Source organism: Pipistrellus hanaki (assembly GCF_964339955.1).
Source record: "Pipistrellus hanaki genome assembly, chromosome: 6".
Taxonomy (NCBI): domain Eukaryota; kingdom Metazoa; phylum Chordata; class Mammalia; order Chiroptera; family Vespertilionidae; genus Pipistrellus; species Pipistrellus hanaki.
Window position 1 is genome coordinate 14,197,297 of NC_140508.1, and position 121,013 is coordinate 14,318,309.

A 121,013-nucleotide genomic window follows, 5' to 3' on the forward strand; every position below is an offset into this window, starting at 1 on the left:
GAATGCCTGCAAAATCCCCTTTACTCCTGATTGCTTCTGGCATTCCAACGCAGTCCCCCCAGGTTCAGATGTGTCTACACAGGGAACATTTGTCTCCTCAGTCCAGCTGTCAGTTTCTTGAAGCTGGGGCTGGTTCTACTGGCCCTGGCCATGAGTTTCTTCTCTACCTTTGAGATCTTCTGGCCTGGGCTGATTGAAAAGTGATGTTTTGAATATGGTCTCACACTATCCTATCGAGTAGCATGCCAATTTGCCTGCAGAATGAGAATTAGGGGCCAGACGGAATGCTGAGGCAATTACAACCTAGTGACCAAGGATCTGCCTTGAGAGACAGGGCAATTTTGATTTGAGCCCTTAAGCTTAATAACCATAAAATTATTTTCGTTGCTACTTCATAACTGTAATTTTGCTAGCGTTGATGAATCGTAATGTAAATATGTGTTTTCCGCTAGCAGTGTTGAGATCCACAGGTTGAGAACGCTGCTGTAGAGCCTAAGACCATTGGAAAACACAGATATTTACATTACAATTCATTAACAGTAGCAAAATTACAGTTATGAAGTAACAACGAAAATAATTTTATGGTTGGGGGGTCACCACAATCTGAGGAACTGTATTAAAGGGTCGTGGCATTAGAAAGATTGAGAACCACTGGGTTAGGTGAATTGCTCCTCCCTCTAGGAGTCCCCCTCCCCCTGCTTCTTCTTCATCCCCTTCTCTTTCTCCTTCTTCTTCTTTAACCATCTATATATATAAAAGCATAAAGGACCATCCAATCATTCTACCGTCAAACTGGTAGTTATAACGCGCACTGACCATCAGGGGGCAGGCGCTGAACACAGCAGCTGCCGAGCTACAGTGACTTGGCAGCTGCGGTTCTCGGGTGACACACCAGGAACCATAAAGGAGGGAGTCTGATTCCAGGGTGTGTCACCCAAGAACTGCCCTCTTGCAATCTGGGACCCCTCAGGGGATGTCGGAAAGCCGGTTTTAGCCTGATCCCTGCAGGCCAGGCTGAGGGACTCCACCAGTGCATGAATTCATGCACCAGGCCTCTAGTAGAAATAAGAGTACATACCTTAGGATGTAATGAAATAAGTAAAACCAAATATCTCTCAGCATGTCTTCACATTGATCGCTGTTATCATTACACTCCTTATGATTTTTGTGGGATGTAGACCCTGCTTAGAATTCCAGCTTCATCCCTGTGCTCTCCCTGTCTTACTAGAGTCAACCTGGGGACACATCAGGCTTTTTAACCTCAGGCCTTTGCACCTGCTATTCACTCTTTTATGTCTCAGTGCATGTCACCTGCTCAGTTTGGCCTTCCTTGACCCCACTGCCTTGTCTCCTGCTTTCTGGCGTTCCAATCACTTATCACAGTATCAGATATTATGAATTGATCTGCTTCTTTTTCCTCCTGCCATTTGTATGTAAATTCCAAGAAGACACAGATTTTTGTCTGTTTTGTTCTTTGTAGCCTCCCCAGCATCAAGAACGGTGTCTGGCCTATGTCTGGCCAGACTTGAATGAAGGAGTGAATGGGTGAATGAATGAAAGTGTAGAGCGAGTTCCCCCATCTACAACCCCAGATCTTGTGCGCGGCCCTCGGGGGCGACCAGCGGCTTCAGACATTGCAGATGGCACCTCGGGGATCCCGGGGTGGGGGCGCCCGAGCGCGGAGCCAACGCGCACTGGAGCGACGCTCCCCGAGAGCCTGGGCGACGGCGGCGGCCGCGGCCGCGCCAGGAGAGGGGGGCTGTCGCCATTGGGCGGCGTTCCCCGCGAGCCGCGGGGCAGAGGGCCGGCCGGGCGTGAGCGCGCGCGCATTTGGCTCCGGGGCAACCCCGGCGGCGCTGGCCCCGCCCCTCCGCCCCGCTGGCCCCGCCCCTCGCCCGGCCCCGCCCCCGCCGCCCGCCCGCCCGCCCCGCCCCCGCCCCGCCGCTGCGCTCCCTCCGGGCCGCTCCGGCCCCTGCTCGCTTCATGTGTCCCGGCCCGCGGCGGCCGGCGGCTGGGAGCGGCGAGGCGGCGGCCAGTGGCGGCCGGAGAGACCCGGGCGGTGGTGGCCGAAGCCCAGGCGGCGGCGGCGGAGGGAGGCCGAGGCGGCGGCGGACGGGAAGCGGCGGGAGCAGGCCCAGCCCGGCCCTCAGGCGGCCGCCGGCTGCAGCATGCGCGTCCGCCGGGGGCTGCTGCGGCTGCCGCGCCGCTCGCTGCTCGCCGCGCTCTTCTTCTTCTCGCTCTCGTCCTCGCTGCTCTACTTCGTCTATGTGGCGCCGGGCATAGGTAAGGCGGGGGGCGCCGATGTGGCCTCGAGGGGACCCCGGGAACCCCCGCCCCGTCCTGAGAGGATCCCGGTCCCCGCTGGATCTCCGGCCCGGGTGAGGCGACCCCGAGCCGGGAAAACAGAAAGCGACGGGCACCCTGGCCTGGCCCTGGGGACACTCCAGGACGTTCCCGCCCTCTGCGCCCCGAAACTCCCTCCCCACCCACCCGCCGCCCTCCTAACCCCATCCCCGGGCGTTAGCGGCGCGCTCTCAGCAGCCCCATTGGTGCCGGGGCGCCCCCTTTCCCGCCCTCCCCTCCCCGGAACCCTCACTTCCCGCTTCTGGGCTCCTGAGCTCCCGCGCCTCCTGCCCCGGGGTCCCCTCCGGCCCCCCAATCCTGGCGTTCCGTGCGCCGAGCCCGGGGCTGGAGGCGCCCCACCTTCCCCGTGGCCGATCCATCCTCCCCCTCCTGCCTCCCGTGACTAAACCGTTTCCTGCTCATCACCCTTCCCTTTCTTCCCTCCACTTTCCCCTCTCCATCCACCTCCATCCTCCTCCATCCTCCTCCCAGCGCACACACGCTCTTCCAAGTGCCCGGGTCGCCGTTCTCGCCCGGAGGCACCCCCCCTTCCCGTGGGGACGTCCGCTCCCCATTCAATCCTCAAACCGCGTGAGCGTCCTGGCCGGCTCCCTGTCCGTGCCCCGCCCCGCCCCGCCCCGTCCACCCCCAAGGGCACACTTGTCACTACCTACCCCTCCACCCCCTCCGCCTTCACACCTCTCACAACCCACCACTACAAAACCTCCTCTGCCCCACGGTTTCCTCCCGAGTGAAGACTTGAGGTGCTGTGGGTGCTTTTCCTTTTTCTTTCACTTCTGCCCACTCCCAGCCTTGATGGTAGAAGTGGCCCTTTAGGATTCTGTGGTGCCTGCTCTGGGGTCAGAGGGGACATTTAAATTGACCCTAGAGAAGGAGATAGGATAAGGGCCTTGGGGAAGTGGTGTCAGGTGGGAAAGGAGGAAGAATGGAGAAAAGATGGGATGGTTGTTACTCATTCTTCTCAGAGGCATATCCTTTAAAGCACATGTGTCAAACACAAGGCCCGCGGGCCAAATCCAGCCCGCCAGGCCTTGCAATGTGGCCCGCACCGCGCTGTCATCACTGCACTCCGCTGTCAGTTTATGACATTGTCAGTTTATGACTGTTCAGTAAACCATTCGGCCCGCGATTTAGGCTGGATTTTAGATTTTGGCCCCTTCTCTGATTGAGTTCGACACCCCTAAAGACAGCCACCGAAGAAGCTGAACCCTGCCCAAGACTTTTATAAGACCACAGAGCAGACATCCAGGACGTGACCAGAGATCAGAAAGAACCGTAGCAAGAGGGTGAAGGTCAGAGGATGTGGAGGCCAGACTTGGATTGTGAGTCCCTGGCCTGGATGACCTTGGGTTAGTTAGTAAACCTCAGTTTTTCTCCTCTGTAAAATGGGATACTGATCCTAAACGCATAGGGTTTTAAGGAGGGAAGTAGATAAATTTCCTTTGAAAACACTTATCACTGTACCTGATGCATAGTTTTCATTAAAAAAACACACCAAAAAACAACTTTAGAAAGAAGGGAGTAGCTGGGAGGTTTCAGGAATGTGTTTGCCTGACTTGGCTAGAGAAAAACTTCAGTTTAGGGTGAAAAATGACCAGGAGATGTTGAGGGTGGGGCAAGGAGAGTAAGTTCTGCTAGAAAAAGTGGATTATTTGGATGTTAGGAAAAGGTTGATGGTTTCATTAATTATAGAGAAATGCCCTGTAGGATTCAACACTGAACTAGCTAACTAGAGACGTTTCTAGATGGAGCAGGAGATTCTCTCCTGGTTTTTTTTTAAAAGCATATTTCACTTGATGGTTTGTGCTGTAACTAGGTCTGGGAAGATAGAACAGGCAGCATCAGATTGCCCTAGCAGTTCCTGAGGTGCCTTAGGAAAAGCACCCAGTAGGTAGGAGTTTTGGCAGAAACAGGAACAGGTTGAGTAATTAATAGAGTTAATTGAGAATAGTGCATTAGCATATTGGATATTAGACTCTGATAAAAGTGGGTGTGAAATGATGGATTTGGACCCAGAGGCAGTCTTGGAGCCATAAACCCTTTTGTGAAAGTGACAGGTTATTTCTGCTGTGGGTGCATACATCAGCCTTATCTAAATGGAAAAATGTATCCCTCTGGGATAGCAGTCCCCCTTTTGATTAGAAGAATTAGAAGCCAAATTCTCCAACAGAAATGGAATTTATCAACTTAATTAAAATTCCTTAGTGGTAGACTTTCGGGTCAGTGGAGCCCCAGTGAAAAGTGATGGGCCTTTACCAAACTTAGATTCCTGTGTCACCAATAACGGAAAAGGCTGCCAAGCACTTACATTTTTCAGTGTATCTCCTTAAATGTAAGTCTTCTAAAAGCAGCTCTGCTTAGGATTTAAATTCTGTTAGTGGAAGAGGATGTGGCGTGGTTTTAGGTTTCATGAAAGCATGGCTACGCTCAGCCAGTTTGGTGGTTTTTACTTGGCTTTCTTGTTAATGAGCTTAATTTTTCAAATGACCAGGTTTGGACAGTGGCGCGGCATAACTTTTCCAAAGGTTCAGGCAGTCTTTAGAAAACTAGAAGGTTTTATGTGCTTTGGGATATGGAGACCTTATTTGAGATAATTACTCAGATGAGCTTAGAAAATAACATTAGGTCAAACCAAATGAAATTTCAGTTTTTGCAGGGAAAATACAGTTGTATATAATGGCAGTTTGGTATGGCTCAACCTAATATACTCCCAAGTAATGACAATTGTTTTCTGGCAGAATGGAAAGTGTCAGACTTGTATTTCCTTCCAGGTTTAATTTTTTTCCAGTCCTCCCTTTTGATTTGTTTTCTATACCCTGTGGCCACATTTTGTTCAAGGGCTAAAGAGAAACCATCACTCCAAGAGTGTTTTATAACTGTATTCAGAAATAGGTAGACTTGGATTGGAGATGAGAAAAATCATTGTTGGTTATAAAAGTTTTAAAGTTGTTCCTATAATATAACCCAGCCACGATTTCAACCTAGCCATTAACTTAGTACTTTTGAGATCTAATGTCAGCTTTTAATATCAGTGACTCATAGTTTCAGAGCAACGGGAAATTTTCCTGGACTTGAGGTCCTCTGGAATGGGGTGATGGTACTATTTGACTGAGGAGATTGGATCTCAGGAAAATTACTAAATATGACGATAGTGTATTTGTAATAAATACAAAGTACTCTTAGCTACTTTAATGTCCCCATCCCGGTCCAAATAGTATTTTTAAAAACATGGCTTCATTGGACATTATGTTTTTGTTGTTAATTCAAAAGTAATGTTTTTTTTTTTTAATCAGCAGTTTAAAAGTAGAAATGAAAAGGATGGGGCAGAAAGTGTGATGGAAATGGTGGATTTGAAAAAGGAAGAGGAAGGTCATAGGGTGATAAAAATGCCTCCTTTTTCTAGTCCTCTCCGCCCCATAGCCTGAGTGATTCTTGTTTATTTAATCACTAATTCTACCTGCACTGTTGAAATCTCCCTGTTCCTTTCAGGGTTCTGAAGGAAACTTTGAACTTATTTATGATCCTTTACCTTCGAAAGGATCTACGAGCTCAGAGTACTTCCATATTCCAGTCTGACCAGCTCTTTTAGAAGATATGTGGACTATTTATAGATGCATATACGAAGTGCTGATTTAAAAAAAAAAACCAAAAAACTTTAATAAGTCTATGATGCCATCATGTGGGAAGGTTAGATAGAGGTTACTGACCTTTGCAAATTGTTAAATGTTGCCAATTTTGAGAGAGTTGCCTTTATGCATTGATGAAATTTTATTAATTGCAGCTCTATCATTTAAACTAATTTTTCGTTTGTCCTTTGATTATTGAAGAAAGGAAATGGAGAATAGTTTTTTTCCTTTGGGCCTGCTTAGTTCCGAGAAAAGTTTGATTTATGGCTGGCTTTTGAAAAGCAGGAACCAGTAATTCTAATCCCACCTGACGTGACCAGATGACCTTGAGCAAGTTGCCTGTTTCTCTGATCTTACACTTGGCACAAAAAACAAAGCTGCTTGAAAAACTAGAACTACATCTTAGCCAAAGTTTTAATGAGCTGTTTCTGCTTGTCCAGTGTGAAGAAATTGTATAGAAAGTTGTTTACATATAGAAAGATGAGAATTCATTCACACTCTGTACAAATATTTGACCTAAGATTTTAGATAAGATACATATTTTATATAATCAAATGCAACTTTTTCTAATAACCACAGGAAATTTCAGACTCCCCTTAGTTTAATATTGTATGAAAATAGCCTTTTGTCATTGTTTCTCACATGAAAATGCGCTCCAAACGCCTCACTGCACTTAGTTCCTGAGCTTTTCTGGAATGAAATAAATGTGGTGACATGTGGGCTATTTTATTTTAGAAAATTAAGAAGCCCCACCCTGTTAAAGACAGCCCCTCCCTCCATATGTGCCTGCATATGCACACTCACATATTTCCTTTGAGTATTGCGTCATGTCATTCTTCTTAGAAGGCTGAAGTCGTAAATCTGAACAGTACCCTTTTGACCAGGACTTTGGTTGCTCATGTTTTATGTTCTTTTGCTATGTTGGAAACAAGGTCATGGATTTGGAGTTGAAATGTCTTTAACAGCGAAAATCTGCTAGACTTGGACAATCTTCGGAGGCAGCCATTCAGACAGTATCAGTTACCTTTCCAGGCCATCAATATTCAAGCCAGGAGACCGTTCTGCTCCAATCCAGTTTCCTATTCCCACCCTATGCCTGACAGGCCGGAGGGAGCAGCATAAAATAAATCACCAGGAAGGAAGGTCTCTTTGTGTTGACTCTTCAGAGCTCTCAAGGGAGTAGGAATTCCAAAGCCAGAGGCCAAAATGCTACTGACCTACTTGCCCCAATTTTACAGTTTTTTAGATCACGGGAGCTATGTTGAACACATGGAACCGTAAAAAGCAAGCAGTAAGTGAGGAATGTGATGCTGGTGAGGCCTGTCAAAGACATAGAGAGAACTGGAGGCTAATGTTGGTCGTGATAAAAGATAATCTGAAGCAAACAGATGGGGTGTTGGCTTACAAGAAATTATTGGCGCTATCTTGAGACGAGGGAGGCTTGTATGTACTGTTAGTGAAAGGGCAGTTACTCTTTAGTTTCCATTACTCGCCAAATAAAAGAATGTGTTTCTTTACACACTGGTGTTGTGTTTTTCTGGTAGAGGGTTGTGAGAATATTAAAGGAATTTAAGATCTGTGGGTCAATAGTACAGTATTTAATACAGTATTTGAGTGTCTATCTATTGTAGCTTGTTATCAACTATGGGAGTTATTTGAATTCTAGACTTTTGACTGCTTTTTAAAAAAAGATGATCATATAAACCCATGTCAAGTCATTAACTTGCCCAAAACAGAAAATTATAAGATTACTAGGCAAGATTACTCACAAGAAATAACTGCAAAAAAATAGAAGATAGTATGTAATTAACTGCTTATTGTATGATACTGACCCTAATGGCACAGGTGTTCATTCAACATTTTTTTTTTTTTTTTAGTGTCTCCTTTTATCATGTACTCTTTTGTGTTTTGGGCAGTCTAGAAATGAATATGGTGGAACATTTCTGGAAGTTCTTGTCCTTGTGATACTTTTATTCTAATGGGAGACAGCCAGTATACAAGATAGTTTCAGAGAGTGGTGGGAGTGACTGAGGGACTGTTTTAGTTTGAGTGGTTAGGGAAAACCTGGTAGAAGAGGGGATATTTGACTTGAAAGGGTAGAACCAAGTCACTCACAGGTCCGGGGGTGGTGGTTGGGGATTGGGGGGCACTCAGCACATGTAAAGGCTTGAGTGGTGGTGACTGGATTTTGTGAGTGGTAGGATATGAGGTTAGAATGGTAGGAGGGATCAGGCCATGGTAGAATAAGACCGAACTTTAATTTAGAAATCAGCCAGACCTGGGTTTGAATTGGCCCTGAGTGAGCAAATCATTTTCAATTTTATTTTCTAAATAGGGTATTACTCTTTTTCTGAGTGTTGTAAGAATTAAATGTAATATGCATGTAAAATGGCTTAACATAGGACTTGACACAAAGCTCCATAATTTTAACTATTATTTATAGCCATAGGAGATGTCCTCCTAGATGTAATACTAGTACTGCACCGCGAGTTGGGAGGGTTAGGCTTTACCAGTAACTAGATAGACTTATTTTCTCATCTCTGAACTTAGATAATTGGACAGATTCTAGGGCCCCTTCTAGATCTGATATTAACCTGACTCTGAGCAAGTGGGAGTTGAACCTTGAAGTTTAAAAAGGAATAGTGACTTGTCACTATTAAAAGACACCCCATTAAAAAACAAATTTAGATTTCTTATTCACTTAGTCTCCCACCTCCAGTGAAACGCTGAGCTGTAGATTCTGTGGTCCCGCTGGAATGATGCAGTGCTTGTAAGCATCAGACTTCACAGTTTCACTTTTTGGGGTGAATGGCAAAGTTCATGCTGCAATGCTATTGCTTTAGGACATGAATTTCTGAACTGAAGTCTGTCTTTGAAATTGCGACAAAGGCAGGGGAAAAGAAAATTGGGCTGTCGTGGTCAAAGGAAAAAATTAAAAGAATTTTACGGAAATAGGTTTTGGATGTTAAGATTCCCCCAACCCCTCCCCTTTTATCTTCTGGGTAATCCTTTTAAGTTTCAGTGTCTAAATCAGTCCTTTCTTCCAGCGTCACTCTTTTTCTTTTAAGAATGAAATAGAGCCCTGGACTCAGCTCCTGCCCCATCCTCAGTCCTCTACATGATGTTACATGAAAATGAATTTCACATTTTGACCCAGTAATTCTTTTTATATTGTGGCTTTATACTAGAGAACACTCTTACCTCCTGCTGATCCCATGAATTCAGTGTTTTCCCAAGCATGGGAATCACACTGAATAATTTAAAGTGCTATCTCTTCTCGAGTTCCCCCCTTTGCCTCCCTTCTTTTGTTAGTTTGAGTAAGCAATTATTAGACTCTAGGTATTGTTCCTCCTCCTTCCTAGGTTACAGAAACATGCAGGTACTTTGCAGCGACCAGAAGGAAACCTGGTCATTGTTTCTAAGGTACCTTAGTTACTATCATCAATTATAAACAGTGCTCTGAGGCAATTAGTGGCCTAATTACGAAGATGAAAAATGTATAGCCTCAGGTACAGCAAAGTGTATATTGTTGGAAAGCTCATTGTTGTGTTTTAAAACTTAATCTAGGTTATACTAGTGAGCACAACTGTTTATTATAATTAAAGAGCTGTAAAACATTTAAATGCCAGTAAAAAGGGAACTTTTCTTCACCCTCCAGGTGGTCCTCAAAGTATGACTAATAGACATGTAATCTTTTGCTTAATTCTCATGTTGAACGACTAAATTGTATTTTTGATTGTGATGTTTATATTTTCTGATCAGTAGACTGTTGGCTGACGAAGGTCAGAAAATAGTGTTTTTCTAAATGTTTGTATAGTTTAAAAAAATCTTTTGTTCCAGTATAGAAAAATGACAAAATTGCCAATTTAAGGAAGTTAAACCAGATGGAGCAAAGATGATAGTAGACTGGCTTTAGGATTCTTGATGTACTTATTTTGAATCTGTGTATTTTAAATAAAAGCATTTACTCTTAAAATTTTTTTTTTACTCTTAATTATTTAATAAAAGCTCATCTTATCCATATCTTCATAATTTATAGAGTAATGATAGGGAAGTTTTCTGGATTGTAATTTCTTTGTGCCTAGGATAGTGTCTACTATATTATAATATATGCACTTAAATTATTCAGTGATGTGCTGAAACCGGTTTGGCTCAGTGGATAGAGCGTCGGCCTGGGGACTGAAAGGTCCCAGGTTCGATTCCGGTCAAGGGCATGTGCCTTCGTTGCGGGCACATCTCCAGTGGGGGGTGTGCAAGAGGCAGCAGATCGATGATTCTCTCTCGTCGATGTTTCTAACTCTATCCCTCTCTCTTCCGCTCTGTAAAAAATCAATAAAATACATTTTTTTAAAAATTATTCAGTGATGTGAGTGAATAGACTGTTTGCCTGGGCACGTTAGCCTCTTCATTGTTAGATGGCACTTACAATGGGGGAAGGAATGCTTCCTATATTAATTCTGATTTTGAAGTGACGTGGTATTCATTTTGCCCCAAACTACTTTGCACTTTTATTTTCCTTGCTGTTGTGTGTGTGTGTGTGTGTGTGTGTGTGTGTGTGACAAAATCTATATAACATAAAGTTTGCCATGTATTTTGATAATTTAAGTGTGCAATTCAGTGGCATTAATTACATTCACAATGTAATACAACCATCACCACTATTTTCATCACCCTAAACAGAAACTCTGGTACCATTCAACAATAACCCCTCCTTTTCTTTCCCCTCCTCACCCCTCAGGGCCCGGCCAATCTAGTTTCTGTCTCTATGAATTTGCCTTTTCTGGATACTTCATATAAGTGAATCATATACTGTTTGTCCTTTTGTGTCTGGCTTATTCCACTTAGCATGATGATTTCAAGGTTCATTTATATGGTAGCATTAGTATATGTCAGAGCTGCATTCTTTATGGCTGAGTAATAGTCATAGTACTGTAGGTACTCATCTGTTGATGAACACTTGAATTGTTTTTACCTTTGTCTATTGTGAATAATGCTGCTATGAGTTTTGGTGTACAAGTATGTGTTTGAGTCCCTGTTTTCACTTCTTTTGGGTATATACCTTGGAGTGGAATTGCTGGGTCACTTAGTAATTCTATTTAATTTTTTGCAGATCTGCTAGGCTTCTCCACAGTGGAGGCACCAATTTACCTTCCCAACAGCAATGTATGAGAGTTCCATTTTGTCTACATTCTGGCTGACACTGTTATCTTCTTTTTTTGAACAGAGGCATGGGCTTCCTAGTAGGTGTAATTGTGATTTTGCTTTGCATTTCCTTAACGACCAATACTCTTGAGCATCTTGCCATGTGTTTATTGGCCATTTGTATGTCTTGCTTGGAGAAATGTCTATTCTGGCCCTTTGGTATTAAGTATTAATATATTTTTTCCTTCTGATTCTTTGAACACCAGCTGATAATTCTTTATTCACCAGTGCCTTCTGTTTCCCCATGCCTCCTCAGTCCATAGCACAGGCACAAGTTGATAGATAGTGACGAGAAAAGGGCTGCCAGGATGGTCCCTCGATGACTAGGAGGTGTGATGTGAGCACAGGAATTCCCCCCTCCCCGCCCCCGCCCGATTCCTTCAAAACTCTATCAGAAAATGATGAGAATGCTAAAGAATGAGGAAATAGAAAAATATAACATGTAAAACCTGCTGGACTCCTGCAATTTGACATTTTTTCCTGCTATCAGTGGAACTTCAAAAGTATTTATCTAAATGTGAGTGATAATGGTAGTGATTAAAGGCAGGTAGGTACTTAGAAAAAATTTTTATATTTGGGGGCCTGTGATAAAAGAAAAACAATTACAACTTGGCTTTTCATTTGCCTGATTCGGCTATTGGAGTTTTGATTGATTTTATGCTCCTGGATGTAAATGTTCAATTGGGAGTCAGTTCAACTGGTGTTCAGTTGGTGTTAATATTCCTTAATTACTAGGAATAATAGCATTTAAGACAGTAAAATTTTTTAAAAAATATATATTTTTATTGATTTTTTACAGAGAGGAAGGGAGAGGGATGAGAGTTAGGAACATCAATGAGAGAGAAACATCGATCAGCTGCCTCCTGCACACCCCTTACTGGGGATGTGCCCTCAACCAAGGTACACGCCCTTGACGGGAATCGAACCTGGGACCTTGCAGCCTGCAGGCTGACGCTCTATCCACTGAGCCAAACTGGTTAGGGCAACAAAAAAATTTTAAAGAGATTTTTGGAAGGACATTAAGTTTAATGTCTTACCCCATTGGGCCCATTGGTTGTGCCTGTTCCTGGCAGGGGTTCGGGGTAGTGGTGGTGCTCATATTTATAGGAATGTTTCCGTTGTTTATCTTCTGAACAGAGTCATATTGAGTGATGAACAGTGACCTGAATTTCTCAATAATAGATGCTCTTGGGACCGATGGAGGAGGGTTGCATTTATTTACATGCTGAGGTCTCTTTCCTTACATCTTGAAGAGTGTCAGAGACTGGCACTGAGTAGGTGCTCAGGAAGTATTTGTCTGACAAAATGAATCTTGTCCTATCTTCAGTGGCTCTCATTGCTCTTAAGATAAAATTCAGCCCTGGCCAGGTTGGCTCAGTGGATAGAGCGTCGGCCTGCAGATGGAAGGGTCTCGGGTTCAATTCCCATCAAGGGCACATGCCCAGGTTGCTGGCTTGATCCCCTATGGGGACGTGCAGGAGGCAACTGATCAATGATCCTTTCTTATCATTGATCTTTCTATCTCTTTCTCCCTCTCCCTTCCTCTCTGAAATCAATAAAAAATATATAATAAAAAAAGATAAAATTCAGACTCCTTATTTTACCTTATAAGGTCTTTCTTTAGTGATCTGGCCTCTGCCTCCCTCTCCAGCTTCATTGTGCAATTCCTCTCCCTTTTCTCCGGCCTTGTGGGCCTTCACCTGGCTTCCAGCACAGACTAGACTCTGAACTTTTCTTTTTCACTGGCTCACTCCTATACTGCTGCCCGTCCTCAGACCTCTAATAATTCATTGTAAAATCCGTGGGCCATCTCTCTCTTTCTTCTTTTAATCCTTATTCGAGGACATTTTTCCTCATTGATTTTTAGAGAGAGTGGAAGGGAGGGAGGTTTGGGAAAGGAGAGAGAGAGAGAGAGAGAGAGAGAGAGAGAGAGAGAGAGAGAGAGAGAGAGAGAGAAATTGATATGAGAGAGAGAAATTGATATGAGAGGGACACATTGATTGGTTGCATTCACATGCACCCCAATGGGGAGTTGGGTGGGGGTTGGGAGGAGGGAGGGAATGGTGATCGAACCTGTAACCAAGGTACACCAGGAATTGAACCTGGGATCCCTCTAACCACTGAGCCACACCAGTTAGGGCATGCCTTGTCTTATCTCTCTTGTTCATTGTTGTAGCTCTAGTGCCTACAACACTGTTTGGTACCTGGTAGATGCTCAATAAATATTTTGTTAAGTCAGTGAAGTAAAGTTGAGGCAGGAAATCTGAGGTCCTAAAAAGTACAACTAGCCAGTCCCCTGCTCATTTGGCTAAGTTAAAGGTTGATATACTATTAAGACTTCTAGATGAGAAACGAAAAGGATTAAATAAAAACCTGATGGATTTGTAAAAATGTTAATTATAATTGAAAGCATGATGCATAGAATAGTTTCAGATCAGTTAATCCCAGTACAATCAGATGTTTGGTTATAGGGGGGCCTGGTTTGTGGGCAGATGGCAAGAAGGAGGTTTAAGTTTTATCCATTTAGGATTCAACATAGACTTTACTCATTTTAAGCGCTTTATATCTTATGTAGTATGAGTATGATAATCCTTTAAATTGAAAAATCACAAATAAATGTATTAATGATTTATCTTGTATCTAAGCTTAAAATTTAGGTTGAAAAAATGGGTAAATATAGGAAAACAATCAATCCTCACTTGGGAAGGGACAGATATAAGAAATCTTATATATTGCTAGGAACCTGGTTTCTGATTTTTAATTACAAAAGTGTTGAGGTTAATGGCTTTGGTATTTTTAAATTTATGATAATAGCTATACCTTTATGTCTTGAATATGCTTATCTTATCTTTAATTTGAGTGGTAGTTTTTTTTTGTTTTTGTTTTTTAAATATATATTTTATTGATTTTTCACAGAGAGGAAGAGAGAGGGATAGAGAGTTAGAAACATCGATGATAGAGAATCATCGATCAGCTGCCTCTTGCACACCCCCTACTGGGGATGTGCCCGCAACCAAGGTACATGTCCTTGACCGGAATTGAACCGGGGACCTTTCAGTCTGTAGGCCGACGCTCTATTCACTGAGCCAAACCGGTCCCGGCTTGAGTCGTAGTTTTTGATTAGGAAATGAGAAATGTTTTATAGTATACTTCTTTCAAGGATAAATGAGGAAGAAACACTTTCTGAAATTGGAAGTGCATGTGGATAGTATAGAAAGTAAATCTGTTATTCATAAATAGCTATATTTAGTGCTCCATACTATAGGGTGGAACGTGGAAATAACCTTGGCTCTATTGCTAAGATTATCTCTATATAAAAAGGCAGCTACTGTAATGGCCATAACGACCTAACAACCAGTTATAATGCCCATCGGACCCTCTGAATAGGGGTTGGGGCCCGGAGCCAACCTCGTGGACCCTCCCCCGAGCCGGCCTGCCCCTGATCGGACTCTCCCACCTGGATCAAGAGCCGGGCCTGTGGACCAAACGCTCCCTCCACCCCCCCTCCCTGCCAGGCGCGCCCCCATCAGCCTGCCCCACCGTGATAGGCCTGCAGCCCCTCTCCCATGATTAACCCCCCCCACTCCAATAGGGGGCAGGGCTGCCCAGCCAACCTCCTGCTGCTCCTCCCCCCTGGCCGGCCATGCCCCTGATGGGCCCTGCACCATCCTGATGGGCCCGCAGCCCCTCCCCCCTGCTGGCCCCACCTTAGATCGCACCCCACCCCCCCCACCCCAATCAGGGGCAGGGCTGGCTGGCCAACTACCCATGACCCTTCCCCCAGACCACTGGCTCCATCAGCCCACTGCCAACAGTCCCTTCCCATGCCCAGCCCCGTCCCCATCCGGCCCCCCAACACCAGTGGGGGAGGGCCCACTGACCAATTGCCTGTAGCCCCTTCCCCAGCCCACCCGGCCCTGATCAGGGGCACTGACTGGCCCTGATCCAGGCGGGCCGGCTGGCCAACCTCCTGCCATCTCCTCCTCCCAACAGGCCCAGCCCCATCCCGAATTCGTGCATGGGGCCTCAAGTTTTTCAATAAAAGCTTGAGCTTGATTAGTGTCAGGCCGGCACCCATAAGTTGCTTTATCTGAAAGGGACAGGTGGAATCTTTCATTGTGAAGTGTGCAGTGTGTGTGTGTGTGTGTGTGTGTGTGTGGCTGTGTGTGTGTGGGGCTGTGTCTGTGTGTTGTGCTGTGTGTCTGTGTGTTGTGTGTCTGTGTCTAGAGTCTGAATGTGAGAGGGAGGAATGTGAAATATTTTGACTTTGGTGTTTTCTGATTCATTGTTGGCTTGGCATGCCTGGCTTTTTCATTCTGGCTTTAAATATCCAGAATTCTTAAGATTTGTGTGAATTAAAAGATTTGGATTTATTTGAATTTCATTTGTTTCTAAGGATAAGAGGTATTTTTTGGTTGGCTTTATGTTTAAAATAATATCTTAATTATTATTAATTTTTTGTTATAGAAAGTTTAAACTTACAAAAGTAGAGTAATAGTGTAATGGACCCCCATGAACAGAGGTAACTTTTATCCTTCCCAAACATATTTTATTGATTTTTCACAGAGAGGAAGAGAGAGGGATAGAGAGTTAGAAACATCGATTAGCTGCCTCCTGTATCATATTCCCCCCCCCCTCCCCCCCCCCCCCCCGTATATGCCCTGGACCGGAATCGAACCTAGGACCCTTCAGTCCACAGGCCGATGCTCTATTCACTGAGCCAAACCAGTTAGGGCCAGAGGTAACTTTTTGATGAGACCTTTATATTTATGAAAAAGGTGAGAGGACCCAAAGGATCCCCCGAAAACAACAACAAAGCAAAATAAAAGTACAAGCTTTGGCTGATTTATCTGGATTTTAAAGCTTTTGAATGATTAGAATTCATTTTTGTTCAGATGTCTTATTGATCCAGTTACTAGAATGAGTATTTCTTAATATGTAAAAAGGAAAGACAAGCAGTCTATGAACACATGATTACTGTGATGTTTATTTTATTTTTAAAAAATTTTATTTATTGATTTGAGAGAGAGATTCACCTGTCCCACCTTTACCCACACTCATTGGTTAATTCTTGTATGTGCTCTGACTAGGGATTGAACCCACAACCTTGGCATATCTGGATGATGCTCTAACGTAGGGGTGTCGAACTCAATCAGAGAAGGGGCCAAAATCTAAAATCCAGCCTAAATCGCGGGCCGAATGGTTTACTGAACAGTCATAAACTGACAATGTCATAAACTGACAGCGGAGTGCAGTGATGACAGCGCGGTGCGGGCCACATTGCAAGGCCTGGTGGGCTGGATTTGGCCCGCGGGCCTTGTGTTTGACACACGTGCTCTAACGGTTAGAGTCTAACCAACTGGCCAGGGCTACTTAAGAGGTTTAAAGAAGAGGATATTTGTCAGATATTTGCAAGTCTTTGTACTAGCTACGTAATTCAACAGATAAGTGCCTCCTTCCCCTTTTACATTTCCTTATCACAGTGCTTAGTTGGAACAGAGAGAAAAGGAGAAGGAAAGATACTTCCTGCTTAATGTTAGCAATTCTGATGAATTGGTACATGGTACAGCAGGGTTGAAACAGTTAATTACTACACATTGTTTCCATTACCCTGTCCTTCCTGTGAACCCTGGAATTGTAGATCTGGAAGAACAAGCAAGGGTCAGCATGTTTGCGAAGGATAAGCCCCCCATGCTGTGGTGGAACCTGTACTGAGCTGGAGAAGCAGGTGCTACAGCTGAGGATGCTGAAGGCTCTCAGGTGTCCTGGGAGCAGAGAATTACTGCTGGCGTGTGCACCACCTGTGTTCTTTTGGTTCCCTTGGGCTTTTTTTCTGAGGATGTATTGCTCATTTCTGTAGCTATTTACGCCAGCTTTGACCAAAGCCAAGTTGCAAAGCTTGCAACAGAAAGAATGGCAAAAGTACCTCTTTTAGGACTTATTTTGGCATAGCTTTTGTGGTGTATGTTTAGTATCATTCCCCAGTAGCCACAAATTAAACACTACTACCAGTTTGAGTATTGTTAGTTTTATTAATTTAATAGTTCTGTTATTAAAATAACAAAACCGTCTGCATAGATTGAAATTATTGTTTTAGGTTGTGTATTGTATGTGTGAAAAACTGAGTCTTTTCATTGTGATACTTTTTTTTTTTAATCCTCACCCAAGGATATTTTTCCATTAACTTTTAGAGAGAGTGGAAAGGGGAGAGACAGAGAGAGAAGCATCGATGAGAGAGAGAGACATATCAATTGGTTGCCTCTTGCATGTTGCCTCAACCAGGGCCTGGGCCAGGAGCCTTCAACCGAGGTACGTGCCCTAGACCGGAATCAAACCTCAGACCTTTCAGTCCAAAGGTGGATGCTCTATCCACTGAGCCAAACCAGCTTATTGTGATATTTGAACAAACACAGATTATTTATGTAAGTTTGTGTCATTAGAAATATCTCAGAATCATATTTAATTGGGATCTAACAAATGTTGCTACCCTGTTCTATTAAACAATATTTTTAAAACTATAAATCAACTTTAAGAATGGTAAGAGGAAATTAAATAATTTATTCATAATCTTCTAATCACAAGTGTTTTCTGTCTCTTCTTTATAAATACAGATATTTGAAAAATTTGTATCCTAGGAATTGCTGAGCTGAGAGAACTGCTTTTAGAAGGGTAGCAGTAATCTAGTGTTTGTGCTGGTATAACCTTTTACAGTTTCTTTGCTGTTACATCTTTTCCTGGTTAATTTTGCTTGCCCACTATAACTCCACATAGGGCCTTGATATAAGGTTATTTTTGGCAAGAAATTCTTGAAAGGAAAGCTATAAAGAAAATGTACTTGGTGTTTTTACCAAGATATGGAAAACTTGGTGGGCAATTCTAGCCCCTTTGGTGACAAGTTGATTAAATCTCATTCCTAAATATTATTAATAAAATTAAATAGAATTTCCAAATTTCTTTAAATGTTCTAACAATGTGGCTACTTTAATATGAATGCATAATATTTGCTCTATCTCCTCTTTTTATTGTATTCTACAAAGTAGAAATAAAGGCTTTTTCAGAAATCTATTTGTACTTAGTGCTTATTTTTCCCCAGTCTGGTATTTTTTTGCCCAGTTTTCCCACTGTAAAGTATATCTATGGGTATGTACCAATGCTTTTTAATTTTTAAAGTTTCCTTATTTTTATCTCCATGGGCTTGTGACTTTAATGTTATTATCATTATTTATGTTCATGCTCAATTGTCCTGATTGAGGACAATTGAGCATGAACATAAATAATGATAATATTTTATGTTCATAAATATAATAGGAATGAACCCCTTTGCCCTGACATCTGTCCTTTTTACACATATCCATCATTCTTTAACATTTCCTTACTTCCTGACATAACAAGATGTTCTAGGCACACTTTGTGTTTTCCTTATCCCAGACCTAGAATCATCTATTTCTCCACAGAACTGATTCCTTTTAGTGGAGAATGGGTATTTAGAAGTCAAGATCCAGGTGCCAGGTGCACTCATTGCTATTGGAATTTTGTGGCTTCCAGGCTATCTCAGGGTATAGAGCTATGGAATATATGTATGCATACACATGCACATATTGGCATCTATATTTAGTTCTACACACACATATATGGAAATTGTGAGTTCACACCAATACTTACTATTTAAATCCTACACGTCGGGGTTCATTCTAGCTTTCTTCCTTTCCATATTTGTAACTCCTCTCTTTGACAGTGAGAATCCTAACTCCTATTTTCCTTAATATATTTGATCAATCCCTTGTTTGTAACCATGCTACTCTATTCCCAGTCCCTTTTTGGACATTCTTCTCACCCCAAACATATTTCAGTTCTCCTTGCTGGGCTGTCTTTTCTCTTCACCCCTCTTGAGCTCCCACACTCTGCACCAGGCCATCTACCAGCATGGGTGCCCTCCTTACTCCACATGGGCTCTGACACCCTGTACAAGGCTGCTCCTTCTTCCCTGTGGGACACTCCTCTGAGCCCTGCTGTACCTGGTACCCCACACTCTCACCCTCCTCGTCCCTGCTGGATGCTCTCCTCACTCTTGGCTGTGACACCACGCATTGCAGTCTTCCTCACCCTGCTGTGCGTAGACATCCCACTGTGGCCCATTGGGTCTTCCCTGGCTGTCCCTGGCACAGACACATTGTGTTGGGAAGAAAAGGTGAAGGTGAAGGGGTTTTAGAAAAATTTTTGATTAGCAAATACCCCTTTATTTTTTGGGGGGGGGAGGGGAGGAGATTATTTTTCCTAAACATGACACCTAATTTTGCATTCTGAAAATACAGTCACCGTAACTTTCTGAAATTTCTTTTAGCCTGCTTCTCTGTCTCTCGATGCATAGGATAATCTTGATTTCTTCCTATAAACTGCACATTTTTAGCTAACCAGAGGGTGACAAAGTGAAACATTTAGCTCATTTCATTATGGTGAGTCTTTTTCCTCCTCTTCAGTCTTTCCTATTAGGGACTGTTGTGTGTGAGAAAGCCTATTTCCCAGAAGTGAATAATACTGGTCATTAGTTTCCATTTCTGTTTCTCCTTTTCCACATCTTCAGTCCATCTTCCTGTCTCCCAACATGGCAGTGGCAGCAGGTGCTGCTTCCATGTGGTGAGCCTGTTCTATGGGTGTTTTGCATCTGTTATCCTATTATTCATTAACCCTGAAATGTAGTGTTTACAGATGAGGAGACCAGGCTTGTAGAGCTAAATAATTTATTCAAGTCACATAACTTGTGAGGGGTGTAATTTGAATACAAGCGCTTGCTTTTATTCTTCTTCCTTTTTCTAGAGCCTAAACTCTCTTTTTTTTCTTTTATTTAATCTTTATTGTTAAAGTATTACAGAGGTCCTTCTTTTTTCCTATTAACCTCTTCCAGCCCGTTCCCATCCTCCCCTAGAACCTAAACTCTTGAACAAGCTTACTTTTAAAAGCCTGTCAGCCAGGCTTTTGAAAGTAAGCTTGTTTCTTAATGATGTATAACTGTGAGATAGTAAGTATATCTATATTCAGTTCTCAGTCTCCTAGAGGTATAGACTTTCTATCAACTAGTGGCCCAGTGCATGGATTCGTGCACATTAAAAGGAAATTAATTAGAAAAAAGATTTAGTGGTAATTATGTTACTACAAAAAATTATATGTCAAGATAGTATATATAATATAGTATTATAAAATTAAAATACACGTGATTGGAACCAGCGAGAGCTTTACATGTATCATGCATGTGCAAGTCAACGTTTATTTTTAAATTGCCGGTGCGAGTCATATGTACCAGTTGGTCTTTCGGACGGTTGGACGGACATACAATCAGTCCCTTAGCCTTTTATATCTTATCAGTCATCTGTGTTGTGTTCTGTTTAGGACAAAGGGAATTTGCCTGTACCTGGGAGATATAAACCTCAATGAGCTTTGTCCCTGGCTGAAGTTGCTCAGTGGTTAGAGTGTCAGCCTGTGCACCAAAGGGTCTCAGGTTCAATTCCCGGTCAAGGGCACATATCTAGATAGGTTGCAAGTTGAAACTGGCCGTGGTTGGGATGCATGCTGAGGAGGCAACCAATTGATGTGTCTCTCACATCGATGTTTCCCTTCCTTCCTCCTTCCCTTCCTTTCACTCTCTCTAGAAATCAATGGGAAAACAAAAAAGAAAAAAAAGAAAAGAAAAAGAAATAAACCTTAATGAGCTCTGGAGCCACATCTTCTGAGCTCATATCCCAGCTGTCTAATTTGTGAATCTGGGCAAGTTTCTGAGCCATTCTGTTCCTGTATCAGGTTTTTCATGGGATGGTAATAATTCCTAGTAATGAAGTGGTTAGCAAGGTCCCTTGCAATGGTGAGCATATCAAATAAGTGATAGTTGCAACTGTGATTCATATTCTGCCTGTTGGGAGACTGTAATTGTAGGTGTGTTTTCGGGACTAAGTCCATATATAGAATATAACAGGATCTGAAGAATTACAACATAAAAGAGTGGGAGGGGATAATCAGGATTACTGGAACAACTTCTGTGTTTTACAGATGGGGAAATGGAAACTTAGAAGTGGTAAAGGATTTACTCAGTCTTCTAGGCAATATCAAGACTAGAAATGATTCCCAATGTGTTGTTAAACCAAGGATTTTCATAAAGTTGGCATTAGGTAATGATAGCGATGATGATGATGATGATGATGATGATGATGATGACGACGACGATGACGACATTGGGTAATGATAGTGATGATGATGATATCAGGATTCTTTTTTGATTGGGGGCGAGGCAGAGAGAGGTTTGTGTGTAAATAGAAAAAGCACACTCAACATACTTATTGGTTTTGTAATGTAGATTACAGTGAATAAGTTAAAAAAAAAACTTGGCAGATAGGAATACACTGAAGATAATAAGAAAGCATGATTGTACGGGGCTTGGGTTAAAACAGTTGCATTATTTACTGTCTGTTATCCTTACAAACGTGTAGTAAGTGGAATGTCAAGGCGTTTTGTTGTTGGAAAAACCAGGTTATATGTATCTTTGGGGTGAGCAGCAAGATTAAAACAGGTACAAAGGGCTTTGTAGCTCCTTAATCAGAGTATGATGGGGATCATTGCAGTATGGTATGGCTAGTGTTTTGTTTTTGTTTTTCCCCATAGTAGTTTTTATTTATTTTGGATTGTAGATATAATATATTCAATGTATGAAATTTGGGAAATACAGCAAAGCATAAAGAAAATAAAGACAGCCTAAAATCTCATAACCCCAAAACAATTAATTCACTATTAACATTTGGGTGCTGTTTCTTTCTCAGTATATGAAATTTTTCAGAAACACAATTGAGCTCAAATTACATGCCAATTTAAAATGTTAAAAGTGTATTCTAGAACAGCTGTCAACCAACGTGAGGTCTGAAAGGTTGGGCGACTGGTGTTCTAGAGGCAGAATGATTATCAGGTTTCCAGTCCTATAAGAGAATGTGGACTTGACCATATGCCATAGAAGAACATCCTTTTGTGTGTATTTTATGTAGTAGTAACGTCTAAAGCAGGCTGATTGTGCTACTCACACCTTACTTTGTATCAGAATGGCTCATTTCCCCATCAATAGGTAGTCTCAGAAATGAAAATAATAAATTACTTGGTCCTTAAGGAAGTTTTGCCTGGTTCAACAAGCACTGTTTTGATCACATAAAAATCTTTTCTGCTGAGTAATATTGTACAGGCACAATTTGCTAATTTATGTTAAATTAACTGGTTGCCAGATAAAGCCAGGTAACTATAGTTCACAGCTGAGAGAGCAATCCATTTTTGCCAAGAAAGATTCAGCTTGGTCATATGCAGAAAGGAAAGCCAAATATTCAAGGAATTTATAGTATAGATAAAATTGAAATTCAAATATGAGGATTCTTATTTTTCTAAGACTGACTCCTTCACACCAGGGACTTAAAGATTGTTCAAAATACAGCTTTGAAAAATAGTGGGGTAAAAAAAGCACGTGTTTTGGGGGGAAATGAGCATGGGGATTGACCGAAAGGGGCTTGAGAAACTTGCAGAGATGATGGGAGTGTTTCCCATCTTGACAGGGATTTGGCTACACACATGTGTGCATTCTTTAAAGCTCAGCAAGTGTACCAATATACTTACTCATTTTATGAAATTTTACACCAAAAAGTTAAAAATATATCCAAATATTGATCTTTTATTAATGATGTGTACTTAGATCTTTGCAATTTACTTGGAAATGCATGAAAAAATAAGATGAATGTGATAAGAAAATTAAGAGCATATGGGTGTTCACTAACATTTTTTAAACTTTGCTGTACATTTGAAAATGTTTATAATAAAATGTTGGTTAAAAGGATGTTATACATTAGTACCTTTAAGGTTCTAATTACAATTATTGGGCAGAAATGTAGCCATTTGAATCTGACACTGCCTTGATCATTTTAACTTTGAGATTGCTTGAAAAAGAGCTAAGAATTGTTGGATTCTTCATCTTTACTATGTTAAGGATTTCTCCGTTTCTCATTGAGTTCAAAGATTATTTTTGTGATTATTATACTATCCTAGAAATGACCAAGTGGCATAAACCTTTTATTATTGTCAAATCGGTAGCACCTGTGTTCATTTCTACATAGAAGATCTATAGATACATAAACACTATTTTGCCAAGACACTTTCCAAGGCTGGCACTCAGTACAAATCTATATTTTTCTGTTCATCTTCCTTACTCTCCATATTTTAGTCTAGATATTTTCTGTTGTCCTGTCTTCTAGCTCACCAATTCTCCTTTTTTGCTGTGCCTAACCCAGTATTAAATTCACTATTAAATTAATTGCAATTATTGTATTTGCCAGTTCTAGAATTTATATTTGATACTTTTTCTAGATTCCAGTTTCATAGTGAAGTTCTCCATACCCTCACCCCCATCTTTTTCTTTATTTTTTCCCCTGAATGTAGTTATTTTTTAAAGCTCATGAGTAATGGCTCCAATATCTGTATACCTGTTGTCTGGTCCTTTTGATAGTCACTCTTTGGTCCCATTTCTTGGCATGTCTGAGAATACCAGGTGTATCGATTAATAATGTGGATTTTATAATCAAAGAAAACACGATAATTTCAAGAGAAACATCAAAAGTGCTTTATTCAAAGTAATGTTCATCGCTAGCTACACATTTCACTCATCTTTCAGGTAATTTGTGGATACCATCCCAATAGAACTTTTCTTGTTTTGAGGCAAACCATTCAGAGACCCAATTTTCCACTTCTCCGTACGTTTTTAAAGTGCTGCTCAGAAACTGCTGTGCCATCAATCAGAACAAGTGGTGATCTGAAGGAGCAAGGTCTGGTGAACACGGTGGGTGGGTTAATACTTCCTAGACAAGATCTTTTAACATGTCTTTAACTGGTTTTGAAGTGTGTGATGGTGCATCATTATGGCAAAGTTACTCTGCCATGTCTTCTGGCCCATTCTGGTTGTTTTACAATCAAAGTGTGATTCAAATTAATTATTTGTTGTTGGTAGCGATCAGTATTAACGGTTTCACGTGCTTTTAGAATCTCATAATATACCACACCTTCCTGATCCCACCAAACGCAGAGCATTGTCTTCTTTCTGAAGCGATTTGGCCTTGCAGTCGATGTTGATGGTTGACCTGGATCAACCCATGATTTTGTGCATTTGGGATTCTCAAAATAAATCCACTTTTTATCGCCAGTTACAACTCATGCAAAAAAAAAACAAAACAAACAAACCAAAATAAAAACAAAACCAACTTTCTTTCGTGCCGTTGAAGCAACATTTTACTGATGACTTTTCGGTTTTCCATTTGTCTTTCATTCAGTTGATGTGGCACCCATTTTCCTTTCTTTAATATCTTCCCATTGCTTGTAAATGATGGGAAATTGTTTGCTGAGCCTTGTTTAATCTTTCTGCAAGGTGTTTTTGAGGTTGACACGCATCTTCATTCAATAATACTTGTAATTGTTGGTCTTCAAACTTTTTCAGTTGACCTGGATGTTCTTAGTCTTTCGAATAGAAGTCATCACTTTTAAAATGTTTAAACAAGCGTTCACCAGTATCTTGAGATGGAGCATAAGCTTCTCGAAGTATATGATAACTTTCAGCAGCACTTTTCTTAAAAATAAAATAATGAATTAAAACTTCCCATAAATGCTTTTTTTGGCATGAAATTTGACTTTTTTAAAAAAAAAATATTTTTATTGATTTTCCACAGAAGAAAGGAGAGGGATAGAGAGCTAGAAACGTCGATGAGAGAGAAACATTGACCAGCTGCCTCCTGCACATCCCCTACTGGGGATGTGCCTGCAACCAAGGTACATGCCCTTGACCGGAATCGAACCTGGGACCCTTCAGACCGCAGACCGACGCTCTATCCACTGGCGAAATTTGACATTTTTAAGCGTAAAAATATATATATTAGCACCTTCAGAAAATTTGACATATAAAGTTTTGAAGCTTGCTGTCAATACCACAAAGTAACATACATATCAAATTGCATATATATCAACATATGTGTAACTCCATCTATTGAAAAAAAATCCGCATTATTAATCAGTACACCTGGTATTGATTGAAAACTGGAAGTTGTGTACAAAAAATTGTAGCAGCCATAGATTATTTTAGCCTCCTCTAAAAAAGGTTTACTCCATTTACTAGGCAAATAGAATGAGGACTGGTTCCATTTATTCCATCAGGGATTGAGTTGAGCAAAGCTTGTGTGTGGTTCTGGTGAGGACCCATTTACTTCTGGTTTCCCTGTAGTCTTACGGAGTAGCCCTCCAGGAGTTCCACCTGAGAACCTAAGTTGTTCATCGAGACCCTTCTCCCATGGTGTGGCTTGAGCTTTAATCTTGGTACTTGGGACGGGTGAAAACTCTGCTGCACTCTTCAGAGGCTTTCTGTTTGGTCCTTAGCCTCCTGACCTGTGCAGCTTTAGGATTTACAAATCTCTAAAGGGGGGAACTCCTTCAAATCTTCTCATAGGGATCCTGGTCCCTTAAGTCTCTATTTTTGTTTCTTCAGACCTGAGATACTGACAAAACCAGTGGCCATGGACAAGGGAGGGGGGGGGCATATCTAGGGAGGGGTTTGGGATGGGAATGGGGGGATAAAGACAATTATGTGAGACCATAATCTATATATCTATATCTATATCTATATCTATATCTATATCTATATCTATATCTATATCTATATCTATATCTATATAGATATATAATTTAAAAAAAAAAAAAAGTTCTGTTGGTTTCTCTGCCTCTTAGTAGTGGCTCCAGTCCTGTGCCCAAAGTGTCTGGCTGCTTCCTCAGACTTGTTCTTGGTACCCAGAATTGGCAAATGCTTTGAAGGACAAACCAAATGCAGTATGTTGGTACACTCCTAAGGGATTTTGTTCCCTTAACTCCTGTATGCTCAAAAACTCTCCAAAGTCTTCCCTCCCCCTCTAACTCCCCCCTCTCCCCCCTCTCTTACATTTTACCTGGCTTTTCTGGTTATTCTGTAAGGGATCCCATGTCTACAGCAAGGTATTTAGTCATAGTCAGAAGCAGAAGCTGCTTTACATAAATCTTGCTCATGTGTTTTATTCTTTATGTCACAGAAAAGATGTTAATCTGTGCTCCATATATTAAGGAAGACGTGTCCAATTTATAGGGAATTAAAAAGAAATATCTGTTTAATAATCTAAAAGTGAACCAACCAGGCCTGATCAGCATGGCTCAGTGGTTGAGTGTCGACCTATGAACCAGGAGGTCATGGTCCGATTCCTCGTCAAGGCACATGCCTGGGTTGCTGACTCAATCCCCAGTGGAGGGCGTGAAGGAGGCAGCCGATCAATGGTTCTCATCATTGGTGTTTCTCTCTCTCCTTCTCCCTTCCTCTCTGAAATAAATTAAAATATATAAAGAAAGAACCATCCAGTACAAGCTTTATTAATACAACTGTGTTTTTTCCCCTCTAAAATATCAGTGGTAAGTATTAGCAAAAAGAAATAAAATGGTTTAAACACGAGTTTCTCAGTCCCAGCACTAATGACATTTTGGGCTGGATCATTCTTTGTAGTTGGGGGCTGTCCTGTGCAGTGTAGTGTTTGGTTGCATCTCTAGCCTTTTACCTACTAGGTCCAGTGGTTTCTCTCTCCCCCCAGCTTGTGATAACCAAAAATGTCTCCAGATATTGCTAAATGTCTGCTAGGGAGCAAAATGACCCCTGGTTGAGAACTGCTGGTCTCATTTGATATATCTTACTGGAGATATAGGATTGAGTTCTGAGTTCCTGAAGTCATCGTCTTTCTTTCCTGATCACTTAATGGCAGATTTGGGGGTCCTGAAATGGCTATAAGAGGAAATGCAGTTTTGCACCATTAGCTTGCCTGCAGTGATTTGGGGACTTATGCCACATGTTTACATTTTCTAGGATTGAGAAGACGAACTCTTAATTCTAAGCGATAGGAACTGTTTCAGGTCATGTGCGGTATCGCCTTGGGCTTCTGTGGAGCAGTATTGTTGCAGTCTGTATTCATTGTGATCTAACACATGTACAGCCTTTAAGCTGACAGGAGCAAATTAATACAAGAGAAGTATGCTCAGAATGTAAATAACCATTTGAAATTTAAGGTAGAAAGGACATAAAGAGATCAGAATTAGGCCTAAAACTAAAGGTTAAAAGAGAAAAATACCACTTAGAATAACAATGACTCAGAAGTGTCATTTCTGAATGGTATGACACTGTCAAAAATCATGTAAGCTGTTTGCTACTCTTCCTTTTATTCTGTGGACATTTTTCTGTTTTCCAAATCATTCTGCTTTGATGCCAAGTCTTTTATTAATAATGCACAGCCTTTTTATGGTACTCACTTCCCATCATGCCTTTTAGGTGCTGAGTCAGAGAAGACTGTTACGGCAGCTCAGCACAAGCAAAGAGGAGAGATCCCTCTGCAGTGCTCACGCTGCCATTTTTCTTGCACATCTATCTCGTAGCAAACATTTCACCTTGATTACTGTAAATCTCCAATTCAGAGGATGCTTTTTTTCTTACTTGTAAGGAATAAAGCTTTTAAAACTATCCAGAAATGTCTATGACATTTTTGGGTGTTTGAGAGCTCTTAAAGGTGGGGTCTGGGGGAAAAAGAAAAAGTTCTGAATGTTAGTGAATGTTAGTGTGGATTGCATTGCATCTCTGGGACAGTAGCTGTTCTCCTGTACCCCTTTCCCCTAATTCTAGCTGTTGTCTGTTGTGAGTCTCTGCTTTTCCATTTTGTAGAATTTAAACTGATATTTTCACAATTCCTTTACTATAGGCAGCTGCTAGGAGTCAGACAGATATGAAGGAGTGGGACAAGAGCTTGATTGGTTGTTGGGTGAGCGCTAGGATCCAGGCTCGGAGCCAGCGTTTTCCTTCCTTCCTTTGCCAGCCCACAGCATTCTGGATGGCCGCTCAGAGTCTGACCTTTGAGAGTGCAGCAGCTGTCCATGCTGCTTTCAAATGCAGGTCTGTCTGGGACACAGTTCTTCATTTCCTGGTTGGTTGGGGCATGTTACGTTGTGATTGGTCCTGGGGCAGAAAAGGAAAATTTGAAGTTATTGAGTGTGAGTTGGGTGGATTCCCACTGCACCTGCTGAAGCGTCTGTTGGAGATGGTAACATGGAGGAGGTGTTGCTGGTTTGGCTCAGTGGATAGAGCGTCAGCCTGCAGACTGAAGGGTCCCGGGTTCGATTCTGGTCAAGGGCACATGCCCAGGTTGCGAGCTCAATCCCCAGTGGGGGACATACAGGAGGCAGCCAATCATTGATGTTTCTCATCATTTATGTTTCTATCCCTCTCTCCTCTCCCCTTCTCTCTGGAATCAATAAAAATATATTATCAAAATAATGGTATTCTGTTAAAAGGAGACAACCACCAGGCTACTCAGCACCTCCTCATTGCATCAAGGTGGGACTTGTATGTTCATTTTTACCAGATCTTTCAATATTTCAAGAGAATCTAAAAATTTGGATTTTTATGTGAATAATAATAGCAAACATTTAAGTAAATGTAGTGCTTATTATGTTCCAGGCTTTCTTCTTAGTGTTTACAAATATTAACTCACTTATTTCTAATTGAGGAAGGGATATTGTTATACCCATTTTATGGATGAGTAAACTGAGGCACAGGTTAGTTAGGTAATTTGCCCAAGGTCGTTCAGCCTCTAGGATTTATCACTAGGTGATTCTCCAAAGTTGATACTTAAAATTACCAAGATATTCATCTGGTAATTCACAATTTAGAGATGAAAGGAAAACTAAAAGACACCCGATAGGCCAAATAAAACACATTTGTGTGCAGATAGTTTGTTAATTTCTCATCTGATCATTAACTGTGAGGTTGAAACAATTTATTTCTAACCTAAGTGCTTCATTAATGATTTTCTTTTTATATATATATATATATATATATATATATATATTTTATTGATTTTTTTACAGAGAGGAATGGAGAGAGATAGAGACCTAGAAACGTCGATGGGAGAGAAACATCGACCAGCTGCCTCTTGCACACCCCCCACCGGGGATGCGCCTGCAGCCAACGTACATGCCCCTGACCGGAATCGAACCCGGGACCTTTCAGTCCGCAGACCGACGCTCTACCACTGAGCCAAACCGGTTTCGGCATCATTAATGATTTTCAATTGAGAACTTTTATTTGTGGTATACAGCTTATTTCACTCTAGTATAGAATTTCTCTGTCTTCATTTTTCTCTTACAAAGGAATATAAAGTTATGAAATTCAAACATTATAGTAATACTAGAGGCTCGAAGCATGAAATTCATGCAAGGGGCTCGGCCCCCCAGCCTCGATGGCTTGCCTTGGCTCTTGCAGCCCCGGTTTTGTCCGGAATGATTCCAGAAGGTTGTTTGGCTGTCTGGTCTAATTAGCATATTATACTTTTATTATTATAGCTGTAATCTTAAAAAGTCAAAGGTCCTGTATAATCTTACCTGTTCCTCCAAATAACCACTATGAAATAGCCTAGGCTTTTTTCTAAACATAAACTGTGTTTTTAGTTTCTGAGTTCATTTCAGATATATTAGTGTTGTTAAATATCAGAAGGCTGGCTTATTACTTTATTTGATAAATTCAAAACCTGAAGTTCTTACACATTGGCCTTTCAATTTTCCTTAATGTTCTTGATTGTGGGGCAAAGAATTAACTATCCTTCCATCTTTGACTTTGTTTGCATGACACATTATTTATTCTTTTAAATATTGTTTATAAAAATTAGAGTTGTCAGTTTTATTAGCACAGGGTTGGTTTAGTTTTTGTGTATTCTTTACTTTTTTTTTATTTTTTAAAAGAAAAATTTTTTTGTTAATCCTCATCCAAGGATACTTTTCCATTGATTTTTGGAGAGTGGAAGGGAAAGGGAGATACAGAGAGAGAAACATTGATATGAGAAGGACACATCGATTGGTTGCCTCCCACACATGGCCCGACCAGGGCCAGGGATTGAACCTGCAACCAAGATACGTGCCCTTGACAGGAATCAAATCCTCGGACTGACTATCCACTGAGCCAAACTGGCTAGGCCTTTCTTTCTTTTATGATTGGGGGAGGGTGGGTTATTTTATTTTATTTTATTTTATTTTATTTTATTTTATTTTATTTTATTTTATGTTACTTGTTGTTAATCCTTATCTGAAGATTTTTTCCCATTGATTTTTTGTTTGTTTTGTTTTTTAGAGAAAGTAGAAGGTGGGAAGGGAGGGAGAGAGGTGAGAGGAGAGGAGAGGGAGAGAGAGGGAGAAGAGAGAGGGAGAAGAGAGAGGGAGAGAGAGGGAGAGAGGGAGGGAGGGAGTGAGGGAGAGAGAGAGAGAGAGAGAGAGAGAGAGAGAGAGGGAGGGAGGGAGGGAGAGGGGGCGAGAGGGAGAGAGAGAGCACGAGCCCAGTCGTACCCTGGACTGGGAATCGAACCTGCGACCCTTCTGTGTTTCTGTGTGCAGGTGGTGCTCTAACTACTGAGAAACACTGGCCAGGGCCATACCTTTTATTTAACCTACTTTATTGAACAGGAGGTTTTTTCCTAGTGCTGGTCATTTCAGCTAAGACAGTTGATATTGGAATAGAATAATGGGATATGTATAAATTAAGATATAGACTTCTGAAGATTAAAAATAAAGTAGGATATAAATTGGAGAGCTATAGCTTGAAATAGGTTTCACCTTGTGAACACCTGTGGCATTTATTACCTAATTGAAATTCTAGACTGGTGTTCGACTTTTTAAATCGAGAAACTTACCTTTCACTTTGTATCTGGAATGTGTTGTAAGCCAAGATAGTGTTTTCAGATTCTTTTTAGGTACAGATCCTAATTTCCCCAACCTTTTTCGTTAATCATTTAACTTTTTTTTTTTTTAACCTTCTACAATTATAATAGAAATCTTGACATTTTGCCTTAGGCTCACTAACTATGTCATGCATACTTTTTGAACTATATTTAACAAATATTTATTGGGTTGCTACTATATTCTAAGCACTGTTCTAGGCTCTGGAACACACAACTAAAATGCACAAAGATCTGTCCTCATGGAACTAATAATTATTCTAGTGTGTAGAGGGCAAGTCAGACAACAAGAAAATTACGTATCATATTTGACAGTGCTATGGAGACAGGTAAGCAGAGAAGGGGAGAAGTATGAATAAGTGGATTTTTGGTGTGCAGGGGTTGCAGTTTTAACTAGAGTGTGGTTGGGGAAGGTCTCCCTGACGTGACAACTAAAGACTCCCAGTAGTTGCACAAGCAAGCCTGGCAGTTGGTGGTGGGAGTGAGGGTTGCAGCCTCGCAGAGAAAGCAGCGTGGGCAGTGAGTGACCTTGGGGTGGGAGCTTGCCTGAACTTGAGAAGTGACCTTGAGTAGGAGTTTGCCTGGGGTATCTTGGAACTGCCAGGAGGCTCGTGTGGCTGGAGCAGAGCCATCAAGGCAGAGTAAGCAGAGAGGTGAGGATGAGGTACAGTCATTTAGAGCAGAGGTGGGTAGGCTTAAATGGCCAGGAGTAAATGTTTTTGGCTTTGCAGTACTCAATTCCGCCTTGTAGCTTGTAGCACTGAAGCAGTCATAGACAATACAGTACATAAACGAACAGGTGTGGCAGTGTTCCAATAATACTTCGTTTATAAAAAAAGGCAGTAGGTAGGATTTGGCCTCTCAAGTTTGCTGACTCCTGATTCAGAGACTTATAGGCCATTTTCCAGAGTTTGACTTTTACGCTGAGTGAGATGAGGTTTTTGAATAGAGACGAATGAGATCTTTTGATTTCTGTTTTAAAAAGATGCCGCTGGCTGCCTGGCTGAGAAGACTGTCAAGGTCTGAAGGTGAAAGGGTAGAGTTACCATTAACCAGGACAGAAAGACAGTGGAGCAGGTCTGGGACTGGAAGGACAGTGCCTGGGAAGTTAAGTGAGGGGGCTCTGTTGGATGTTGAGGATCAGTTGGTATGCAGACTGTTCAGGGTAGACATTAATGCTGGACTTATAAATCTGGGAGTCGTCAGCATACTCACGGCATTTAAAGTCATGAGACTGGGTAAGAGAAGAATGAGACTGACTAGCTTTGTCTGGACTGTTTTGACTCTTTGTTGATTCTAGTGTTGATTCTTTTAATTCTTAAATATATTTTAAGTTCAGAACCTTTATGCCCCTTGGGTTAAGTTTATTATTTACCACCTTTAATATTATTAAGTTATAACTCTGGCTTTTATATACAGCTTTTTTTTATTGTGTAAAATGCATACAAAATTTATCATTGTAACCATTGTAAGTGTACAATCTAGTGGCATTAAGTACATTCACAATATTGTGCAACCATTACCACCGTCCATTTCCTTAACTTATCCCAGATGGAAACTTGACACCCATTAAACAATTTCTCATTCCCCTTCCCCTGGCCCTGGGTGATCACATTTCTACTTTCTGTCTCTGAGTTTGATTCCTCTAGGTACCTCATGAAGTGGAATTGTTCAATATTTGTGCTTTTGTGTTTGGCTTATTTCACTTAGTACAATGTTTTCAGTGTTCATCCATGTTGTAGCATGTGTCAGTGCTTTTATTGTCTTTTAAAACTTCTTTGAATGATTGATATGAACCTCTTATATTGAGTCTTACTTGTAAGAGGAATTCTTTGCTACAGAGAGGTCTCATTAACTTTAGCCTTGTGTTCCAAAGAAGTGTCTCTTTAGCCTATGAAGCTCTTATTTGTGCTCTGGTAAAACAATGACAATGATATTATGTAACTGGATGATTTACTCTCTGGCTAACGTGATATGATGGATTTTCTGATATTATGTGGCATTTTAATTAAAAATAAGCTTGTCTCATTTGAAATAGAAAAACTAAAAAAGTAGCAATCAAATCAGAATAAACTCCTTATAAAAATGGGGTGAGAGGTATTTTGGAGGCCATAATTTTTAGCTTGCTCATTTGACAAACTGCTGAGCTTGGGGTTAAATCCTATAATGTTTGCCTCTTGCTTTAGGCAATTGTAGAGTTATTTGCAACATCTCCTAAATAACCTCTTCACTCTTTGCTTGATAACAGCAGTATTTATGGCAGTGAATGCATTGAGGGGAAACCTGGCCCTTCTGCGGAGTTCAGAAATTAAGGCCACTGAAAGCTCCGTTGACATGTGAACAAGGCGTTGTTTGTTTAAACCAACATTCGGTCTCATAGTCAAGGCTCAGTAATGCTCTTGACAGTGGTGGCAGAGAAAATGAAGGCCAGGTTGAAAATTGAGTATTAGATTAACTTCAGGACTGGCAATTGCAAAAAAAAAATAATAATAAAATTGTTAGTTAAAACAATTTTTGAGAAGAAAATTAGAGGCAAGAGGCTATTTCTACGACAGCCCCAGTTTAGTCCTTTCCAGTAGACCTTTCAGGTCATTTCCCATAATTCATTGAGTCCTCCAACCAATGCAGAAACTATCAGCAGTAATGAAAGTTGAAAAGGAAGATCAAAGTATCCATTGTTCTCTCCTTTTGAATTGTGGTTAGCTTTGGGTCTTGGCCCTAGATTTTCTTTTTTTATGTCATTATCTAGTGGGCAAAGAATTAAATTATTATATCAGAGAAGTTGGAGTGGTCTTTGCTTCGGGCTCTAGGAACCCTGAGGACTTTTCACTTTGCTCGTTAGCAGTAACAGCAACAACAATGTCTGTTTTGAAGTACATATGGAGGCCAAGGATCTCCAAGGTCTTGGGAGCAAACTTATTGGGAGGTTTTAAGCCAGATCAAGGCAGTGATTGACTCTAGGCTTGTTTGCTATAAAATTGAAGTAATACTTATTTAATCTAAATTAAATGAAACCCTTCACTCTTATTTTATTTTATATATTTTTAAATAAGGCTTGAGCAAGGAGGAAGTTTGAGAACAGTATGTTCTTGTTACATATTCTATCTCACTTTGTTCTCACAAAGACTGAGTTCCTGGCTGGCTTCCGGGGCCCAGTGATAGTGTATCTTATCAAGTGTGCCTTGGTAGGCTTCTTTTCAAGACCTCCTGGCCAGCTGATTGTAAGTCTTGCCCTTCAGAGGCAGTGCCCACACCAGCGGTATATCCACCTAAGGACTCAAGGCTGGTGCGTAGCTTGTGGCTGCAATAGGAAGGCATATGCATTCTTTGAACAGCAGGTGACTAACTTGGGAAAAGGCCTGAACTCTTGTCTAGCCAAATTATTATCCACCAGTCCTGGACTATAAACAATGCTATGACATGCATTCAGTCCTGTTTGATTTCCAGGATTGGTTCTGCTTTTCTATCTTGATTCCTTTGTGCCGTCTCTGGGAAATTAATAACTGAGCTGACCTTCAACTTTTAATTTAGCCCAGGAGCCCTAGGCTGTATCTGATTGGCATATCAGGAGGAGTGAGATATAGTCTCACTTCCAATGTCATCTTATTCTCTACCTTGCCATTCTCTTCTTGCCATTCTGAAGAAATAAAATTTGTTTACTCTGTGTCCTAAGGTAGAAAATGTCTTTGAGATCATATGCCAACATACGACTTAAAAGATATTTTACCTATCTCATTAGATAAATTCATATGTAATTTTGGAGGGTGTGACTTATTTTGTATTACATTCTGGTTATATTTAATTTTTGTTTCATCCATTCAGATGCATAAGAAAAAGCAATTTCTACTCTTTCTCCATGTAGACAGTTCCACTTCAGAAATCAGAAATAGATTCTATAAAATCAAAGAAGCCTTCCTTACTTTAACAAGATCACCATCAGTATTTGTGCTCAGTATTTGGGATCAGAGATCAGTGTGTTTAGCCTAAATGGTGTGAAAGGAGATTAAAAAATGGAAATAATAGTACACTGTAGCCATTGTTGAAGTTGTCAATAGATCCAAGATAGTGCTGTTCTGAAGATACTGTTTTGAAGAAACTGTAATAGGGGCATGGTGCTGAGAGGGATCAAGGGGTGGATTTAGGAACATTTTACCAGACTTAATCTATGGAGTGTTTTCTTAGGGCCAGATCTTTGGGAGGGAGATTACCTGAAGATATCACATACTCAGGATGAGCTTGTAATATAGTTGCATGTGGCTCATTTTTGCGCAATAGGTAGTATGGTTGTGGTTATCCTATTTTTGAAGTCTTGTGGTTCTCTTTCTAGTCCAGGCTCTCCAGCTGACATCAGACAGTTGTAGTGCTCTCTAACTATTTCTAAAAGTTTTTTGTTTTGTTTTGTTTTGTTTTTTCTCCCTGAAAAGGCTGTAAAAATACTGCAGGAAACAAAGAAGTGAGCAAAGCTATGATACCTTTTAAAAGATAGGCACACATACCTCATAGGGTGGTATTGGAATGCACCCGACCCATACTTTTTGAGAGATCGTGCCTCGGAGGTGGAAGTGATTCTCTGCTGCTCGGGATGACGCTGCTTCATTCATTGCTCAGGAGAAAGCAGCGGTACTAGGCGAACATAGTGTATGAATGCTGTTCCACCTGTTCTTTTCAACAGTGAAAGCTGTTGCTGTGTAGTTTTCCCCTCTCCTTTCACCATCATGGGCCAGGACAGGCATTTCTTTTTTTTTTCTTTTTTTTTTTTAATATATTTTATTGATTTTACACAGAGAGGAAGGGAGAGGGATAGAGAGTTAGAAACATCGATGAGAGAGAAACATCGACCAGATGCCTCTTGCACACCCCCTACTGGGGATGTGCCCACAACCAAGGTACATGCCCTTGACCGGAATCGAACCCGGGACCTTTCAGTCCGCAGGCCGACGCTCTATCCACTGAGCCAAACTGGTCTTGGCCGGACAGGCCATTTCACCATTTTCTATCTGGTTGTGCCTCTCCTCCATTCAGTTTTGTGTGTGCTTGTACTAGCCCTGTGACCTCGAAGCATTCATTGATTTCACAGACACCACACAACTGCCAGGTGCAGAAAGTGTTGCCCATAGTAGCAATGAATTTTTTAGAAGGAAGAGGTCAACTTTTTAATTCACTTTTACCTGATGATATTTTAATCCCTTAAAAATTTGTCAGTTACCTTATCAGTGGGCTGAGTCATTTTTGTGAGCAAAGACTCAGAAACTGCCAAGCTATGTTGGGGGAGTTGGGGAAGAGGCAGTAATAAAACTCTAACCTGAGAACTCAGGGCGTATAGCGTGTGAGTTTAAGACTTAGGTTTGGTTTAGGGTGGCCTCAGTACAGTGATCCTGCTTGATAGATGAAGGCGTACTCATTAAAGATTTGCAGGATTGTTGAAGTAAAGTCTAGAGCTGAAAATTTTGCTCCTTTTTACCAGTGTTCTAATTGTGAAAAGCACAGATGGCCACTGACAGTTTACGAATGGTGGGCATTTGCTGATTTTAAAAATAACTGTGAGAAGGGAAACCAAGGTGAGAAGACACTAAAATCAAATAGTCACTTTAGGTTTGGGATTCAGACTGCACAAGAAGCAAAACAAAATACAGGCGTACTGAATTTGCTCAGGTGGTTATACATGAACCCCTAATGCATTGATTGTAATAGGTTATTGGGCTGAGGCCTCTGCTGACAAACCCACAGGGTCTTAACCTTGAACCCTGGAGACTAGTTGTGAGGTGTGGTGGGAAATGCTAATTGGCCTCTGAGGAGTACTGCTAGGATTCTTATCCCTTGATAAACTTACTCCCTCTGGCAGTCTTGTTAATACTTAAAAACAAAGTGCTAAATCTATTACAAAGCAACATAATTTAATTTTTGCAGCATTTCAGTGCTACGTGGTTGCCTGCAGAGGGTCAGTATCTTACGGTCATTGGGCACACTGAGTTGTATTCAGCACTTAACCTTTGCAGGTTTTGTTGTTGTTGTTGTTGTTGTTGTTTAATTTATTGTGGGGTGTATAAGCCTAGGAATTGATTTTAGTCTGAGAGTAAGTCCAATCTCAGGAATTAGTAATTTTTCTTTTGGTAAACCTACTGTCAACATGAGATGCCCAAAGCTGTAGAGAATTTTTATGAGTTTATTTCAATCAAACTGATGACAATTCCATGGATTGAGAAAATGCCCCAGAAAATGGTGCTTTTACCACTTATTTTACACATCAGAATTAAAGGACAAGACGTACGTAAGGGGGTTACTTGAAATCCATTGGTGATAGTGTAGGGCAGAGGTCTTCAAACTACGGCCCGCGGGCCACATACGGCCCGCAGAGGAGTCTGATCCAGCCCGCCAGGTTTTTTGGGCAGTGAGCGCAGCCGAGGTGTTACAGTAGGAATTAGTAGTTCATATAGTCCGGCCCTCCAGCTCTCTGAGGGACCGTGATCTGGCCCCCACTTTAAAAAGTTTGAGGACCCCTGGTGTAGGGAAACGGGAGAAAGCAAAGTGGGGAAATCTGAGATTGTATAAAAAGTAAAGCAGACGCATACTTTTACACCGGTAGAGGTATAGGTTAGTAAACAATATTGACAGCTCGTAGAGCTGTAAGCGGGAGAACGGATAACAATGAGTGGTTCTGTGGTCTCCTGGTGGGAGATGGTGCCCTGATAACATTCCAAACGTATGTTACCATAGATGCAATAGACTTCTCAGGTAAGGTAAAGACTGACCTTTGTCGAGGAAGCTACACACCTAGGATATGACAACTGGTAGTGACTCACTTTTAGGTAAGGTGTTAAGTTCAGACCATCCTATGTGGTTACTTCAGGTCTCTGAGCTGGTAAGATCTGCCATGCAGGCCTCTCCTGAGCTTGTGGTCCCTTTTTAATCCACACTACGAATGTAACTGAACAGGTCCACAAACAAGCCAACTTTAGGAATTCTACATGTAAAGGCAAGGGATGTAAAGATGGGTTTGGACTTCACTAGAACTTTCCCCCTCTCTGCCTTTTCATCCTGAGCTCATGCTTTTGTTATGATAGTTGATTTTTCCTGGGATTTTTTTCTTATCTTCATCTTGAGTTTTGTGTCTTTAATTGTTGGACAATATGAGTACATTGTCTGATATCTTGGCTGGTTTCAGAGAACTGCTGATGCCTGTTGTGGTTGGGATTGGGGAGTGGCAAGATTTGAGAGAGGGGCCAAGGTTTTATGGATTCTCCTAAGGCAGTAGTCGGCAAACAGCAACATGCGGCTCTTTGGCCCCTTAAGTGTGGCTCTTCCACAAAATACCACATGTGGGCACGCATATACAGTGCGATTGAAACTTCGTGACCCATGTGCAGAAGTCGGTTTTTGGCTCTCAAAAGAAATTTCAATCGTTGTACTATTGATATTTGGCTCTGTTGACTAGTGAGTTTGCTGACCACTGTTCTATCTAAGGCATGCTAATAACTATGAGGAATTTGAACTTGACTGTGAAGGCAGTGGAAAGCTATTTAAAGATTAGGTGAGAGAGTAACAGAAATATTTATCATTTCTGTTCAGCTCTTCTATGAAATTATAGCTATAGAGTAAATGCAATTCTTGGTTCCAATAAAAAAATAAAGAAGGGGGAGGGGCATAGAATAGCTGAAGCTTTAACTTCTGATATAAACATTTCTAAGGTATTTATTTGCTCCCTGTATTATAATTTTGGACACATTTGTAGGATTCTTAGTATGATTATTATATTAGTGTGCTTTATTTTAGTTAGCAATTTACATACATCCAAAATAAAACTTTTCCAATGTTTTATTTTGAAAAAAAGTTAAACATACAGGGCAGTTAAAAGAACACAATGAATACATAATCCTCCACCTAGAGTCAACAATTATTTCCATTTTGCTTTACTTATTTTAACTCTGGCTTTCTTTTTACTCCCCTAAACCATGTGAAATTAAGTTGTAAAGTGATGTCAATATACTTAACCTCTAAATACATAAGCATGCATCTTTTTTTAAAAAACAAGGCTAGTATTCTCTTATATATTCACAATATTATTATAAATACCCACTAAGAAAATTAAGAGTACTTTTCCAATATCTTCTAATATCCAGTCCATAGCCAAATTTCCCTAGTGGTGTTCAAAATGTTATTTATAGTTGCCCTCCTCCAAAATCACATATTTGATTATATCTCTTTGGTCTCAGTCTTATCCACCTTCTCAACCCCATTCCCCTATTATAGTAACTTTTTTGAGTCCATGCCAGTGTTTTATAGACTGTTTACATTCTGTAATTGCCAGGTATCACTCTGATGTAAACAAGAAGATAGTTTAAAATCTTGCTTAGATTTAGGTTAAAAGTTTTTGGCGAGAATACTTTGAAGGTCATGTTGACTTGTTCCAATGTTAGTGAGGCCCAGTTTTATCCCTTGGACAAATGGCGCTTGTCTGATCTCTCCATTGTAAATGTGCATTTTCCCCTTTGCAATCAAGTCATCTCTCGGAAGAACTCGTTTTTAATGTTCTAAAGTCATCTTACAAGTTTTGACCATGCGTTGTGTTTTTCAACATTCTCTTGTCGAGTAGGTTGGGCCTTCTCTTCCCGTGGACTTGGTGGGTCTTGCATTGCTTTATTAGGTGAGCTAAAGGAAAAAAGTTAATGTCTGATCATTCTGGATCCAGTGAAAGACAATATAATAGATATGATAGATGACAGCGTTCTGCTTGGCTCAGAGGACTTCTTTCTAGGACTATCATTTGATGTTTGAAAAGTCAAGCCCTCTGGTCTGGAGGAAAGATCTCATACATGCAGGGTATGTTTTCCTATGTGCTTTTGCCTTATAGTCAAGACATTTTCTCGTGCTTTCTCTGATAATTTTTCCCTTTCTATGGAAATCATGGCTCTGGTTTCATGTGTCTGACAATTTGGGTGTTAATATTGGCTAGAATGATGCCTTCTGGAAACACTTAGATTCCCAAAGAGTAAATAACCCTTTTAGTCTGTTAGGATCTTTCAGGCTAACAGTAATATGATTATAATATATTATCCCCATGACACAGAGAATAATCTCCTTTCCAAAAGAGGATCAGGAGGGAGACTAAAGCACTGCCAGTAGAACACGTTAGGATTGTCAGCTTGTGAAGTTGTAAGGAGAAGCACCAGGGTTTTTAGGATAGTTATTAACCATTGGGGGTAGGTGAAGGTGGAATAATAGTCTGGGATAGGGAAAGTCATTTGTTGTTTAAAAAAAAAGCAAAACTCAGTGGAGTAAATTTGATCTATTTGACTTTATTAAGCAATTCGTGAATCAGGCAGCATTTCATCCAGCAACTAAAAGGCTGCTCTGAGAGGTTGTGCAAAATGGGAGGTTTCTATGGGAAGAAGGGTGGGGCAAGGGAGCTATAAACAGAAGAAAATAAAAGACATCTTGCATGGGGGGTGGGGTTTGAGAACAGAAAAGGTTTTTATCATGCAGATTGCCTCTTTCTATGGGGGTGGACAGGTTCCTCGTTGGTGTTGATCAGAAAATTCAGACTGTTTGATTAAGATGCAGTTAGATCAGCCATTAAATCTAGGTTTGGTATGGGCTTTAGGCACTGGTGCCACCCGAGGTTTTCTCTTTAACAGTCTGGAGCAGTAAAAAGGGGAACTCACACAAGACAAAAGTTTGGTTGTGTGTGTGTTTGTTTTTTGTACCCTCCAATTAAAAAATGTATGATTATTGTTTTAAAAAACGAAAAGAAAGAAAAAGAGGATGTCCTAAGGAAACATTCATTAAAATGTTCATAGATATTAAACATGGGCTGGGTAAAAAAGGCATTCTCAGTAACTCTGGAAACTTGGAATTTGAGGTCAATTCAAACAGATTTGGTTACTGCAAGAATTTTCACTGTTGGAACAGAGAATCTCTTTATCATACCAGAGATTTTCTGACAGTCATGGAAATGCTACATAGTAACAAAGAAAAGAAAGTGCAGATGACCCATAATTCTAAGCAGAAATGGCACTGAACATTTAAATGTACAATTTCTAAAATTGTTTTGTGCATATGTTTTCTTGTCTTTTTTTTAACACAAATATGATATACTATATACATTGTTATACAATATGATTTAAAACTATTTTAATTGATTTTTAGAGAGAGTAGAAGGGAGAAAGAGAAACACCTGAGAGAAACATTGATTGGCTGTCTTTGGAACGCCCTCTACTGGGGATTAAGGCTGACATCTGGGCAGGTGCCCTGACCTGGAATTAAACTGACAACCCTTTGGTGCCCAAGACAATGCCCAACCAACTGAGCCAACACCAGCCAGGGCTACCTAGTACTTATAATTTTGTTGTTGTTGCTAAACCTCATTGAGGTGATTTTCTCCATTGATTCCATTGATTTTCAAAGAGTGGAAGAGGGGGGAGAGAGAGAGGGAGAGAGAGAGGGAGAGAGAGAGAGAGATCTCTGAGAGAGACATTGATTGGTTGCCTCCTACACTCGCTCCAACCAGGCTGGGGATTGAACCTGCATCCCAGGTACGTGCCTGCTGACTCCTTCACCAGTGAGCCACACTGGCCAGGGCATGCAATATGATTTTTTTTTTTAAATGAAATAATGGTTGCTTAGTTTTCCATGGGATGACTTTTCCATGCGATAGTTTTCCCCCTGAGTCCCCTTTGTTGCACATTTAAGTAGTTTTGGGGTTTTGCTTTGTTGGGGAAGGAACCAAACTTTCCTCTACCTTTAAGCTGATCTAATCAAATAGACATGAGGCAGATTAGCGAGAGAGCATAACTAAATGTACTATATACATATGTAAGGGAGCCCTGCATCCCTGAGAGTGTCAGAGACCCCACATGCATGAGAGGTTTAGCCATAGAAAGGGAGATTGAGGTGTTTGACATCCTGAGATAGGGATGTGGCAATTGGGGGCTTCAGAGGGTCGTTGCATAAAAAACGGACATTTAGTAAATCGAAGCTCGTCCTTCCCTCTAGGTAGGTCAAAAGAAGTTATCTCTGATAGTCTCTTCTTATGGGCAAGACCCCTAATCCCAGTTTTTCTAGGTAGTTAAAGGGAGGGGCAGAAGTTTCTCTTGGGCCTGAAGCTAAAATTGCCTTTTCTCAAAGTAATCTGCACTCCCCTGAGGCACATCTTGAAGCTGTCATTCTGAACCCCCACAGCTTTTTATTAACACTGAGACAGACATCCTGAGCACCTTGTCTGTGCCGTTGCTTCTTTAGGGTGAATACCTGAAAGTGGGAACTGTGGGGTTAGTATGAGCATTTCACTTTGTTACCTATTGCCAGCCTGCTCCCTATGTGATATGCCAATTTATGTTCCTTCCTACAAGGTAAGAGGTACCTATTTCCCCAATTCTTACCAACATTCATTATAACCACTTTTTAAAAAATTAATTTAGATAAGTAATTTCTAGCTTCATTTTATTTATTTTGTATTTTTTAAAATATATTTTATTGATATTTTACAGAGAGGAAGGAGAGAGATAGAGAGCTAGAAACATTGATGAGAGAGAAACATTGACCAGCTGCCTACGGCACACACACACCCCCACCCCCACCAGGGATGTGCTTGTAACCAAGGCACATACCCTCAACCGGAATCGAACCCGGGACCTTTCAGTCCGCAGGCCGACACTATCCACTGAGCCAAACCGGTTTCTAGCATCATTTTAAAATCTTGCATTACATATTTGCAAAGGGATAGCAGAAACTTAGTTGCAGGCGAGCATTTCAGAATTCAGTTCTTTATAGTAGAATTGTATTCTTTTAAATCATCTCTAAAATGCCAATTTTTCAGCATGTTGAGAGGAAGAAAGGAAATATAAAGAGTTAGATCCATGTCCACTCTAGGTAACTCCAGTACCATCTCCTGACCAGTCAGTATGTATGCAGGAGGAGCTGGCTACGGAAATGTGCTTTTCCATCTAATTCGGGCACTACTCCCCAGCTTTATCACAACGAGGGCTAGAGCATCCCTGATCCGGAAAGGAAAGCCAGCCGTGCAGGACCGTCACACTAATCCCCTATGGCAGTGGTTGGCAACCTCGGCTCTCGAGCCACACGCGGCTCTTTGGCCCCTTGAGTGTACCAATCAGATTGAGGACGTTTTTAGCAAAGGCCAGCTTAGGAGTAGCCTAATTAAGTTAATAACAGTGTACCTACCTATATAGTTTAAGTTTAAAAAATTTGGCTCTCAAAAGATACTTCAATCGTTGTACTGTTGATATTTGGCTCTGTTGGCTAATGAGTTTGCCGACCACTGGCCTATGAAAAGGGAGAAGAGGGAAGACATATGGATCTAAATCTGAGGTGTATGTAAACCAGATTTTCCAAAATGAAGGGAGGAGGAAAAAATTATAATTGTGGGGTTTTATTTTAGTATTTTATTTTTTAATTATAGTTGACATACACTATTATTATATTAGTTTCAGATGTACAACATAGTGATTCCACATTTATAAAACTTACAAAATGGTTGACCACATAAGTCAGTAACACCTGGCACTGTACATAATTACACTATGTTATTGACTCTGTTTCCTATGCTGTACTTTTGAATTGTGGGATTTTTAAGTTGAGAGAAAGACTTTGCAGTCTAGTTATTCTCAAGGTCCAGAGGGAAGGGATAAGAATCAGAATCTACAGGGGTGTGTGTAATTTGTAAAAGCATAGTCAATATTACATAGTTTATATTTTGAAAACATTCAGTGTAAATACAAGCTAAAATTTTTATTGGCAAAACACCTCTGTATGAATGCGCTCTGGTGACATGAAAGCTCTAACTAATCTTTTAAACTCTTTTTTAACTCTTTTCATAGCTTTTCAGTGTATCAGTGATGGGGTCAGGGCTTAGTTGAAAAGACTGAGAAAGCCTTACCTAGTTCAACAAAACTAGATGTGGTGGCCGATGTCCAGAGAGGGCGATAGGCCAGTCAGGGACAGAACGCACACCAATGTCACTGGCCTCCTCAGTCCAGGAGTTTGCCCTCCACCGTTCTTCCTTAGAAGGAAGATTTTTATAAGAGAGTAAGAGTATGATAGGTGTTCTACATTTGTTCTATTTATAAGGTTTCATAGTTGTTCCTTTTAAAGCTATATAAGATTCTTCCCTAGCTAGTTTGACTCAGTGGATAGTGTTGGCTGGCAGACTGAAGAGTCCTGGGTTCAATTCCGGCCAAGGGCACTTGCCTGGCTTACAGGCTCGATCCCCAGTAGGGGGCGTGCAGGAGGCAGTCAATCAGTAATTCTCTCTCATCATTGATGTTTCTCTCTCTCCCTCTCTGAAATCAATAAAAATATATTTAAAAAAATAAAAATAAAGCTATATAAGATTCTATCAAGTGTATATATCAGTTAACTTACCTGTTATTTTGTTGTTGCTTTTGAGTTGTTTCCCAAGTTCTTTTAGAAATAATTTAATAATAAGCTTTGCACAGAATGTCCTCCTATTTGGGATAATTTATGTGAAATTGCTAGATTAGAGGTATGTCTCTGTCGAATGTCCAAATAGTTTTCCCAGAGGGTTATACCGATTTACACTTACACCAGCAAAGCTGGTTGAGTATCAGTTTCACTCTGCCCTTTTCTGGCTTATAGAATCTTTATTCTGTGCCTGCAGAAAAATCATTGTACTTCTAACTTGAGAAAACACGGTACCTTCGCCTAGTGGCAATAGCATGCTGCGCACTAAACTGTACTTTGTTAATTTAACCAATTAGCTGAGTGTTTACTATTTATCAGACATTGTAGATGAAGAAAAGGATAAGACCGTCTGTACTCTTAAGGAGTTACAGCCTGCTGGAAGAGACATGCTCAGATTTCTAGGAGTTATGGATAGAAGTTTGCGAGTCAGTTGGGAAGGAGCCAAGGCACTTCTCATTGTGGAGGTGGGATGCTGTCAGGAAAAGCTTTGAAAAGAGCCATTGAAGCTCGGCATGAGCAGTTGTCACCAGAGCACAGCCATGCAGAGGAGAGGTGTCAGCGGGGGCAGCAGGCACGGTTCTGCCTGGTCACTGGGATGGAAAGGGTTAGGCCCAAGAGGGGGGCAGAGCCTTTGTTTAGAGGCAGCTGCAGAGAGCAGTGTTGCTCTGCTGGTCCGTGTCTCTTCTAGCACATTCCCATCAGGGACATCTGTACTCAGTCTGAAACTTGACCCCCGGGCAGGCCAAAGTAGATACAGGCATTCAATGTGGACGGCACCACAAAGGTAATTTATAGTTTCCTCTGACCCAGGGTTACGTTTAGGTTATACAATGCAAGATGTGGGCATCCTTGTTTGCTGAGCCCCTCTCCACTTCTGGATGTTGGTAATTGATCATGCTATTAAGAATTTGGGGAGCCTAACCGGTTTGTCTCAGTGGATAGATAGTCAGCCTGTGGATTCAAGGGTCCCAGGTTCTATTCCAGTCAAGGGCATGTACCTTGGTTGCGGGCACATCCCCAGTGGGGGGTGTGCAGGAGGCAGCTGATTGATGTTTCTCTCTCGTCGATGTTTGTAACTCTCTGTCCCTCTCCCTTCCTCTCTGTAAAAAATCAATAAAATTATTAAAAAAAAGAATTTGGGGAGAAACAAAGCTGAATTAGTTAAGTGATTATCATAGACCAGCGTTTTTCAACCTTTTTATCTTATGGCACAGATAGATTAATTACTAAAATTCTGCAGCACACCAGAACATACGTTATATATTTTTGCTGATCTGACCTAAAAAATAGGTATAATTTTTATTTGTTCACACCGGACAGCTATTGTTGTGTTGATTCTTGTTATTTTTTTATTTGACAATCTAAGGGGAAAGAGGTCAGTGTTCCTTACTAAGTAGTCAGGTATTGCATGCTTTAACAATTCTGTGGCACACCTGCTGACAATCACTCTGTGGACTACACAGCTAGTTAGTATCTGTTTAGGCAGCATTTTCATTTCTAATCTCATGTACAGTTTAATAATTTAACAGAACATAGACTAACAGGTCAGCAGAAATGTTTGCAGGGTATTTCATAGCTGTTAATTTTTACTACTTGGGTTTTTTTTGTTTTTTTTTAATAGCTGGGGATAAAATCTAGAGAGAGGGTGGAACACATAACCTGTGATCATCTTGGTGGTTTTTCTGCCTCAAATGGGAAGGAGGAGGAAAGCAAATGATTCATCAAATGAAATGTTCCCCAAAAAGTAATTGTTGGGATCCCTTACTCTTAATTCCTCCTCTCATCCCAACACACAGTTTTCTTTAAATAATTTTTGTGTGAAAATTGTCACACAATTGCTCCAGAACATTAAAACGTGTCAAAGGGTGAAATTTTATTGTAAAAAAATGTCTTGCATCTTGAAAAAAAAAGTGTGTTTTTGTTTTTTCTTTCTCAAATGTATTACTCACAACCGTGGACCTCTCTTTCAGTGTAGAGTATGAGTATCGTTGGGTAAATCTCAAATGTAAAAATTCTAGGGTTCACATTAGAGCTTCAAACTTACAAAAAATTCTTAGAGAACTTATTGTAAATTTTGGGCAACCTATTTTATTGTGAGCTTTGGAACCCACTACTGATGTGAAATATCGGGACAATCATATATAAATATCAACAGTAAAGAGCCAGGTAAAAGGAACCAGTAAGCAAAGTGTGGGAGTGATAGCTGTGGATTCGAGGGATTTCTGGGCATTGGGAAACTGAGAGACGGTGGGTAGCACATGACTGTTCAACACTTGACTCTGGAGACAAAGGCTTCTTGTGAAATCTGGGCTCCACATAGTCCTTTCTTACTTAAACCTCAGTCCCCTCGTTTACAAAATGAGGGCAATAACCTACCTCTCAGTTTCTTGTGAGGATGAAGTGAGAGAATGCATACAGGTATTTAGAGAAGCACTGGCTCATAGAGACTCAGTAAGTGTATAATTTTACATGAATCCATCTCTGTAAGTAGAATAAGTGGATTTATTCCTTTTTTTAATTTTATTTATTTATTTATTTATTTATTTATTTATTTATTTATTTATTTATTTTCAGAGAGGAAGAGAGAGGGATAGAGAGTTAGAAACATCGATGAGAGAGAATCATCGATCAGCTGCCTCTTGCACACCCCCTACTGGGGATGTGCCCGCAACCAAGGTACATGCCCTTGACCGGAATTGAATCCGGGACCTTTCAGTCCGCAGGCCGACACTCTATCCACTGAGCCAAACCAGTTTCGGCAGGATTTATTCTTCATACAACACCCGTTTTGCAGAGCAATGAACACTGATCATCTCTGATTTGGGGGCGAGAGATCAATTATTTTTCAGGTTCTGGTTTTTCTCGGAAAATATTGGTCAGAAAAGATAGTGCAGATTTTCTAGCACGGCAAAATCAAGCTTCAACTGTCCCCGGGCACTTTTCTGTTATTTCATCTTAATTTTTACTGTATCTTTAATGTGCATCATATGTGGGAGGAAGGAAACAGTGAGAGACTCCCTCTTTTATCTCTCCATTTATTCTTTATCTGCTTCTGTTCCTTTTCCCTCTTTCCCCTGTCCTTTATTTTGAAAGCAGGGACCTACGAATTGGGGAATAACCCCTAGTCCATAGATTTGTTCTAGTGTTTTCATGGACTCTACTTGACTCTGTTATAAATCACACATCGTGTGGTCTGTAAGGGGTTTTCAGAACAAAGATGCATGATGTGAGTAAACCCAGGGAAAGAATATCTAGTCTGACAGGCCCACCCTAACACTAAGCAGCACCTTTTCTGACTGCCAAATGCCTGCTTCCTGCCCCAGCTGTCCCTGGCCTCGGGTACTTACTGTTAGTGGTACCCGGCTTTATATCTTGACGACATCACCACTCCATCTTCTTGCTCCAAGATATGGCAGATAGCGTATTCCTCCTGCTGATTCATGTAGAAAATAAAAATACAACCTTTGGTAAGGCTTGGACACCCAATTTTCAGTAACCAAATGGGATTCTTCATCCAGAACCTGTTCAGTTCATCCAAAGATTTCCTCCTCCCTTTAAGCAATTTGTTTGGATACTAAAAAGCTCAGGCTTTTATCTGGAGCCATAAGTTTGAGTTGGGGTGAATTTACTACTCGTTTTGATTGACACCGCCTCGTTGGCACACCTGAAATCTGATCCGGGACCATTTCTTCAATGTCTAGCCCCTGAGCTAGCACATAAAGCCCTTTGTGATCGTGCTCCCTCTGTTTTTCTAGCCTCCTCCCAAGTTTTTGCCTTACGTACCCTTCATTCCAGCTACACGGAACTGCTGTTAGTTCCTCCAATGTGTTTTCTCCCCTTATGCCCCTTTGCCTTCATTTGTGCCCTTCACTTTCCCATTTCAGAGCTGTTCTTTGAAGGCCTTATCCTAGTCCTCTTGAATGTTTTCCTGACCTGCTATCACAGCATGATTTAGTATCTGTTCTCCTGTGTTCCTTTATTAACGTATAACATATATAAAGATGTGCTCAAATAAGTGAATACCTTGATGAATTTTTACAGAATGAACTATACCTATGTAACCAGTACCCAAGTCAAGAAATAAAGATAACTAGAAACCCCCTTTAGTCCCCCTACCCTCATACACATACTCCTGACTTCTAATACTATGGTTTTGTTGTGCTTGTATTTGGGTTTTCTGAACATGGAATTATACCATATGTGCTCTTTGGTGTCATTTTACATAATATATGAGAGATTTCACCTGTGAGGTTGCATATAGTTGTAGTTTGCTTATTCTAATCCTGCTGAAATTAAATAGGCTACAAATTTTTTTATTTGTTTTATTGATGGATTTCTGAGCTCTTATCAGATTGGGCTATTTTGAATGGTTCCTCATATTACAAATAATGTTGCACAAGGTTTTGAATAAATTTGCGCCTTATATTAAGGAACATTACAAAACCAAACAATTTCGTAAGGAAAGTACCAGAGAACTTTTTTGGGGAAGGGGTGGAGTGGTGAAAAGGAATTGCTGAACTTCTCTGAGGAACAGCTTAGTGCAGTGAAGCTGGTTAACTCACAGCATTTTGGGTTCTTCTCACAGAGGAGTAGGGAGGTAATATAATAGAAAGGCTTAAATACCATTATCCAGGCCTCCTTAGGCCCAGCTGAGTTCAGAAGATTCATTTGTTTGTTGTCCCAACTTAGATCTTCATTTATTTAAATGTTTATTATGCATCTTCTGTGATCCAGACACACTGTTCTGGCCACCAAGGAGGGCATAGCATCTTGCCCTTATGGTGCTCATAATGTCAGTAGACAAGACCAAAAAAAAAAAAAAAAATGTGGTATGTTAAATAGAAACATAGAGCAGGGAAAGGAGAAAGAGAGAGGGAGAGGGAGAGGGAGAGGGAGAGGGAGAGAATGTGTGTGTGTGTTGGGATGTTTGGGCACTGAGAGTAAGACAGATTTTGAAGAGTGGTCAGGAAAGAAATGACCTTCTTTTTCTACTTCTCGTTCAGCTTACCAAGCCAGATGTAACAAACATTAAGGATACACACATTTAGGATAAAACATTATAAACTCTTAAGTATTTAGAGTCGTAATTCTGTCTTTTCCTCTTGGGTTCATTTTGCTCCTAATCTGAAATGACAGATTTCATTATCTTGTGAGGAATTTTTATGAGTCAGTGGCTTATTAATGTGTGTGTTCACGTGACAGTCATGTTACCTGATTCATAGGCTGTGGAAGTTGAGTGGAATTCCGGTGGAGAGAGGAAGAGTATGTCTTCCTGTTAGTAAAGGCGGAAGATTTATACAGTCTGAAGAGAAACCAGAGTATGTGTCTTCCTGTTAGGAGACCAGTGCTTTGCTCCCCGAAATTTCAGTTAAAACCATGGCCCAAGGCTCTTAGGTTGGCATCCGGCTGGCATTTCCGATTAGGTAAACCTGAATGGGACTTATTTTTCTCAACCAAATCCCTCCGTATGGGGCTGGATAACTATTACAATTTCTCATGAAAGTGTGTGTAAAAAAGTTATTAGTATGCCTGAATTTGTAGTAAATGTTATTTTAGCACATATCATTCTGTATTATAATTGTTAAATTGTGTCTACCTCATCCTGTGTTGTCTTACTCATCCTTGTCCCCCAGTGGCCTAGTACTGTGTGTGGAAAGCACTCAGTCAGGTAGCTACTCAGTAGATACGGAAACAATGGAGGATTTAACTGCTGTGTGTCAATTCAGAAAAAAATGCTTTTAAGCTGTGATTCAGCCACTGTTAATCAGAACCATATTATTGGAAAGTACTGTGTTTTTTCAGTAAAGCTTGTCAAAATGTTATGGAACCTCACTTCTCTCTGTTTTTGACTTCACTAACCTGGTGGTGACCTTGGGTAAATGACTTCTGGAGGACTTGACTTTCTTTTTTTTTAATTTAATATATTTTATTGATTTTTTACAAAGAGGAAGGGAGAGGCATAGAGAGTTAGAAACACCGATGAAAGAGAAACATCGACCAGCTGCCTCCTGCACACCCCCTACTGGGGATGTGCCCGCAACCAATGTACATGCCCTTGACCGGAACCCAACCTGGGACCTTTCAGTCCGCAGACCCAGACCGACACTCTATCCACAGAGCCATTGGCAGGACTTGACTTTCTTATCTAAACAATCAAGATGTTACCTGCTTCACAAATATGTGAATTTTAAATGAGATAATTTAGATTGAAAGTAATGTGTGTACATATACATTTCTAGTTTAGGCCAGAGCCATGGGCTAAATTTAGCAATAAGACTTTTAATAGGGACACTTGTAAGCTCTCAAAAGTTGGTTTTGTATAACCGACTGCATGGAACAGGAGACGGTAACTTAGTATAATAGCAGCATATCTAAAAAGATTGAGGATTTGCTTCCAGCAAGCTGAATATGAATCAATAATATGGTGTGACTATTTTCCAACAATAGTATTAATTATCTACTGATTAACTACCATGTAATGGAAGTTTTAAATGCTATGAACAGAAATATCCAAAACAGAATTTCCCATTGTGAGTTCTGTAGAGAATCACTTGGTGTTACTAATTATTCCATGGGGGTGAAGGGTAGCGCTGGTTTGGGAAATGATGGGTTGGTTAGCTCATTGGACGTCTATGTTGGAGAATTTCTTTGGTCTTGAGTTATTGTGAATTATGAGTCTCCATGAGGGAGCTCGAGTTGACAGAGCTTTGGTAACAGATGGAACAGGGCCGCTGGTAATTTTGCTTGTTTCTGAACCCATCAGGCTGCACCTGGACCACTCTGCCAGCATGGGCCCTGCCCTTTGTCAAGTGTAGACGATAGGGCCAGTATCCATAGGAGAGCAGCCAGGAGGGGGAGGGAAGTGTGATGACACCGTGGGAGGAGCACATGGCGGGGGCGGGGGAGAGGGGACTGGACAGTTAGGGTCTAGGTGAGGGAGATTGAAAATATCTGAAATGCAGGAAAGGGATTTGACTGTTTTGTCAAGGGGCAGAATGAGAACAGGGAGGTAAAAGGGTCTGGGAGATATTTTGGACCCAAAGTAAAATTTTCCTTGAAGGTGGCTGTATTTTATATGCTAACTCTGTTCTTGGAAGGCGTGTTTTTGGGGTGGTGTGAAAGCATTAGGTGTTTTGGAAAAGTGCTCTTTAAAATCCCATCCAGTCCCAAATCTATAAATTTGTGATTTTTTTCTTTTGTTTTGCAAAATTTATTTCCTCAGCGTTTTATTTTTTCAGCACTGTGCTCATTCCTGTGGATAATTAGGAAAAGCATTAATAAGATGTGGGTTAAGTTTATTGGTTGGATGACAATTCTGTCACATCAGACGGTTCTTTGCAAACTAAGAAAACAAAACAAAAGGCTCATTTTGCTAATCTGTAACGGAACCATGGAGATTGGAGAAGGGGGAGACAGGAGAAGTATGTGAACGGGTTTGAAGGATTGATAAGGTTTGCCTGGCAGGAAGAGCAGAAGCACTGCAGGTCAGCAGAAGCCCAGGGATGAAGGCAAGAGACATAGAAGGCTTTGTGCTGTGGCATGTGGGTAAATCTGTAATTAAGGAAGATCCATCTGGCAGTTTTGTGTAAGAGATAAAGATTGGGAGCTATCTCCTTAAGAGTAATTATTTAAAGCATCAGGGTACTTGAAGTCTTTGAGGAGATTGTGGCTCGACCATGGATGAGCGAGGTCTGAGAGCATAAGTTCTAGTCCTGGTTCAAGTCCATTTCGCTGTGGACCTACGTGGAGAAACCGAAGCCTAGAAGTTGACTGTAAATTGGATTGTTTACTTTCCTATTAAGATCATTATGAGGATTAAATGAGATAAAGAATTACGTAACTGCCCAGTAAACGTTACTTGCTATATTTATTAAGTAGCTGAAGTTCCTAGAACTGTGGTACCAGAAAGGTGGGTTCTCTGATCAACCACATCCATCACTTGTAAACTTATTATGAGTGCCAGTCTTCGCCGCCCCTCTCTGACTCACTGGGAAGCAAGCTTTAAAAAGCTGCTCAGGAGACAGGCAGGCAGTCTGAGAACTAACTGCCTTAGCTTTTGGGGTCCTAGAACTAGGAAAGGGAGAGCATTTAAGAGGAGCTTAACCAAAGTGTCCTTTGCAGAGAAGAGAGTGAAATTTGTGGGGAAGGAGGGAGTGTATTTTTGGCAATGCCTAACAGTTTTACACATAATGTTCAACGAATACATGTTTTTATGCTATTGAAGACAACTGGTTTCATAGTAGGTTGGGAATGGAAGGAGGATTTCAGGGCAGTTATATATAATATACTGTATGCGATGTTCATATTCTGTAGCCCAAAGGATAAAAAACACCACAGAACCACTTTAGAAATTTGATATTGAAGTTTAAATCTTATGTTTAGCATATATTTATGGACTGCCTACTATTGAGACCAGGCACTGTGCTATCTGCCATAAATAGGAAATGAAATATAACTCTTCGTTTTCAGAGGCTTCACAGAATTACATTTTTTTTTTTTTTAAGGAGTTGAAGCTATCTTTTTTTGTAACATTTTCCAGCTACAGAGAATAAACACTATCTGATCTATTCTCAGCCAAAGCCAGAAATTAAGCAGGTGCTTGCCTTGCAGTCAAGACCTACTTTGAGAGTGCTACCTCATTTCTGAAAGCATTCTGAACATTGACGTCTTTTGTTGATTATTTTATGGCTCGAGATGATTTGAAATATTTTATGCTCCTGCTTAATGTGGGCCAACTGAGGTTTTCAATATTGAGAGGTATGCAGCTGGCGAGTTCCCATGTCCACCCCCATCGTCAGCACAAGCACCAAACATAATAGCTTGGAATAAAGTAAATTGACCTCTAGACTTCACCCACTTAGTTATTTACTGCCATTAGGCACAGGACGCTGTGATGATAATGATGTCTAGTTGAAGGGCAGGGCAGCTGCAGGCCATCTGTATTGAATCTGGAGGAGGGGCCCTAGCTCTCCATTGAGTACTGCCTGCCTGGGCCTTGGTTGGAGTTCGACCAAGTGTTCAGAGGATCCTAATACACCAGAGTTTAGGTTTATAAATGTGCTGCCCTGTGAGACACCCCCCTTTCACAGTGGTGTGGGGAAAGCAAATAAACTAGATTGACTAGTTAAGAAGTATGTTTTTAGACCTCCGTTTCTTGAAAACAGATGGCATGGTATTTGAGATGGCAAGTGGAATGCCAGAATTATATTCACTCGTATTTGTGATGTCTGAGTTTCATATCATAGAGAGACTTAAAGAAACCCCAGTGGAACTCACTTTTCCAAGGAACTCACTTTTCCAAAATGACAGTGATTGGGAAGTTAATCAGAATAATAGTTTGTTATATTTTTTGTTCTCTTGTGCTTTTTATCCATATATATAAAGAGCCAGGGGTTTTCACGAATGGACGGACAACTGAACAGGCAGGCTGCGTGGGGTCACCAGGCTGGCAGGGAGGGGGGGGAGGGGGGGGGAGGGCGGGCGGGCAGTGAGGGACCAAAGGCAACACCAAAACAACCAAACAACCAGTCACCATGAGGTGCATGGACACCTCGTGGCCCTCCCCCACAGCCCAAAGGCTCTGATCACAGCAAGGCTGGCAGCCGGAGGGTGGGCGGTGGGGGACATGAGGCTGCAAAGGGCCCAGGCTCAGGCTGTCAGTGGCAGCAGGAGCAGCGGGGTTATGGGGCGGGCACCTTCCCCTGATCCACCAGGTCGCCTCCTACAGAGGGAGGCCAGACTGCGCTTAGGCTGGGCCAAGGCAGAGGCAGTTAGAGGTGATCAGGCCTGCAAGGAAGCAAGTTAGGGTCTGATCAGGCCGGCAGGGGGCAAGGTAGGGGCAATCAGGCTGGCAGGGGGGACAAGATAGGGGCGGTCAAGCTGGCAGGCAGAGGCAAGGGGCGATCAGGCAAGCAGGCAGAGGGGTTAGGTGATCAGGCAGGCAGGCAGGCAGGCAGGCCAGCGGTCCCAGATAGTGAGAGAGGGCTGTCTCAGATTGGAGAGGGTGCAGGCCAGGCTGAGGGACCCCTCCCATGCATAAATTTCATGTACCAGGCTTCTAGTTAATATATAATTGATATATAACATTATATTAGCATTGGTTGTACAGTAGCATGATTTTATATTTGTACATATTGCAAAGCAAATATGTTTCAATTGACACTTGAACTTAGCCCCTTCTTTTTTCCTATTACTTAGAACTTCAAGGCTGAGGTGGGTGGGTAGTGAACACTGATTACATTCTTCCATTATTTTCTTTCTTTCTTTCTTTCTTTCTTTTTTTTTTAAATAAATCTTTATTTTTCATATTATTACAAATGTTCCTCTTTTTCCCCCCCCTCCATTGCTCTCCTCCACCAGGTTCCCACCCCACCCTCTGCCCTTTCCCCACCCCCCATTATCCTCATCCATAGGTGCACAGTTTATGTTCAGTTTCTTCCCACATCCCCCTCTCCCCTTTTCCCCAAGAATCGTCAGTTCACTCCCTTTCCATACCTCTGATTCTATTATATTCAACAGTTAATATTGTTCATCAGATTTTTTTTTTTAATTTTCTTGGTTTTTAGATTCACTTGTTGATAGTTACGTATTTGTTGTTCATAATTTTTATCTTCATTTACTTTCTCTTCCAAAAGAACCCCCTTCAGCAATTCATATAATTCTGGTTTGGTGGTGATGAACTCCTTTAGCTTTTTTTTAATTAGTGAAGCTCTTTATCTGGCCTTCGATTCTGAGTGGTAGCTTTGCTGGATAGATTATTTTTGGCTGTAGTTTCTTACTATTTATCACCTTGAATATTTCTTGCCATTCCCGTCTGGCATGCATGGTTTCTGTTGAGAAATCAGCTGACAGTCGTATAGGTGCTCCTTTATAGATAACTACCTGCTTTGCTCTTGCTGCTTTTAATATTCTCTCTTTATCTTTTGCTCTTGGAATTTTATTTTATTTTTTTTTAATATATTTTATTGATTTTGTACAGAGAGTAAGGGAGAGAGATAGAGAGTTAGAAACATCGATGAGAGAGAGTCATCAATCAGCTGCCTCTTGCACACCCCCCACTGGGGATATGCCCGCAACCAAAGTACATGCCCTTGACCGGAATCGAACCCGGGACCCTTCAGTCCCCAAGCCTACGCTCTATCCATTGAGCCAAACCGGTCTCGGCTGCTCTTGGAATTTTAATTATGATGTGTCTTGGTGTGGTCCTCTTTGGATTCCTTTTGTTTGGAGTTCTGTGCGCTTCCTGGACTTATAAGTCTAATTCTTTCACCAGGTGGGGGAAGTTTTCTGTCACTATTTCTTTCAGTATGTTTTCGATATCTTGCTCTCTCTCATCTTCTGGGACCCCCATAATTCTGATGTTGGTTTGCTTGAAGTTGTCCCAGAGGTTTCTTACATTATCTTCAATTTTCTGGATTCTCTTGCCTTCTTGCTTCTGTGGAGGAGTGTCTCCTGGCTCTTTATGTTCCAAATCTTTGACTTGATTCTTGCGATCTTCCATTCTGTTTTTAGGACTCTATAATATTTTTTGTTTCAGACAATGTATTCTTTGTTTCTTGTTGATCCCTTATTATTGCTTGTTGATCCCTTATTATTTCTAGTTGATCCCTTTTCATATTCTCATAGGTCTCGTTTATTTTATCAGCCTTTTCTAGGAGATTCTTGAACAACCTTATAAGTGTGGTTTTGAACTCTATATCCAGTCGCTTTTTGTCCTCCATTTCTTTCGTTTGTGATCTATTTCATTGTCTTGGCATTTTCGCCGCTTCCCTGATGGGGCAGAGTTTCAGGGTGGAGCCTACAGGCTTGGCTTCTGTCAGCCATGCCCTATGTCTCAGTAATCCCCAGGGTCCTTCAGCACTCGCTGCAAGCACCTCTGAGAGAAAGGTGTCCTTGATTTTTCTCCTGCTACCAAACAGTGTAGGCTCTCCCCCAATGAGCCCGGAACTGGGGTTCAGTTCAGTTGGAAGTGGGGTTGGAGGTGGCGTTCAGAGCAGTCTGGAGCCCCTGTCTCCTTCCCGCCAGGGCAATCCCGCGGCACAGCCAACCGTCCCTTCTCTGCGCGCAATGTGCGCACCTCCGGGACCTCCTTTCGCTGCTCCCTGGAGTTCCGCCTTACAGCCAGCTCCCTCTGTTTGAGCCTGGGTCCCCAGGGTCTTGCCTAGAACTGGGGTTCAGAGGAGTCGGAACTGGGGCCCAGCACAGTCCGGAGCCTTTGTCTCCTTCCCGCCAGGGCAATCAGGCAGCAGAGTCAACAGTCTGTCCTCTTCGCACAATGTGCACGCCTCTGGGACTGCCTCTCCACGCGTGCCGCGTGTCTCCATACCTTAGGCTTTTACAGCTCCTCCGCTCTTCCTTCTGGTTTTTTCCTTGCTTCTCGTTGTAGAATTTCCAGTCAGTCGACTTTCCTGTAGTTCTGGGTAATGTCCATTTTATATTTTAGTTGTATTTTATTGAAATTGTTGTGTGCGGCTGCGGCTAGGTGTTTACCCTTGCAGCCATCTCGGATTCTCTCCCCCACTATTTTCTTTATCTCTCCAAATACCCCAAAGAAAAGTAGCTGGAATCTTAGTCCACCATTTTCATAAGGTTGCCAAGACCAGACCTAGATCTGAGTGTTTCATTAAGCACAGCAGTCGGTGGTTTCCATTCTCTGCGTATAGCCATCGAGTGTTGAGAAAGTGAATTAAAGAGAGTGAACTTTTATTTTTTTAAGATGCTTTTATTTACACTTAGCACAAGGTTGAGAAACATTATACTGTCCCTCTGGCCATCACCACACTATTGTCTGTTTCTGTGGTTATGCGTATACGTGAGATCAGAGATCTTTTTTAAAAGGTTTTAATTGATTCATAAAGGTCTTTCTGATTGTCCCCTTGCTAGAATACAGACTGAATATTTGAAGACCTGGTGGAGTATAACTTTGTAAATGTATGGTTTTTCCTGCAACTGCTGACTATTGACAGAAATTCCCCCAAAGTCCTACTAGCTACCCAAGGAATGTTAGTGTCCTGAAAACATTGAATCCGGAGTGGAAAACAGAGTTATGGCATTTGTAGGTTTTAGAGCTGAAAGAGTTTTTTAAAAAGTAAAGAAACCAAAGTCATATATGTTTTTTGTTTTGTTTTAATGGTTGCTTTTGAATTCACCCCCTTTTTCCTCTCCTTTCTCTTTTCTGCAGTGAACACCTACCTCTTCATGATGCAAGCTCAAGGCATTCTGATCCGGGACAACATGAGGACAATAGGTGCTCAGGTTTATGAGCAGGTGGTTCGAAGCGCTTATGCCAAGAGGAACAGCAGCGTAAATGACTCAGGTATATTTTTAGTAAAGACACGGTCTGCTTAGAATGTCTCCTCCCAGGGGAGGGAAAATTGGTGAGAACAATTGTCTTTGATGAGACAAAGTGCTTTGTAAAAGAGGCAAGGTTTGGGCCAAGTCTTACCTTATTACTACAAAGAAGCTCTTGCAAAATGAATCCTTGTTTGTTTTGCTAATAGTATGTTAAGCTCAACGAAATGACTCCATTTTCTGTTCCTAATAGCTTACCAGGGCCAGGGAGGTAAAGAGTATCTTTCAAGACCTTTTTTCAGTGTAGTTGCCCCAAGTAGGCAGATTAAGCACAAATTAGGACACCAGCAAAACAGGAGCAGCAGAAGCTGTTTCTGGAAGTAATTTCAAAAAATGTATCTGTACTGGCAATGAGTAAAAACAGAACTGGGTTGAACTTCCTGATACTTAATTTTATGGCTTCACATGTGGGATTTGTTAGTTTTGTTTTTTTGAGTCACACAGGGTGATGACAATGTTCCATATTGTTTTCAAAGCTAATCTAGCCTGGTTCCCACACAGGAAAAGTCACTCCAACTCTGTTCTTCCTATTGGTCTCTACTCGAATAGTTCTACCCAGTAGAACACATTGTCCATGATTAACTTCATTTCATAATAATCTTGTCATCCGGGACAGTTTCCAAATTAAAAAAGCAGCTTCTGGAAGTTTACTAGGTCACCTGGTTTACCTTTCCCAGTCAGATGTGGTTTTCATCCTGTGATTTAATTCCAACTCCATGGCCTAGCCTGATGGTCAGATTCATTCAACCTTAAAGAAAGAGTTTCATACTATTCACTTAAACATTGCTGTGGTGGACACAAGAGTGAACATTTCTGCTCCAGTCTTTGGAACTTGTGGCTTTTATTACCTTCTTAGAGGCCCGGTGCGTGAATTCATGCATTGGTGGGGGGGCCTGGCCTGCAGGAATCGGCCCACTGTGGGAGCTCTGCTCTCCCGGTCATCCGAGCAGCTGTGGACCTGCCCTCTGAGCAGCTGCTGAATGAGGAAATAGCTGAATTGATATTTCGGGGTGATGTCTTGCGTAAAAACATGTTCTGTGTTCTGGAGGAACCTGACGGAGAGCTTTGCACCCCAAAGTCACTCGGTGAATTTCTTGATGTGTGATGCCAGGTTGGTGACACCATTGAAGATGTTCAGGGCACCGTGCTCCAGGATCCTCATCCATCAGGACAGCCTTCCGGGGGGGAGGGGGGCCACAGTCATGTCCCCTCTTGCCACCTGCCTATGCCAGCTCCCTGCACTCTTTCTAGAACACACCTTAGAGGGCCTGCATCAGCTGGTAGAGTCAGACCAGAGTCTGGATTGGCTCGGGTATTTGATAGGTGCAGAGACTTGGCCTCACCCTGGGCCTGCTAGCAGCTGCTCCAAACTGCTCATCCTGGCCAGCCAAGTGGCGTTCCCACTGTGGGAGTGCACTGACCACCAGGGGACAGTTCCTGCGTTGAGCATCTGCCCCCTGGTGGTCAGCATATGTCATAGCGACTGGTCGACCAGCTGTTCTGGTCGTTCCACCATTCGACATTTGTGCATGGGGTATGTGGTGGGGGGTGTCCTCAGCCCAGCCTGCACCGTCTCCAATCTGGGATTCCTCTCGCAATCCGGGACCGCTGGCTCCTAACTGCTTGCCTGCCTGCCTGCCTGATTACCGTAACCACTGTCTGCCAGCATGCTCACTCCCTACTGCCCTCCTGCCAGCCTTCTCACCTCCAACTGCCCCCTCTCCCCCGCAACGGCCCTCCCCTCCTGGCCTGATTGACCCTAACCACCTTTGTCTCAGCCCAGCCAGCTTTGTCCAGAAGTATGTCCAGGAAGGTCTCCCAGTCTAATTAGAATATTACCCTTTTATTAGTATAGATAGAGGCCTAGTGCATGGGTGGGGGCCAGCTGGTCTGCCCTGAAGGGGGTCCCAAATCAGGATGGGGGTCCCCTTGGGGATCAGGGCTGGCCTGGGTGAGGGGCCTGGGGTGGTTTGCAGGCTGGCCACACCCCCATGGGGGTGGGGGTGGGTCCCTGCTGAGGGGCGTGGCCATCCTGGCTGAGGGGCTGGGGGGGTCCATTTGCAAGCTGGCCACACCCCCATCAGGGTGAGGCCCCCTGTGGGGGGTGTGGCCAGCCTGGGCAAGGGGATGAGAGCCATTTGGGTGTGGTTTGCAGGGGTCCAAGCCTCAGGCTTTGTCCTGAAGGATGTCTGAAGGTCTCCTGGTCTAATTAGCATATTATTCTTTTATTAGTGAAGACTAGTATATAGATAAGCACTAATTATATAAAGAGGAGAAAAGAACACAGGTTAGATAGCTTGCCTAAAATAATATTGTAAGAACCTGTTCCTGACTATTTTTGTAAAAGACAATATACGTAGGCAGTTCTTTACCTTTGAGAGAAAGCTGTCCTTTATATGCCTTTTTTTTAACACTTCCAAAAATTGAACAAAGAAGTATTTCCAGATGGTTAAATGGGACTGCCGGGAGGCTTGTCCAGTTGAGCCAGGAATGATTTTCATTTTAAAAATAGATTCTGAGATTTTATTCTGCTAAGCATTCATGATTTGCCTTACTTCTCTAACTAAGAACTAATGTACTTTCCTATGGCTTCTTACTGATTTCACTCAAGCCTAGTATTATAAAATATGTATATTTAAGTTTTTTTTTCTTTCCTTCAAATCAGTCCTCCCTTCTTCTGCAGCTCAGTGTAGAAATGAGATTGTCTTTGCAGACATTGCTAATGAGAATTACCCTGCATGCTTGGAATCTCAAGAGAGAGCGTCTCTCGAAGGGAAGTTAAATCTTTAAAATTGACCACATTCTAATTCATCAGTCTGTCCTGCTGGCCAACTTGGCAGCAACAAAGGACTATAGTTTGCAAATCAAATCAGCATTGGTAATTACTTTTTGTGATGACTTTTCAGAGTTTTTTTTTTTTAGCCCAACTGTGGTCTCAGGACAAATTGCCTGAGTTGTGAACCATACCTAGGAGAGGAATCCCTGCAGTTCCCAAAGTCACAGAAGAAGGCTGAACATATTTTTGTGCCGTAATTCAGTGGTCAGCAAACTCATTAGTCAAAGAAGCCAAATATCTACAGTACATCAACTGAAATTTCTTTTGAGAGCCAATTTTTTTAAACTTAAACTTCTTTTAACGCCACTTCTTCAAAATAGACTCGCCCAAGCCATGGTATTTTGTGGAAGAGCCACACTCAAGGGGCCAAAGAGCTGCATGTGGCTTGCAAGCCACAATTTGCCGACCACGGCCCTAATTCATCCTGTGTGGCATTAGGTTTTGCTAATGATGTCACACACTTTGTGTGATTTGATTAGAACATGGCTCAGTCCGATGGACAGGATTTTATGTTACTCCATTTTTCACAGGTAGAACAAATCATCTTGGGGGGGGGGGTGTTGAAGTGCCTTGGTCATGTGACATTCCCTGAACCCTGCCCCAAACCTGCTTTAGGTTGTGTGGTAAAATTAGGGAGTTCTTTGACAGTCATTCCAGAGTTCTTTGCCCTGTTTCACTCTGGATAAAGGAACATTTGTGCCGTTGTGACATTTATTCAGTCACAGTGTGATCCTGCCACTCCAGTTAGGTGATGCTAGGACTTCTTTCTGGGCATTTAGTGAGGTGGTCTGTTCTCTTTGAGAAGTTCGAGGGCGCACAGCAGGACTCTCCCTACACCGCTGCTGGTCTTGAACACAGGTTCTCACTCATTCCCTGAGGATTGTTGTCCTTGAAAACTGAGTGCAGGAGTGTCTTGCACTCTTGGAAGGCATATCCAGGAACTCATTTGGTTTTGCATGTATTTCTCAAATTATCACACACCAAAATAATTCTTTCCATCATCCTTGTGGTTGAAATGTGTTTAATTTGTGCTATTTCCCTTATAAATTGGAAGTCTCTGCTGTTGAGGACCATGTTATTATGCTGTGCACTTTACTCGCATTATCCCCTCGGACCCTCACAAGGACTCAGTAAGCTAACTGCCTGGCCCTATTTAGGGGTGAAGGGGTCAAGCGTATAGGAGTGAGAAGACTGGAGGCAGCAGTGGAGTTGGGATTGGCTGGTCTCTGAGTCCTAGCAGTGCCCTCCCAGCCTCTGTCATCTTTGTATCCCCAGTTCCTTGTACACTGCCTAGGCCAGGGGTCTGCAACCTTTAAGACATAAAGAGCCACTTGGACCCGTTTCCGAAGGAAAAAAAAAACCTGGGAGCCGCAAAACCATTGCGACATTTAAAACAAATATAACACTGCATATATTGTTTCTTACCTTAATGCTATATACCGGATTGTGCAGTTAGCTGTCAATCTGAAGGAAAAAAAAGGACTTTTTCACTTAACAATGTAAAATATACTTTTGCAAATTAATAGCTAATTAAAATATTTAATTTACCTGGTTAATGGGATTTTTGCTCCTGAACCTCAGTGCACAGTGTCAGCACATCAGGGCTGTAAGATGTTACCTTCATTTTCACACAGGCTTGCAAGTTGTCGGAGCCGCGGTAAAGCTTCAAAAGAGCCGCATGCGGCTCTGGAGCCATAGGTTGCCAACACCTGGCCTAGACCAATGGTCGGCAAACTGCAGCTCGCCAACCATATGTGGCTCGCAAGCCGAGGTTTGCCGCTCTCTTGACTAATAAGTTTGCCGACCACTGACCTAGACTCACCAGCCGCAGTTTGCCGACTACTGGCCTAGACCTTAGGAGACTCTCAGTAAATGATTTTTTTGAACGTGCAAGGGAATAGATTTAATAAGAAAACAGAGGTAAATGTTGTCGCCTAATTCTGAGATTACCATCTTGATTGGCTTCTATGTTATTGCCACATCCTTAGTGAGTTAGTATTAAAGAAAAAATATCATTTCATTTAATGTGTATCCAGTGAAAAGCTATCAATTTTATTCATTGCAAAGCAGTTCTCTGCCTAGCACAGCCAGAGGGCATTCTGGATCTAAAGCTGCTGAGATAGCCAGATGACTGTCATCTCTGACCCAGCCACTCCCACTAGGAGTGCTATGGGCTTGAGGGCAGCAGCCTGGACTAAGGTCGTCTGCCAGCTCCTGCCCTACCCTGTAAGTAGTGCCATGTCACACACACACATTAAAAGGCCTTCATTAGCCAAGTGTAGCTAAAAAGCATCGTGTGACATTTAGGTAATGCTAGCTTTCTTTATCCTTAAAAGCTAAAGTGGTGATCGTAAGAATGTTCTTTTGGGGGTAGGACTAGGAGCCTGGATTGAGCCTGAATTAATGACCTGGAGAAGCTTGTTGTTATCACTGAAAGCCATAGAAAGGGGGGACTAGGAGTAGTAGGAAAGACAAGTAAGATAATATTGACATCAGAAGAGAATTCTCTGGGTTTATCCAGTCTAGCTAGTTAGTTTTATAGATGAGGTGAGGAGTTGGATGGCCTAGCATTTCTCACACTTAAATATGAATTCCCAGGTGCTATCCTATGTATTAACATTTAAAAATTTTTAATGATATATGTTTCAGAGAGGAAGGGAAAGGGAGAGAGAGATAGAAACATCAATGATGAGAGACAGTCATTGATCGGTTGCCTCCTGCAAGTCCCACACTGGGGATCGAGCCGGCAATCTGGGCATGTGCCCTGACCGGGAATTGAACTGTGACCTTCTGGTTCATAGATCGATGCTCAACCACTGAGCCCTGCCAGCTGGGTCTATCTAGAAATTTTTAACCAGAGGAAGATTTCTTACTTCTGTACACACCTATGCACACCAACCTCTCACAAACACTTATGGCCCTAATCCCTTCCTAGTACACACAAAGAAAAATGTTCTATTAACTACATCACTCAAAACCGGTCTGTTGCGCTGGCGTGTTTGGCTCAGTGGATAGACCATCAGTCTGTGTACTGAAGGGTCAGTCCTGGGTTCAATTACTATAATAGTGAAGGCATATGTCCAGGTCGTGGGGTTGATCCCCAGTAGGGGGCGTGCAGGAGGTAGCCGATCAATGATTCTCTCTCCTTGATGTTTCTATCTCTCTATCCCTCTCCCTTCTTCTCTGAAATCAATTAAAAATATATTAAAAAAACACAAACAAAAAAACTCAGATCTGTTACCATAGGCAAATAAAATGAGTGAAGTCATTGCCAGTGTACTCTGATATATTCAGTGAGGTAAATATTCATACCTCTTTCTCTCTGGTTTTTAGATGCTCAGTCCATAGTTTTCTGTATGTCTGCCCTCTGCAGGTAGTCAGCCTTAAGCTTGCTAACTCTTGAAGAATGCTAATTCTTTATGTTCCACAGATATTGTCCCCATTACATCTTTCTAGCATATATACATGTCCACATTAGGGGGTTTAAAGCTTCTAGATGATTCTAACGTGCAAACAAAGCTGCCAAACCACTGGTATAGAATAAAATTGAATAAACAGACCATTTGGATCTGTAGGTAGGAAGGATGTGTGTTGTTTCCCATTTTATAAATGTAAAAACAGCTGCATTATCTGCCCTTCCACTCCCTTGCTGGAAGAATGAAATGAAATAGATTTAGATGAAAAGGTAAAACCGTGGCCATGGACATTCAGCAAGCTTGTTCCTTTTCTTTCAGTAGTTCCCTCATTCAGTAAATACCTGCTGTAGAAGAGCCATTGACGGTTGGTGCCCTGAGAAGCACCTGCAGTTAGCCCGCCCATTTCCAGGCCAGACGGGAGGACCAGGGCCGCACAGCAGTCGTGCAGTTTCACCAGGCCATGGGCAGTTCATGCCCTCTGCCTCTTCCACTTCGTGAAGACTTTATCTATAGAACTTAAAATTAGAAAAGAGGAAATTAGGGGTTTGCGGGGGAGGGGAGGGGTATTCCCCCAAGATGTAGGGCCAAGTTATGGAGGACTTCCATGTAGGAGCTGTGTATTTGAGGGTTGTTGTTTTTTTAATGACACTATTAATTTAGTAACCAGAAGAAAAAGTATGTGGCGTTTTGTCGTGTTTTGTTCCATGCTAATTGCTAGCAGGCTTATTATATCAGTGTTCGAATGAAGTAGAAAGGAACTGATCTATCTTTAAACCCCCAAAAGTAGGATCAGGGTTAGAAAGTGTCTTGTCTCCTCTCCTACATGTTTATTTTTGTTATTGTTTTTACTTAATTCCTGTTTCGGTTGCAGCTCCAAGGTTTAGTTCTATCATTGCCCAGAATTATTATTCACTTCTGTTTTTTGTTGATTTGCTTATGAAAATGCTTATTATAATACCTCTGATAATTTCTTTGCCTTCTAGGAAAATACAGTATAATTACTGTGATGCTGTTTTAAAGAGAAGTATGTGTATAATTAAGCAAAATCAGAACTATCAGTATAGGACTGTGGTCGGCAAACTGTGGCTCGAGAGCCACATGCGGCTCTTTGGCCCCTTGAGTGTGGCTCTTCCACAAAATACCATGGCCGGGTGAGTCTATTTTGAAGAAGTGGCATTAACAGAAGTTTAAGTTTGAAAAATTTGGCTCTCAAAAAAATTTCAATCGAGTACTGTTGATATTTGGCTCTTTTTACTAATGAGTTTGCCGACCACTGGTATAGGAGGTTCTTGACAAAGCTTTTGAAATGTTAATACCTTCAGAAAAGGCTCAACTTAGGACAGGTTTGCATGTGTAAACTAAGGACTTCGGGCTAGTTTCTGTGTAAATGTAATTTTACCTTTGGGGTTAATGCTGACTTGGTTTATATCTTTATATAAATGCAGGCTTAGTGTTGTTGTTTTGTTTGTTTTTTAATTCTATTTTATTGATTTTTACAGGGAGGAAGGGAGAGGAATAGAGTGTTAGAAACATGGATGAGAGAGAAACATTGATTTATAAATTTCAGGTTGCAAAATGAATTTGAATAGGAAGTTTTAATGTTCATAGAATCAGTATGAGTCCAAAAAGATTGGTGAGAGTGATTTTAATACTCTGAAAAAATAGTACAGTCTAATGCAGGGGTCCTCAAACTTTTTAAAGTGGGGGCCAGATCACGGTCCCTCAGAGAGCTGGAGGGCCGGACTATATGAACTACTAATTCCTACTGTAACACCTCGGCTGCGCTCACTGCCCAAAAAACCTGGCGGGCCGGATCAGACTCCTCTGCGGGCCGCATGTGGCCCGCGGGCCGTGGTTTGAAGACCCCTGGAATGGAAAGATCTCTGACTCAGATTTTTGTCATGTACTAGCCAAGTCTCCTTGTATGAGTTGTCTATATGGTGCCTCAGTTTCCTTATCTGTAAGAAAGTAAGAGGTTGGAGTGGCTTCCTTCTTAGAATCCCCTAGGAAAAAGGCGTCTGCTTCACACACTTAAAACCCCACTAAATGACAGTAAAAAAGTGTGTGTGTGTGTGTGTGTGTGTGTGTGTGTGTGTGTGTATGTGTGTGTGCGCACGTGCATGCATGCTGCATGTGTGTATGCATACATAATGTTATAAACCCTTAAGAATGAAGAGAACAAGAAAGCAGACCACAGCAAAAATTTTTGGAAGTTGGAAAACAGAAAAAAGGATTTAATAGACATCCCTCCCCCCCCAAAGAAACAAAACAAAACAAAAAAAATTGACTGCTAATGTGGCAGCAAAGAAAGTCATCAACCACCCGAGTTTATATCCCAGAATCTTCTAGAAGCTCAGGAATGAGCAATATGAAGTACTTTTGGAGATAAAAATAAAGGTGGCCCTTGGCCAGTGCTGCTCACTGGTTGAATGTCGACCTGTGAACCAGAAGGTCATAGTTTGATTCCCGGTCAGGGGACCTGCCCAGGTTGTGGGCTCAAGCCCCAGTGGGGTGTGCAGGAGGCAGCTAATCAGTGATTCTCTCTTACCATTGATGTTTCTATCTCTCCCTCTCCCTTCCTCTATGAAATCAATAAAAATATATTTTAAAGAAATAAAGGTGGCAACTTGGATAAAGGTTGGTTGAAAGCTTTTTGAAAAGCAATCAGATGCCCAAGATCTCTTTCCCAATCTTGGCAAAGAATTGGAGACTTGATAACATTCAAAGATGGCAAAAGAGAGGGTCCCTCAACTTGGTTTCATCGCAACTTGGTTTTCCTCAGTTCCAGGATGCTTATAGCCAGGACTGCAATTCTGGCAGGAGACTAGAATAGACTTCTATGGGGAATGTGATGGGACCAAGAGGAAAGACCCAAAGATATTGATGCTGGAAGTTTCTAAACCAAACTTCTGGCTAGAATATCTTATCGTGAAGAACCTTGTTTGTACCCTTTCAGTTAGCTGATTAGTGCCCCACTCAAATGTCAGCAGATGGCCAAGTATTGTGCGTAGATATCAAAATAGGCAAGAAGCAGCAAATTAGAAGAAACAGGCTATTCTGGGAGAAGAATTTTTTAAAAAATATATTTTATTGATTTTTTACAGAGAGGAAGAGAGAAAAACAGAGAGTTAGAAACATTGATGAGAGAGATATCAATCAGCTGCCTCCTGCACACCCCCCATCAGGGATGTACCCGCAACCAAGACATATGCCCTTGACCGGAATCGAACCTGGGACCCTTCAGTCCACAGGCCAACGCTTTATCCACTGAGCCAAACCGGTTTCGGCTGGGAGAAGACTATTAAAACAATAATAATATATATTCTCAAGGGTGAGAGAAAAAAGGATACCAAACTTGAAACAAGAATATATTATATGAAATGAACATTTAGAAAAATAAAAAGGATTCTTTGAAATAAAAAATATAATAGCAGAAATAATCATTAAAAGTAGGGCTGGGTAAAATTGAGAAAATTGGTAGAGTAACAAAATGGCTAGGTATGTTCAACACAATGGCTAAGAATAGACACCCTAGCAAGGCACACCACTATGACATGTTCTGAACAAAGAGAAAGTTCTTTACAATTCCAGTAAGACATTACTGGTCACCTTGACAAAGATCCGGGATTAGAATGGCTTTGGACTTAGCAGACACAGTGGAATCTAGAGAGTAATGGGACAGCACCTTCACAATTCTAAAGGAACATTATTTCCAGCCCAGAATTCTATAAGCTCGACCAACCGACAAGCCAAGAGAGGAAGAATAAAAACAATCAGATGTACAGGTTTCAAAATCACTTCCCGTTTCCCTTTGTAAGAGCTGCTTTGAGGATGTGCTCCATTAAGCGAGAAAAAGGGGAGAAATTGAACTTGGGGAAAATGAGGAGTGATTCTGTAAAGAGATGACACTGAGGAGGGAGATCCCAGGATAGCATCTGCACGTCAGGCCCAGAGGAAAGGCGTCAGGCCCATAGGAAAGGCGGTCCAAATTGGAGTGGGTCAGAGGCACTGGACCCTCCTTGGGCCATGAAATGGAGAGAATACCTGATGCCTGTGAATGCAGTGATAAAGGCACTAGGGCATGGTGTTGAACTACTCATTAGTCTATGATAAAACTTGGCAAACAGCTCTAGCTGATTTGGCTCAGTGGTTAGAATGTTGCCCCTCGGACTAAAGGATCCCGGGCTTGATTCCAGTCAAAGTCACATACATGGTTGCAGGCTCTATCCCTGGTCCTGGTCCAGCCGTGCAGGCAGCGACCAATCGATGTGTCTCTCTCACATCAATGTTTCTCTCTCTCCCTCTCCCTCTCCCTCTCCCTCTCCCTCTCCCTCTCCCTCTCCCCCTCCCTCTCCCTCTCCCCCACCCCTTTTACTCTGTCTTAAAAAAAAATCCTTAACAAAAAAAACCCTCACAAAAACAAACAAACAAAAAATCTTGGCAAGCATAAAAACAAGACAGTCACTCGGAGGAAAAAAAAAAAAATTCAAACAAGGAAGGAGAAGTAATCATAACCTCTCCACATTTCTCAGCTGTGAATAGTGTCCACAACCACAACTATCATATATGATCGTTAGGAGCCGGGCGGGTGGAAATGGCGTGTGTGGTGGGGCTGGGGGAGAAACGGAGGGAAATCCTGTCCCCCCCAGGGTGTGAAGCCAGCAGGTCAGGCCTAAAATGGAAGCATCACAATGAGCTGTGAGCGAAAGGAGGTAACTAAAGCGGTTGGCTAACAGAAGTGAGAGTGGTTCCCTTAGAGCAGGGGTGGGAACGTCTGGCCCTGCCAGGCTTGAGGGGTGAGTTTATTAAATGTTTAACCGAACATAGCAGGCTAATTTTTAAGCTGATCATTTTGTCTGGCCTGTGGATGATGTTATAAATACCCAAATGGCCCTTGGCAGAAAAAAGGTTCCTCACTCCTGCTTTAGAGAATAAGGTACAGGGTGTGTGTGCTGTTTTTATAATTACGTTGTGGGTAATTTGATAGTAACCTGAGTGCATATAAAGCTGTAATATCAATCAGAATAGAAACAGTGGTTAAAATGGTGTCATCTACTTAGCATTTTTATTGATGGTTCAAATTTATAGCTGCAATGAAGAGCTAGTCCAGAATCCTGCTTCACAAAAAATTATGTCTAAGAAAAAAACCCTCTTTTGTAGACATCCGAGAATTGCAGAATTGATCACATGTACCTACCAGTCTGAGTTGCCTTTTTTTTCCCCTTGCCTTTCTAGATTATCCTCTTGACTTGAACCACAGTGAGACCTTCCTACAAACCACAACTTTTCTTCCTGAAGACTTCACCTACTTTGCAAACCATACCTGTCCCGAAAGGCTCCCTTCCATGAGTGAGTAGAGCTCTCGCTTATCTTCCTCCGCTCTTGAAACTGCTGTCTTTGTATTTGATTAAAATCAGAGGGAAGATGCTCTTGTTCTCTGTATGTGTCTCCCTGCGTAGAAAACATAAACATCCCCCTGGAGTGGAAACAGGGACTGTGAAACGGACTTGTGTTCCGACCCTTCCTCAACCCCCCTGCAAGGGGGCCCCTGTTCTGCGTGCCCTTTGCACACGCACCCTCATTGGGGCCTGATAGGACGTCTTTTATTATGTATTTTACACTGATGATAGCTTGTTTGATATGAGAAAAGTTATTTTCTTAACCAAGTGTTGGCTTAAAAAATTGTTGGCTCTTTTTTTCTTTCCTTTTTTCTTGAAATCCCAGGCTTACTCTAAAGCAGTGTTTCCCAAAGTGTGATACGCGTTGCACCAGAGTTTGGTGGTGATACGCACTGCACCGTGCTTAGCTGTGCCTAATTCTACATTCTCATGAGTATGAGGGTACTCAGCGTTAAGAAAATTATAGAAGGGGTACACATATTGTCAAAAGTTTGGGAAGCACTGTTCTAAAGCAATGACGACAAAGCATATACCTTTCTGTATCTTAGACAATTGCACTTCTTAACTTAGGTTAGAGATGGGTGTTCTGAGTTTGGGCATGACCAGGTAAATGAATTTGGACACTGCGTCTGCACTTGCCTCGGGAGCACGCAGAGATGGCTCCAAACTCAGCTGCTTTTCTCCTTCCTCTTTGAGAAGTGCAGTTGCTGTCTTACGTGGGTTTAACCTCTCGCTGCACCCTGGGCCGAAGCAGAACTCTCCATCTTGGTTTGGCTGCAGTAATGGTGACGACCTGAAATGCAAAGAGTTGGAAAGCCGAGGAAGGGGCTCCACTCCTATTAGAAACGATAAGCTGAAAAAGCATTGACCTTCTCCAGAGAGTAAAACCCTGGACATAGGGGAAAGAATCTACCATTTCCTGGCCTTAATGTTTTTTTTCTCTCTCTCTCTGTTCAGAGGGCCCAATAGACATAAACATGAGTGAAATTGGAATGGATACCATTCATGAACTCTTCTCCAAAGACCCTGCCATCAAGCTCGGAGGTCACTGGGCACCTTCCGATTGCGTGCCCCGCTGGAAGGTAGGGTGTGGAGTCAGGACCTGAGGTGCCCAGACCTGCCATTGCTTCCCATCCCCGGGCTTCACCCCAGGGCATCTGTAATTTGCTTCCTGCTGCCCAGTGAGAAGTGTTTGCAGGTGATGGAAATACTCTGGAGGGATGGGTGTCCCTGAGGACTCCTGTATGGCCAGACACTTACATTGTTCTGGTCACAGAGCAGCACTCTTATCTCCTTAGAGGATTATCGGCTAAGCAGCAGGAGGGTTTGTAGGTCTCTTAGGACACATCTACAGAGGCCATCTTCACAAATTCAGTGCTTCCTGCCCCGTTCGCCATTGTTACTCTGAGTTTAGTGGAGTAAAAACTGGAGGCTGCTCGCCGGACACTGAGAATTTTGAAGGACTTGTTCTGTGCCAGTCCTGGGAGACAACTGGGTGCAGCAGGGGCCCAGGAGGGTCTGGAGCAGATCCGTGTTTCCAGCCTGTTGGCTAGAATGGAAAGTCAGTGCAGTGACCATCATTAAATAAATTATCTGTGTTAAAGTGCCTTGCACATTGTAAGGGGAAGTATTCTTTTCTGATGCGTAGTTTAGTTGTAATGTTTATATATCTAGGGATATATCCGCGTACTGGGTCACCATGTAGGATGTGTGTCTTCCTCTGGGCTGTGGTCTAGAATGACTCCATTCAGCAGGCCCACCACGTGTACAGTATGGCACAAGCAAGAACAAGGTCCACTTCCTCCACAGGTTTGACTTGCCAAAGTAGTTCTTCCTTTAAAGTACTTGAGGACAAGGCAGCCTCCACTCCCCAAGAGCTGGTCACTGATTCTGCTGAAGTTGAGGGGACTAACAGGACGGCCTCTTTCTTTTCGCTGTGACCCTCTCCAGGTGGCAATCCTTATCCCCTTCCGGAACCGCCACGAGCACCTGCCAGTCCTGCTCAGACACCTGATTCCCATGCTCCAGCGCCAGCGCCTGCGGTTTGCATTTTATGTCATTGAGCAAGTGAGTGGTCGGTCCTTTCTCTCCTCGCCTTTCTCTTCTGAGGCAGCAGTTAGAGTGCTTCAAGCTAATCAATCCATCTTCAGTGTGGAGAGCTGGTAAAACGGAAATCTTGTGACTGAGTCACCCTGAGCCGGGAAGGGGAACAGAGAGCAATTCTTTGCTCCTCTGTGAAACGTGGCTCAGTCAGGACCACAGATTTGCGTCCAGGGTGGAGCTTTGTTTACCCTTGAACAAAGGCCCCTTGTGTGGTGGTTTTGCTCGAGTTGCTTTGGGTGGTGTCTTCAGGCTCCAGGAAATTCCCCTTATGATAAGGAGCTGTAAGTAAAAGGGCAGAGTGTTCTTCCTTCCTTTCTGGGCTGGGTAATCTAAACGCTGTCCACCACAGCCCTGGAGAGAGCAGCTCGGGTTTATCATCCCCATCCCTTCTATTCCTGAGGAAATGAGGCTGGCCGTCAGGTGGCTCCTGAGGCCGTGGTGCGGGTGCTGGGCCTGTCTCACTTCCGGCCCAGCGATCTTCCCCAGTGGCTTTCCTTCAGGCAGGGCAGAGGCAGCAGCGCCTGCTTCAGAGTCCTTTTACAAACAAAGCTCTGCTCCTGTAGGTTGGCACCCAGCCCTTCAACCGAGCCATGCTTTTCAATGTCGGCTTTCAAGAAGCGATGAAGGACCTGGACTGGGATTGTCTTATTTTTCATGATGTGGATCACATACCTGAGAGTGATCGTAACTACTATGGATGTGGACAGATGCCAAGGCATTTTGCGACTAAATTGGATAAGTATATGTATCTGTGAGTATCAATCATTTCCTCTCAATTAAAGAAGTTAAATCTGTACCACATGATCTCACTCATTTGTGTAATATAAAGAACATTATAAACTGTTGAACAAAAATAGATACAGAGGCAAAGAAGCATCGAACAGACTGTCAAACTACAGCAGGAAGGCAGAGGAGGATTGGGGGGCTAAGAGATCAACCGAAGGACTTGTATGCATGCATATAAGCATAACCAGTGAACACAAGACACTGGGGGGGGGGGGGGGGGGGGGCAAGTGCCAGGGGGTAGGGGAGGCCAGAAGGAGGTCAATGTGGGGGAGGGAGAAAGACATATGGACTACTATTTGTAATACCTTAATAAAATAAAATAACTTAATGGAAAAAAACAAAAATAAGTTAAATCTGAAAGGATGATGAGAGATGCAAAGATGGCAAATCCAGTTAGCTTCAACCCAAATGCCCATCAGCTGATGAATGGGTAAATGACACGTAGTAGATCCACACAGTGGAATACTGTTTGTCAGTATAAAGGAACGAAGTACTGCTAGATGCAACAACATGGATGAAAGCATGCTAAGTGAAAGAAACTAGTTACGGAAGACAACATATTACATGATTTCACTTATATGAAATGTCCAGAACGGGCAAATCTGTAGAAACAGAAAGGAGAATAGTGGTTGCATGAGGGAATGGGGGGAAATGATGAGTACCTGCTAATGGACACAAGGCTTCTGTTGGGGGTAATGAAATGTATTAAAATTGACTGTGGGCATGGTTGCACAACTCTGTGAACATACTAAACATCTTTGAATTATGCTCTTTTTAAAAAAAAATATATTTTATTGGTTTTTTACAGAGAGGAAGGGAGAGAGATAGAGAGCTAGAAACGTCGATGAGAGAGGAACATCGACCAGTTGCCTCTTGCATACCCCCTACCAGGGATGTGCCCGCAACCAAGGTACATGCCCTTTTAGTCCGCAAACTGACGCTCTACCACTGAGCCAAATCGGTTTCAGCTTGAATTATGCTCTTGAAATGTGTGAGTTATATGGCTTGTCAATTATGTCTCAGAAAAGGTGGTATAAAAATGTTCAATGAGCTACTCGGGTTGATGCATCTCAGTGAGAGGAAACAGTTTCGGGTGGTTCCGGGCCGTAGCACAGAGAGCCTTGTTTTACGGTAGACAGTTTTCCAGCGAGCTGGCCTGTTCTAGGGGGAAGAAATCACCTTTCGTGCACAGGTGATGGACGCTCTTCGTCTCCTTTTAGGCTTCCTTACACTGAGTTCTTCGGTGGAGTGAGCGGCTTAACAGTGGAACAATTTCGGAAAATCAATGGCTTCCCTAATGCTTTCTGGGGTTGGGGCGGAGAAGACGACGACCTGTGGAACAGGTACGGCCCTTCTCCCCGCGTCTTCCAGCGGCGCTCCCTCACACTCTGCAGGTGGTGCTGTCCAGTACGGATGTGTATGCAATTTAAAAAGGTCCCAGCAGCCACTTTTCCAACGGTTAAGAAAGAAAAGGAGGGCAGGTTAATTTTAGTATGGTGATAAAATACCCTGTTTCCCCGAAAAGAAGACAGTGTCTTATATTAATTTTTTCTCCCAAAGTTGCGCTAGGTCTTATTTTCAGGGGATGTGTTATCTTTCCATGTGCTAGGTCTTATTTTCAGGGGATGTCTTATCTTTCCATGCGCTAGGTCTTATTTTCGGAGGATGCCTTATTTTCTGGGAAACACGGTATGCCGGTGATATATTTATCACAGTGTCTCCAAATAATAATATTTCAACATGTGATCAATATAAAATGTTAATGAAATACTTTACATTCCTTGTTTCTTACTAAATCTTCAAAATCTGGTATGTGTTTTCCACTCACAGCACATTTCACTGAAACCTCCCCAAGCCAGAGGCTGACTGTCAGAGATGTGCCCAGATTTATCTGCGCCGTCAGTCCAGGCTTGTGTGATACAAGTGTGTGTGAACAGTTCTGTGTGGTGTAGACATTTAATAAGGCAGGAATAAGCAAAAGAATTGCCACCTCTGTTTACTTCTAGGTTGGCTTTAAAAAAGAAAGTATGTGTTGGCTGTTAATTACAAAGTAGTATCTGTTGGTAAGAATTCATGGGGTACAAAAGCACAGAAACCAAAGCGTGTAAGTCTGACTTCCCTTTGCCATCCTATTTCATTCCCAGGAAGTAGCCATTTAACACACTTTCTTTCTGCTTCTTCCTATTCATATATAAGCAACTCTGACACATCCCTTCTCCCCTCCCACCACGTTCATATAGTGAGGACCACTTCCTTATTTTAATAATTGCATAGTATTCTTTTATGGAGTACCAGTACACAGTATTTTATTTTATTTTTTTAATGTATTTTTATTTCAGAGGAAGAAAGGGAGAGAGAGATAGGAACATCACTGATGAGAGAAAATCATTGATCCATTGTCTCCTGCATGCCCCACAGTGGGGATCGAACCTGAAACCTAGGCATGTGACCTGACGTGGAATCGATCCAGGACCTCCTGGTTCATAGGTCGATGCTTAATCACTGAGCCACACTGGTGAGGCCACAGCAATTTATTTCAATGCTCTCTGTTGTTCACGAGTTTGAACATCCTTTGTTCACATGTGCAACTATTTCTTTCCATTAAATCCCTAGTTATGGAATTACAGAGTTAATAAGTAAATGCACTTTAAATTTTTATAATTATTGCCAAATTTTCTTTCAAAAAGATTCTAGTCAGTGCTGCCCATTTTGTTATACCACTGCCAACAATGGAGATAAACAGCCTTTTAAATTTTGGCCACAAGTGGCTCATGGCTACTACACTGGACAAAGCAGCTCCGGACAATTCTTGCTCAATCTACTAGGTAAAAATGGCCTCTCATCCTTTTAATTTGAGTTTCTTAGGAACCTAGGGAGAATGAAGAGCTTTTCCATAAACTTAACTGGTTTGGCTGGCCCTTGAATCCAGTTGATCTCGCCCAGAAAATCTGTCACAATTCTCCTCTCTCTCTGTCTCTTTTTCTTTCTCTCCTCCCACCCCCAGCTCAGGGGAGGGGGGCAGTTTCTGTGCAGGAACTGTGGTTGGTTTGTTCCCCAGCACCTTGCACAATTCCAGGCACACAGTAGGCATTCCATGTATACTTACCAAATGAGAGTATAATTTGGAGTAAGGAGGATATTGAAATAATATGAAAATGACCTTAAATTTTCCATGCAAGACAAAATCTATTAATGATTTCTTTGAGCTCTATTAAGTTTCCAGTAAGCCCAGCTTGGGAAATCTTATCTTTGTCATGCCAGGATAATATCCTGAACACCTTCTCCAAATTCTGCCTCCCTCGTAGTGACTCTCCATGAACTGTGAAGTTTTACATTGAGAATTTGTCATGTAAATCTGATCATCTCCATAGTGATGGGGGAGGTGAGCGGAGACATAATTTAGACCTAAGCAGAGAAAACCCGTAGCAACTCTGACTTTGCTGGCTTGCTTTGTGGGAGCTGGTGGAAGGGAACGGTTCTTTCCACCCCCAAGAATGTCTGATGGGATCCCAGTGAGCCGGCAGGAGTGGGTGTGCACCGCCTGCCAGGGGCATCACTCTTGGACCTACCACCCGGGACCCGTGTCAACCTTACCCTCAAGAATTTTGAACTTCATTTTGAATTTATTTTATTTTTTCAAAACTTTTTTGTCGATTTCTTTTATAAAACCATGAACTTATCCAGAGAGTATAGGTAATTTGAATATTTAGATGCAGAGAAAGTTCTGTTGTTCAACTGGGTTTCTAGCCTCGGCCTAGGTCACCCCTAGGACTTGATCACTTATCTAAATGCCCGTTCTCTTTGTCTTGGGCAGAGTACAGAATGCAGGCTATTCTGTGAGCCGGCCGGAAGGTGACACAGGGAAGTACAAGTCCATTCCCCATCACCACCGAGGAGAAGTCCAGTTTCTTGGAAGGTGGGTGCCTTTTACTCACTCCTCTTATGACTCCTGGGCTTTGCGTTCCCAGGTGTCCCAGGGCGCACAGCAGCCCCTCGTCCGACTCCCCAGCCTCTCTCCCGGGCCCTGTTCTGACAGCTGTTGATAGGCCCCAGGTATCCTTAACCGTGAGGCCAGCGTTTGAGGGTGAAGTCAGGCCATTGATTGTAAGAGCCTTTAAGGGAGTCACTCCGTCTACACCGTAAGCTTTACCGTCTCCTCGGCAGCTGCAGGGAGCTGGGGCAGTCACTCGGGCGAAGGTCTTGGACTTGCCCTGACGTGACAGAGCAGAGTTGGCCCCTCCCTGCAAACTCCCATCTGGAGGGTGGCCCTGAGCTTCTGCTGTGGTTGCAGTTGCTTTAACACCTCTCTGCTTTCAACACGTAGATCCCAGCTTGGACTCTTGGGGCGTGTGGACAGAGTAGCATCTCTGCATTTTCAGGGGCAGCTCTGTCTTTGTTCATGGGGGAGGATGGGCTCTGGAGAGCCGATTCTGATGGCATGAACTCCGTCTTCATGGGAATTGCAGGGCCCTGAATACAGACTCTGACCTTCCCATCTGATGTCTTAGTATCTCACCTCCCGCTTCCCCATTATCTGACCTTGGGCACGTCATTTAACATCAGGAGCCTTGGTTTCCTCCTCTGTTTAAGGGGTGGGCGCCTTAAAGAAATCTGTAATGAAGCACCTGGCATGAAACAGGAGGTGTTTCTAATGATAACCGCGTCTGAATGGCCTGTCCCGCCATGTGTCCTCCCTCCCCTGTGGGCTGCCCTGCTCCATCGTCTGTCCTGAGGGGGTCAGACCCCCTCACAGCCACCTCTGTTCTCTGCACCAACAGGTATGCCCTGCTGAGGAGGTCCAAAGAGCGGCAAGGGCTGGACGGCCTCAACAACTTGAACTACTTTGCAAACATCACATATGACGCCTTGTATAAAAACATTACCGTCAACCTGACACCTGAGCTGGCTCAGGTGACCGAGTACTGAACGAGGAGGGATTGTGTGTTGCTTTACCCGCCACCACCACGAAAGCAGCCTGATGTGTGGAGAGGTCCTGGGGCTCCACGCGGGATGGGAATTAGAAAAACGGTGTCTAATGAAGGATCACAGGGTCCAAGGGAAACTGTGAGCAGAGTACGCGCACACAGCGCCCCGCTGTCGGACCCGCTGGGATCGGGGAGTCCGCCCGGGAACTCCTTTCATCAGGACTGCTTTCTATTTCCACAAGACAGACGTCTGTCCTGCTGCTCTCCTCCGTCTCCTCCCCAGCGTCCCGTCCTAGCCACAGTCTCCAGAACCGGAACCGTGACCGCCGTGGGCCTGCCCCAGAGCCTGCCTCCGAGCGGCCTTCGGAGCGAAGAGGCAGCAAGCGCACCGCAGGCAGCTGTGTTTTAGGAAGAGCCAATGAGACTCCGCACACCGTCGTCTCTGGTGTCCTCTTCGTTTCATTTTTTTTAAATTACCTGCTTCGGGTGGGGATCGAGGGTAGAGGGGAGGGACTGGGGAAGATAAATAGACATGTAACAATCACTTCTTGAAGAAGTATAATTGTAAATAAGCCATGTAAAATGCCTTTTTTAAATTTAATTTTATAGCTTGCTTTGATTCAAACTGAGGATTTATCGTATAAGATCACTTCTTTGGCTGGCAAATGCAGGAACTCAGCTAAAACGCTGGGGAAGAACTTATCTCCCAAGTTGCTGTCACCTTGGAAGGGAGTGGACTTAGAGCACGTCGCGAAAGAACAAAACAGTCCAGTCTTCGTCACTGGCACCCACTCCTGCCCCGCCGGGCCCCTTCTCCCAAGGTCTTGCTCTTGACTTTTGCTCTGGATTCTCCGCCCCCCCCACCCCCCCTCCACTGTTGGGCACGGACAGGCTCTTCCCAATCTTTTGCTAAACAGGAGGTTCCTGTTTTACAGCAGGCGTGCCCTCTGCTCCAAGCAAGCCCTTGGGGGGCACACGCCCACCCATGGGTCCCTGCACTTTGTTTCGTCCGTTCACCATCATCAAGGGAGAATGAGTGGTGTCTCCCCCTGCACCACCGCCCCCGCCCCCACCCTGCCTCGAATTTTTTTCCTCTTGTGGAACACGGCCACAAAATCTGAAACCTGTGCCTAAATTACCATCTAGCGACCAACTAGTGATCCCTCTGAATATTTCCTTTCTGATTTCTGGAAAGGTTCCTTGTCAACATTGTTAACTAGTACATAGAACTAATGAGCAATCGGATGATGAGGAACCAGCCGGGAGCAAGTGGCTCTTGTGTGCCGTGGGTCAGCTGGGATCCAGGTCAGACCACATCAGAGCTTTAAATTAAACTGGCAAAGCCAGGGCGCAGGAGCCACGTGGTCTCTTCCCTCCCATGTGCTTTTGGAAGTCATGTTCTAAATTGCATTTGAATTTGTGCCTCCCTGTTTTTGCCCTGAGCCAAACCCCTCAATTCTTACTCCCCGGGGACTTCTGCGGAATTTTGAGAAATGCCAGTTTCCCCCTCCCTTTCCATAAGACATATTTATATATCGTGATTGGGAGTACTTTCTGAAGAGTACTTCATATTTTTTTTAATTGCCTTGTTTGCCTTCAACTTCCTTAATTTCATGGTTTACATGGGTGTGTGTGTAGGGGTATATTTGTATACACATGTGGGTTGGGGTTTTCTCCATTGCATGTGTTGGTTCCATGGACGTATGATCCCCACAAGCTGTGGGAGTGATTGGCCAGGCCTTGCTTTTGTTCATGTTTTTGTTCTTTTGAAGAATAGAGTGATATTTAGAAAATTAGTTGTTCTTATCGGCTCGTATGAGAGAGCAGGCTTGCTGCCCTTGAAAATGCTGGTAAGTTGTATCATATGTTTTAAAAGAATTTGAGAATTTCATGCTTTAAAAGACCTTCACGAGGGAACATTACACACAGAAGTTCATTTGGTTTTCCTTTGATGTATGGTGCATATAGCAATAAAGACTACTTTCCCCTCTCACCCCCCCAGCCCCCACCCGAGACCTCTGTGCTGGCCTTGGCTCCTCACCTTCTCACCCCCCTTCCTCCCTCCGTCACTGAAGGCCGCGCTGCTTTCCGGGTGACACAGCCAGGAGGCCATTCGGCAGAACTGGCCAGGACAGACTGCTTGGTAGTTGGCAGTGTTCTAAAGTGGTCTTCTTTGAAGCTTTTTTCACTGATGTAGTTGCAGCCAGGAGCCAAATGTTGGCAAAGGCTGACACCTGACTTAAAAAAAAGAAAATGCTGGATTGAGGACAAGAAGGAAGGGTCTCATGAAGTGGGGTCACTTAAATTACCTTGCAATCATGTGTAAGTGTGTATTAGTGTGAACTCTTATTGTGTGCTGTTAGCCATTTATCCACCGCGTTGAGTATTGTGTGGCAAACTGAAATGTTAAAAACACACAGCCGGGCTGGTGTGCTGTTAATGGTGTGAAATTCTCATGTCAAAAAAGAAAAGGAACAATAAGAACCAAGTGTGACCTTGTGCATATTTTGGCAGCTGAAATTGCTTAAGGCTACTGATGGGTGACCCCTTACATCATTCTTGTCTTTGATTATTGAGTACAGGGAAAGGTTTTCCTTTCACACTCTTGGTTTTCTTGGGGGGGTGGGAAAGGGGAGATGGGATATTTGCAAAAATAATCATTTTGACATTACAGGGACTCTAGTTAGGGCTCCTCTGTCGCAGACATCCATAGCGGAGCAGCAGCCACATGTATTGATTGTATCCACTCACCATTGACGATGACATGGAACTTAGCTAGCTTATTCCCATCACTACGTTTTTTTGAGCTTGCTCTTATGTTTTAAGAGGTGCCAGGGGTACATTTTTGCACTGAAATCTAAAGATGTTTTAAAGAACACTTTTCACGAAGATAGTCCTTTGTCATTACATTATTTACTCATGTGTTTGTACATTTTTGTATGTTAATTTATGAATGATTTTTTCAGTAAAAAATACATATTCAAGAACCAAACCGTGGTGGTCGTCTCTCTCTGCCCAGGACCCCGTGGCTTCTCGGGCCTTTCCTTTCTTAAGCGAGTTCAGCTCCATGTGCTCCTTCAAGCGCTGGGTGGCTCTTTGCTCTGCTCACCACCGGGGGTTCCTCAGGGAGCTCTGCCCACCGGACCCTCCCAGCCAGACCAGTTGAGTGAAAAACTCAGCCAGGGTAGCAAAAGCACGAACCCCATGGACTATCCAGACCTCCTGCCACACCTGGGTTTTCTTCAAGAATCGACCAGGTGATGCCCAGGTCGAATAAGATCCCTGAGCAAGGGGAGGGGAAGGTTCGACGGGTGGATCCAGAAGGTCCATGGATCACTCCAGAGTTTGCCGTCTGCCTGGTTCTGCTCAGAGAATCTAATCATAGAATGCTGACAGCTCGCTAGTATTTAGTGAGTGTAACGCTCTGTGCCAGGAGCTGGGACATAATGACGAGCAATAAGACGGGGTCAGTGTCATTGCTTACTGTTCCCCCGCCCGCCCACCGAGGTTAAAGTGCCAACCTTGAGCGCTGTGAAGGGGACACTGTGGGCTGCAGGTGCAGGAGGAGCAGGTGTCCCTGCGGTACGGTGGGTGAGCTGAGGAGGGGTGAGCAGGGCATCCGCAGGAGCAGGAAGCCAGGAAGGTTAGAGAGATCAGAGGACCACCCTGGGCACTGTCAGGCTGGGGGGTTGGGTTGGGCCAGACTGTACTGCAGGGCCTTGTGGGCCAAGGTCAGGAGTTTAGACGTTATCCTTAGAGCAGTGGGTACAAGAGTTTCCAGCAAGTAGGGCTCGGTGTCATGTGATTAGACAGTAATTTTTAATAGATTGCCGGCTGCAGGGGGAGTGGGGAATTGTAGAAAAGCAAAGGGAGCAGGGGGCCAATCAGATGAGTCCAGTCCATGGGCCCATACACAGAGGAGGATGCTGGGGGAAGAGCCGTGGAGAGGAGGATGCTGGGTAAGACAGCTGTGGAGAGGAGGATGCTGGGTAAGACAGCTGTGGAGAGGAGGATGCTGGGTAAGACAGCTGTGGAGAGGAGGATGCTGGGTAAGACAGCTGTGGAGAGAAGGATGCTGGGGGGTAAGACAGCTGTGGAGAGGAGGATGCTGGGGGGTAAGACAGCTGTGGAGAGGAGGATGCTGGGGGGTAAGACAGTTGTGGAGAGGAGGATGCTGGGTAAGACAGCTGTGGAGAGAAGGATGCTGGGGGGTAAGACAGCTGTGGAGAGAAGGATGCTGGGGGGTAAGACAGCTGTGGAGAGGAGGATGCTGGGGTAAGACAGCTGTGGAGAGGAGGATGCTGGGTAAGACAGTTGTGGAGAGGAGGATGCTGGGATAAGACAGCTGTGGAGAGGAGGATGCTGGGATAAGACAGCTGTGGAGAGAAGGATGCTGGGGGGTAAGACAGCTGTGGAGAGGAGGATGCTGGGATAAGACAGCTGTGGAGAGGAGGATGCTGGGGGGTAAGACAGCTGTGGAGAGAAGGATGCTGGGGGGTAAGACAGCTGTGGAGAGGAGGATGCTGGGATAAGACAGCTGTGGAGAGAAGGATGCTGGGTAAGACAGCTGTGGAGAGAAGGATGCTTGGTAAGACAGCTGTGGAGAGGAGGATGCTGGGGTAAGACAGCTGTGGAGAGGAGGATGCTGGGTAAGACAGTTGTGGAGAGGAGGATGCTGGGATAAGACAGCCGTGGAGAGGAGGATGCTGGGGGGTAAGACAGCTGTGGAGAGAAGGATGCTGGGGGGTAAGACAGCTGTGGAGAGGAGGATGCTGGGATAAGACAGCTGTGGAGAGAAGGATGCTGGGATAAGACAGCCGTGGAGAGAAGGATGCTGGGGGGTAAGACAGCTGTGGAGAGAAGGATGCTGGGATAAGACAGCCGTGGAGAGAAGGATGCTGGGGGGTAAGACAGCTGTGGAGAGGAGGATGCTGGGTAAGAGCCGTGGAGAGGAGGATGCTGGGTAAGACAGCTGTGGAGAGAAGGATGCTGGGGGGTAAGACAGCTGTGGAGAGGAGGATGCTGGGTAAGAGCCGTGGAGAGGAGGATGCTGGGTAAGACAGCTGTGGAGAGAAGGATGCTGGGATAAGACAGCTGTGGAGAGAAGGATGCTGGGTAAGACAGCTGTGGAGAGGAGGATGCTGGGTAAGACAGCTGTGGAGAGGAGGATGCTGGGTAAGACAGCTGTGGAGAGAAGGATGCTGAGGGGTAAGACAGCTGTGGAGAGGAGGATGCTGGGTAAGACAGCTGTGGAGAGAAGGATGCTGGGATAAGACAGCTGTGGAGAGGAGGATGCTGGGGGAAGACAGCTGTGGAGAGAAGGATGCTGAGGGGTAAGACAGCTGTGGAGAGGAGGATGCTGGGGGAAGACAGCTGTGGAGAGAAGGATGCTGGGGGAAGACAGCTGTGGAGAGAAGGATGCTGGGATAAGACAGCTGTGGAGAGGAGGATGCTGGGTAAGACAGCTGTGGAGAGGAGGATGCTGGGTAAGACAGCTGTGGAGAGAAGGATGCTGGGATAAGACAGCCGTGGAGAGAAGGATGCTGGGGGAAGACAGCTGTGGAGAGAAGGATGCTGGGTAAGACAGCCGTGGAGAGGAGGATGCTGGGTAAGACAGCTGTGGAGAGGAGGATGCTGGGATAAGACAGCCGTGGAGAGAAGGATGCTGGGATAAGACAGTTGTGGAGAGGAGGATGCTGGGTAAGACAGCTGTGGAGAGGAGGATGCTGGGGGGTAAGACAGCTGTGGAGAGGAGGATGCTGGGTAAGAGCCGTGGAGAGGAGGATGCTGGGTAAGACAGCTGTGGAGAGAAGGATGCTGGGATAAGACAGCTGTGGAGAGAAGGATGCTGGGTAAGACAGCTGTGGAGAGGAGGATGCTGGGTAAGACAGCTGTGGAGAGGAGGATGCTGGGTAAGACAGCTGTGGAGAGAAGGATGCTGAGGGGTAAGACAGCTGTGGAGAGGAGGATGCTGGGTAAGACAGCTGTGGAGAGAAGGATGCTGGGATAAGACAGCTGTGGAGAGGAGGATGCTGGGGGAAGACAGCTGTGGAGAGAAGGATGCTGAGGGGTAAGACAGCTGTGGAGAGGAGGATGCTGAGGGGTAAGACAGCTGTGGAGAGAAGGATGCTGGGATAAGACAGCTGTGGAGAGGAGGATGCTGGGGGAAGACAGCTGTGGAGAGAAGGATGCTGGGGGAAGACAGCTGTGGAGAGAAGGATGCTGGGATAAGACAGCTGTGGAGAGGAGGATGCTGGGTAAGACAGCTGTGGAGAGGAGGATGCTGGGTAAGACAGCTGTGGAGAGAAGGATGCTGGGATAAGACAGCCGTGGAGAGAAGGATGCTGGGGGAAGACAGCTGTGGAGAGAAGGATGCTGGGTAAGACAGCCGTGGAGAGGAGGATGCTGGGTAAGACAGCTGTGGAGAGGAGGATGCTGGGATAAGACAGCCGTGGAGAGAAGGATGCTGGGATAAGACAGCTGTGGAGAGAAGGATGCTGGGATAAGACAGTTGTGGAGAGGAGGATGCTGGGTAAGACAGCTGTGGAGAGGAGGATGCTGGGTAAGACAGCTGTGGAGAGGAGGATGCTGGGTAAGACAGTTGTGGAGAGGAGGATGCTGGGATAAGACAGCCGTGGAGAGGAGGATGCTGGGGGGTAAGACAGCTGTGGAGAGAAGGATGCTGGGGGGTAAGACAGCTGTGGAGAGGAGGATGCTGGGATAAGACAGCTGTGGAGAGAAGGATGCTGGGATAAGACAGCCGTGGAGAGAAGGATGCTGGGGGGTAAGACAGCTGTGGAGAGAAGGATGCTGGGATAAGACAGCCGTGGAGAGAAGGATGCTGGGGGGTAAGACAGCTGTGGAGAGGAGGATGCTGGGTAAGAGCCGTGGAGAGGAGGATGCTGGGTAAGACAGCTGTGGAGAGAAGGATGCTGGGGGGTAAGACAGCTGTGGAGAGGAGGATGCTGGGTAAGAGCCGTGGAGAGGAGGATGCTGGGTAAGACAGCTGTGGAGAGAAGGATGCTGGGATAAGACAGCTGTGGAGAGAAGGATGCTGGGTAAGACAGCTGTGGAGAGGAGGATGCTGGGTAAGACAGCTGTGGAGAGGAGGATGCTGGGTAAGACAGCTGTGGAGAGAAGGATGCTGAGGGGTAAGACAGCTGTGGAGAGGAGGATGCTGGGTAAGACAGCTGTGGAGAGAAGGATGCTGGGATAAGACAGCTGTGGAGAGGAGGATGCTGGGGGAAGACAGCTGTGGAGAGAAGGATGCTGAGGGGTAAGACAGCTGTGGAGAGGAGGATGCTGGGGGAAGACAGCTGTGGAGAGAAGGATGCTGGGGGAAGACAGCTGTGGAGAGAAGGATGCTGGGATAAGACAGCTGTGGAGAGGAGGATGCTGGGTAAGACAGCTGTGGAGAGGAGGATGCTGGGTAAGACAGCTGTGGAGAGAAGGATGCTGGGATAAGACAGCCGTGGAGAGAAGGATGCTGGGGGAAGACAGCTGTGGAGAGAAGGATGCTGGGTAAGACAGCCGTGGAGAGGAGGATGCTGGGTAAGACAGCTGTGGAGAGGAGGATGCTGGGATAAGACAGCCGTGGAGAGAAGGATGCTGGGATAAGACAGTTGTGGAGAGGAGGATGCTGGGTAAGACAGCTGTGGAGAGGAGGATGCTGGGGGGTAAGACAGCTGTGGAGAGGAGGATGCTGGGTAAGAGCCGTGGAGAGGAGGATGCTGGGTAAGACAGCTGTGGAGAGAAGGATGCTGGGATAAGACAGCTGTGGAGAGAAGGATGCTGGGTAAGACAGCTGTGGAGAGGAGGATGCTGGGTAAGACAGCTGTGGAGAGGAGGATGCTGGGTAAGACAGCTGTGGAGAGAAGGATGCTGAGGGGTAAGACAGCTGTGGAGAGGAGGATGCTGGGTAAGACAGCTGTGGAGAGAAGGATGCTGGGATAAGACAGCTGTGGAGAGGAGGATGCTGGGGGAAGACAGCTGTGGAGAGAAGGATGCTGAGGGGTAAGACAGCTGTGGAGAGGAGGATGCTGGGGGAAGACAGCTGTGGAGAGAAGGATGCTGGGGGAAGACAGCTGTGGAGAGAAGGATGCTGGGATAAGACAGCTGTGGAGAGGAGGATGCTGGGTAAGACAGCTGTGGAGAGGAGGATGCTGGGTAAGACAGCTGTGGAGAGAAGGATGCTGGGATAAGACAGCCGTGGAGAGAAGGATGCTGGGGGAAGACAGCTGTGGAGAGAAGGATGCTGGGTAAGACAGCCGTGGAGAGGAGGATGCTGGGTAAGACAGCTGTGGAGAGGAGGATGCTGGGATAAGACAGCCGTGGAGAGAAGGATGCTGGGATAAGACAGCTGTGGAGAGAAGGATGCTGGGATAAGACAGTTGTGGAGAGGAGGATGCTGGGTAAGACAGCTGTGGAGAGGAGGATGCTGGGTAAGACAGCTGTGGAGAGAAGGATGCTGGGATAAGACAGCTGTGGAGAGAAGGATGCTGGGGGTAAGACAGCTGTGGAGAGAAGGATGCTGAGGGGTAAGACAGCTGTGGAGAGGAGGATGCTGGGATAAGACAGCTGTGGAGAGAAGGATGCTGAGGGGTAAGACAGCTGTGGAGAGGAGGATGCTGGGGTAAGACAGCTGTGGAGAGAAGGATGCTGGGATAAGACAGCTGTGGAGAGAAGGATGCTGGGATAAGACAGCTGTGGAGAGAAGGATGCTGAGGGGTAAGACAGCTGTGGAGAGGAGGATGCTGGGGGAAGACAGCTGTGGAGAGAAGGATGCTGGGGGAAGACAGCTGTGGAGAGAAGGATGCTGGGTAAGACAGCCGTGGAGAGGAGGATGCTGGGTAAGACAGCTGTGGAGAGGAGGATGCTGGGATAAGACAGCCGTGGAGAGAAGGATGCTGGGATAAGACAGCTGTGGAGAGAAGGATGCTGGGATAAGACAGTTGTGGAGAGGAGGATGCTGGGTAAGACAGCTGTGGAGAGGAGGATGCTGGGTAAGACAGCTGTGGAGAGAAGGATGCTGGGATAAGACAGCTGTGGAGAGAAGGATGCTGGGGGGTAAGACAGCTGTGGAGAGAAGGATGCTGGGGGTAAGACAGCTGTGGAGAGAAGGATGCTGAGGGGTAAGACAGCTGTGGAGAGGAGGATGCTGGGATAAGACAGCTGTGGAGAGAAGGATGCTGGGTAAGACAGCTGTGGAGAGAAGGATGCTGAGGGGTAAGACAGCTGTGGAGAGGAGGATGCTGGGGTAAGACAGCTGTGGAGAGAAGGATGCTGGGATAAGACAGCTGTGGAGAGAAGGATGCTGGGATAAGACAGCTGTGGAGAGAAGGATGCTGAGGGGTAAGACAGCTGTGGAGAGGAGGATGCTGGGGGAAGACAGCTGTGGAGAGAAGGATGCTGGGGGAAGACAGCTGTGGAGAGAAGGATGCTGGGTAAGACAGCTGTGGAGAGGAGGATGCTGGGATAAGACAGCTGTGGAGAGAAGGATGCTGAGGGGTAAGACAGCTGTGGAGAGAAGGATGCTGGGGGGTAAGACAGCTGTGGAGAGGAGGATGCTGGGGGGTAAGACAGCTGTGGAGAGGAGGATGCTGGGGGTAAGACAGCTGTGGAGAGAAGGATGCTGGGATAAGACAGCTGTGGAGAGGAGGATGCTGGGGGGTAAGACAGCTGTGGAGAGGAGGATGCTGGGGGAAGAGCGTGGAGAGGAGGGTTGGGGGTAAGGCAGTGGAGAGGAGGATGCTGGGTAAGACAGCTGTGGAGAGGAGGATGCTGGGTAAGACAGCTGTGGAGAGGAGGATGCTGGGTAAGACAGCTGTGGAGAGAAGGATGCTGAGGGGTAAGACAGCTGTGGAGAGGAGGATGCTGGGGTAAGACAGCTGTGGAGAGAAGGATGCTGGGATAAGACAGCTGTGGAGAGAAGGATGCTGGGGGGTAAGACAGCCGTGGAGAGGAGGATGCTGGGTAAGACAGCTGTGGAGAGGAGGATGCTGGGGGAAGAGCGTGGAGAGGAGGATGCTGGGTAAGACAGCTGTGGAGAGGAGGATGCTGGGTAAGACAGCTGTGGAGAGGAGGATGCTGGGTAAGACAGCTGTGGAGAGGAGGATGCTGGGTAAGAGCCGTGGAGAGGAGGATGCTGGGTAAGACAGCTGTGGAGAGGAGGATTCTGGGTAAGACAGCTGTGGAGAGGAGGATGCTGGGTAAGACAGCTGTGGAGAGGAGGATGCTGGGTAAGACAGCTGTGGAGAGGAGGATGCTGGGGGGTAAGACAGTTGTGGAGAGGAGGATGCTGGGGTAAGACAGCTGTGGAGAGAAGGATGCTGGGTAAGACAGCTGTGGAGAGGAGGATGCTGGGATAAGACAGCTGTGGAGAGAAGGATGCTGGGGGGTAAGACAGCTGTGGAGAGAAGGATGCTGGGATAAGACAGCTGTGGAGAGAAGGATGCTGGGGGGTAAGACAGCTGTGGAGAGAAGGATGCTGGGGGGTAAGACAGCTGTGGAGAGAAGGATGCTGGGGGAAGACAGCTGTGGAGAGAAGGATGCTGAGGGGTAAGACAGCCATGGAGAGGAGGATTGTGGGGTAAGAGCGTGGAGAGGAGGGATGGGGGTAAGGCAGTGGAGAGGAGGATCCTGGGGTAAGAGCCGTGGAGAGGAGGGTTGGGGGTAAGGCAGTGGAGAGGAGGGATGGGGGGTAAGGCAGTGGAGAGGAGGATGCTGGGTAAGAGCCGTGGAGAGGAGGATGCTGGGTAAGACAGCCGTGGAGAGGAGGATGCTGGGGTAAGAGCGTGGAGAGGAGGATGCTGGGTAAGACAGCCGTGGAGAGGAGGATGCTGGGTAAGACAGCCGTGGAGAGGAGGATGCTGGGGGAAGACAGCTGTGGAGAGGAGGATGCTGGGGGAAGACAGCTGTGGAGAGGAGGATGCTGGGTAAGACAGCTGTGGAGAGGAGGATGCTGGGTAAGACAGCTGTGGAGAGGAGGATGCTGGGATAAGACAGCCATGGAGAGGAGGATGCTGGGTAAGACAGCCGTGGAGAGGAGGATGCTGGGGGAAGACAGCTGTGGAGAGGAGGATGCTGGGTAAGACAGCTGTGGAGAGGAGGATGCTGGGTAAGACAGCTGTGGAGAGGAGGATGCTGGGGGAAGACAGCTGTGGAGAGGAGGATGCTGGGTAAGACAGCTGTGGAGAGGAGGATGCTGGGGGGTAAGACAGCTGTGGAGAGAAGGATGCTGGGTAAGACAGCTGTGGAGAGGAGGATGCTGGGATAAGACAGCTGTGGAGAGAAGGATGCTGGGGGGTAAGACAGCTGTGGAGAGAAGGATGCTGGGATAATACAGCTGTGGAGAGAAGGATGCTGGGGGGTAAGACAGCTGTGGAGAGAAGGATGCTGGGGGGTAAGACAGCTGTGGAGAGAAGGATGCTGGGGGAAGACAGCTGTGGAGAGAAGGATGCTGAGGGGTAAGACAGCCATGGAGAGGAGGATTGTGGGGTAAGAGCGTGGAGAGGAGGGATGGGGGTAAGGCAGTGGAGAGGAGGATCCTGGGGTAAGAGCCGTGGAGAGGAGGGTTGGGGGTAAGGCAGTGGAGAGGAGGGATGGGGGGTAAGGCAGTGGAGAGGAGGATGCTGGGTAAGAGCCGTGGAGAGGAGGATGCTGGGTAAGACAGCCGTGGAGAGGAGGATGCTGGGGTAAGAGCGTGGAGAGGAGGATGCTGGGTAAGACAGCCGTGGAGAGGAGGATGCTGGGTAAGACAGCCGTGGAGAGGAGGATGCTGGGGGAAGACAGCTGTGGAGAGGAGGATGCTGGGTAAGACAGCTGTGGAGAGGAGGATGCTGGGTAAGACAGCTGTGGAGAGGAGGATGCTGGGGGAAGACAGCTGTGGAGAGGAGGATGCTGGGTAAGACAGCTGTGGAGAGGAGGATGCTGGGTAAGACAGCTGTGGAGAGAAGGATGCTGGGGGGTAAGACAGCTGTGGAGAGGAGGATGCTGGGTAAGACAGCTGTGGAGAGAAGGATGCTGGGATAAGACAGCTGTGGAGAGGAGGATGCTGGGTAAGACAGCTGTGGAGAGGAGGATGCTGGGTAAGACAGCTGTGGAGAGAAGGATGCTGAGGGGTAAGACAGCTGTGGAGAGGAGGATGCTGAGGGGTAAGACAGCTGTGGAGAGAAGGATGCTGGGATAAGACAGCTGTGGAGAGAAGGATGCTGGGGGGTAAGACAGCCGTGGAGAGGAGGATGCTGGGTAAGACAGCTGTGGAGAGGAGGATGCTGGGGGGTAAGACAGCTGTGGAGAGGAGGATGCTGGGATAAGACAGTTGTGGAGAGGAGGATGCTGGGATAAGACAGCTGTGGAGAGGAGGATGCTGGGTAAGACAGCTGTGGAGAGGAGGATGCTGGGTAAGACAGCTGTGGAGAGAAGGATGCTGAGGGGTAAGACAGCTGTGGAGAGGAGGATGCTGAGGGGTAAGACAGCTGTGGAGAGAAGGATGCTGGGATAAGACAGCTGTGGAGAGAAGGATGCTGGGGGGTAAGACAGCCGTGGAGAGGAGGATGCTGGGTAAGACAGCTGTGGAGAGGAGGATGCTGGGGGGTAAGACAGTTGTGGAGAGGAGGATGCTGGGATAAGACAGCTGTGGAGAGGAGGATGCTGGGTAAGACAGCTGTGGAGAGGAGGATGCTGGGTAAGACAGCTGTGGAGAGGAGGATGCTGGGATAAGACAGCTGTGGAGAGAAGGATGCTGGGTAAGACAGCTGTGGAGAGAAGGATGCTGAGGGGTAAGACAGCTGTGGAGAGGAGGATGCTGGGGGGTAAGACAGCTGTGGAAAGGAGGATGCTGGGTAAGACAGCTGTGGAGAGGAGGATGCTGGGTAAGACAGCCGTGGAGAGGAGGATGCTGGGTAAGACAGCTGTGGAGAGGAGGATGCTGGGTAAGACAGCTGTGGAGAGGAGGATGCTGGGTAAGACAGCTGTGGAGAGGAGGATGCTGGGTAAGACAGCCGTGGAGAGGAGGATGCTGGGTAAGACAGTTGTGGAGAGGAGGATGCTGGGGGGTAAGACAGCTGTGGAGAGGAGGATGCTGGGTAAGACAGCTGTGGAGAGGAGGATGCTGGGTAAGACAGCTGTGGAGAGAAGGATGCTGGGATAAGACAGCTGTGGAGAGGAGGATGCTGGGGGGTAAGACAGCTGTGGAGAGGAGGATGCTGGGGGAAGAGCGTGGAGAGGAGGGTTGGGGGTAAGGCAGTGGAGAGGAGGATGCTGGGTAAGACAGCTGTGGAGAGAAGGATGCTGGGGGGTAAGACAGTTGTGGAGAGGAGGATGCTGGGTAAGACAGCCGTGGAGAGGAGGATGCTGGGATAAGACAGCTGTGGAGAGAAGGATGCTGAGGGGTAAGACAGCTGTGGAGAGGAGGATGCTGGGATAAGACAGCTGTGGAGAGGAGGATGCTGGGGGGTAAGACAGCTGTGGAGAGGAGGATGCTGGGTAAGACAGCTGTGGAGAGAAGGATGCTGGGGGGTAAGACAGCTGTGGAGAGAAGGATGCTGAGGGGTAAGACAGCTGTGGAGAGGAGGATGCTGAGGGGTAAGACAGCTGTGGAGAGAAGGATGCTGGGATAAGACAGCTGTGGAGAGAAGGATGCTGGGGGGTAAGACAGCCGTGGAGAGGAGGATGCTGGGTAAGACAGCTGTGGAGAGGAGGATGCTGGGGGGTAAGACAGTTGTGGAGAGGAGGATGCTGGGATAAGACAGCTGTGGAGAGGAGGATGCTGGGGGGTAAGACAGCTGTGGAAAGGAGGATGCTGGGTAAGACAGCTGTGGAGAGGAGGATGCTGGGTAAGACAGCCGTGGAGAGGAGGATGCTGGGTAAGACAGCTGTGGAGAGGAGGATGCTGGGTAAGACAGCTGTGGAGAGGAGGATGCTGGGTAAGACAGCTGTGGAGAGGAGGATGCTGGGTAAGACAGCCGTGGAGAGGAGGATGCTGGGTAAGACAGTTGTGGAGAGGAGGATGCTGGGGGGTAAGACAGCTGTGGAGAGGAGGATGCTGGGTAAGACAGCTGTGGAGAGGAGGATGCTGGGTAAGACAGCTGTGGAGAGAAGGATGCTGGGATAAGACAGCTGTGGAGAGGAGGATGCTGGGGGGTAAGACAGCTGTGGAGAGGAGGATGCTGGGGGAAGAGCGTGGAGAGGAGGGTTGGGGGTAAGGCAGTGGAGAGGAGGATGCTGGGTAAGACAGCTGTGGAGAGAAGGATGCTGGGGGGTAAGACAGTTGTGGAGAGGAGGATGCTGGGTAAGACAGCCGTGGAGAGGAGGATGCTGGGATAAGACAGCTGTGGAGAGAAGGATGCTGAGGGGTAAGACAGCTGTGGAGAGGAGGATGCTGGGGGGTAAGACAGCTGTGGAGAGGAGGATCCTGGGTAAGACAGCTGTGGAGAGGAGGATGCTGGGTAAGACAGCCGTGGAGAGGAGGATGCTGGGGGGTAAGACAGCTGTGGAGAGGAGGATGCTGGGTAAGACAGTTGTGGAGAGGAGGATGCTGGGGGGTAAGACAGCTGTGGAGAGGAGGATGCTGGGTAAGACAGCTGTGGAGAGGAGGATGCTGGGTAAGACAGCTGTGGAGAGAAGGATGCTGGGATAAGACAGCTGTGGAGAGGAGGATGCTGGGGGGTAAGACAGCTGTGGAGAGGAGGATGCTGGGGGAAGAGCGTGGAGAGGAGGGTTGGGGGTAAGGCAGTGGAGAGGAGGATGCTGGGTAAGACAGCTGTGGAGAGAAGGATGCTGGGGGGTAAGACAGTTGTGGAGAGGAGGATGCTGGGATAAGACAGCTGTGGAGAGGAGGATGCTGGGTAAGACAGCTGTGGAGAGGAGGATGCTGGGTAAGACAGCTGTGGAGAGAAGGATGCTGAGGGGTAAGACAGCTGTGGAGAGAAGGATGCTGGGTAAGACAGCTGTGGAGAGGAGGATGCTGAGGGGTAAGACAGCTGTGGAGAGAAGGATGCTGGGGGGTAAGACAGTTGTGGAGAGGAGGATGCTGGGATAAGACAGCTGTGGAGAGGAGGATGCTGGGTAAGACAGCTGTGGAGAGGAGGATGCTGGGTAAGACAGCTGTGGAGAGGAGGATGCTGGGTAAGACAGCTGTGGAGAGAAGGATGCTGAGGGGTAAGACAGCTGTGGAGAGGAGGATGCTGGGTAAGACAGCTGTGGAGAGGAGGATGCTGGGGTAAGAGCGTGGAGAGAAGGATGCTGGGGGGTAAGACAGCTGTGGAGAGGAGGATGCTGGGGTAAGACAGCTGTGGAGAGAAGGATGCTGGGGGGTAAGACAGCTGTGGAGAGGAGGATGCTGGGGTAAGACAGCTGTGGAGAGAAGGATGCTGGGGGGTAAGACAGCTGTGGAGAGGAGGATGCTGGGGTAAGACAGCTGTGGAGAGAAGGATGCTGGGATAAGACAGCTGTGGAGAGAAGGATGCTGGGGGGTAAGACAGCCGTGGAGAGGAGGATGCTGGGTAAGACAGCTGTGGAGAGGAGGATGCTGGGGGAAGAGCGTGGAGAGGAGGATGCTGGGTAAGACAGCTGTGGAGAGGAGGATGCTGGGATAAGACAGCTGTGGAGAGGAGGATGCTGGGTAAGACAGCTGTGGAGAGAAGGATGCTGGGATAAGACAGCTGTGGAGAGGAGGATGCTGGGTAAGAGCCGTGGAGAGGAGGATGCTGGGTAAGACAGCTGTGGAGAGGAGGATGCTGGGTAAGACAGTTGTGGAGAGGAGGATGCTGGGGTAAGACAGCTGTGGAGAGAAGGATGCTGGGTAAGACAGCTGTGGAGAGGAGGATGCTGGGATAAGACAGCTGTGGAGAGAAGGATGCTGGGGGGTAAGACAGCTGTGGAGAGAAGGATGCTGGGATAAGACAGCTGTGGAGAGAAGGATGCTGGGGGGTAAGACAGCTGTGGAGAGAAGGATGCTGGGGGGTAAGACAGCTGTGGAGAGAAGGATGCTGGGATAATACAGCTGTGGAGAGAAGGATGCTGGGGGGTAAGACAGCTGTGGAGAGAAGGATGCTGGGGGGTAAGACAGCTGTGGAGAGAAGGATGCTGGGGGAAGACAGCTGTGGAGAGAAGGATGCTGAGGGGTAAGACAGCCATGGAGAGGAGGATTGTGGGGTAAGAGCGTGGAGAGGAGGGATGGGGGTAAGGCAGTGGAGAGGAGGATCCTGGGGTAAGAGCCGTGGAGAGGAGGGTTGGGGGTAAGGCAGTGGAGAGGAGGGATGGGGGGTAAGGCAGTGGAGAGGAGGATGCTGGGTAAGAGCCGTGGAGAGGAGGATGCTGGGTAAGACAGCCGTGGAGAGGAGGATGCTGGGGTAAGAGCGTGGAGAGGAGGATGCTGGGTAAGACAGCCGTGGAGAGGAGGATGCTGGGTAAGACAGCCGTGGAGAGGAGGATGCTGGGGGAAGACAGCTGTGGAGAGGAGGATGCTGGGTAAGACAGCTGTGGAGAGGAGGATGCTGGGATAAGACAGCCATGGAGAGGAGGATGCTGGGTAAGACAGCCGTGGAGAGGAGGATGCTGGGGGAAGACAGCTGTGGAGAGGAGGATGCTGGGTAAGACAGCCGTGGAGAGGAGGATGCTGGGGGAAGACAGCTGTGGAGAGGAGGATGCTGGGATAAGACAGCTGTGGAGAGGAGGATGCTGGGGGGTAAGACAGCTGTGGAGAGGAGGATGCTGGGTAAGACAGCTGTGGAGAGAAGGATGCTGGGATAAGACAGCTGTGGAGAGGAGGATGCTGGGTAAGACAGCTGTGGAGAGAAGGATGCTGGGGGGTAAGACAGCTGTGGAGAGAAGGATGCTGGGGGGTAAGACAGCTGTGGAGAGGAGGATGCTGGGGTAAGAGCCGTGGAGAGAAGGATGCTGGGGGGTAAGACAGCTGTGGAGAGGAGGATGCTGGGATAAGACAGCTGTGGAGAGAAGGATGCTGGGGGGTAAGACAGCTGTGGAGAGGAGGATGCTGGGGTAAGAGCCGTGGAGAGAAGGATGCTGGGGGGTAAGACAGCTGTGGAGAGGAGGATGCTGGGGGAAGAGCCGTGGAGAGGAGGATGCTGGGGGAAGACAGCTGTGGAGAGGAGGATGCTGGGTAAGACAGCTGTGGAGAGGAGGATGCTGGGATAAGACAGCTGTGGAGAGGAGGATGCTGGGTAAGACAGCCGTGGAGAGGAGGATGCTGGGGGGTAAGACAGCTGTGGAGAGAAGGATGCTGGGGGGTAAGACAGTTGTGGAGAGGAGGATGCTGGGGTAAGACAGCTGTGGAGAGAAGGATGCTGGGTAAGACAGCTGTGGAGAGAAGGATGCTGGGATAAGACAGCCGTGGAGAGGAGGATGCTGGGTAAGACAGCTGTGGAGAGGAGGATGCTGGGATAAGACAGCTGTGGAGAGAAGGATGCTGGGTAAGACAGCTGTGGAGAGAAGGATGCTGGGTAAGACAGCTGTGGAGAGAAGGATGCTGGGATAAGACAGCCGTGGAGAGGAGGATGCTGGGTAAGACAGCTGTGGAGAGGAGGATGCTGGGATAAGACAGCTGTGGAGAGAAGGATGCTGAGGGGTAAGACAGCCGTGGAGAGGAGGATGCTGGGATAAGACAGCTGTGGAGAGAAGGATGCTGAGGGGTAAGACAGCTGTGGAGAGAAGGATGCTGGGGGGTAAGACAGCCGTGGAGAGGAGGATGCTGGGGGGTAAGACAGCTGTGGAGAGGAGGATGCTGGGATAAGACAGCTGTGGAGAGGAGGATGCTGGGTAAGACAGCTGTGGAGAGGAGGATGCTGGGATAAGACAGCTGTGGAGAGAAGGATGCTGGGGGGTAAGACAGCCGTGGAGAGAAGGATGCTGGGGGGTAAGACAGCTGTGGAGAGAAGGATGCTGGGGGGTAAGACAGCCGTGGAGAGGAGGATGCTGGGGGGTAAGACAGCTGTGGAGAGGAGGATGCTGGGATAAGACAGCTGTGGAGAGGAGGATGCTGGGGTAAGACAGCTGTGGAGAGGAGGATGCTGGGATAAGACAGCTGTGGAGAGAAGGATGCTGGGGTAAGACAGCTGTGGAGAGAAGGATGCTGGGATAAGACAGCTGTGGAGAGGAGGATGCTGGGGGGTAAGACAGCCGTGGAGAGGAGGATGCTGGGGGGTAAGACAGCTGTGGAGAGGAGGATGCTGGGGGAAGAGCCGTGGAGAGGAGGATGCTGGGGGGTAAGACAGCCGTGGAGAGGAGGATGCTGGGGGAAGAGCGTGGAGAGGAGGATGCTGGGTAAGACAGCTGTGGAGAGGAGGATGCTGGGTAAGACAGCTGTGGAGAGGAGGATGCTGGGTAAGACAGCCGTGGAGAGGAGGATGCTGGGGGAAGAGCGTGGAGAGGAGGATGCTGGGTAAGACAACTTGGCATGGATTGCCGTTGGGATGGAGGATTTCGTTGAGCTGCTGGCTTCCCCACTTGGTGGATGACAAGGCCATTCCCTGAGGCAGGGGCGTTGGAATTGGACCAGGTTCCCAGGGAGGGTCCTTCGATCCTTGAGGGTGTGCTGAGTTCAGGCAGTTTGAGACATCCAAACAGAGTGACACATGGGCAGTCATACATGCTCTGGTTTTGGGACTGAGAGGAGTGGTCGGGACCGGGGATGGACTTGCGATCTAGGAGCAGAGGAGGTTGCTCAGAAACTGAGTGGAGCCGGAAGCGTTGGAGAGCGAAGAGAAGATGCCTGTGGCCCGATCTCTGACGTCTCCGTTTAATGACGTTTGAGAAGAGGGTGAGTGAACGGAGCCGACAGCAAGAGAGGCAGGAGGAAAGTGAGGGGCTAGGACAGGAGAGTCCTGGGAAGAGATGTTCAACGGGGTGGCCCCCAGGAGGATGCAGCAAAGCGGTGGAGTAAGTTGAGTGAAAGCTAATGGTTGGTCACATGGCAATAGCAGTTTGGCTGAGCTTGGGGGTACAGGGGGGTGCGCTGGAGTTTGGCGGAGATGGCAGAAAGGAAGCGGCAGTCCTCCATGTAGGTACCTCCTGAATTTCAGGAGAAGAGAGAAAAAGAGAAGGCGCATGGTTTTGATTTTCCAACAAGAGGAACTGGGTGTGTTCTTGAAGCAGAGGGATATGCCCACCAGAGAAAGATGGTGAGTATACGGAGCCCAGGCACACCCAGCGGGAGGCTCCTGAGCCGGGACAGGGCGGGAGCCTGGAGAACGAAAACCCCGGAGGAGAGAGGAGCCCTTCTCCACTTTCAGTTGGCGGCACAGACGCCAGAGACCAGGGCTGCTGTTAGGAAAGGCGCACACCTCTTCTCTCCCTAGACAGTGCGGCTGAGTGGGCTCCAGGCACTGCTACCACCTCCTCCCGCTATGTATTTTTTTCTTAATTTTGTGGAAGTCCAGTCATAAAAACAGTAGTTCCCATTTACTGAGGACTTGTTCTGTGCTAATTAAGCACCTTGTACACCATCAGTCCTCTCCCTGCAAGGTAGACATTGCCCTTTTCTCTAGAACCTCGTTTCTCAACCTCAGCTCTGGATGCCTGAGGCGGATGATTCTCTCTCCGGAGGGGAAGGCTGCTGTCCTGTGCACTGAAGCATGTTCCATGGCACCTCTCTGTGACAACCGATAATGCCACCAGACATTGCCAAACGACCCCGGGGAGAGCAAAATCCCCTGGTCCCGCTGCTCGAGGGCTGAGGCACAGAAGCCACCAAAGCCACTGCTTGCCTGAGGTCACAAAACACCCATGGAGCCACCTGCCATGTGGACACCAAGTCTTTTTACCCCGAGGTTAATGCTCTAAACCCCCAAGCTGCCTCTGACCCAACTTCTTTTTTGCATATGTGCTCTTAAGAGCTTTTGTTCAGACACAGTTCACAAATATTATAAACTAGAGGCCTGGTGCACGAATTCATGCACAGGTGTTGTCCCCCGGCAATTGGGGCCGTCTCACCCAGTCCTGATTAGGGTCGATTAGGGCTGGCTGGCAGTGGGTGGTTGCGGGGGGGGGGGGGGGGAGGTGGGGGGTAGCCTACAGGAGGTTGGCCGGCCACAGGAGGTTGGCTGTGGGAGCTCCTGGGTTGAGCGTCTGCCCCCCGTTGGTCAGTGTATGTCATAGTGACCAGTCGCTTAGGCTTTTATATATATAGATGTGATACATGAGTACCTGTTTACGGGCAAAGTTCTAAATCTCATTCCCTTTAATGCCAGCAGTTTGGCTGGTGTCTATACCTATGCCCATGTATGTATAGGAAAACAAAGGTAATATACTTTTTAAAAAAACAAACAAACGTAAGTTCCCTTAATAAGCTCTTGCATAGTGATGGGATTGTCAGCCTCTTTGGTCTCTCAGTCCTGGAAAGTTTTATAGACAGGCAGAAGGAGACAAAGAGCTCAGCACAATGAATTAACAATCCTGGTCTCATCTATGATTGACTGTGCTCTTTGTATCATTAATTCCCTGGATTTGATTTATGTGAGGTTGGCGAGGGTCCAAATGTGTGTGTTTTTTACTGAATGAACTGTTAATTGTCCCAACAGTTTTTATTATTAGAATTGCCTCACTTATATGAAACACTGTGTCTCATCCATTAAATTCTGCAGCAAGATTCTTCCATTGTGCTGAGCTCTTTGTCTCCTTCTGCCTTATACAGTTCACATTTGCACTACTTCATTTCCACAGTATGTTTTTATGAGACCAGTGTCTCTCCTCCTCCTCTTCCTCCTCCAATGTTTAAACAAGTTTTTCTAGAAGTGGAGTGTGCATACGGAAGAGTCCATACATCATATATGAATAGCCAGCTTTTTGAATTGTCAGATTGAACATACCTATCTAATCTCATCATTGTTTATCATGGAAAAATTTTTGGCTATTTTTATGTATTAATCCAATGAAATTTAGATTCATTTTGTTGATTTCTGGTAAAAAAAAAAAAATCTTTGTAGGATCAAGATTGGCATGACATTGAATTGTTAACTTGGGAAGGCTCAATATCTTTACAATATTAAGTCTCATCTCTAAAATTACTTTATAAATTTTTTTCTAATTCATGTCCCCACAACTATATTTTTATTATTCAGTGGATTTTCAATTTAAAAAATGGAGTGAAAAATAAATATCCCTGTATAATAGGCAGCCAAAACCTTATGGCCTCTTTTTTGTATTTAGTTCCGTTAAGATAGTTCTTTTAACAGAAATGTCAGTGATCTTGCACTGACTACAAATCTTGGCTCAATTTACTTCTCCTATGGGTGGGTTGGTCTAAAGTCTATTCTTACTATTAGACTTTAATAGTAAGAATACTTTGCATTTATATTTGGTGCTTTATAGGGAAGCCTGCATGGACTGACCGCCTATAGGATGTCCAGCATGGCGCTAGGGAACTCCTGGGTGTCGAGGCATCTCTTCCTCACCGGGTGGAAAGTGTTGTCACCACCTTTTCCAAAGGGGAGTACAGAGCACAGGGTCTGAGCGCGGTGACCTCACCACAGCGCCTGACTCAGAATTCAGGGTTGGGTGTGTTTGGCTGTTTCTATAAACATTACCTTATCTCATTTGGTTCTTTATCTGCCAAACAGAGGGGTTCATTCTTTCATTCATTCAGCAAATATTTGACCACCTCCACTGTACTTCAGGTCACGCCGAACACTCGTCCTGGACTAGGTGCTGGGGATTGAACCATGAGCAAAAGAGGGCCTGTGTGCTCCGTTCTGGTGGGGAAGGAAGACAACCAACCAACCCAAACCCACCTCAGGGCGCTGACGAGGTTGGGGAGTGACAAGGTACAGCCAAGATTCCAGCTCTAAACGGTTCTGCCTCCAGAAGTGCTGACGAGGATGTGGAGAAAAGGGGACCCTTGTGTGCCGTTGGGAGAATGCCCAATGATGAAAATGCCGCGGAGAACAGTACCTCTTTAAAAAGCTAAAAATAGCCCTGGCTGGTTTGGCTTAGTGGATAGAGCATCAGCCTGCGGACTGAAGGGTCCCAGATTCAATTTTGGTCAAGGGCACATGCCCAGCTTGTGGGCTCAATCCCCAATGGGGAATGCAGGAGGCAGCCGATCAATGATTCTCTCTCATCATTGATGTTTCTCTTTCTCCCTTTCCCTTCCTCTCTGAAATCAATAAAAATATATATTTCTTAAAAAGCTAAAAATAGAAATACCACATGATCCATCAACTCACTTCTGGATATATATCCAAAAGAATTGGAGGCAGAGTCTCAAAAAGGTATTTGTACACCTGCATTATTCACAACAGCCAAAAAGTGGAAGCAGTCCCAGGCTCCACTGACGGATTAATGGACAAAAGAAGCGGAACATGATTTAGCTTTAAAAAGGAAGGCCGTTCTGACATACAGATGGACCTTAAGAATATTGTGCTAAATGAAATAAACCAGTCACAAAAAGAACAATACCATCTGATTTTATATTTATGAGGTATTTAGAGAAGTCAAACATAGAAACCTAAAGTAGAATGATGGCTGCCGAGGCAGAAAGGAGGGGGAAGTGGTGGGTTGATTAATGCATATACAGTTTCATTTTTGTAAGGTGAAAAAGTTCTGGAGATTGGTTGCACAATTAATATGAATACCCTTAATACTGAACTGTACACATAAAAATGGTTAAGATGGTAAATTTCATGTTATGTGTATTTTACCATTATTTAAAAAATTTAAAGTAATATGATGAAATGCTATTTCTCAACAACTCCTAATAGGAACTGCCATTGTTGCCGCTTTTAATCTCGGTAGTCCCTAATGTAATGGGCCCTTATTAAATAAATACTAGAGACCCAGAGCACAATATTTGTGCACAAGGGGGGGTTCCCCCTCAGCCCAGCCTGTACCCTCCAATCCGGGACCCTTCAGGGGATGTCTGACTGCCGGCAGTCGGACATTTCTCTCACAATCCTGGACCGCTGACTCCTAATCATTCACCTGCCTGCCCGCTTGATTGCCCCTAACAGCCCCCTGCCAGACTGGTCACCCTTCATGGTCCCCCCACTGGCCTGGTCACCCTATACATCCTGCTGTTCAGTCATTTGGTCTTCCCTCACTAACCCCCCTGCTGGCCTGGTTGCAGGCAGCCATCTTGTGAGGGTGTGAGGGCTAATTTGCATATTACCTCTTTATTATATAGGGCTTGTTGATTTAATTTGTAAATTATATATATATATAAAAATAAAAAAAAACAGCCTTGCCCAGCGTGGCTTTGTTGGTTGGGTATCGTCCAGTGCACCAAAAGATTGCCAGTTTGGTTCCGAGTCAGGAAATATACCTGGGTTTTGAGCTTGATCCCTGGTGGGAGGTGTGCAGGAGGCAGCCAGTCAACAATGTTTTGTTTTCACATTGATATTTCTCTCCTTTCCTTTCTCTCTAAAAATTGATAAAAAGTCTTTAAAAATAAGTAAGTAAGTAAGTAAATAAATAACCAAAACCTGTTACCTCTGTTGTGTTTTTGGCCATCTGTTCAGGCAGAATGACAAACACAGAAATGTCGTGTCCCCGCCCCATCACCCTAAATCTCAGCGAGCTCTCTCTTCCGCTGTGTCCCAGGATCAGAGAACGCCAGTGTAATATTGTCACCAGCATGTCCTCCCTGTGGTGTGTCCTCTCTCCGCTCAACAGGCTGGCTTTTCCGTGTTTCAGTATAATCTGTCGCTCTTCCCTGCCTCTTCCTTTTCCTTTGTGCTGACAGGGCCCGGACTGTTTGTCCATTCTTGTTGGGTGGTTTGCTTCCTCCCAGGCTATTGCTATTGCTATTGCTATTGCTATTGCTATTGCTATTGCTCTCTGTACTGGCCAGTACATATTGTTGGTTTTGTGTTTCCTGGACTCCTTCCTTGTTCTGTGATCCTCCTCCCCCATTTATATTTTCATTAATTGTTAGCCTAACTCGGGAGGAGTATGGGGGTTGGCAAACTCTGGCCAGTCAGCTGCCTGGATTTGTCAATAAAATTTTCCTGGAACACTGCCGCGCCCCTCTGCTTACATAGGGTCTACGGCTGCTTCAAGTCACAGGGGCAGAATGGAGTAGCTGTGACCCCCAAACTCCAAAATATTCACTACCTTCACAGAAAAAAAAACGTGTCCAGCCTGTTGCCTAACAAATTCAGGCTTAAGTACAAAAGCTGACATTCTGTGTTTGAGCCTGGCTCTTTCCAGGGAAGGCTGTCAGGACTAGTAAATAATTCGAGTGCGGCTACAGCTGACCCAGGCCCATGAACTCTGGGGGCCCTTCCCTGGCTCCTCCCTCTGCTGGGAGCCCTCAGCACCCAGCCCAGGTGATTATTCCTCACCCCACTTCACTCGGTCCAGCCACATGTGAATTTATTCCTGCGCTGGTTTGGGATCTGCATTTCCCCCCTGCATTGTGGACTCGGAGGGCCAGAAGCTCGGCTCGCCTCACCGCCCGGAGCAGGGGCCACATCAGGTGGGATTAAAATATTAGCTGAAGGAAGGAGAGAGGACAGGGAAGGGAGGGAGGGAGGAGAGAAGCTTTCTCAGGCTTCTTTGCTTCTCCGTTTGTCCTGACGGAAACATGACCACCCGGGTCATTCTCCTCCCCTCGGACTGCTCCCCAGGCTGCGGGGTCCTGGTGGCAGATCTGTTCTCTCTGGTCCCCATTCTTTCTAGAACTGAGAGTGGACTTGCTCCCCATTCCCCCGTTTCTCACCCCGGCTCCCCACCCCGCGGGGGCCTTGTTCCTGTTCGGCGGCTTCGCCAAGCTGCCCTCCGCTGCCCTGGGTGTGCATCGAGCAGGGCCTGTGGGCGGCCGGTCCAGCCGCGGGGGAGCTGTGGGGCGCAGGCGGGGGGCAGTGAGGCGAGGTCTGCGGGTGGTGAGTGGAGGGTAGAGGCAGGGCTGGGCTGCCTCTCGGAGCTGAGAGGCTCATAGCCGCCTGGGGAAGCTGCCTGCCAGCCAGGAGCTGACTTCATTTCACACGTGGCATGAGTTACTCTTAGCAGTTTGTCCTCGCTGCTAATTCCCATGTGGTGATAAATTCGAGCATCACTCAGTGATCTTGACCGCCAGGGAGCAGCTCCCCCACATCTGCTGTGGGGCACCGGGGCCTGTCACACACCTGGGACTCCGTGTCAGGCCTGGGTGTTACCACGAGGGCCAGTGGCAGCATCCAGGGTGACTCAGGGGCTGAGGAAGGAGCCTTAGGTCCCTGCCCCCTCGTTCCAGCGCCCCCAATGCCACCCTGATACACACGCAGCGGAGGTAAAGGCGGCGAGGGGCTGGGCAGTGGTGGCTTCAGGACAAGGGCCTGGCCTGGCTTTTGACCCCATGGCCACCGGGCCCTCTCACATGGGAACTGGTGTGGTGCCCGCTTTCCGGACGAGAGAACAGGCTCAGAGGCACAGTCACCCGTCTGGCCAGAGCTGCTGAGTGGCAAGGTCACAATTCACCATGGAGATCTTTTCTAGCCCCACTCTCATTTCATAATCCAATTAGTGAACACATTCTCAGAAGAGCCTCAAATCCTTAAGATTTTTAAAAATATTTTTATTGATTTCAGAGAGGAAGAGGAGAGAGGGGGGGGGAGGGGAGAGAGAGAGAGAGAGAGAGAGAGAGAGAGAGAGAGAGAGTGAGTCAATAATGAGAGAAAATCATTGATTGGCTACCTCCTGCACACTCCACATTGGAGATCGAGCCTACAATCTGGGCATGTGCCCTGACCAGGAATTGAACTGTGACCTCTTGGTTTATAGGTTGATGCCCAACCACTGAGCAACACCAGCCTGGCAAATGCTTAACTTCTTAAAAAATCAGAGCCACTCTTGTAAATAACCCCAGCATCCGAGGGAAAAGTCAGCACTGAAAGGGCAACCTACCTGGACTAAAAAGTAGACACTGATCATCCAAAGCAGATGCAGCAGAGGAAATCCAGAGCCTACAAACTTCTAATATTTAAAAGAGAAAAACAAATGAATTAAGTAATTTAAAAAATAGAATATATACACACACACACACATATATATTGTATGTGTATATATATATATATATATATATATATATATATATTAAAGTAAGAATAAGAAATTAAAGGTTAATTCTGCAACTAATGAAGTAAAAAACAACAACTTAGTAAAAATGATAAAAAGTTTAGTAGATAAATCCTGGCAAATCTCACTCAGGAAAAGAGTGACAAGAACACGATTGGGAATGAGTGAGGAGTCACAACCACAGAATCGGGAAATGTGTAGGAATCCATTAAAAAACAGCTCCTATGCCCCTCTCGGCCCTGGGCCCCTCCCGGGAGCCACCCGGGTGGGGCTGTGTCTCTGAGTCTGTTCCCAGTGACCCCGCAGAGATGTTGGCCAAATAGCACCCGCCACGCTGTGGTGACAAGCCGGTTCTTGAGAGGCGATGACTCAGGGCCCGCCCCGGGCAGCAGCCCCTTGTGCAGGACAGCTGTTTACATCCCGCTGCCAGCCCGGAGCCTGGCGTCTGCACGGCCTGCGGGGGTGCCCAGGCCGGAAGCACATCGGGATGTACTCCCCAGACCTCCACTGGCCGCGCCCTGGGGCCTGTGGCTTTGGTGGAAATGGAGTCAGAGTGTCTTTTTACTAATGTGACTCCCACGGCTCTTCCAACTGGAGGGTCAGGTGGTTAGTCAAACCCCCTGGAGAGAGACACTGCCCGCTCCCCCCCTCCCCCTCAGGCTCCTGGTAGGTTTCAGTTTCTGGCTCCACACCCTTTTGAAACCAGGAGCAACCTGAGACCGTGAAACCAGGACTCCGAGCAAGAGGAAGTGAGCGCCGAATGTGGAAGTGCCGCTCTCTAGGTCACAGGAGCCGCCTGCCTGCGTCTCCGCACCTGCTGGCCACTTTCACTCACCCGCTCATCCGCTCATCGCTCGCTCCCGGATACTGCGGACCAGGAGCCGAACGCGAGGTCCTGAGCTGAAGAGGACCAAGGCCCTGCTCTCCAGTGGCTCCCGGGGGTGGGCAGGCAGGCAGCTGGCTGACCCGCTCCCCCGGGTTCCAGTAGGAATGGCTTGTTTCTCTCCTGGAGGCAGAGACCTGTGGCTGCCTGTTCCCCGCTGTAGACGGAAGCCAGGGGTGCAGAGCGGGGCCTGGCACGTAGCAAGTGCTCAGTAAGTACTTGCTGGTGGACGAATGCTCGCCTGTGTGGATGCATCTGTAACCAGGTACTTGGAGAGGAACACCTAGTCTTGGAGCGTGAGCGACTACTGGGCAGTGTCAGGAAGAGCAAAGACTGGAGGTTGGGGTGGGGCGGGGGGAGGAATAAGTATTTGGGGAAACCGAGGTGTCTCTTTAGGATGTTTCAAGTAGGCGATTCGATTCTCAGGTCCAGAGCCCAGGAGAGAGGCGGGGAAGCTGGTGGGAGCGTGAGGTTCATCGCACTCGTTTATTTACAGCCTCAGGAGTGGTTGCCCAGGGCGCGGCTGGGAGGGTCAGAAGACCAGCTCAGCGGGAACATGGCTAAGAGGTGACCCGGAGCAAAGTCCCCGCGGAGATGCCACGTGACTGGACCTGGGGGCAAGGAGGGTGACATCAGAGCCACGAGGCAGCCCTCGGGGCGGACACCTGTCGGAGGACACTCCAGACGGGTGGGGCGAGGAGGGAGCGAGTCAGGGGGTGGACATGCCCATCGGAAGCGGGATGCCGGCCAGAAAGCAGCGATGGGGCGCCTGTGGGCCGGTGATGGGCCAGGGGAGGACACGTTATGTCTTTTAACAGCAGAGGCCCTGAGAGGAGAAAGGAGGATGTACAAAGAGGCGATGGCCGGGAAAATATCCGAGTGGGCAGGAAGGAGGAAAAGAGCCAGGCCCCCGGCCCCTGGATGTCACCAACCGTGTCTGCTCTCTCCCTGGTGCTGGGCACGTTACAGGGATGTTCTGGCCTCCGTTTCACATCTCCAGACGGTGCCCCGGCCCCGGGAGCCGTGTGTTGCAGGGGGTTCCTCCTGGGTCGGCAGGCCCCTGGGCTGAGCAGGCTCCCGGGGATAGGGCTGGCTCTGGGCTGTCCCCGGGGGGGGGGGGGGGGGGGGGGGGGGGGGCGCCACCGGCTCCCCTGCCCACCTTGCTCCAAGGCTCACACCAGCCCGGCCCCTGGAGGCCCAGTCCAGATCGCCGGACTATTTTGAGGGGAAAACAAAAGTTTAGGATCTGAGGGGCAGCCAGGCGGGGTCAAAGGGGCTCTTGGAACGAGATGGGCCTGGGTTTGCTCCTGGCTCTGCGGCCTCCATGCGAGGGGACTTTGAGCAAGCACTCTTCCTTTCTAGGCCTTGTTTTCTCACCTGCAAGACCATCACCATTGGCTGCTGTGAGGGTTAAAGGAGATGCTAGCTGTGAAATGCTCCCTCCCTCCCCCCTCCCTCCCTGCTTCCACCCCTTCCTCCCTCCCCCTTCGCTTTCTCCCTCTCACGGAAGCCAAGCTCTGCCGCCCGAGTCTCCCTCTTCGCGGCCACATTATCTGGGCGGGGCCTGGGCCCCGGGTTCTGATGAGGCCGCCACAGCCGCCGCCCCACCCACCGGAGGCTGGGCTTTGGGCCACAGCACCTCCCACGGCCTGTTTATCTGTCTCGCCTTCTGCCTTCCCGCCCGGGCCCAGTATCAGCATCTGCCCGCGAGTCCACCCAGTACACAGACTGCAGGCTTGGGGGCGGGGCCAGATAACAGGTGCATTGTGGGCCCAGAGACGGCTGGGGGCTTGCGGGAGGCTGCACAGCAGCAGGAGGGCAGATCGGAGAAGCTTGTCCTGCGTCCCCTGTGGGGCATCAGCCCACGTGGCAGCGGCCAGAACCGCCTGGGGCGTGGGAAGGGCGAGGATGCCCAGGACCCCTCCCCGGGCAGCTCCTGGGTGCCCGGGTTAGCCCTGGGCCCAGTCTTGTGACTCAGGGACCTGTGCTGGGTCCAGCAGGCATCTTCCAATCCCCTGCCAGCCTTGGGGTCCCAGGGACACGCAGACTGGGGTTGAATCCTGGCTCTGTCTTAGCAGCTGTGTGAACTAAGGTAAGACTTTAGCTCTCTGGAGCCTCAGTTTCCCCAGCTGTAAGACGGCGATGGTAGTAACGGTTAAGCCCTTCGATTGGGAGGATTTAAAATGCAAACAACATCAAGTCACTCCCTGCTCAGAACCCTGCCGCGGGGCCTCCTGCACTTGTCAGAAAGTCCTCCCTTCGCACCCACAAAGCCCCAGGGCTCCCTCTGACTTCCTCTTCCCCGGCCACTCCGGGGCCCTCCTGCTCCTCCACCTCACCGAGCTCCTTCCCCCTCAGGGATGTGCCCGTGCTGGGCCCCCGCCTGGCACTCCCACCACCGCTCCTCCAGCTCCCCGCTCACGGTCTCACACCCCCAGCACTGAACTCTCGCTGGAGGAATCATACTATCCGTTTAGCTGTCCCTCCTCGGCCCCTGAAATGCGAGCTCCACGAACACGGGCTAGATCTGTTTGGCGCTTGGCTCTTCCCAATACCTAGCACATAGTAGGTGCGCTACACATAGTAGCGACTACGAGTTTTTCTGCAGTGGTTTCTAAGTCAGGTGCTTCGGGCTCTGTGGGTGGATGGTGAGGTGAGGGCCACCTCTCAGTGGCTGCTTTCTCACTCCTCCATCATCTCAAGGATTCATTCAGAGCCAGTTCCCTGAGCCCCTCCTGGGAGGCAGGCTGCGGGCCGGGTGCTGGGGATGAAGCTGTGAAGTGGGATATATGGAAAGCACGACTTAGCCCTCACTCCTAAACCCTCCATGGCTCCCGCCCGCCCCGGCCGAAGCCCACACTCCTCACCTAGGCACGTCCCCGCCTTCCCTGGGCCCAGCGGCCGTTCCTGCAGGAGTCACCGATGGCCCTGCTGCCTCCGCTGGACTGCCTTCCACCCCGGGGCCTGCTCTTTCCCACCGGACCCGTGGCAGAGCATGTACGTGTGTTTGATGAACACGCAAGGTCGCCCGCCTGCCCCCGGCCCTCCCAGGCCCTGTCATGGTCCAGGTCCCCAGCTCCCGCCGGCTTCCTCAGCTCTGCCATCAGACTGGCCCTGCGCCTGTCACCAACCTTCCTGTGACCTTCCTCTGTCAGGACCCTCCACCTACCCCATGGCTGGAAGGGATGCGCTTGTCCCTGCTTCACCCAAAGGCACCGAGCACAGAGAGGTTTAGTAACTTGCCCAAGGATGCACAGCTGGCACAGGGGACTCTCACCCAGCAGACGGAGCCCGGTGCATGCTTATGTTCCAGATAATAGCTAAGATCTGGCCTTAGCGATTAGCTGGGCTTCCCACAAACCCTCCCGCTATCAGCCTGTGGGGAGCACGCCCTCACCCTTCCCGCTTGCCCCCTGCGGCTGCCCCCACAGCCTGCCCGTTCTATAGCCACAGGCCCGAGCCCCATGCTGGGTGCTGTACTCTCTTCCCTGGGTGAGGCTTCTCATTATCCCTGATGGGGAAACTGAGGCATGCAGCAGGGCGATGAGACATGGCCCAAGCTAGAAAGCAGGGGGTCTGAGTCCAACACAGGCTGCCTGAACCAGAAACCCTGCTGGCCTTTATGCTTGGTGCCACTGCAGCCACCACCGTCCCCGCCCCATAGGGGGCCCCACAGCCACCACAGCTGACGCCGGTTGCCCAGCCCCTGCTGGGTGACACGGGTTCCCCTCGCTCTCCCACGGGGCCGCACCCTGGCCTGTACGCGCAGGCCTGCTTCCCACCGCCCTTTAGAGAAGAGAGAACAGGAGCTCAGAGATGTGGTGATGTGGCCAAGGTCACTCAGCTGTGGAGGAGGGGAAGGATTTAAACCAGGGCCGTGGACCTCAGAGCCCCTGCACAGCTGCCTGCGCATCTGGGAGCTCCCGTGGCCAATCATTCCAGCCAGGGCTTCCTGGGGGCTTCCGCTTGGGCTGCTCCGGGCCCTTCCCGTCCGGCTGTCCATGGCCTTCATGTGGCCGGGTCTGGCCCAGCCCCTGTCCACCCGGAGTGGGCTCTGGGTGACTCCTGGGCTCCCAGCCAGCAGCTGTGCGCAGCCTGGGGACCACCACCCGGTGAACAGGTCCGCTCTGAGGCAGGCCCTGAGGGGAGCCGCCCCCGGGCCTTGGCACATGCTACTCTCCCTGCCAGGAAAGACCTTTCCTCAGTTTCCCCCACAACCAGTCCCTTCCCATCCTTCCAGTCACAGCTCAATGCCCCGCTTCAGAGAGGCCCTTCCTGGTCTGGCTCACCAGACTCTGAGCTCCCCGAGGGCAGAGCTTTCCTGTGTGTGGGAGACCGACAATAAAGAGCTTGACATCTCTGCAAGATCCTTCCTGCTAGAGGCACGCGCTGTGAAAGTCATCAGGTGGAGGGTGTTTGGGACGGAGGCCTCTGTGAGGCTGCGGTGTTGAGCAGAGGCTTGGGTGAAAGGAGGAGCGGTGCCAACATCTATGGGGAAGAGAGTTCTCGGCAGAGGGAACAGCAAGTGCAAAGGTCCTGAGGCGGGAATATGCAAGGAGAGCCGTGTGTCCGGCACAGAGTGAGTGAAGATTGGGGCCGATGAGGTCAAGGAGATGAGACTGGCAGGGCGGGAGGGAGGGGTGAAGCGGAGGGGTAGATCAAGTAGGGCTTATGTAGGTCTTTTCCTCTGAATGATGAGAGTTCCACGGGATCCTTTGTGGAGAATGAACTATAGTCTATATGGGGGCAAAAATGGAAGACGGGAATTTATTCACCCAACCAAATGGAGTCCCTCCCGAGCCCCAGGCACGATCCTGGGGCTGGAAATGGAGCAGTGAGCAACTTCGACCAGAGTCTCTGCTCACAGGGAGCTGGAGTGGGGAGCTGGAGATGAACCAGAGGCACGCACACAACGGTTAGTACGTCAGGTGACGGTGTGGAGACAATACGGGCAGGGAGCTGGCTCAGACCGCCTGTGTGTGACTCAGACCTGCTTTCCAGCTCGGGGCAGGTGTCAGGGTTCGTGTAGGCACCAGTGTGTGTGTTATTCACAGTGCGATGTCCTTTGTCCAGGCCTGGGGGCTCCAGGAGGGGACAGCAGCCTGGATCCCAGACCCCACTGGGGTTTGGCACCAAAACAGACTCCTCTCTCATTCTGCATATGGGGGGTGGGGGCTCGAGAGAGCCATGGAGACTTGCCCAAGGTCACACAGCTAATAAGTGGGAAAATCTGGATTGCACCTAGAACTCTCTCCCCACCCCCCACTCCTGCGCGCCCCCCACCCCCATGTAGTGGATGAACCTGACTTATGCCATTCAACTGTCTCGAAGGGCTACCTGGGGGCCTGCTCTGTCTGGGTGTGATCCCTGCTGGTACTCGGTCCTCTGGGCTGTGAGCCTGGAGGGGAGCAAACTGGGGCACACAGTAAATGAACGCGGTTAAGCAGGCATCAGGGCAGGCCTGTGACTTGGCCATGTCTGAAGACCGTTTTGGTTGTCATGCAGAGGGATGGGGTGTGATGCTGACTCTGGGTGAAGGGAGGTCAGAGATGCTGCCAAACGACCTGCAATGCCCAGGACAGCCCAGACCACAGAGAATGATCCTGCCCAAGCTGCTAGTTGAGATCCTGGCCTGCAGGCCCACGTCCCCTGCGAATCGGCTCGGGTCATCCCGCTGTGCGCTGGCGCCACCTGGTGGCTGCACTAGACACTACAGCAGCCCTCAAAGGAGCCAAGACCAGAAATGATCCCTCCAGTATTCTCCTAACCACAGCGATAGCCCACCGGCTGGCGCAGGGCTCACTGTGTGGCAGGTCAAAGCGCGATGTCTTATTTGGGATAAATCCAAATGCCACACCCATACTCACAGGCCACCCAGAATGGACATAAAATTGAACTGATATCTAGCACCCGCAACTCAGCCTGTTCCACCCTCCCAGATGCCCTGTGTTCACCACCCCTTGCTCAGAACCCCACCCCACCCCACGGCTCAGTGAAAGCAAAAGCACCTAGATGGCCCACAAGGACTGAAACACACTCCAGCCCTCCTTCTCTTTCTGCACTCTATGTTTAGATATATACAGCAAGACACCACGTGACGTATTTTACTCATTTATCTTGCTTATTATTATCCATCTCCTCCATGTGAACAGCTCCCTGCGGGCAGGGGTTGTGTCTGTTTGGTCACTGCTCTCTTCCCAGCATCCACCACTGTGCCTGGCACACAGTAGGTGTTCAATTTATTGAATAAATGGACGGATGATCCATACAACACCCCGGCCTCGCACTAGAATTTTGTGGATTCTAGTCTCACCTCCACCACTAAGGCTGCTCAACATTGGAACAGGTTAGTTACCCTCTCTTGGCCTCAGCTTCCTAGCAGGAATTAAAAATAGTACCGCCTCCCTGTGTTCTGAGAGCCTTAAACGTGTTAATACACGTGTTTAGAATAGTATGTGCTCAATAGGGCCAGCCCCTTACGTCAGTCATCTTTCTCAGCCTTCTTCCTCCTGCCCACCCAGTTCCACTTCTTAAGCCCCTGGAGGGGAGGGCTCATGTCTCAGTCACCTTTAGTCTTTTGTACTTAGTAGGTGCTTATTAAACACTGGCATTGCAGGGAGGACATTGATGGTTGTGGAGTGCTTCCTGTTCTCTACATGCTGTGAGGCAGGCTCCCCTACCCTAGTTTACTGGTAATGAAACCCAGGTTTCCACTGGTAGAGGCAGGACCTGCCTCTCCAAGCTAGTCAGGTGACTTCCTTCCGGCCAGCTCTGGGGGCAGAGGGTCAGGAGCGGGTCAGAGCAGAGGAATGGGCTGTCATTCTGTAGAATGACCAGCAGTCGGCAGCAGAGACCTAGGACGACTCTGTCTCGGGAAACCTGGGTCTGCACAGCCCTGAGGGTGAACACCACCTTACATTTTGCAGCCTGGGCACCCCACAGGCTTCACCCTGGCCCAGACCCTGGTCTGAGAGGTCCCATCCTACCAGGAGATGCCGACCTCCTGCCCCGCCTCAAACACGATGCTGTCCTGGGCTCTGTGCTAAGGACTGCCCACATGTTAGCTCATGTAACCTTCACAACCACCAGAATAAGGCAGGCACTGCCACTGCCTCATTAATCAGAGATGGTGACTGAGGGTGCATTGCATGTCGGGTGTATGGAGGCAGACTTCATGCCTTTGGCTTCTCTGCTGGGACTGTAGTATTACACATTTGCATGGTCTCCTTTGGGGCGGGGGCAGGGGCGGGAGGTGCCAAAGAAAGGGAGGCAGACATTTGTGCCCAAGAAGGTGGAGTGCAGTAGAGCATAAAAATCTGTTTAAGCTGAAACCGGTTTGGCTCAGTGGATAGAGTGTCAGCCTGCGGACTCAAGGGTCCTGGGTTCGATTCCGGTCAAGGGCATGTACCTTGGTTGCGGGCACATCCCCAGTTGGGGGTGTGCGGGAGGCAGCTGATCAATGTTTCTCTCTCATCGACGTTTCTAGCTCTATCTCTCTCCCTTCCTCTTTGTAAAAAAAAATCAATAACATATATATTTTTAAAAAGTTTGTTTAAAATATTGATGGATGTTTCCTATCAGAGAATCAAACAATAGTTGAGACCTGGGAGGCTGGGAGCGCAGAGAGGGGATGCTTGCCGGAGCCTCGGGGCTGTGAGGAAGCCCGCCTGCTCTCCCAGGGGGAACAGCAGTTGCCCTGGTGGAAGCAGTGAGACATGTCAGACTGAAGGGACAGTGTGTGCAAAAGCCCTGGGGTGGCCAAGGCTGAGTGTGGCTAAAATGGTGTCAGTAAGGGCGGGGGGGGGGGGGGGGGCAGAGAGCTGTGGGCTCAGTTTAGGAGGTAGAGGCAGGGGCTGACAACTGGGGTCAGACAACCGGACACAGGGTGCCATGGGGTCCCCGAAAATGGCCCTCCACCGTCCACCTTCCAGGGGAAGCTCAAAGCCATCAGTGTCCTCCTTGGAGGTGGGACCACTTGCTCAGTCAGCCAGTGAGTGGCAGGCTGGGATTTGAACTCGGAACCTCCATGCTTTGCTGCTTTCTGAGGAAATGCCATGAACTGAGGAGATCTGCTCCCTGAGTTCTGGCTGAAGGAGTGAATTTCCTGAGTCTTCATGACCTGGGCACTGTGTGTCTCATCAAACCCTCAGAAGTAACTACATCATTTGCTTTCTTTTACAGATAAAGAACCAACACTCAGGGAGCCCAAGACCAAAGCCAGGATCCCAGCCCAGGCCCTGGAGTCTGCCCTCGCAGCCGTGGCGCCCGAGTCTCCCCCACTGCAGTCGGCTCTGTCCCGGGTTCTGCCTTCCTCGGTCCAGATTCTAAATGGACTTCCCGCCCTCCTTCCTGTTTGAACTAAACGGTCCTGCACAAAGGCAGCTCTACTGCACGTTAGTGGAATGGAAGGCCCGTGTCATTCGTCATGAATAGAGATCAGGGTGAACACAAATACAGTGAGAGCTGGACATCCCTGCATTTTTGCCGGATGCGGTTGCTCGACCCGTGTGGAAACAGAGGCTGCTGGGACTCTGTCAAAGGAACGTGAGAGAGAGTTAGCCAAAGGATGAGGGGATGCTAGCAGCAGGGATGCTCAGAGCCCCTGCGAGAAATCCCTGTAGGGACAAGCCTCTGTGATCCGATGTCCTGTGACTTAGAACAGCCCTGCATGGCCAGCAAGTCCCTCGACCCCAGGCCACATCCTCCCCGGCTCATCCAGACCCACCAGGCCCTGCATCCAACCTGTCCATGCCCACATGGGACAGAGGGTGCCGGGGGCAGAGCCCGACTCACTTCTCACCCTCTGCTCCTCCCTGGCAGGCTCTCAGGGCAGGGCATACAGCTGGCGCTCAGCCTGGCCTCCGGAGCCTGGGCTGCAGAGACTCAGTGTTCAGTGGTTGGCCTTATCCCCGCCCCCCCCCCCCCTTTTGTTTTTAATAGAAAAATGTTCCCTGCACCACCAACTCTTTCCTGGGCAGGGTTTGGAAACCATTTCCAGATGGGAAATAATTTTAGGGGAGAGGAACAGCTAAAATTACAGGCCATTCTCCGCCAGCTCCCAGGCCGCGGCCCTGGAACTGCCCCGGGGTGGGGCGGGCCGGCCGCGTCCGGGAGAGAAGCCAGGGCGGGCAGGCTGTTGAGACTGGATGTGGCGTCTGGCTGAGCTGTGGCCAGGCCACGTGGGCACCTGCCAACCGTGTGGGCTGCTATTTGGGGGCTGTCACCCGTGCCAGGCGCTCCTCTCACGTCCCCATTCCTCGTCACTCTCCCTGATCGGGGCTTTGCCTCCAGCTGCCACTTTGCAGGCAATGCCCAGGTCTCACCGCGGAGCTACAGTTGGCACAAGCCAGCCCCAGGGTGCCCATCGTCCCGGTCAGGCGGCCCAGCTTGTGCCACCGATAAGCTCCAAGGAAAGGGAAAAGGTGGAAGGGAAAACCAAAATACAGGACTTAACAAATATGGAGGATTTTGTGTTGTTGTTGTTTTGTTTTGTTTTAATATATTTTATTGATTTTTCACAGAGAGGAAGGGAGAGGGATAGAGCGCTAGAAACATCGATGAGAGAGAAACATCGATCAGCTGCCTCCTGTACACCCTCTACTGGGGATGTGCCCGCAACCAAGGTACATGCCCTTGACCAGAATCGAACCTGGGCCTTTCAGTCCGCAGGCCAATGCTCTATCCACCGAGCCAAACTGGTTAGGGCTTGTGTTGTTTTTTTAATGGGCAAGACAAAGTACAGTGTCTGGGGACACACACAGAGCTGACAGAACTATGAAGACACACTCCCCCAATCGGGGAGTGGGGGCGTGTCTGGCGGAGGGGGCTGTGAGTGGGGCTCTGCCTGGTCTGTCCTGTCTCTCCCTCTCACACACGCTGTGGGAGCTTGGGTGGGCTGGGAGGCGGCCGAGCCCCACGTCTTCACCGAGAGGTGGCCACGAGGACGGTTAGTCACTTGTCACAAACCCTTAAGGACTGTGTTTGTGCAGGGAGGTTTCGGCTGTGTGTTCTCCAGATGCATTTCTCTTGGCCCTGGCTGGTGGCTTAGCTGGTGGGAGCATTGCCTCATGCTCCAAAAGGTTGAGTGAGGGTTTGATTCCCCGTCAGGGCACATGCTTAGGTTGTGGGTTCAAATCGTATCATGAACTCTGAAGAAGCCATTACCCGGGTTTGCCAGTTGTTGCCATTTGCTAGGTTTGTGTCACCATCCATCCTTCCTCTCTCTCTTCTGGAGAAATCCTCCCTCGGCCCTGAGCCGTTTGAGAATATCTGGCAGACGTGATGCTCCTTCACCCCTAAGCATCTCAGTGGCCCCCCAGGACGACATTCTCTCACCCACCCATACCCGCCTGCAGCGCCCCGACCTCCCGGCCTGGGAGTGAGGGCTCCGCTCGCTGCTCACCCGGCTGGCACATCGCCACCGTCTCCGTGGGCGCAGGTGCGGGAGGCGAGAGGTCTCCCTGCTGCTGCAGTGTCCGTGCGGGCGGCAGGAGAGGCAGAGGGACTGAGGGAGGTGGGATTTGGGATTTGGGGGTGAAGGGACCTCCCTTTTGCTCAGGGTGAATCCTGCCTTTCTCAGTCTCACATAAGCTGTGTGATCTTGGGCAAGTGACTTCACCTCTCTGTGCCTTAGTTTCCTTATCTGTGAAGTGGGGATGATAGCACTAATCTAGGGCCGTGGTCGGCAAACTGCGGCTCGAGAGCCACATGCGGATCACGAGCTGCGGTTTGCCACTCTGTTGCCCAATGAGTTTGCCGACCACTGACCTAGACTCTCGATTCCAATAATTACAGGCTGTTGTTCCTTGTGATTAAGCCCCTATCCCAGTGGTCAGCAAAGTCATTAGAGCGGCAAACTGCGGCTCACGATCCCCATGTGGCTCACGAGCCGCTGTTTGCCGACCACTGAGGGACTGAGTGAGTTAACTTGTGTAAAGCACTTGGCTTCTTGCAAGTGCTACAAAGTGCTGGCCACTGTTACTGCCATTTTTATTGTTAGTCTCATCACCATCATCATCGTCATCACATCATCCTCTCTCTCAGCACTGAACCCAGACTCCAGAACTCCTTGTATATCTGGAGTTCAACTCTGAAACGGAGTCCATTATTGGGTAATCTTGCTCTGACCTCGAGTCCCAACCCCTAATATCCTGGTGCCCCAGGGCCCCTGTCACTGAGTCTCTCACCCTGACCCCAGTCTCCCCGTCCAGGCCCCTGCACTCGCCTGGGCTTCGCCAGGGCAGACGCTGGGCCCAGCGTGGACTTGGCGATGGAGCCTGTGCCACCTCCTCCTCCTGTCCGGGCACCTGTCTCCGTCCTCATCAGGCCTCCCTCCCTCCCTGTCTCTGAGGCCTGTCCGGGTCACTGTCTTCGCTCACCTCTATAGCTACACCGGCCTCTGCTCGCCTCTGACTTAAAAACAAAGAGGGTTTTTGTTTAATTTCAAGTCATGCAGCCCACCGTACAAGTTCAAACAATACAAACAGGTGTCAAAATGTAAGATTATTTATTCAATCATTTGTGAAGCTGTTAATAGTAGTAGTTTCATTTCATTGTTTAAATGTTGTGATCAATGAACATTGCTTTTCTATTTTTTAAATATTTTTATTGATTTCAGACAGGAAGGGAAAGGGAGAGAGACAGAGACATTAATAATGAGAATCACTGATCAGCTGCTCTTGCACACCCCCTACCGGGGATCAAGCCTGAAGCCTGGACATGTGCACTGACCGGGAATCTACCATGACCTCCTGGTTCTTACATCAACACTCAACCACTAAGCCACACCAGCTGGGCGCTTTTCTATTTTTTTAAAGTACATTAAAAATTATATATTTGTAAACACATAGGTAAGACAGGTAAATGATTTAAAAAAAATTCAAATGGCACAAGAAGATGTGCCATTAAAATGAAGCCTTTTCTCATTTGACCTCCACACTTCCAAATCCATGCTCCCAAGACAGCCTGCTCTCCATTTCCTGTGAGCTCTTCCAGAAAAAAGTGCACATCTGCAAACACACATGACCACAGACACTATTTTTTTGTTTTTAGTTTAAATGCATTTTATTTTTAGACAACCTATATGACATTTTTTTTTTTCTTAAAAACAATGCCCCCGCTCCCAGTGAACCAAGGTCAAAATAAACCAAGAGCTCACGATAACATCAGTCCGGTTTGTCCTAGTCTTGGATGAAAAGCAGCAGCCAGTTTTGATGACAGGAGACAGAGCCAAACTGCCCCAATTTGTTAACCTTGTTCCATTTCTAAGCCCCCCTTAAAGAAAATCACACGTGGGGTCCCCCTCCTCACGGTGGTCCGGCAGAGCCACCAGGCCACCTGGATTCGTGTTCTCACCAACAAAGAACGGGCAGTTTTTGGAATTGGCAAGGATGTGCTCCGTTTGTTCTGCAGCTGCTGTCATAAAAGGCTCCACTCTTTCTGGTCTCTGTTCCTCAAGCTTCCCTTGGTTTGATTTCATGTCATCTCTGATGTAGTTCTCCTGGGCTTCTTCTGTGAAGCTGGTTTCCGGCAAGTGATGGTTCATGACAATGTCAACGCCAGTGATGGCCGTGCTTTCGGTCCCTTCGCCCCCAGGGCCTTCAGCGGAGGCATCTCCACCAAGAAGTCAGTCATCGATGTCACCCTCGGTCCTACTGACCATCTTCCCCTCTGCCTCCAGGCACAGCCCGTCTGCCGTCTCCCGGATCTTGTAGATATCGGAGACCATCTCATCATGGCTGATGCGATCCCGGTAGATGGTCGTGATGGCGGCTGGAAGGAGACAGCGGTGCTGCCTTAGCAGGAGCATGGAGCTTGGTGAGAGCGTGGTGCAGCTGGAGCAGCGCTCGGGGGGAGGAGGAAGCAGGCGGGGGGTTGCGGGGGGGAAGCCACAGACACTCTTGACTTACACAAACAGAAGCAAAACACACCCATGCCTTGCATCTTGCCTTTTTGCACTTGCCATACCTTGTTGATCCTAACCCATCATGCACATGGCTGCATCGTCCTTTTTCACAGCTATATAGTATTTCACTCACATAGTTTGATTGTATTTTACTTAGTCATTCTTTTTCATTGGATCTTCAGGTTATTTCCAACTTTTGCTGTTAGCAAACAGTACGGGAGTGGTTGTTTTTCACTTTATTTCTGTGTGTGTGTGTGTGTGTGTGTGTGTGTGTCTGTGGGAATCAGATTTTTTGGAGACTTGTGCATGTTGCTTTTCAATTGTATGATCAAATTGCACTATGAGGTTGTACCAAGTTATTCTCCCACCAACAGTGTGTGAGTGAGAGTGTCTGTATCCCCACAGTTTTGCTAAGGGTGTGTGTTATGAACTTTGGGTTTTTTTTTGTTTGTTTGGGTTTTTTTTGGTCACTTTAATAAAAGAAAGCAGGTATCATGGTATAGTTTAAACTTCTCTTTTGAATTGGAGGGTGAAAAAGACACCCTTTGTTTGTTGAGCTAAACACCTCTCATTGAGGCTTTTGTCAAGGACCTCCGTTGTTTTGTTTTGTTATATTATTTCAACATTTTATTTTATATTTTCCTTCATCCTCGATGCCCAGGCCCGTTACATGTGTCCCGGGGTGTGTCTGTGTCTCTGTAAGACCAGTAGTGTTGCTCTAAGTGTGAGTGTTTAACTTACCGGTGAGTTTTCCCTCTGTTTCTGCCTCTTTCGCTCAGCATTCCGTCCCCGAGGTCTCCGCAGGCTGCGCTCCGTGGCCGGCCTCACTGGCCATGCTGAAAAGACATTATCCCGCTTCCTTCCAGCACACCACTTGCTCATATCCTCTGGGGCGGGATGTTTTTCCGTCATGAGGAAACCTGCCTCCTTTGAAGGTGGGAAGGCGGGCGGGCGGGGCAGGAAGGGGAGAGCAGCTGCTGTTGGTGCCCAGCCCCCTCCCCTGCAGCTCCCCATGGGAGGCGGGCTGGGCAGCCTGGCAGGGCGAGAGGAGGGATTTCTTAAGATCTGTGGCAGGTGTACAAGGAGGGGTCAGGGTCGGGACGAGCCCCTGTGTGAGGCCCCCAGACCTCGGGCCTTCTTTCTACTCCTCCCACACAGGAGCAGGGTCCGTTAGAAAGGCGAGAAGCTTGGTTCCTTCCAGGCCTGGGCTGAGCTACGTGATGAGGGAGTGGAAACACCCACGTCCACCCTCTCTCTGCTCTCCGGGCGTAGAATGCTGGTGCGGGAAGCGCTCTGGCCCACAGAGCGAGGCCAGGGGCTAAGTCATCGCTCCCCAGCCCCAGCCCCAGCCCCGGCCCCAGCCCCGGCCCCGGCTCCGGCCCCAGCCCCAGCCCCAGCCCCAGCTCCAGTTCCAGCCCCAGCCCCAGCTCCAGCTCCAGCCCCAGCCCAGCCCCAGCCCCAGCCCCAGCCCCAGCCCCAGCCCCAGCTCCAGCCCCAGCCCCAGCCCCAGCCCCAGCCCCAGCCCCAGCCCCAGGCATGGTGTGGGGGTTCCCTCCGAGCCCCGGTCTCCTCTTCAGTGAGACAGGGAGGAGCCCGGGGGGTGTCCGGTCACTTCTCACGCCTCCCTTCCCTTCAACTGCCACATTCTACTCCATCCACCATCTAGTCTTCATCCAGCAGCACTGTATCGCTTCTCTTGCCAGAATGAGATGACCACTCGGAACATATATATTTTTACATAAGGATGGTAAAGCACAATGGCAAAAATAGAGCTACCCAAATAGAGTTCAGGTATTAGAGGACTATTTTCTAAACGGGGCATTTTCTCATCAAGATGGTCCATAAGGCTAGCTTCCCAATAAAGAGAGACATTTTCTGCCTAGAAGAGTGTACGTGTTATACCGAGCTCATAAGCAGTTTAAATTACAAGCACATGAACAAACATAACTGAGAGCATAAAATCTACAACAGAGCAGCTCGCCAATATTTACTGAGCACCCGCTAAGCGCCGGGCATCGGATCTAAAGTGGTAAACCAAATGGACAGAGATTTGTGCCCTCCTGAAGCTGTGTGTGTGAGTGTGTGTGTGTGTGTGTGTGTGAGTGTGTGTGTGTGTGAGTGAGTGTGTGTGTGAGTGTGTGTGTGTGAGTGTGTGTGAGTGTGTGTGTGTGTGAGTGTGTGTGTGTGTGTGTGTGTGAGTGTGTGAGTGTGTGTGTGAGTGTGTGTGTGTGTGTGAGTGAGTGTGTGTGAGTGTGTGTGAGTGTGTGAGTGTGTGTGTGTGTGAGTGTGTGTGTGTGTGTGTGTGTGTGTGTCTGCCCCCACGTCCATGTCCTGGTTCCTGGGACCTGTGATTGGTTCCATGGCTTGGAGGAATGAAGGATGCTAAGCAGCTGAGCTTGAGCTGGGAGATAAACTTGGATTGTGAGGCAGGACCAGTGTAATCACAAGGCCCTTATTCTAAGTGGGGGGAGGGGGGGGGCGGGGGGAGGTAACAGAGTTTGAGCCAGGGAGGCAGCACAAAGAGAGACCGACCAGCGCTGCTGGCTTTGACGAAGGAGGAGGGAGCCACGAGCCAAGGAATGCAGGCAGCTTGTAGAATCTGGGAAAGGCAAGAAAACAGGTTCTCTTGCTGAAACTGGTTTGGCTCAGTGGATAGAGCATCAGCCTGCGGACTGAAGAGTCCCAGGTTTGATTCCGGTCAAGGGCATGTACCTTGGTTGCGGGCACATCCCCAGTAGGAGGTGTGCAGGAGGCAGCTGATCGATGTTTCTCTCTCATCGATGTTTCTAACTCTCTATCTCCCTTCCTCTCTGTAAAAAATCAATAAAATATATTTTTTAAAGAAAGAAAGAAAGAAAGAAAGAAAGAAAGAAAGAAAGAAAGAAAGAAAGAAAGAAAATAGGTTCTCTCTTTGACTCTTCAGAAGGAACTCAGTCCTGCCTCTTGGTTTTAGCCTAGTGAGACCCAGCGTGGACTATAAGAGGATATATCTGTGTTGTTTGAAGCTGGCAACAGGAAACTAATACCCAGATAAACAAGCGGAGCACAGGTTAGACGGGGGTAAGTGTGGCGGGGGAAATAAAGTCCGATGGGGTAGAGGGGACTGGGGATGCTTTGCAATTTTTAGCAGGGTGAGCAGTCAGGGGGGCCTCCCTGGGATGCCTGCAGGAGGCGAGCACAGGAGCCATCTAGTTCATGGGAGAGCGTTCAGGGCGAGGGAGCAGCCAGTGCAAAGGCCCTGAGGTGGAGGGAGCCTGGCATGTTCACGGCACAGCAGGGCAGCCACGGTGAGCGGGGCAGAGTGCGCTGGGGCGATGGGGAGCCGGGAGGTCAGGGAGGTTGTGGGGAGTCGGATGAGCTCCGCTGAGATGGGCCTGGCACGTAGGATCTGCCTAACAAGGCCTTTGAGGAGGGCCCTGGGCCCGAGGCCCAGCCTCAGAGGAAGAGCATGCCTTCCAGATGGGAACGGAACCAAGATCCATCCCTTCCCCAGCTCTGCCAAGTCCTGCAAAGTCGCGTCCAGGTCACCGGAGAGAAAGGGGAGTGCACCCCTCGCCTCCGCCCTCCCAGCTCCTGCTTCCCAGGCCAGCCCGTGGCTGGGAATCATTATGTTGGTCAGTGTTTGATAGGCCTGGTCCAGGCCGGAGGGGGGGTGCGGGGCAGCGGTCCCGTGACCTGTCTCTCACCCCAGAGCTCTCAGGCATGGCCTCCCCTGGGATGGGGGCCGAGCCGGCCAGCCTGGGCCCTGAACGTGGGCAGCCGGGCTCCGGCCGGGACAAAGGCCCCCTTTCCCCCGCCACTGTCTACGCGCTCTGCCCTGGGCCGGTGGCTCACCCTTTCTGGGCCTCAGTGTCCCCGTCGGTGGCACAAGAGGTTGGATTAATCACGAGTCTCAGACCGATAGCCCTGCAGCCACATCCTGCCCACAGGCGTGTTTATATGTTTG

At 46.6% G+C, this 121,013-nt stretch overlaps 1 protein-coding gene, 1 long non-coding RNA gene and 1 pseudogene across 3 annotated transcripts; 2 read left to right on the plus strand and 1 right to left on the minus strand.

Annotated features, from left to right (window-relative positions):
• Window positions 1–1,921: 1,921 nt before the first annotated feature.
• Window positions 1,922–80,265, plus strand: B4GALT5 (beta-1,4-galactosyltransferase 5). Its single transcript, XM_084887111.1, has 9 exons — window positions 1,922–2,283; window positions 57,639–57,773; window positions 69,296–69,409; window positions 70,417–70,541; window positions 71,410–71,526; window positions 72,126–72,313; window positions 73,569–73,691; window positions 76,163–76,264; window positions 77,127–80,265. Exons 1-9 carry the CDS (start codon window positions 2,169–2,171, stop codon window positions 77,272–77,274), a joined length of 1,167 nt encoding a protein of 388 aa, XP_084743237.1. The 5' UTR covers window positions 1,922–2,168; the 3' UTR covers window positions 77,275–80,265.
• On the plus strand, window positions 2,293–3,869 carry LOC311624224. The gene is made up of 2 exons (XR_014795272.1): window positions 2,293–3,351; window positions 3,551–3,869. It is a non-coding gene; the product is annotated as an uncharacterized lncRNA (long non-coding RNA).
• Window positions 80,266–116,061: 35,796 nt separating the features above from the next.
• Window positions 116,062–116,971, minus strand: LOC311624594 (translationally-controlled tumor protein-like; annotated as a pseudogene). Its single transcript has one exon. The product of its transcript is annotated as a translationally-controlled tumor protein-like (transcript).
• Window positions 116,972–121,013: the final 4,042 nt, after the last annotated feature.

Excerpts from the sequence above, each read along its gene's own strand:
- B4GALT5 (XM_084887111.1), top strand. The coding sequence starts at position 2,169 with ATGCGCGTCCGCCGGGGGCTGCTGCGGCTGCCGCGCCGCTCGCTGCTC. Across the intron at positions 73,692-76,162 it reads GACGACGACCTGTGGAACAG|AGTACAGAATGCAGGCTATT; the intron begins GTACGGCCCTTC and ends TGTCTTGGGCAG. Across the intron at positions 76,265-77,126 it reads GAAGTCCAGTTTCTTGGAAG|GTATGCCCTGCTGAGGAGGT; the intron begins GTGGGTGCCTTT and ends CTGCACCAACAG.